The following is a 129,877-nucleotide window of genomic DNA, read 5'->3' on the forward strand; positions in this document are numbered from 1 at the left end:
TATTTTATTTTATTATTTCTTGATGTCTTATGAATCATTAACTTCTCATTGTCCCATTCTAATTTTTAAGGAGTTATTTTCTTCCACAAACTTTTGAATTGCTTTTTCCAACTGGTTGATTTTTTTTGTAATTTTCTTGACTTTTTTGCATTACTCTTATTTTTTCCTATTTCTTCCTCAACCTCTCATTTGATTTTTAAAATCCTTTGTAAACTCTTTCAAGAGTTTTGTGGGGGAGCTTGTAACCATTTTACATTTTTATCTGAAACTTTACAAGAAGGTATCTTGTCTTCTTGAGTTTGAACTCTGTTTTCTCTATCGCCACAGTAGGCTTCTATGGTTGGGCTTGTTCTCTCTTGTTTACTCATTTTTTCTAATGCTCTGTTTCTTGGCTGTTAACTTTATTTTAAGATTGGTCTCTGTTGGGAGCAGCTAGGTGGAGTAATGAATAGAGCACTGACCCTGGAGTCAGGAGGACCTCAGTTCAAATCCGGTCTCAGACACTTAATAATTACCTAGCTGTGTGGCCTTGGGCAAGCCACTTAACCCCATTGCCTTGCAAAAAAAAAAAAAAAAAGATTGGTCTCTGCTCCTGGAGCAAGGGGGATAAGACTCAGGCTTCAGGTTTTTTCTTTCGTGCTTTTGTTTTCTGAGCTCTGTCTGGGGGACTCTGACCTTTTGGTTCTTCCAGTGGTTCATGGTTCAAGCCAGGTGTGATCACTGCTCACCTGCCTTACTTTTTGTGCTCAGAAACTTCTCTCTGCCCTAAGGTACTCCTAGGGTGCCCAGTACTGTTGTCAATACTCTATAGTTTCTGGTAGGCCCTGGGGATGCAAGCATCACCTAACTCCCCTGCCCAGGAATAGAAACCAGGGCTCTGGCTCTTCTGGGAATGGCCACACTCCAAGACTGGACTCCTCCATCCCAGCCACTGCAGTAGGTGGTCAACATGTGTGATCAACGAACCTGGGTCCTGAGCCCAGAACTGGGGCGTTCCTTCCCCCAATCTTTCCCTGATCAGCCACCCAATACCCACACCTTCCTGAGGGATGAAATTTCCAGAAGTTGAGATTACAACCACGCAGTTGCCCCCAGGACTTTTTTGTTGATTCAATGAAAACTTCCCAGGGTTGTCTGCGCTTCAATCAAACCAAACCAAACCATCACCTCTGAGTTTAGAAATTTCCCAACTTTGTCCCAAATTGTCTTAAACTGGATTCCTGATTTAACCTGACCTTCAATTCTTCTGCCACTCTAAAGTTCATTTTAAAGTATAATTTTAAATCACTGGGGAGGAGGCGGGGGGGGGAGAGGGAGAGAGAATTTGGGAGACCTAGGTAATTTATCGCCTTATTTCTGCCATTTCCCCACAATTCCTCTCTCCGCTGCCTCATAATTGTCCAATTTAACAGCTTTTTAGGTGGCTAGGTGGCCCAGTGCATAGAGCACTAGCCCTGGAGTCAGGAGTATCTCAGTTCAAATCTGGCCTCAGACACTTAATAATAACCTAGCTGTGTGACCTTGGGCAAGTCACTTAACCCCATTGGCCTTGCAAAAAAAACTAAAAAAAGATTTAACAGCTTTTTTTCTCTCTTTGTTAAATTCAATTTATTTTATTTTTCAGATCTGCATCATCTCTCTCTCTCCCACCTCCCCTCAGCCTTGACAAAGCAAGGAAGGTCAAACACCTTTTGACAATGTGTACAGTCAAATAAAACAAACCAATGGCTTTTCTCATTCCTCATTCTTCTTGACCTCTCTGGAGCCTTTGTTCCTGTCAACACCCTCTTCCCTTTAATACTCTCTTGTCTAGGTTTTCATGACTCCTGGATCTCCTCCTAGCTCCCTGTTCCTTCTCAATTCTCTCTGCTGGATCTTCATCCTGGTCACACTTGTAACCTGTGGGTGCCCCCCAAGACTCTTTCCCAGGCCATTTTCTGTTATATATACTATTTTACTAGTCTCATAAAGTTCCATGAATTTAATTGTCTCTATGCAAATAATTCTCAAATCTTTTTTTATAGAACTCTGATGCTAATTCCTGACCTCCAGCTTCACATCCCCAATTTCTTATCCAACATTTTGAACTGCATGTCCCATAGACATATTACACTTAAGTCTAAGCTCAACACATAGCCTGTCCCAATAACCATCTTCTCTTCTAAATATTCTATGCCACTAAATATTCTATGACATCCTGACCTGCACCCTAAGTACCATCTTCAAATCCTTGTTCCTTCTTATCTCTTATTGTTACATCCTATTGATCATAGCTCTTTTTTTATAGATGTTCCTTTCTCTGCTCAACATTCTCACCTCCTTGGTGTAGGACCCTCATAACTTCATGTTTGGCCTTTTGCCAGTGCCTACTGGTGGTCTCCCAACCACAAGTCTCTCCCTACTTCAATGCATCCTCCACTCACTTGTCAAAGTGGTCTTCCTAAAGCCCAGATCTGACCATGCCCTGCCCATCACTTAATAAACCCCTGTGGCTCCCTGTCATGTCCAGGATCAAAGATAAAGTCCTCTGTTTGACTTTTAAATCCAGGACCTAACCTGGGCCTTTCCTACCTTTCCATTCTTCTTGCGCCTTATTGCCTCCCACATTCTCTATTATCTAGTGATGCTGTAATACTTATTGTTCCTCCCCATATTTTTTACTGGCTGTTTCTCATGCCTGAAGCTCAATACCTCTTCACATCAACGTCTTGGCTTCCCTGGGTTTCTCCAAGTCCCAGTTCAAACTCCATCTTCTGCAATGTCTTCCTTTGACCCCCCCCCCTTGAAAATAGTGCCTTCCCTCTGACATTATCTACATTTTGTCCAATTTATATCATGTTTATATTTAATTATTCACTTGTTATCTTCCCCCTTATGGGAAGGGACCATTTTTAACTTTCCTTGATTACCTGGTGTTTAATGTGCCTGACACCTATTGGTGTATTATAAATGGTTGCTAACTTGACTGGCCTTTACAGATTAAGAAAGAGAGTCAGAGAGGTAACATCTTATCATCATTAAACCATAGGGTCTGGTTATTCAACCATTTCTAAATCTAATTGTTTCTTGTCCAATTGGATAACATAAAAGAATCTGTCAAATACTTTGTTAGACCTATCCATTAATTAGAAAATGCACACTGGCTTCCAATGGATACAAAAAATTTTTTTAAGTTCCTATGCTATTCTTTTTAACAAAAAGTCTATAACTTTGCTAGGAACCATCCAAACTCCTTGGCCTATGAAGAATTTGTCATCTTCTCTTTTTCTGAAATTAGAAAGAATAAAAATAATAGGAATAACAGCTAACATTAAATGTGATTAGTTTGCTCGAGGGATTGAACTAATTGCTTTATAAATATTATCTTTTTTAGACTTTCACAACAACCCTGGGAGGTAGTTAATATTATCATCTTCATTTTACAGTTGAAGAAACTGAGACAAACAGAGGTTAGGTGACCTGTCCAAGGTTCTACACTTAGCAAGTGTCTGAGAGTGGATTTGAACTCTGTCTATCCTACCTCCAGGCTCAGCTGTGTATTTACATTTCTCTTCCATTCACCTCTTCCATTTTCCACAATTTTTCAAACCTCTCTGGGAATGGAGTTTCCAGTTATCAGGTATGGTTATTTGAACTCACTGATGGCATCCAGAATGTTATTTTAACATCAACACACTTTTTAGTCAATTTTGTTGTAATCTTCAAATTACAAAAATTAATCTCTTTGTTGGAGAAAAGAGAAACTTAGCAGTTGAGTCACTGTCATCTCTGTCAATCATTAGCATTGTTCCAGTCACCCTTTGATTTTCCTCTTGTCCCTAACATAAATTTTTAAAGCCAATTTTTATTGTCTTCAGCATTCATCCCCTTCTTCAGTTGTATCTTGGCACTCCTGATGAAAGTGTAATGCTCGTTTGTATTCATCCGATGATGAGTTTCCTATGCATCCACAACAATCTGTTAGAAAGCACTTCTTTTGAATCCTCATTTGAATAATTTGTGTGTATGTCATTAAAATTCCATTCTTGAAGGATTTTCATCCCTCCCAGAATAGCTTCACCTTTCGAATTTTAGTTCATGGTATTTTACAGATGAGAAACTTTCTCAGAACAATGAAAATCAAGAGTTTCTGTTACACTATGCCTGGTTTTCTTCTTCAATCAAAAAAAAAAATTTAAGACAGACTGATATCTTTTTCCCAAGGTTTTTATTATTTCTACTTCCACAACCAGTTCCTCCAAATGGATAAAGATCAAATCCATTATCGCAGTTTCCCATCATTGCCACTGACACCTTTTGAAAAATGAAATTGTCATTAAAGCAAGTCAAAAATCTCAGTTGTTCTGCTTTTGGCAGAGAAAGATCAAGGAGTCATTCAGATTCATTGAAGGACCTGATCTCAACTATATCATACCTCCATTTCAGGTTTATTATCCGTTTCCCAGACTTCTCATCTATTTTCTACTTCGTAATATGCTTTTATTCTCTCTCTGGACCACTGTATGACTCCCACGAGTATATCTTCTTAATGAGCAATGCCACTCCACTGCCCTTTATATCTCTGCTGCCTTGGGCCAACCATTCTCCTTCCAGATCATCTCTAAATGCCACCTATGTCCTAGCCTTCTTCCACTACACTCCTAATCCTAGAAAGTTGACTCTGATTGGTTGACCTTCACCTTTTTTTCCTGGACTTGAGGTAATCACAATAAATGACGACCTAATGCCCTCCATCAGGTTCAACCCTTTCTAACTTTTACTCCCATTTATGCATTATCTTCTCCTCTTGTTATATTAACTTTGAGGACAGGGACAGACTTTATTGCTTGTGCTTGGACTTAACACAGAGCCTGAGTAATTAATAAATTTCCATAGCAATATTTCAGTCAGGAATGCCATCACAATTTCAGTGTCATATATGAAACCAAATTTACCACCTTATATTCCTATCATTATTTATTTTTAATTATTTCTACTTTGCAAATTTGTAGGTAGATACCTAAGATCAAAGACTCCATTTCTGCTTTCTTCTTAGACATTGCCTCTGGTGAATAACTGGCCTTTGATAATACATCTTTGGTTTTTTTTTTCTGGGGGGGGGGGTTACCTGCACATTTCCATACTTAGCATGTGCACAAGATGCTACTTTCATCTCTTTTTTCTCCTTCTTCACTTTAAGCAACTTTGTCAAGGACTTTACGAAAATATGTGTTTCCTCTTGTTCTTATTAGCTATGTTCCATTCTTGGCCATGATCCAGCATTACTTTTTTTTTTTAAACCAAAATTCAGAAATTTATGTTCCATTTTCAGATACCATCTTCAGAGATAGTTGGTTATATCTCAATACTTTCTCTTCTGACTCATTTTCCTAGTAATAAGGACTATACCATCTGCTTTCTTAAAGTCTTTAGTGTTGCAGATTATCAGGGAGGAAAGTTATATTTTTTTTTATTTTACAAGGCAATGGGGTTAAGTGACTAACCCAAGGTCACACAACTTGTAACTATTATGTCTTCGAATAGATTTGAACTCAGGTCCTCCTGACACCAGGGTCAGTGCTCTATCCTTTGTGCCACCTAGCTATCCCTATATATATGTTTTGACTCCAGGTTTCATAATCCTTAGCAGAGCTTTCTTTGACATTCAGTCATGTTCTACTCTTCATGACCCCATTTGAAGTTTTCTTAGCAAAGATATTGGAGGAATTTGCCATTTCCTTCTCCAGTTCATCTGACAGATGAGAAAACTGAGGCAAACAGGGTTAAGTGACTTGCTCAAAGTCACAAAACTAATACGTGTCTGAGGCCAGATTTGAACTCAGGAATATGAGTCTTCCTGACTCCAGGACCATCATTCTATCCACTATGGCATCACTGAGCTACTCTGGCAGTGCTTTCTAGAATCCTTCTGATAGTATCAGTTGTCCCTCCATGGATCACCAAAAGCTTGTGGATGTCATTTAGGATGCATAGACCTTGGAAGACTCTCCATCATGTCCAGATTCACCTAAGGAAGTTCATATAAGATTGACCTATAGCTATCATTCCAGGTGCACAGACCTTGAAAGACTCTCCATCATGTCCAGATTTGCCTGGGGAAGTTCATATAAGATTGACCTATAGCTATCATTCCAAGTGCACAGACCTTGGAAGACTCTCCATCATGTCCAGATTTGCCTGGGGAAGTTCATATCAGAATGATCTGTACCTGTCATTCAGGATGCACAGACCTTGCAAGACTCTCCATCATGTCCAGATATGCCTGAGAAGGCTTATATCAGAATGACTTATAATTGTCTTGGTACCCCTCATCAAAGATTCCTGGGCTTTTCTTCCTCTGGCCATTATGGTGCATGGTCTCTATCCTTAGAGAGCTTTTGTACAAACTACTGGTTGGTATGTAGATAACGTCACGTCAAACCCACACACAGGCTTTTGTAGAATCTAGCACAGAGACTCTGTCCTAGAGACTGGTGTTTTCCTTATCCCTCAAAAAGCTGAAGCATTGTAGGAACATAGAGTCCTATGGAGAGTCCCTTTGTATACATCATCATTCCTTGGAGCAAAAGCTTCATCATCTACTTAGTCAATAACTTCTCTTGTTTCTCTTGGGAATATTCTTCCATCTTTCAAACCCATGACACACATTGGCATTCCCATCATTGCTTCTTTCTTTCCTTCCCCTTTCAGGTCCTTTTTGCATTCTTTCTGGGGTCATAGGTATCTCTGGTAAGCTAGAGAAAAGACAGTTGTTCCTCAAGACCTTTCACCTTTTGTAGGAAGGAGACCTACTTGTGTCTGACCCACTGATGGCTACTGGGCACAAGAAGAAACACAAATCCATCACACTCTCTGTGGGTCATTGCAAAATCCCTCTTACATATCATATGTACTAAGATTGAGAACTTTAGCTCTTTGTTATTCTTATGGATAATTCTAATGGCAAGCCATGAGAGCAGAGCACTAGCAAGCTGTGCAGGGAGATTGGACTTCGGGAAGGCTTCTCTATATCTTCTCAGGATGGGACATGAGGAGCTCCATTGCCTTCAATCGTTAATTAGCAGATTTCTGCCAAAGACTTGCTGCAAAAAGAAGCTGCCAAGTATGAGATCAAGGTAAAAATCAAACTTCCAGATGCTTTTCTCCTATATCTTTCAATTATTTTCTCACCAAACATCCACCTTTTTTTATTTTGCTGCTCTTTTCACCACAACACTTAGCCTGTCTTCTATCTTGCAAGGATGCAGAAAGATGGCATCTTCAACTTCCCTTAGAGAATGGAATGGTGTTGGTGGCCACTCACAATGAAGACTGATCCAACTGATCCAACCCAATCTGCTGTCAGGTGGTCAAACAAAGCATTTGCTCTAAAGGCAGGCACTGGGTTAATTGCTGGGGATGCAAAGAAAAAACATAAACAGCCATTGCCCTGAAGGAGTTTACATTCCAAAGAATGAAACAACTCTCAATAGATATAAATATATATATATATATATATATATATATAATATATATATATATATATATATATAATAGGAATCAAGGTAACACAACTGGGCCTAGAGACAAGAAGACCCAACTTCAAACCTTGTGACCTTGGACAAGTCATTTAACTTCTATCTATTTCCTCATCTCTAAAATGGATAATAATATTTCCCCGAGTTGCTGTAAGGATAAAATATTTATAAGGAATTTGACAACAGTGAGGAAATAATGAATGTTAGCAAGAGTTACTATCATTAAATGAAAGCTATTTACAGAGTAAATGGAAAATAATCTTCAGGGAAAGCCTAGCATGGGGACAGGTGGTTAGAAAGAAGAGGAGGGTGGTGGAATAGGACCTCAGATATAATACCAAGTATATTGCCTTTGATAAGCATCTGATTCAGTTCAGTAAGGTCGCAGCCCCTTTCTTAGAACATAGGGAATGGAAAGAACACTGTCAATGGAATAAAGTCTGACTTTAAGAGAATCATTTTAAAGAATGAGGTGAGGTGGCAAGAGAAGCCTGAGGGAATAGATGAAGGCTTCGATTTAAAATTGTCCTACCTAGGGGCAACTAGGTGGTGCAGTAGATAGAGCACTGGACCTGGAGTCTGGAGGACTCTGGAGGAACTCAAATCCGGTCTCAGACACTTAATATTAAGAGTGTTATCTTTTTTTTTTTAGATTTTTGCAAAGCAATGGGGTTAATTGACTTGCCCTAGGCCACACAGCTAGGTAATTACTAAGCCTCTGAGGCCAGATTTGAACCCAGGTACTCCAGACTCCAGGGCCAGTGCTCTATCCACTATACCACCCAACCATCCCCTTAAGTGTGTTATCTTGGGTAAGTCACTTAACCCCAATGCCTTGTAAAAACAATGAATGAATGAATGAATGAATGAATGAATGAATGAAATAAAATAAAATGGTCCCACCTAGAGTAAAAGAGACTGAAGCAGAGCTCTGAGCCAATGGCAGTAGTCTGTGGACTACTCCAAAGAAGTGGACTTCAGATCTTCCTCATCATCTGAGATGATCCTTTTTTTCCAGGACCTTATAGTTATAAATTTGATACTCAAATATGCAAAAGAGATATGACAAAATACAGAATCTCATTGGTTGACATATGAGGCATGAGCTAAAATAAGCAAAAATGATATCAGTAAGGTCACTAGTTGTGAGAAGCAAGAAGCATCTCCACTGACTATGTGGTGATAAGATTGTCACTTATTCATGGTGGATAAGAAAGGTCTGGAGGCAAAAAAAATAAATTGGGGACCCTTTCAATACTTACTCAGTTTGGCCCCCAAGGAAAAAGTGAGTACAAAGGGGAAAGGGAAAGAAAGACCAATTTCAGTTCCATGTAAGGAAAATCTTACTAATTATTGGAGCTGAGTAAAAATAGAATGCATGAGCACATCAGGAAATTAAAAAAAACTCATCCAAAGCAAAGTGATTCTGGTGGGGGACAGGGAGGGAACACTGGGCTCTTGGAGCATCCTAATCCTGACCCTGCCCCACTCCTTATAATGATCAAAGGACAAGATATGATTTAAGTACATGAGATAAGGGCTTGGAATCTTCTGATAAGTGTTTGTGATCAAATTAACATAGGTAGGGCAGCTAGGTGGTGCAGTGGATAGAGCACTGGAGTCAGGAGGACCTGAGTTCAAATCCGACCTCAGACACTTAATAATTACCTAGCTGTGTGGCCTTGGGTAAGCTACTTAACCCCATTGTCTTGCAAAAAAAAAATCAACATAGGTAAAGTGCTTTGCATACCTCAAAATGTTATATAAACTCTGGCTATTATTGTCATTGCTATGTGAATATGTGAGAAATATTAAAATGTGCTCTCTCTTTGTACTTCATATTTTGTATCTTTATTATATATTTACATATATTTTTATATGTATTCCTCATATTTTATAAAGGAAATAGCAAATCTCTCCAATATCTTTACCAAGAAACCTCTAAATGGGGACACAAAGAGTCAGACACAACTGAAAAATGATTGAACAACAAATATGTGGGTCCCTGTATTTTATACCTTTATTAAAATCCTCCCGTATTGTATCTTAGGTGCTGCCCATCTTAGCACTCACTAGTTCCAGCCTCCAAGGGAAGACTGATTTCCACTAAGGCAAGGTGACCCATCTTTCAATGCCTGTCAACCACTCCCTCTGCCATCCCTAAGGATAATATTTCAATCTGTATAGAGCACTTGTTTTGAATTCTACAGGAAAAATGGCACAGGACCTAAAATAGAATCGCTTACATCTAAAGCTGAACCAAGTGGGCTAAAAATGAGCAGAGATGATTAAAAATGGCAAAATAATTGACTAGTTTTTTATTGAAAAGCTTAAATCTTAATGAAACAGCAATGTGAAATGATGGCATTAAATAATTAATTCAACAAACTCACTGTGATCTCTGGCTTGCCTTTATCATGATTTAGCAATTTTTCAACATTTCAGTTAACTTTGATGCTGTTGTTTGGGGGCGCTGATCCGCAGGCCATTAAAAAATTAGACTGGTGGTCGTGAGTGAGCCACCTTGCCCCAAATGATAGAAGTGACCATAATGATTATTAAAATAGAGTAACCATGGGAATCAACATAGTCATCACTGCTGACATTTATGTAGCAGCTTACATTTTACAAAGTATTTCATATGTTTACTACATCTGGTCTTCCCCAAAATGCTGATTGACAGATAAAAATCTAAGTGTTATTCGTACCCATTTTAAAGATGAGAAAGCTGAGGCACAGGCAAGTTGAGATTCACACAGTAAGTGGCAAAGATAAGGTTTGTGTCCAGATCTTCTGACATCAGATCTAATACTTTTGCCACACTTCAAATTCCTTTCAAATAGAGATTGTTTCATATTTGTACTTGTAGTTTCCATGTACTGACCAATATACAGCTAGTGTTTTAAAAAAAATGACTGGTTAATTGGTTGGTTGACTGAATACCATAGATGCAATCTTCACCTCTTCTGTCTCAGTTTTCCAAATTGTAAAAAGGAAATAAATTTTCCCAGGGTTATCATGGGAATAAAATGAGACAGAGATTTGTAAAATGCTTCACAAGTCTAAAAGTATGATATAAATGCTAGGTGGTGGTGATGGTGGTGGTAGTAGTAGCAGTAATAGTAGTGGTGGTGGTAGTAGTAGTGGTGGTGGTGGTGGTGGTGGTGGTGGTGGTGGTAGTAATAGTAGTAGTGGTAGTAGTGGTAGTAGTGGCAGTATAGTGGTGGTAGTAGTGGTGGTGGTAGTAGTAGTAGTATAGTGGTAGTAGTAGTAGTGGTGGTGGTGGTGGTGGTGGTGGTGGTGGTAGCTGTAGTAGTGGTAGTTGTAATAGTAGTAGTGATAAAAGTAGTAGTGTTGGTAGTGACGTAGTGTTAGTAGCGGTAGGATGGTAGTTAGTAGTAGTGGTATCAGTGGTAATAGCAATAGTAGTAATAATTGTAGTAGTAGCGGTAGTAGTGGTAGTAGTGGTGGTGGTGGTAGTGTCTGACCAAGTAATATCTCACCGGGGCCTTTGATACCATTAGTCACGAGGGCTTAGGAAAATTATGTCAACATTTGATTGCCCAGAGAAGTTCATCAGTATTGTCCATCAGTCTCATGACAGCTGTAACCCCGGGTTCTGGACAGTGGATGTTGTTCTAGAGATTTCTCAGTCACCAATGGAGTAAAGCAAGGCTTTGGGCTTGCCCCCATGCTTTGAGCATGATGTTTTCAGTCATGCTATCAAATGCCTTCACTGAGGATGAACATGACTTCAAGCTCAGCTACCCCACTGATGGCAAATTCTTCAACTTGAAAAGGCTCCAAGCCAAGACCAAAGTGAAGGGGGAGGTTGGTGCAGGATCCTCTGTTTGCAGATGATGGTGCCCTCATCGTGCCCCTGAAGTTGAGATGCCACAAAGTGTGGATCGATTCTCTGCTGCTTGTGCTCATTTTGGTCTCCATCATCCAGCACCACACCATTCATGTGCAGAATCATCAATTATAGTAAATGGAGAAGTTGTGAGTACTCTGGACCTTGGCAGTGTCCTTTCCAGGGAGGTGCACACTGACAATGAGGTTTGCCCTTGCACTGCCAGAGCTAACTCAGTATTTGGGAAGCTCCGAGGGAAAGTGTGGGAGAGAAGAGGTAGCATAGATTGACTACCAGACTGAAGGTCTCCAGAGCCATTGTGCTGACCTCACGGCTCTATGCCTGTGAAACCTGGACAGTCTACCCGCGTAGTATATCCAGCCTCAGATAATTACTAGCTGCGCGATCCTGTAAAATGAGCTAAAAGAAAGAAATGTCAAACCATTCCAGTTACCTTTGCCAAGAAAACCCCAAATGGGGTCACAGAGTCAGACACAACTGAAAACACTAAACAACAAATAATAGCAGCAGTAGTTTTCATATTTGTCTGTATTGATGGCCTAAGCACATCAGAGTGTCTCCAGAGCAGAATAGTTAAAAAATCCAAACCAATGAATAATACAAAAGTCATTTATAATGAATTCTGGTTTGTATATATGATCTTTTTTTAAAATTAATTTATCTTCTTAGTTATGTTTTGCTTCAGCAAAAAATATAAGCACGATAAGCATTTATTAAAAGTCTGTTATGTGCCATGCTACACTACGTGCTATGCTAAACAGCTTACAAATATTTTCTCACATGATCCTCATGACAACCCTGTGAGGTAAGCACTGTTTTTATTCCCATTTTATAGTAAAGGAAACTGAGGCAGACTGAGATTACATGTTTTGACTAGGGTCACACAGCTAATGAGGTCAGATCGGAATCCAGGCCTTTCTAATTCCAGGCTCAGCCTTCTGTCTACTGTGCCACCTAGCTACGTCAATTCAATATAAAATTAATAGAATATAGTCGACCTCATTCAATGTAGCAGACGTGTATTAAGTGACTGCTAGGTTCGCAGCACTGTGGACATCCCTGGGGTTCAATTATAAAAATAATCCAGTTGCCCTCAAGGTGTTGAGGTTCTACTGGATGGGAAATGACATATAAAGAGCTAATTCAAGCTAGGAGTTTCTGGGGATGACAAAAAAAAGACAAGCAAAGTGCCCAAAGACAATCAAGGGACGTTAAGAATACTCTCAGCTGGGGCAGCTAGGTGGCACAGTGGGTAGAGCACTGGCCCTGGAGTCAGGAGGACCTGAGTGCAAATCCAGTCTCAGACACTTAATAATGACCTAGCTGTGTGACCTTGGGCAAGTCACTTAATCCCATTGTCTTAAATAAAAATAAATGAAATTTTTAAAAGAGAATATTTTCACCTGGGAAAAGTCCAAGAAGGCTTCATTTTGGAAATGATGCCTGAAGTGAACCATGTAAGAAAAGGAGAATAGCCGGTTTCTTAAAAACACAACATTAGACAAAACCTTACAGGGGGCAGTTTATTTTATGAGAATAATGTCATCAATAGATAACATGCTAAATAGCACTATCCTGGGCTTCATCAGGGGGCAGAGGATTTTAGCTATAATCTATTGCAAAAAAGATATTTAGTGCCGGTATTCCATTTCCTGAGCATATTCTATTGGAGGGAATAGACAAAGAGTGTCCAGGATGATAGGAGAAGAGGAACATCAGCTCCAGGAATGAACATTGACCCAAAGCCAATCCCCTAGCCAGTAATTGCTAGGCAGACTCCTGAAGCTTCCGAGACAAATTTCCTGCCCCATTCATCTTCCATCTTGGACTGAGAGAAAGGCTCTCAGGTCCATGCCCTTTCTATTAGACAAGGTTACAATGGGATGGGGAAAAGGTCACTGGAATAGGTTAGAACATCTCAAAGTATGTAGTCTGGAGGTCCACAGACTGCCAGGGGCTTCTGTTGAAGAAAATAGGGGGACAGTGAGGTGGCACAGTGGCTAGAGCACCGACCCTGGAGTCAGGAGGACCTGAGTTCAAATCCGACCTCAGACAATCATGACCTAGCTGTGTGGCCTTGGACAAGCCACTTAACCCCATTGCCTTGCCAAAAAAAAAAAGAAAAAGAAAAAGAAACTAGGGAAAAATTCTGAAAGTGTTCCCAGATAGCCATCTGGTTCTGACCTTGTGACAAGTGCCATTTATCCAAGACTTTGGTGCACTCTGGCCGAGACCCCAGGCAGCTGAAAGCTCAGTCCATGAGGCTCTCTCAAGGACACACACAACACTGGGAAATACACGGGGGAAATGACCCAAATAATCGGTCTCGTCGCAACTGCGTGGCTGTCATGCCAAGGGTCTCACCTAGCTCTTTTAATCTCGATTTCATCGCATTCAGCTCTACAGTTCTAACATAAAGCTCAGTTAAGGATCACTATCCCAAAGCTTGGGAATCTCCCTATTTCAGCTTGCTACTAGGCCCCAGGTCCCTTCATCCTAGGTCACCTCTGCTCCACAGGACCAGCCCCCTATGCTAAACCACCAATAGTGACAACATAAAGCTCAGTTAAGGAACACTATCCCAAAGCTTTGGAATCTCCCTATTTTAGCTTGCTACTAAGGGCAGGTTCAGAGAACGATCAAGACGGATGTCCTCATCAGCTCATTGAATGAATTTCAGGGACTCTCTTAACTGGGTAGGAGCCAAGCTTCCCTACTGGCATTGCCCAGCTACCACATATGATCTTATGTCTGTTTGACATGGGCAGTGTCGGGATCATCTGTCAACTAAGTCAGTTTGGTTTGAGAGTCTGGCACAGAGTCAGATCACTCTTTCAACTCTTAAGGCGTTCTAAATCACTTAGCCACAAACCTTCAGAGAAATTGCTTCATCTTAATGAGAAAGCCAAGTCAAATCAACAAACGTTTACCATAGTCTATGGTCTGGGAAGGGTGATGAATTTGATGAGGTGGAGGATGCATTAACTGGGTGAGTGGCACAGAGAGTTTACAGAAGAAATGGAAGATCAGAGACCATATGGTGGGGAGTGATGATGCCGGGGAGGGAGATGAAGTAAAGCTACTTTTTCTAGAGCACTTTGGGATTTGCACAGACTCTCACAACTCCATAAGTAAATGGGTTATATTACTACTAATATCTGGACCATATTGAAACTGAGGACTTCTTGACTTTAAGATCAGTACGCTACATGGGGCAGCTAGGTGGCATAGTGGGTAAAGCACCAGCCTTGGAGTCAGGAGGACCTGGGTTCAAATCCAGTCTCAGACACTTAATAATGACCTAGCTGTGTGACCTTGGGCAAGCCACTCAACCCCGTTTGCCTTGCAAAAACCTAAAAAAAAAAAAAAGATCAGTACACTAGGTGGCTGGTAGCTGCCATGACACCAAGCTCCTTCTATGATCCTTCAACTGATGACTTCCTGGGGTATCCCTACCTTACTCTCCCCACAGTGCTTCCTCTCACCACTAGAAATTCACAGATAAAATTCCAAATTGGAAGCATATAAAGAAGAGTCTGTTGGAATGATGTTTGTCCTTTGTTCTTGAAGAAGACCATGCATATGAGTTGGATTGGGGGGGGGGGCGCTGTGCTGAATCAGGAGCAGCAGCTGAGGGCCCAGTATAGATAGAACATTAGGCTTGGACTCAGGAAGACCTGAGTTCAAATTCAGCATCAGACACTTACTAGTTGTGTGACCTTGGGCAAGCCATTGACCCTCTGCCTCAGTTTCCTCAATTGTAAAATGAAGATAAAAACAGCACTTATTTTGCAGGATTGTCTTAAGAATCAAACACAATACTTGTAAAGTGCCTTGTACATAGTAGATTCATTATAATGCTTATTCCCTTTCTCCACCACCACCCCCCCGAAAGTCATTGCCCCTTTGTCTTTAGTCTTGGTCAGATCAAATTTGTGTGCTGTGTTCAGTTCCTGAGACTCTATTATTAAAAGGATGCACACTATTCTGCTCAAGAGCAAATAAAGGAGGTCTCCATGGGCAGTAAGCCAGGAAGGAGAATAACTTTGAAGATTGTACCATATTATGGTACCATGACCAGCTGAAAGAACTAGGGATGAACAGAAAAAGAGAAAGCTCCAAATGATAGCTCTCTGCAAGTATCTAAAGATGTCACAGAGGAAAGGGATAAGACTATTCTCTTGACCCAAAGGTCTCAGAACCAAGATCAATTCGTTTTTTGAAAAGGGAGGGTGAGGAGGGCAACTAGGTGATGCAATGGATAAAGCACCAGACCTGGAATCAGGAGGATCTGAGTTCAAGTCTGGCCTCAAATATTTAATACTTACCCTGGGCAAGTCACAGAACCCCAACTGCCTTTCTCAAAAAAAAAACTCATCTTAGATTATCAACATTCCAGAGTGGACTGTGATGCACTGGGGGTCAGCAGGTTTCCCTTCTCATCTTGTCAAAGCCTGGGCTATCAGTTGCCTGTCAGAAATGCTTTAGCCAAAGCTAGAGAGAATTCCCATTGAGATCCATATTGGATGGCCACTTACAGTCATCGAACCATAGGCCTAAAGATGAAAGGGACCCCTGGGATCATCTACACCCTCCTCTCATTTTACAAATGAGAACACTGAGTCAAGGGAAGGGAAGAGACTTGCAAGGACACCCATCAAGACGGGAACTATCTGGGACTCAGATCTGGACCTCCTGCTCCAAAGGCTGGGGCTTTTCCACCAACCAGAGACCTGAGAGAGATGGGGAGCCTGAGAGAGGAAGCAATGGGAGCGGTCTTCAAGATGCTCCCGGGTCCCTTCATCCTAGGTCACCTCTGCTCCGCACTGAACCACCCATAGTCGTGGAAATCTAAACTAGGTCAAGACTGCCACCCAGGGGACACCTGGAAGTAATGCAGCCAAGAACTGGGTACACATCACTGGATGCAGATGGATGCAGATGAACAGGATGGGCATTGTGTATGTAAAGAAGAGGCGTTTCTACTCACACACACACACAACATGTATAAAAGCAGATAGGCATGTAACGTGTGTGCACACACATGTTCTTTATATGCATATAAATAAAGTAAACTTGTTTGGGAGAGTATATGAAAAGCATATGCACCCACATAGAGAACACCTGTGCACATGTGTGTGGCCATGTATGAACTGTGTGGCTGAATCATACATCAGACTGTGTGCTGCATCTTGGACAACTTGGTAATTCAGAGGATAGAGAACAGGGCCCAGAGTCCAGAAGACCTGGGTTCAAATCCAACCTCAGACACTTACTGGTTGTGTGACCCTGGATAAGTCATTTAACTTCTGTTTGCCTTCATCTGCTGGAAAAGGAAACGGTCAACCACTCCAGTCCCTTTGACAAGAAAACCCCAAGGTGGCATGGTACCTGGGGTCAATCAGCTGAACATAAATGCTTTATATTACATGTGTGATGTGTCTATGCTCACACATAGACTTCCTCTGTCTCAATACTCTGCTGTTTCATAGACTCTCAGATCTGAGAGGAAGGGTGGTACTAAGAATTGGCCGGTTGTTCCTTGTCTGGCACCTGCTATCAGCCAAGAGCTAAGGGTGTGGGTGTCTATGAGTAAAATATTATAATATATAATAGCATATGTGTGTATATAACATCTCTAATATTTGCCAGACCCTCAGAATGCTTCTCTCAGTCGGGCCAAATAGGGAACATATTGCTTCTTCAGCCCAGCATCCAATGCCCTTTGCAATATGGCACCACCCTATCCCTTCCAGCGAGATTTCTCCATACTGTCCTTGCACCCTAGGACAAAATCGGGCTTCATAATTCAAGCAAGGCACCAAAGAAAGGACCCAAGTTCTTCTAGAGAGAGAGAGAGAACCCAGGCTCAGATCCCACTTCTGACACATACAACTCTATGAATCTGGGCCTCAGTTTCTTTGCTGAAAAATGGTGGTGAGATGAACCAATGAGGTAGCTCCAAATCTACAATCTAGAATGCACTGCCCCCTAAATATATCCTGTGTTTCCCCACTTCCTTGTTCTTTCTAGGGACAGCTAGGGGGTGAGGTGATTAGAGCCCTGGCCTTAGAGACAGGAGGACAGAAGTTTAAATCCAGCCTCAAGTCACTTGCCACTTATTAGCTGTGTGACCTTAGGCAAGTCACTTCACCCTGATTGCCTCACATCCAGGGCCATTCTAGTCCTGATTCATACCAGGCCACTGGACCCAATGCCTCTAGAAGAGAAAGTGAGGATTGGGACTTGGAACAGCCTCCCCTTCATACAAATCCAATTCACGGGCTCGTCATGGCATCACCGAAGTTGTGGTCTTCTTCAAGAATGAAGAACAAAGGGGCAGTTAGGTGATGTAGTGGATAGAGCACTGGCCCTGGAGTCAGGAGGACCTGAGTTCAAATCTGGCCTCAGACACTTAATAATGGTCTAGCTGTGTGGCCTTGGGCAAGCCACTTAACCCCATAGCCTTGCAAAAAAAAAAAAAAAAAAAAAAAGAATGAAGGACAAACATTTCCCTGCTCTTTCTATAAAGAGTTGGACTTGGAGTATGAAGGTCTGGGTTCAAATCCCAGATTTTGGCATCCCTCTCAGGGATGGGGACGGTTAGAGAGAGGCTGACAAAGGATGGCTATGAGGTGATGCCTGGATTCTGGGAGTTAGAAAGGTGGAAGTATAGAGAATTTGGGGAATAGGATAAATTTGTTCTTGTTTTTTGGTGTGTTTTTTTTTTTAATGCTAGGCAGTGGGGTTAAGTGGCTTGCCCAAGGCCACACAGCTGGGTCATTATTAAGTGTCTGAGGCTGGATTTGAACTCAGGTCCTCCTGACTCCAGGGCCGGTGCTCTATCCACTGTGCCACCTAGCCGCCCCCTGGAACAGGATAGATTTGGAAACAGAACAATTTCATTTTCAAATTTACCATATTTGTGGGACAAGCAGGGAAAGGCATCCAGCAAAAAAGTTGGGGTCTCAGAGTCTGTTATTAGTCCCCAAGTTATTACTTTTCTTATGGTCTTGCTGGAGAAAACACACATGCATACATACATACATGCACACACACACTCACTCTTTCTCTCTGTCTCTGTCTCCATCTCTCTGTCTCCCTCTGTCTCTCTGTCTCTGTCTGTTTCCATATCTCTCCTCTCCCTCAGTCTCTCTCCTCTGTTTGTCTCTGTCTCTGTCTCTCTGTCCCTGTCTCCCTCTCTCTGTCTCTCTGTCTATCTCTGTCTGTCTGTCTCTGTCTCTCTCACCACACACACACACACACACACACACACTCTCACTCACTCTTTCTCTGTCTCTGTCTCCATCTCTCTGTCTCTGTCTATCTCTATGTCTGTCTGTCTCTGTTTCAGTATCTCTCTGCTCTCTCTGTCTCTCTCCTTTGTTTCTGTCTGTCTCTGTCTCTCTCACCACACACACACACACACACACACACACAGGAGCCAAAAGTCCTGGCTTTTAGTCCAGTTGTGCTCTTAATACAAGCCAATCAGCCTTCTCAGAGCCAGGGAGTGAAGGATTTTGAATGCCCTAAACTGACCTCCAAAGACATCTGAAAGTAATGCGGATCCATAAAAGCTTGTTGAAGAGGTAACACGCCAAGATGCGTTCTTTGCAAGTGGCAGTTTGTTGGTTGTGCAGAAGCTGGATCAGAGGGAGAGGAGAGACTGGGAGGGGAGAGCCCAATCAGAGGCTGTTGCGCCAGGGGCCGCGAGGTGGCACTGCGGCGGAAGGAGCAGCAGCCCTGGAGTCAGTAGGTCCCAAGTTCAAAGGTGAATTCGGAATCTTGCTAGTTGTGTGACCCTGGGAAGTCACTTAACCCTGATTGTCTCCAAAAAAACCCCGCAGAAGTGATGAGGATCTAGCCTAGGGTCATAGCTACATGGAGAGAAGAATCACCAAGGATCTCAGATTACTCAGAAGCTACACACCTCAAGGACTCAAAGGATGGTGCGCCCTTGGCAGACATGGGGGCAGTTGAAGAGGAAGGGTGGATTTGGGGAAACAATAATAGATTTCATTCTGGATAGGTTGCACTAGGTAGAACAGCAATACAAAGGGGCTTCAGGTTTAGAGAGAACAGGACCCTTATGCCTCACGATCCATGGAAAGAACACAAGTAAGAAACATGAGACCTGGGTTCTCGAACCAGGTCATACCAGATGGGTGACCCTGGGCAGGTCCTTGGTTCCATTCTGAGCCTGCCAAATGCATAAAATGTTAAGTATGCACTTACTGCTGGTCACTGAGAAAATACCAAGCTTATACAATTCAGTTTATACGATCTCTGGTAGTCCCAGAGATACAGATAAACAATTTCATTGAAGAGTTACAAAACCAAGTACTTTGAGAGATCACAAGGGACTTGTTTCCAATAGCGAAGACTCACTAGATAAGGTGGAATGTAACAGAGAAAGGAAGGATAAGTGGAAGCAGGGAAAGAGAGGAAAGGGAGGATCAAAGACAGATTATTATGGAATAGTCACATTAAGAATTCAGGCAGAGGGGAGAAATTCATAAAGGAGGCAATGGAGTGAGTAGAGAAGGAAGAGATGTTTGTCCTTCATTTTCCAAGATCATGATATCAGGGAAGTCATGCCATGACATGGATTCGAATGAGGAGGTGCCGTGTTCAGTCCCCAGCCTCACTTTCTCCTCCAGTCATCTGGGTCCCGTGACCAGATAGGAATCAGGAGGACTGGAGATGGCCTGGATGTGAGGCAATCAGGGTGAAGTGGCTTGCCCAAGGTCACACACCCAGAAAGCTGCCAGTGCCTGAGGCTGGATTCAAACTCCAATTCTTCTGACTCCCAAGATCCGTGCTCCATTCTCCGCACCACCTAGCTGCTTAAAGCCAAAGGAAAGGAGAATCAAGCCAAAAGGGTGAGGTGGGGGCAAGAGCATCAAAGGCTATAGGGAGCTCAGGGAAGATGAAGACCAGGTGTGGTGTATTGGGGGGAGGTGGGCAGGAATAGAATAGGGAGAACTGATTTGGAGATTATAGATCACTTGGTGACCTTTGATGAAAGGAGCATTTCAGTTGAACTGCAGCAAAAACCAGATTCCAAGGGATTAATTAAGGATAAAGTGGGTCCCCAAAAAAGAGAAACACATTTTATCAACTTTTTCAATAAGAAATTTTTCTCAATCTTTAATTTTAGTGCCTTTCCATTCAGGAGACAGAGAAGAGAGACATAGAAGAGGGAGAGAGAGAGACAGGAGATGAGAAGAGGAGAGATATGGAAAGACAGAGAGACATGTGTCTGTACATAGCAGCTTACATGATGTCTCTCTCAGCAGACTGCAAGCTCCTTGAAAGCAGGGTCTGGTTTTTGTTTGCTTTGTTTTTACTTTCTCTAGATCCCTAGTCTTAGCACACTGCCCATAATAGGAGGGGCCTAATAGACTTTCAGACTTGTCATCTTTTCAGGAAATTGAGCCCTGGCGGAGAGGAGGATGGGATGCTAGCTTGATGCCCAAGCAGGATCAAGGAAAGCTGATGGATGTTTGGAGGCAGCTGTGGGAGATCTAGTGACCAAGTGAGGCTTCTTAGGAGATGGATGAGCAGGAGGGAAGGGTTCAGCCCAGGTGAGGAGAGGGGACACCATCTGCACCGAGCAGAGGGAAGGAGGGAAGAGTGGGTGATGATGGAAGTACAAGAGGGAGCTGCTGTCAGATGTCCTCAATCATTGCTGAAGTCAGAGACATGTCATGATGGAGAGGATTAGTAATGGGACAGGGACCAAAGTAAGAAGGGGGAAAATAGTTCGATTGTAGGGACAACACATCACCAGCACAAGGTGGCAATAAGGGCCAGAGGTGATGACTGATGGGAAGCCCTTTGTCATCTGGAACGTCCAGTTAGAAATGAGGGGAATAATTGAGTCAGGAATCGTTCTTGTGAGTCCCCCGCTCACGGTCTGCCCTCCCGGGCCACCCAGATGAATGTCTATTCCCTTTCCTCCAAGACAGCTCTTCAAGGAGCTGATGGCAGCTCCTGGTTCTAGAGATGCAAGCAGGAGATGAGTCAGTATGCAAATGATTTCACAGCATCCTTATAAAGACACAGCCCCCACTGTGACCCTCTCTGGATTTCCATGTAACCTTTGATAGTTCACATTTCCTCACCATCTTATGCTTCAAAAGATTCCCACTTTTTTCCCCCATAACCTTTTAAGGTAAGTCAAGTCTCATTATTTCCATTTATTTTGTTTTCTCTTTGTGACCCACTTTGTGGTTTTCTTTGCAAAGAAATACTGGAGTGGCTTTGACATTTCCATCTTCAGTTCATTTTGCAGATGAGAAAACTGAGGCACAATGATTCAGTGACTCACTTAGGGTCACTTGCCTAGGAGGTGGCCGAGGCTGGATTTGAACTCAGGAAGGTGACTTGTGCACCCTGGCACCCTCTAGCTTTCCTACCTGAGAAAGACAGTCACCCAAGGGCAAGCCTCAGAGACTCCGAATCCAGTGTCATTCTAATGCATGTCTTTCTCCTACAGAAAGGACTATTTATCCACTGGAAAATGGATTCAGACTATGGGGAGGGGTGTAGGGAGGATTTTATTTTTAAAAATTAGTGAAGAGGGCCGGCTAGGTGGCATAGTGGATAAAGCACTGGCCCTGGAGTCAGGAGTACCTGGGTTCAAATCCGGTCTCAGACACTTAAGAATTACCTAGCTGTGTGGCCTTGGGCAAGCCACTTAACCCTGTTTGCCTTGCAAAAACCTAAAAGAAAAAAAAATTAGTGAAGAGTATTATCTGCCTTAGATCGGTGAATTGGGAGTCAGGGGACCCAAGTTCGAATCCTTCCCCAGAGAGTCTCTACCTTCTGGCCTCCGGTTCCCTCAACTATGGTTGCGGACTAGCTGATGTCTAAGGATCAGCAGGGTCAGGGGGAGAAGTGGTGAGAAAGCAGACTCCAGTTCAATCTCAGGGAAACCGTCTTAAGCATCAGAATGTGCTAAGGTAGAATGGGCGTCCTAACAGTAGACTAGCATCTATTAAGCACCTACTGTGTGCTCAGCACCAGGGCTCCAAAGGAGCCGGAGGGCCCTCGGGGCTGAGATGCCATCAGACAACAACCACTTATTAAGTGCCTGCTGTATGCAACAGGGGACCAGGGCCCAGAGGCCGCCCTGTGTTGGCCTTGTGACCCGGGGAAAGCGGCTCAGTCAAACCTGGGGCTGCTGCAACGGCTGAGCCCCAGGGCTATGGGAAACCGGGGCGCAGGATGCAAAGGACAATGGTGGGACGGCTGGGGTGCAGTGGATGGAGCACCGGCCGGAGTCAGGAGGACCTGGGTTCAAATCCAGCCTCAGACACTTAATAATGACCCAGCTGTGTGACCTTGGGCAAGCCACTTAACCCCATTTGCCTAGCAAAAACCTTAAAAAACAAAAAAAAAGAGAGAGAGAATGGCTGCTGGGAGGGCTCTGGGGAGCCCCGCCCCTCTCCTGCGGACCATCAACGTTGGGAGTAGACGGGAGCAAGTGGCGGGGGTCCCCGTCCACCGCCTCTTGAGACCCCAGGGCCCCTGAGCCTCGGCTCGGGCTGGCGAGGTGCCTCCACCTCTGCTGCCCCATCCCAACCCCCTCCGGGGCTTAGAGTGGGGCCCGGCCAGGCACGCCTCAGTTTCCGCCTCTGTCCGGCCCCGGCGCCCCTCAGTTTCCCCCTCTGTCCGGGGGTCCGGTGCCTCAGTTTCCCCCTTTGTCCGGGCCCCGGCGCCTCAATTTCCTCCTCTGTCCGGGCCCCGGCGCCCCTCAGTTTCCCCCTCTGCCCGGGCCCCGGCGCCTCAGTTTCCCCCTCTGTCCGGGCCCCGGCGCCTCAGTTTCCCCCTCTGTCCGGGCCCCGGCGCCCCTCAGTTTCCCCCTCTGTCCGGGGGTCCGGTGCCTCAGTTTCCCCCTTTGTCCGGGCCCCGGCGCCTCAATTTCCTCCTCTGTCCGGGCCCCGGCGCCCCTCAGTTTCCCCCTCTGTCCGGGGGGCCGGTGCCTCAGTTTCCCCCTCTGTCCGGGGGGCCGGCGCCTCAGTTTCCCCCTCTGTCCGGGGGGCCGGCGCCTCAGTTTCCCCCTCTGTCCGAGGGGCCGGCGCCTCAGTTTCCCCCTCTGTCCGGGGGGCCGGTGCCTCAGTTTCCCCCTCTGTCCGGGGGGCCGGTGCCTCAGTTTCCCCCTCTGTCCGGGCCCCGGCGCCCCTCAGTTTCCCCCTCTGTCCGGGCCCCGGCGCCCCTCAGTTTCCCCCTCTGTCCGGGCCCCGGCGCCCCTCAGTTTCCCCCTCTGTCCGGGGGGGCCGCTGCCTCAGTTTCCTCCTCTGTCCGGGGGGCCGGTGCCTCAGTTTCCCCCTCTGTCCGGGGGGGCATTGCCTCAGTTTCCCCCCTCTGTCCGGGCCCCGGCGCCCCTCAGTTTCCCCCTCTGTCCGGGCCCCGGCGCCTCAGTTTCCCCCTCTGTCCGGGCCCCGGCGCCTCAGTTTCCCCCTCTGTCCGGGCCCCGGCGCCCCTCAGTTTCCCCCTCTGGCCGGCCCCGGCGCCCCTCAGTTTCCCCCTCTGTCCGGGCCCCGGCGCCCCTCAGTTTCCCCCTCTGGCCGGCCCCGGCGCCCCTCAGTTTCCCCCTCTGTCCGGGCCCCGGCGCCTCAGTTTCCCCCTCTGCCCGGGCCCCGGCGCCCCTCAGTTTCCCCCTCTGTCCGGCCCCGGCGCCTCAGTTTCCCCCTCTGTCCGGGCCCCGGCGCCTCAGTTTCCCCCTCTGCCCGGGCCCCGGTGCCTCAGTTTCCCCCTCTGCCCGGGGGGCCGGTGCCCCTCAGTTTCCCCCTCTGTCCGGGCCCCGGCGCCCCTCAGTTTCCCCCTCTGTCCGGCCCCGGCGCCCCTCAGTTTCCCCCTCTGTCCGGCCCCGGCGCCTCAGTTTCCCCCTCTGCCCGCGCTCTCCGGGCCGCCTTGGGGGCGGGGCGCACTCGATGCGCTCGGCGCTCCGCCGCCTGTGCGCGCTCCGCGGCTGTGCGCGCCCCCCGCCCCTCGGGCCGGCGCTCGGCGCTCGGCTGCGGCGGCCTGGCGGCTCGGCGCTCCTCTCCCTCCAAGATGGCGGCTGTCGGCGGCGGCGAGGCGGGAGCCGGGCCCGCGGACTGAAGGTAGCGGCGAGCGGCCACCCCGCCCGCCCCGGCCGGCCCGCGCCCCCCGGGCGCCCGCCGCCCCCGGCCCGCGCCCCGGCGCCGCCCCGGGCCCGCGCCGCCGGCCCCGGGCCGCCTCCCCGGCCCGCGCGGCCTAGGCCCGGCCCGGAGCCGGGGGCTGGCGTGGCGGCGCGGCCCGGGGCGGCGGGGCCCGGGGCGGCCGGAGCGGGGCGCGGCGGGGGCGGGGCGCGTTCAAACCCAGAAGGCGGGAAAGCGGCGGCGGGCCCGGGCGGGCGCGCGCACGCGGGGCCGCGCCTCTCCGGCCCCGCCCCCCGCGCCCGCGCAGCGCCCGCCCCGGCCGCGGGGGGCGCCCTGGAGGCCGCGGCAGCCCGAGCCGGGCGGGGGGCGGGGCGCCCCGGGCCGGGACACTGAGGCACGGGGGGCGGGGCGGGGCCCGCGGGCCGGGGACCCCCCTGGGGGGCCCTGGCACGGCGGGGAAACTGAGGCCCCAGGCGCCCGGCTTCCGGAGCGGCCCCGGGCCCGGGCGGGGTCCAGCCCCCCACCCCCGCCCCCTCGCAGCACCTGGACGAAGCCGCGCCCCGGGGTGGGGGGCCCCGGAACGTCCCTGCGCCCCTGGGGAAGCAGAGCCCGCCCCGGGGGCCGGCCCAGGAGCAGCCCCCCGATCCCGGCCGGGCCGGCCTGGCCCCCGAGCCCACCCCACGCTTTCTCCCGGAAAGCCCGGACCTCCTGGTCTCCTTCCGAAGCCGCCCCCCAGGAGTGGAGCGGCCTCGTGTCTCGGGGTCCCTGGGGCCCGTCCTCTCAGATTGGGCGGGGGGCACAGCCCCCCATGGAGTCAGCTGCCTCCCCGGGGGGATGCCCCAAAATGTGGGAGAAAGGGCTGGATTTGGAGCCGGTGCCACGGCTTCTCAGACACCAGAGCCCGAGGGGCAGGAGGCAGCTGGGGGGTCGGGAGTGCCAACCAAGGGCTAGGCCGTCCAGCTGGTACCTGGAGAAGCAATTTGGGAGCCTCCCTCCTTGCTGGGCCCCAGGGCCCGGAGCTCGGCCAGGCATTCCTCCCCACTCCCGGAGGCCTTCCACTAAATGGCTGTATTCTGCCCCGGCACCAAAGCGGGAGGACGTCCTCTGAGCCCTGGCCCTGTGCCCTGGCCCTGGGGTGCCTAAAAGAGGAGGCCGCCAGTTATGTGGAGGCGAAGATGGAACGGTCCCTACCGCCCAGGGCCTCGGGCCCTCCAACATCTCAGCATCCCTTAGCACAGTTAGACTCCTTCGTCCTCTTCATTCGCAGGAGCCCTTCATTTTACTTATTGAAAATAAGACTGGGAAAAAGAGAAGCAGTGCGCCTCAGATCATCAAGGATGAAGCAGAGGGGCTCAGGTTTGAACCCAGATCTCACGCTGTCCAGCACCCTAAGCTGGGACCGGGCAAATGAATTTCTTTGGCTCTTTGGTTTCTTCACCTGTAAAATGCAGGGAGCTGGGGTAGACTAATTATAACGTATCAATTAAAATGCCTGTCCAAGGGAAGCCGGCTATGCAAACGGATAGGAGAAAAGGGCAGGGCAGCACCGGGTGCTAGGGGAATCAGAGGAAGAAGAGACTCCGGCTGAGCTCTAAAAGCCTTCCTAGCCCCAGATGCCAGGAGTCAGAATTGAAACATTCATTCTTATACATTGGAAGGTAAAGGAGTGGTTCTTCACCTAAGTTCCAGGAACTTTTAAAAATTTGCTTTGATGCCTCCTTCAGTCTAATTGCTCTGTAATCCTGTTTCTTATTTTGTGCATCTGAAAACGTTGTTGAAAAGCAGTCCGTAAAAGGGGTCCACACTCAGGAAAAGTGGAGTGCCCCCAATGGCAGGACAAGGCAGGCCACTTCTCTGAGCCTCTGTGAATAGGGGAGGCTGGACTCGGTCCCTGTCCATGAGTTTGGCTAGGCTGGCGATGACTGCGGAGGTGCCTACCAGGCTCCACCAACATAGATGATGGACTATGTGTGTGCTCTGGACACAGACTCCTCATGGTATGGCCATCCTTATCACAGACAGAATACCGGATTACATAGTAGCCCACACTCCGGCCTCATGCTGGTCAGGCTGCTCATGGTGTCACTCTACAAAAGGAACCCTGCGTGTGGGGCGAAGCCTGTCTCGGTGGAGGCTTTGGGCATGTTTTTAAATGACTCTCGCCATCAATTCTCATTTCTCTCCCTAATGAGTCCTTGGTACAAAAACATCTGTCCTTTACCCAACTGTCTGTAGCTCAGAAACTTGCAGAGCTCATAGGGGCTAGGAGTGCTGCAGAGATCCCAGGGCAAGGCCAAGGGGCCTGGCCAAAGGCTGGAATTCTGGGCTGGGATGAGAAGATGCCCCTGCAGACCCTTGGAAAGGGGCCCACTTGGGAGCTAACAGAGACTCTGGAAGTGCCAGAAGAAGCATAGCCTCCAAAAGATGAGCTTGGGAAGAAAATGAGGCACATTGGAAGAAACCATCCTGACTCTCAGCAATTCCTGGATCTCACTTAAAATGTCCATTTATAGCTTTTACTTTGTTCTTTTGCCATAATCAATTAGAACCCCAGGAAGAAAAAGCTTTTTAATGTTAGCTGGTGCTTAAATTATTTCTCAATCAAATTTAGAAACTTTTAGCCTAGGTTTTTCATTAAAAGTATATCATATCAAATAACCTCCTTTCCACATCTTGTATCAGATTGCCAAAGGATCTGTTGAACTTCTTAAATATTTTTCATAACTGTCTCTTTGGTTACATAGAGTGCTTCATACTCCTCTAGAGTCTCAGCTTCTCTCCTGTCCTGAGGGTCAGAAGTATTTCTCAGCACAGAAGTTTGATCTTCATCTCCAAATTTAAGGAGATAGATATATTTTGGAGTTTATTTGGAGATGTATGTAAAGAGTTCCCTGGATGTATTTTGCCATCTTATAGACTTCTCAACCATTATTTGAATTACGCCCCATGTTTTCTGATAAGAAAGACAAAACTGATCATTTGTATCTTTTTTTCCTGAATTAATAACCCTCAAGATCTAGCCCCTGAGTTTAAAATCCCTTTATTTATCATAAAATTCAAGGTCATTTTAGGGGACTCAGTATATTAACTGGTCATAAACTGACTACACTTTACCTTTCTTGAACACTAATCGCTAAGACTTTATTCTAACCCCCCCCCCACCCCAAGTACCATCTTTTCTTACTAGCCATCAGCAAACAAAGCCAATGCTGCAAACTGGATTAATATATTTTTAAAGACTATAGGAATTTATTTCTCAACATTGTGGCTAAAATAGTCCAGTTTGCACCTCATTACAGATTTCCAAATTCAGGCCATACTTTTCTTATTTAAGGAAATGTTAGTCATCTCAGCATCTTTTTTCTAATTTATTTGATTACATCTGCATGTTGTTAAGAAAACATTCAGCAGTGGGAGTCCTAGTAATAGTGTATAATATTGTGTACCAAGTAATCTGTTTTTACATCTCCTAGGATAAGTAGCTCCTTATTGATCTGTTTCTCATCCCAAGCAATTATTTAAATCCACTTGCAATTTTAAGAAAAGCTCTTTTTATAGGCCAAGTAAGTTATCTCCACCCTGTTCTTTTGTAGGCTTTTCTTGAACATTACTGTTTCCACTATGGAACCTGTTATGTGGCCTTTTGATGTCCAGATGAGGCTTGGGGGATCATCTCTAGGCTCAATCTTTATCCCAGCTTTTAAAATTTTAAGGAGATTTATTTTCTTCTTTACATGTCAGCGACTATATTTAATGGCATTGAATATTTCATATTGTTTCCCTGTTCAGTTTCGTCAGTTAGCTGAACAGAATTGACTCTTTGGCTCTTACTATCCCTGAGTTCTCAAATTGTTGTATTTTTTGTCAGAGGAGAATGATGTATTCCTGACAAGATTGTCACCTTGAGACATATGGCAGTAATAAAATAGCTTTTAACAGTTTTGAGGAATAAAGAGGAAATATACTTTTCATTGCTCCCTTGGTGCCATCCCTAGCTGAGTAGAAAGGTGAAGAGATCAGGGCATGGTTTCGAGCTAGGGTATCCAGCTCTAGCCTTCAGGGGTATAGGAAGCATTGCACAAGTGGCATGCTTTCTCATGTGTTCCCCCCACCCCTACCCCTTTCTTCTTTTTTCTCAACAATAAGAGGATGAGACCAGTAATTCCTGTAGGGTCAATCTGTCTGATCTCTCTGGCTTCTGTCAACTTTGTTCTTCAGTTCCACTTCCTGCTTTGTAAGACAGTAGAAATCTTTTTCATTTTTTATTGGTTGGCAAAGTGTCCTGCCCATCTAAGCATCATCTTTAAATCTAGTAATAAAAAAGGACTACATGTCTACCCATACATGTGTGTAGAATTCTAATTCCCTTTTTAATCTGGTTGCCCCCCAACATTAGACTATCTCCCTGATGAATATTACCTAGTGAAAAATCCTTAGACTATCTAAATCTTCACTGTGATACATTTTAAATAACTGCTAAGCCCGTGTAAGGATCTAAGTTATTTACTGGTTTCATGGGAAAATTTCAAACATACCTAATGTACAGATTAGTATGTGGTGTCACTCGTATGCAGTGTAAATATAGAGTGTCTAGACTACTCGGAGTCCCTTACAAAGAGATGTATGTTGCTCCCTTATGACACGTTGCACCTATTAGGATAGTTGATAGATTTCAGGTTGTTTTCTGTAGCGAACAAATTACTAGGGCCATCTTTCATGTATAAAAAGAAGAACTTAGAAAACTTGAATCCTAGCAGATCTTTTTCATTTATAACTCTTCAAGTTACTGTGAATGATGGTGATAAATGACAATCTGAACATTTTTTGCTGATTCAATTTCATCTCCATTCAGGAAAATAACATCCTTCCTCCCTTTTTGCTGAAACAATCCACTTTTAAAATCTTTTCACTAGTACTGAAAGATATCATTGAAGTCATTTAGTATGAATCACTCACTTTTTCAACTATTTTGATATATTTCTTAGCCTGACAAAAGTCTTTTATGGAACTTCTACTCTAAAGAGCTCTATAGCTTCGCTGCACTGCTATCTACCTGTCTCTTGACCTTGCACTACAGTAGGTTCTCTTCTGTCTCCATTTCCACCGCTGTAAAATCTTCTGACACTCTTTTGTATGTTCAGTGTGATCTGTTTGTCCAAAAGCCTCCCAGATCCTTGGAGCCTGTGGCTGGGAGTGACCCAGCCCATCGACTGAGGTCTTTCCACCCTGCTTGGTTGGAGCAGGCCCTCTTGCCAGGCCTATTTGGGCATGGGAATTTGTACTTCCGAGAAGCATGACTTTGTATTAGGAATCCCACCACATGATTAGGTCTGGTGTAGCTTCTGCAGTCTGACCCCCCCCTCTAGATTTACAGGGACCATGAGGAGGGTCAAGCCTCCCCTTTGTTTCTCGCTGCCCTTTCCTCAGTGGATGCCTACTCCTTTTCATCTGGAAGCCTTCTTGGCCTCCACAGTGATTCCCCTCACAGGAAGGTTTTCATTCTTTGTTTCTCAGGCCTGGTCCTGTAGCCGGGAAGGATTCTGGAAACAGCGCCACATTCTCAGGTCCTGCAGGACGGCCATGGCTTATGATGACTCCAGGAAGAAAGGAGGTATGAGCCCTTAATCTGAGAAGCGTTCCAGAGGGGGTGCCCGCCCTCTTCAGTCCCTGCAGGCCAGGACTGAGAAGCACATCCTGCTCTCTCCTAGGATGGGTCAGAGCACTGTCCTTAGGATGCCCAGTCTCTACGGCATTCCCAGGCTGGGTCCATGGAAATGAAAAAGCAAGACGGGGGCCCAGCATGAGAGCACGGAACATTAGCTTCTCTTTTCCTGGGCTGAGCCCCTGCAGCACTCTTGGACCTTGCCAGCTCCATGGAGCAAGAGAGTGGGCATAGGAACCACAGATTGGTCTCCCATACAGAAACAGAGCACATTAATCCTTATTTTTCTGGACCTGGTCCTTGCCGTGCTCTTGATCACTGTCCAGTTGCAAACTGAGAACAAGAGACCCCCCCCCACCCCACCCACTCGAGGGTGGGGTGTTAGGTGTTTGTGCTCCCTCCAGTGTTGCTTTCGATATTCCAGCTGGGAGATGAAGAAATCTTCTCCCCTTGGATCCTCTCCTCTGGTGGAATGATCAACCATTATTGTTATGGAGCAGAGGGACTGCTGCCTTATGTGTACGGGGATTGAAGAATTTGTCAACCTTTCTTGTTTCCCTTCTCAAATGCTCATGTGGCTTTCAGATTGCTTCGATGGTGACCAAAGTTTGGAGGATATAGGACTGGCGGCTGGCCGGAGCCAACGAGAGAAAAAACGTTCTTACAAGGATCTTTTAAGAGAGGAAGAAGAGATTGCTGCTCAGGTCAGGAAGTCCTCCAAGAAAAGGCTGAAGGTAAGCAGTCGGTCTTGGGCGGGGGCAGTTGTTCCCTCCCTTTCATAATGACCAGAAAGAGAACTTCTCTCCCAAGGGTTTTTTCTTTTTTTTTTTTTTTTTGCTTTGTTTTGTTTATTTGTTTCTAAAGTCATGACTGACAGGGAGCAAAGTAAATGTGGTTTCAGAAAGGTTCTTGACTTAGCCCCTTGGACAGCCGTCAACGCCTGTTCCTCTCCCTTGCTTCTAGGAGAGAGATCTCTTCTCCCTGGGCACGGACACGCACAAGAGAAGGGGGAAGCATTCCTCCAGCGAGTCCTGCTATGGAGGTGAGGACAGGAGTGGGACCACAGGAGTCGGGGCAAGGGCAAGGGGTCCAGATGTTGCTGACTCGGTGGCCTATTTAACAGGACAGTGGTTCTTATTCTGATTGCCGATAAACCAGTGTGAAGGAGGAGAGAGGTGGAGGGCTGGGATTGTGGAGGATTCAGCATAGAAGAACAGTCTTCATTTGTGATACACCAGGTACCAGGTTCCCTTTCCCACCCCCCCACCCCCCCACCATCTGCTTGTCTTTTGCCCATTCCTCTCTAGCACCCCCTTTGCCACCCGTGGTTTTTCATGCCCTCTGGCCTGCACCTGTGGGTCACTTCTCCCTCTTCTGGAGCATAACTGCAAAACCATTCCTGACTAAGACCAGTTTTTCTTGGCCATGTAATAAGCATAGCTGAAGAGACTAACCCTTTTCCCCAGTGGGTTTGGCCTGGACTCAAGCCAGATGATCCTCTGAAATCTAAATTTTAACCTACCTTAATCCCACAGCTCTGTTCCATCCTCTGGGGTATGCTCTGTTTGGTTGCCTGTGAAGACTCCTGAGTGACCCGCTGCCTCCCAGGTCCAGAGGCAAGCAGTCACACCAAGTCAGGTCACACCAATGTGTGGGCATTCACTTCTGAGTGCTGCACACCATTTGGAGGATCACCCCTCTCCCCTTCCTATTGGCCTCTTTCTTCCTCCTGCTGGTGGGGTGTCAGGTGAGAAGGGGAAATGCAAACGACATTGCTTCCCATCATTCTCAAACTGTCTTCCTTTTGATGATTTTCAGATCATTCGCCTTTGGAGTCACAGAAGAAAAAGAAGAAGGTGGTACCAAGTCCCCCACCCTCCGATACAGCCATGGACCTGCTGAAGGCCATCACATCTCCCCTTGGAACAGGCTCCAAGCCCCCCAGAAAGACTGGGGAGAAATCCTCATTTTCTTCCTTTAGCTCTTCAAGCTACTCGGAAAGCAAAAAGGAACAGCACCCCAGGAAAAAGGGGAGCAGCGGCAGCAGTGGGGAGCTGTCCCTCGAGGATGGTGGCTTCCACAAGGCCAAAAAAATGAAGCCGCTCTATGTTAATACAGAGACTTTGACCCTACGAGAGCCAGATGGCTTAAAAATGAAACTTATTCTCTCCCCCAAGGAGAAGGAAGGCAGGACAGGTGACGAGGAGTCTTTTCAGAATCCTCCTTCACAAGGGACCACAAAAAAGTCCTCCAAAAAGTCAGCTCGAGATGAGCAGGGCACTTTCCTCCTCGGCCACGAGCTGCAAAGTTTTCTCAAAACAGCCAGGAAGAAGCACAAACCGGCCGGGGATCAGCACCCTTCCCCTGGTCCCGAAGGCTTCAGCTCTGACACCCACAGTGCCGACTACGAACTCTCCAACCTCGAGCCTGCCCCAGAGTCTGGCTCGTCCTCGGGAGCTGAACTGGAGGCTGGGGAGCTGGTGATTGATGACTCCTATCGGGAGATCAAGAAAAAGAAGAAATCCAAGAAGAGCAAGAAGAAGAAAGACAAGGAGAGGCACAGGGAAAAACGACACTCCAAGTCCAAGAAGAGTCCTGGAATCTCCACTGCAGGCACAGCCACGGGAGAAGCCACAAGCACCAGCCCTGGGCCCCCACCCTCAACCGGCACACCTTTCCCAGGAACTGCACCTCCGCCACCACCACCACCACCACCACCACCACCACCACCAGTCTTCCATCCTGATGGACAGAGTGAGAAGAAGAAGAAGAAAGAAGAGAAGGAGAAAGAGAAGACAGAGAAAACGGAAAAGGTAAAGAATTGACCGACTTGGGGGAAGTCATCAATGGCATCTGACCTGTGGTGGTTAGGGCCCAGAGGAGTTCCTTTATTTACTCACAGCATCTCTGTGCTCGTGTGCTCCTCCACCCCATCCCCACAGAGTCTCTGAGGCTGCTCGGGCCAACGTGGGGGTAACAGGTGCGTAATGTCTAAACAGGAACAACTTTGAGAGGGCAAGTGGAAATATTGTCTAGAGTCTCTAGAGTAATAACCAGTCATATTAAGGAAACTCATTCATATCTTTCCTGGGGGTTCCAAACAAGGTAATATTCTGAGGTGAAACTGGGTGTTTCTTGTTTTCTCTTTACATTCATTGTTTGAAATGCAAAATCACCTGGCTTTGGTCATCAGACCAGTGAGAATTCTGCCAAGTGATTCTTCTGTAGTCTATGATTATATGAACCCAAATGTCCTTTCTTTGTCACTCTGTAGAAGGGGTTCCAGTAGAAAGAGCTAAAGGCAAAAGGACACAGAAACCTTCATGGCTTCTTTACAGGAGAGCAGCTAATATGTCAGAGAAGTTCCATTCACCTCCCAACTTAAGTAGCACCAAGTCGTTTCTTCACTGTAAAGGTTACCTTTTTAAACCACAGAGCTCCTTCTTTCCTATGGAAACAACCCCAGCTAATCTGAAAAGCAGGCAGGAGGGAGAAGGTAGGCTGACATGAGCAAAGGTGGGGAAAGACCATTTTGAGTTGGAGGGACTAGTGGGACAGGACCACTGCCATTGGAAATGGGTTTAGAGCCGGGAGGAGGGGGAGTGGGAACAGAGAGAGGCCCCATCAGCGAATGGAATCTCTGAGACAGGAGGACAGAATAAAGAAATAGGTGAGTGGAAAAGGGGAGCCCGAAGGACAGTGTCAGAGACTACATTAGCAGGGTCTTGTGCTCTAGGCCGGTGGAGGACAAGGAGGCCTCCATTGGGAGGCTACCAGTGACTTTGGGCAGAGTTGAAAGGAAGCTCCACAATCCCCTTATCCGATCCCTCCCCAAGTATGAGCCCCTTCATTCAGACCCCCCAATGGAGGGTCAGCCAATTTCTGCCAGAAGACCTCCCCAAGGGGCGGCTAGGTGGCACAGTGGATAGAGCACCAGCCTGGAAGTCAGGAGTACCTGAGTTCAAATCCTGCCTCAGATACTTAATAATTACCTAGCTGTGTGGTCTTGAGCAAGCCACTTAATCCTATTGCCTTGCAAAAAGAAGAAGAAGACCTCCCCAGGCAGCTCCCTCCCAGTGTTCAGAGGTTCTGCTTGCTATTGAGCTGAAATGGTTGGTTTGGAAGAGAAGTCTGTCTCTAGCCAGGTGGGGAGGTCCAAATCCCAGGGACTGAGGGGCAGCTAGGTGGCGAAGTAGATAAAGTACCAGCCCTGGAGTCAGGAGTACCTGGGTTCAAATCCGGTCTCAGACACTTAATAATGACCTAGCTGTGTGGCCTTGGGCAAGCCACTTAACCCCATTTGCCTTGCAAAAAAAACCAAAACAAAACAAATCCCAGGGACTTACTTAGTCACTCCAATCCCATCTTGGTCAGTGGAATCGCTGCAGGTTTTCTAACAGCTTTCATCAGTGGCCTAGGCACAAGGTTTGAATCCATCCCAGAGGAAGGTGTGAGTGGAGGCTCCAGCAGGTTAGGGCACCCAAACCCAGTCTTTGTTCCTCTACTCCCAGGGCTGGCTCCACAACAGTCCCTCTTTAACAATATCTGGAGACAGCTACCATGTCTCCCTAAGAGTTTCTTTTGTCGGCCAAGTTTCCCCAGCTCTTTCAGGCACTATCATATAGCATGACTGGCTGTCTCCTCCCCACCCCTTTCCCTCACCTCAGTGGTCTTGTCTTTCTCTGACCTTTCTGAAATGTGCCACCAAGGTCTGAAGTGGGAGAAGAACAACATTTAGAGTGCAAGGATGCTTCCTGTCAAGGAACAAGTCAAAAGTTGGGCAGACTGCATTGTGCTGGCGAAGATTGAGAACTCGGCATCTGCAGAGCAGCTGGGAGGGAGATCTCTGACCTTGAGATAGGAGGCTCTTCACTTCACAGGGCGAAGTCTGGTGAAAGACATTAGAGCAGAGGGGAAAAAAGACGGGCTGAGGGGTTCAGAAGTAGATGACGAGGTTGACCTGCCATGGTGATCAGAAAAAGATGTTAGAAGAACAGAGAGAAAGGGTAATACTTAAGTGTCCTGAAAGTAGCATCAGAAATCATGGGACAGTGAGGATGGTAAGGAAGACAGTGTCTTCAGAAAAGAACCAGTTTTGGTGAAGGCAAGGAGGACAGGTGTGAAGGAGAAAATGTAAGTAAAAATAGTGCTCAGACAGATTCATCCTTCATGAAGGAGGTACTCTAGAGAGCATACTGGAAGGGAATGGGAGATGGTGGGAGAGACCAGATATGAAAAAGAGTCTATGACGAGGTTGGCAAAAGTTTTGGGGGGTAGGTCAGAAAAAGAAGTGGAGGGGCTAGGGAGAGGCTGAAAAGGTGCTGTAATTTAGGGAGCAGAGTGAGTCAGAGAGGAAAGGACCAGATTCACTGAGGGGAAAGGAAGCAGGGACCTATATAGGCAAAGGACATCCTGACCATCAGGAGTTAGAATGGAGAGGGAGGAAGTTTCTTGTGAAATGTCCACTGGGCTGGACTGGACCAGACCTCCTGGAAATAAATAACATAGCAGGAAACATTCCAGAGAATAGAAAAATCATCCAAAAGCATTTCGCTGATCATCATCAGGAGAAGTAAAAAGTTGGGGGAGTAGATTTGTTTGTATTTCATAGGAAATGGAGCAGGCAGGGTATCATCCCCACTTAAGAAACACTTAAAATCATTGTAATCATTCATTTATAGTCCATAAGCCCTCCACAGCAACCTAAAACATTCACCTCTCAAATTTATATATGTGATTTTTTGGAGTTTATTTTTTTTTTGTAAGGCAATGGGATTAAAGTGACTTGCCCAAGGTCACACAGGTAGGTAATTATTAAGTGTCTGAGGCCGGATTTGAATTCAGGTCTTCCTGACTCCAGGGCCAGTGCTCTATCCACAACGCCACCTAGCCACCCCATATATGTGTTTTTAAGTCTTAAATTTAAGACATTTGAAAAACAATATCCACATTATCCTCATTCTCTATGTCTAGAGGTAACTAGACTTGAGATTAAATTATACTGTCTGTTCATTGGTGAAACTGAGGCATGAGACAGTCTGGTCACATGAGGCCATGGTATACAGTGACAGATAAAAATGGGTTCCAGAGGTCTTCTCCCCACAGTCTAGGTCTTCCTTAAAACAATACAACCCCAGGTGATGGTGACTCCAAATTGAGGCATCCTGACCATCAAGGAAAACAGTGTACAATCCCGGAGCATTGTGGATACTTGAAAAGGAACACATTGGCTGTTTTTTTTTTAATTCCACAAACATTCATTAACCAACTTTATAATAGCTGCCCCCCTAAGTCATTTATCTGCACATTCTTGGTAAGGAAGCTCTGTACCTCCCAATTCTATAAACACATCGAGGTCCGACTGCATATAGGGCATGGTGCTGGAAGGTCAAATGATAAGCAAGACAGTCTTTAGCCTCAGAGAGCTCACCATCTGCTAAGGAGACAAAGACCCAAATGACTGGTTCAGAATGGCATGGTCAGGTTGGAAAAGAAGTCTGTCCATAGCCAAGTGTGGAAGTCCAAGGTGGACGAGGCACAGAAAATGGGAGGTAAAAGAACACCACATGGAAGGAGCAACTTTGTCTCCATCAGGTTGGCTCACTTCCTCAAGATCTTCCTGTCTAAACTGAAGACATCATAGTCAAGGATGGCAGAGCCTCCTTCCAGCTTAGAGAGGCCAAAGCTGTGTGAGATGAGGGCAGAGCAGAAGTAAGCCGGGCTTCAGGAGTGGCCTGGGCAGGAGCTCCCTTGGCCCCCTGAGAGCCCAAAAGGAGTACCACAAAATCAGACTGGAAATGGGAGACAGCACTAGGGTCAGAGACATTGGGGCTTTGTTCATTAGACACGAAGGTGTCGTCTAAGGGTATGAAGCCAAACAGTGACCTGATCGTGTCTGAGGATAAAGAAAATTAACTCAACTGTTTTGTCCCGCATCAGGGAAACTTCCAGAAGAACACGAGGGCCTAACCTGGCACAGATAGAAGCAAGGCCTGTGACCAGGAGTGATTAGAGGAGGGAGATGGGGCTGAGAAGAGCCCAAATGTGTTCCCAAGGATGTGAACCTTTCAGGAAGGACCTCTGGAATAACCCATAGGGGAGAAGGGGAGCAGGCTATGAGAGCAGACACTGACAGCATCTCAAAAATGATTACATAGGGCAGGGGAGGTAGCAGAACTTGGAGTGTGGGAGTTGGACTCTCCTAGCAGCAGCACAGCCAACAATGCTCCTAGCAAGGATACTCTGACCAAAGATGATCCTAATGAAGATGCTTCTAGAGAGGATGCTCTCAGCGAGGATACTTCTAATGAAGATACTTCTAAAGAGTTTGCTCCCAGGAAGGATGCTCTTAGAGAAGATGCTTCTAGAGAGGATGCTCTTAGAGAAGATGCTTCTAGAGAGGATGCTCTCAGGAAGGATGCTCTTAGAGAAGATGCTTCTAGAGAGGATGCTCCCAGGAAGGATGCTCTTAGAGAAGATGCTTGTAGAGAGGATGCTCTCAGGAAGGAGGGCCTAGAGAGAATGCTCTTAGAGAGGATGCTCCTAGCAAGTATACTCTCACCAAAAAATGCTTCTAGAGGGGATGCTTCCAGCCAAGATGCCCCTAAAGAGGATGCTCCCAGGAAGAGCCCTGGGATAGCAAGAAGGGATTTGGGGCCAGGGAAGTAGGAATCTCAAGTACAGTGTCAGAGGGAGGAAGGAGGGAAGCAGGAGAAGAAAGTATAAAGGACAGAGGCGAATATAATACATCATTAAAAGATTCCTTTCCAAAAGAGTGCAAGATGTTGACCATTTTGTTGTTTATAATGAATAGCCCTTAGATAACCACAACTTGGTCATACATCAGGAGGAATTTGTCATTTTATTGTTGTCACTTTGCTGCATGTCTGGAAGGCTCCTGGGATCATAGATCTGGGTTTGGAAGGGAGCTCAGAGGCTATCTTGACCAGCCCTTTTTAACAGATGACCAAACATGTGTCCAAGGAGGTTAAGTGAGTGAGAGAGACAGGATTTGAATCCAGGTCCTCTGATCCCCAAAGCCAGAATCCTCCACTGTACCATAGACATGAAACAAGAAATTTCTGTGATTTTAGCTGGTTGGTCAGCCTACATCTTCCAGCCTGCCTCCCCAAACTGGACTCCGAATTTGTCATCTGAGGTCAGTCGCTTGAAACGTTACCAGAGCTGGGTGCCTTGACCTCGGGCAGTTGGTGTGCACGTTGCCAGAAAGGGGATCCTAGGATGGGTCAGACATCCTTGGAGCTTGGTCAGATTTGCTACCAGTGATAAGGAGGTCATTATTTAAAGAGCTCCTTTGCTTTCCATTGTCTCCAGTGTTTTTGTAGTCTTTTCTCATCCTTCTTCCTCACCAAAATACTTTTGAGTTTCACAAGAATTGTGCCCCCTCCCAAACTTCTCACTCCCACAGGGGTGTGGAGGATAACTTCCACTTTGTATCCAAGAGATGTGCAAAGGTAAAACCAACTGTCCTTGCCAACAGCTTGACAGCAGTGTGTCACATTCTGTGTTATACTCTTAAGAAGGAAAGTTGGATAGAGACTCCTTAGAAAATGTTATGAGGGACTCCTGGCTGCTTGTCACATGAGGATTGGACTCAGCAATTCTAGCCAGGAGATAAAAAAGTAACAGTTTGGTTTTTTAATAATTGGATTTTAGGGCAGCTAGGTGGCGTAGTGGATAAAGCACTGGCCTTGGAGTCAGGAGTACCTGGGTTCAAATCTGGTCTCAGACATTTAATAATTACCTAGCTGTGTGGCCTTGGGCAAGCCACTTAACCCCATCTGCCTTGCAAAAAAAATATATAAATAAATAATTGGATTTTATTTCAATTAATTTTTAATATTAAAATGTTATTGGTAACTTTTCACTTAAGGAAAGTTTTAATTTAGGTAAAAACCCAGACTAATAGATAAGGATTATGATTTCTATAGTATATAGTATCTAATACAGTTGTCAGTAACCTTTTCATAAAATCTGTACATGGAGCTCTGATAGGTGTTTTTTAATTGCCATTAATCTCAATTCTTGGTGCCAGGATTAAAGTTCAACTGCTTCAGTGATAATGAACACGTGTGTGTGTGTGTGTGTGTGACTGTCTGTTCATTGTATATTTTTTATGTTCCAAACCCTTATCAGAGAAACTTGATACCCATTTTTTCCCCATTTGCCCACTTCCCCTTCTTAACCTAGGTGTATTAATGATGTCTATGCAGAATCTTTTGTTTCATGTCATCAGAGTTCTCTGTTTTCTGTAATTGTCTCCATGCCTTATTTTGTTAAGAATCCATCTCCTACCCGGATCCATGGGAAGTCTATGGTCTGCTTCTCTTCTCTCTTTTTTTCCCCCTTCTTTTGGTGTGATCTTTAACATTAGGGTCACGTAACCATTTAGAATTGGGCAGCGTAGTGGAAGATGTTGGCCTAAGCCACATCGCTGCCAGGCCACACCTCTCCACCTTCTGAGCACTTTGGATCACGTGGGGAGATCTTACCTAAGAGTAATTAGCATTTGTTGCTTGGTTGCGCTGGGTAGCTCCATTGCTTCTGATTCTCCCTTGTCTAATCTCTTGATGTCTCAATTTTTTTAACTACTACCAGATGATTTTGTTGATTGCTGCTTCATAATATAGTTTGAGATTGGAAAATGCTATTCCCTCTTTTTCCCTGCCTCTTTTTCCTTTGATGTTTGAGATCTTTTACTTTATAACTTTGATCATATTATCATTTTACATTTATATGTATTGGCATGACCAAACCAGGAATATTGAATATTTCTCCAGCTATTTAAATTGTTTTTTTATTTCTTCAAGCACCACTTTGTAAAGAGGGTAGACCAGTCCATTATGTACTTTGATAGATCATTTTCTTAATTTTCTCCCTCTGAAATTGGCTTCATCACAAGGGGGGAGGAGGGAAAAGAGATTTGTTCTGAAAAGAATATGATAGAGAAACAAAAAGTACCGATAACAATGAGATAAAATATGGCAGAATATAGGTGAACTTATAGGAAAGAACTAGGGTAGTCAGCACCAAATCTCGGATACCAAGAAGATGACCAGACTAGAAAGTGACCTTTTCTTTGCATCTCTAGAAAAGATTCTTTTTTTCATGGGTTTTCTAAATTTCCATCTCATGATTAATAATAGCATGGAAATGGGGGACAGTCACAGTCTTGCCAGAGGACTGCTCTAAAAGGTAATGTTTGATTGAGGGGATACATGCTGGTGATTTTTGAAAAACCTACCCACTCTTTTTGTTGTGATACAACATCCCTTTACTGATTTTTACATAAATCCAAATCACTTAACTGCTGAAAGTTCCTTATGTCCCTCAAATCATCAGAGACTAGTGAAATGACGGTCTCTTCCAACATTCAAAGTTTTTTCTACCAGTGGACAAAAGGGCGTTTTCTTCCCTTCCTCTTAAGGCACCGGGGAGTGTGGTGGAATGAGAATTGGAATGAGAGTCAGAATCATTCCAGAGTAGGAGGGATAAGGGGGAGATTGAAGTAAGGATTGGCTGCATGGAGTGTTCCCTGACTGACTTGGGATTGGCATTCCTGCACTTGATGGCCTCTCCCTAAAGTCTTGTTCAGGTGTATGATTCTAGGAGTTGAAAAACAGAAATGCACACAAATGCATTTGGGGGTGTTTCCCCCAAATCATGAATAAATAAGAAGGTAAATGCCAAATTCAGTATTTGAAGTTTCTCATGTGGACATAGAGAAAAGTTTATTCAATTTGCCTGAGTTCAAATCCAGTTCAGACACTTACGATATGTCCCTGGGCAAGCCACTTGACCTCTATCTCAGTTTCCTCCTCTGTCAAATTGAGATAGCAGCTACCTCCCAGGGTTGTTGAGAGCATCCAATGAGAAAATATATAGACAGCACTTTGCCTACTTTAAAGTGCTATATAAATATTAGTAGTGGTTGTTTAGTTAAAGTGATATTTGTTCATGGAAAAAAAAAGACCCAAAATACGTAATCTTATCATTTTGTTGAAATGAAACAATTGCATTGCCTCAGAATTTTGGTGCTAGTAATTGTCCAGGTACCCAGCCCTTCCACTCTTGCTTAAAGTGGATATAGTTCACCTTTTTACTTTGCAAGTTCGACTAAGTCATCATTTAGTTTCCTAAAGTAGCTGCCCAATTTAATTTGAAAAAAATAACACCATCATTTTTAAAATGAGGTGAAGCTAGGTAATGCTATGGATAGAGCACCTGCCCTGGAGTCAAGGAGACCTGAGTTCAAATGCGGCCTCAGACACTTAATGATTGCCTAGCTGTGTGACCTTGGGCAGGTCACACTTAACCCCTTGCCTTAAATTTAAAAAAAAAAACTGCAGTATGATTCAATGTGTTGAATGTCAAAGTTGAAGGTAGCTCCTAGTTAAAATAAACCATTTAATGAAGTCCTGAAACTGAGACCTCTACCTGATCTATCTCTGAGATGCGGAGAATGCTCTCCTTTTGACGAAAGCTAGCTGGTTTTGTGTCTTTGGTGTTTTCAATTCTGAATCTACCTCATTCCAGTCAGCATTGGTTAAACACTGGCTAAATATGAAGAAAGGTTAAAAAAACAATCCCTGCTCTCAATTTGCTTCCAGTCTAAAGGGATTTCTTTATTCATTCAGCAGACATTTATTGTGGACCATGTAAGTGGGGGGGTGGGGAAGGGGAGTGCAAATGGTACATGATCCCTCACTTCAAGGAGATTATAATCTATTATGTAACATCTACTTCCGGGCTATCAGTGAAAAACAGCACAAAAATCCTTTCTCCTTTGTCCCCTTGGGTCCTGGGTTTCTAAATCTGTGCCCTAATTATGTCTCGTCCTGTTCTCTTTTCTCTCTGGGGCTAGCCAAAGAAGAAGAACATGTCTGCCTACCAGGTCTTCTGCAAGGAGTACCGGGTCACCATTGTGGCAGAGCACCCAGGAATAGGTAAGGAAACCTCTCCCCTTTGACCTTGGGCCTCTCCACGAGTCTTCCTGGGGCAGGTCGCCACCTCTCACCTGTAGGGACACCAAAGGTTGGTCAGTGGGAAGAAGTGCAAATCAGTTTCTGCATTCAGTGCTGATGTTATTTAAGTAGATCAGATTAAGGTCTCAAATGTTAAGCTCCTATTTTATAAATAGAAGATAGTCCAGGATAGAAGTGCCCAGTGGTGTTATTGACGTTGATGGAGGAGCATATATGGGTTTGGGTCTTTGCTCTCCAGGAGGCTGCTGCAGACTTTCTACACTTAAGAGGACCTGGTCTGGATCTACTTGTTCCTGGCTGGTATCACACCATCCTTATGATCTGGCTGTAGAGGTCAAGGTGTAAATCACTACCATAGATGGTCATTTTCTCTGTCCCATCTAAGTGGCTGGGCCAGTGGCAAAAACCCTCTGGGAGAAGGTTCCAGCATCCTGGGTTCTAGCCCTGGCTCCTCCACCACCCAACTCCTTCATTTGAATGCTGCCTGACCCCTGTTAACCGCCCCCCCCAAAAAAAAGTGGTTGTGAGGATCAGGTGAGACACTGAGGGGAAAGCATTTCAGGAAACATGCTAAAATGAGATTCTTGTGGCCACTCTTCTCATGTCTAGATGTTGGTTTGAAGACAGGATGGAGAGAAACTGCTTTGGTTCTTTTCTCTCAGCTCCTTGGCCTAAGAGATCCTCCTTTGTGCGCAAACCTAGGTTGTGAGGTCCTGTTATTGTGGGTGTCTTGGGTGTCTTGAAGAGAGAACATTTGGGAGCCAAAAGTCATGAGAGATTTGGGGTGAGCTTGTCCCTGAGCTGGGCACACAGTCCATGCGTTTCACTCTGGGACAGTCGACTGTGAAATAAATCCTAAATGCTTATACCTATTTTGGGTTTGTTTGTTGTTTTTTAATGGAGCTGTTTACCCCTATTGGGTATTGACCTTTTTTCTTTTTTTTTTACTAGATTTTGGGGAACTGAGCAAGAAATTGGCTGAAGTATGGAAACAGCTACCAGAGAAAGACAAACTGGTAAGTGTCTGTGTAATCATTTAGCAGCTTCGTGTGGTTGGAATATTCCTAAAAACCCTGGCTTCATCAGGGGGTTTGGAGCCTCAGCTCACGGTGGTCAAGGGAGGGCCCACCAGAACTTTCTAGGCCATCAAGAGGCCTTGTGAGCTTTGGAGGGACAACTCTGTACCTCCCGGAACACATCACCGCCTGGCACCCCCCGAACTTGAGATCTTTGAATCCAGCCCCCTCATTTTACAGAGAGTGGAAAGATACAGGGGCTGCCAGCCTGGCCCAGAGACAAGCTTTCAGATGTGAGGGCAGGCCTACAGCCAGAAAGTCTGAGGTTAGATTTGAACACAGGGGCTTCCCAGCTCTAGGTCCAGCATCCTGTGTTACACACTGCCATGCTGCCTCTCCAAAGATCTGTAAGTAACTTGGTCTGGGACGTCCCTCCATTATGGAAGCTCCCAGTTTTGCACATCTCAGCAGACTTGTGGCCATAAGCCCCTTCTTAGAGCCCCCCCGGCAGGGACTACACTGGCTTTGGAATCCTCTCTCCAGCAGGGCACTCACAGCTTCTCCACACCTCCTTGGCCTGACTCCAGCCCACGTCCTCTCATTGATCCCCCCCTTGAGGATGGGTCTCAGGTGGTGGGGCCCAAGCTCTGCCCTCAGTGCTGCCTCAGCCTCTTCTCTGGGCATTCATGTCAGTGACTGTCTTTGGCTGTGCCTGCTCCTTATTCTTTGGAGAGTCCAGTGCTTGTGGTTTGCAGCCAGTCTTGAGAGCGTGGGTGAAAAAGCAACCCTGGGTGGGGGGCAGCCTTAGGCTCTCCCCTCCTGCTCATTTCCCCCATGTCACATGTCTCACGGAGCCGACTTGACTGAGACGCAGAACGAGCAGCCCGGCAAGAGCCCCCTTTGTTGAACACAGGACGCCTCAGAGCAGAACCCAACGCCTGGGAGAGACTTGCCATCTGGGTCATGACGGTGCCAAGATGCCATGCCATTTAAAGCTGTAGCCCATAGTCAAGATAAAGGAGCTGAGCCTCTGAGAAAGAGAAGTTCCTCAAGGCCAGCCCCTACTTGGACAGAAAGCCCCATTTCGTCTGCCTCTTAGGGGGATGCCACTGGAGTGCTCGCTAGTGCTGGGGACCCTTACGCTTAGGGGCAGCTCTGCTGCTAGGACAGTCCTCCATCCATCAAGCCTCAGTTTACCTCTGGATCCTGCATGAACAGAGCATGCCTAGTCCCCTTCCCAGGACAGCCCCCAATTCCCTGTCTCCTCCAGCCCCCCACCCTGCTTCAGGCTCTGCATGACACCCCCCCCCCCAACCAGTGCAGCTGTGCAGCCTCCTGAAAGCAGTCACTCAGGCTGTCATGTGGGTCGCATGCACTGTGGCCTCGTCCACTAACACCCCCATTTCTTTTTCACACACACTGTTGTGCAGCCCAGGTGGCCTTGCATGTCCTCCCACTTTGCCCTGGTCCCAGGTACACTTCACCCTGTTAGACAAAACTCCCGGACTGGCCAGCCTCAGCCTTCTCTCTCATGTCATCCCATCCCCTTAAATGTCATCTTTCTCTTGGTCAAGCGTCTCCTCTGCCCCGCCAGAGCCAAGCAGAGCGCCCTTACAATCAGTCATCAGCCACCTCCTTAGGGGCCAAACATCAGATTAGTTCCAATTCTACCTGCTGCGCTCTCCTCCAGCCCTCTCTCATCCACAAGCATAGGCTGAGCAAACTCCCTGGGAGTAAGATCCTCTAGGATTTTTCCAGAAACTGAAGTGAAGCTCAGTAGCTTCTAGTTGTAAGGCACTATCCACAGGTACCACCCACGGGTGTCTCCCTAGCTGGGAGTGCGTCCATCTAGATCCAGGGCCAGACTCCCAGGACCACTCACTACTCTCAGAAGCTGCCTACTTTCATGGTCTTGTTTTTGGTCCCAAAAGCCTGGACTCCTGGGGAGAGGGAATCCAGAGGTCAGAGGTCATCCAAGAGAGCCTCCTGGCCACATCAGGCCTGAGCCGAGGAGGTGTCTCCACAGGAGTCAGGCAGTCGTGGACACTCTCCTGAGACTCCCAAAGGAGTGCCATAGAGCAGGGGGTGAACAGGAGCCCCCCACTTGTACGGATGAGGAAATGACCCCAGGACATGTGGGACCCAGCAGCTGCCCACAGTCACCCATCCACGGTGCACTTGACCATTCATTTGTCCATTAAGTTTTCAATCAGCAACCATTTTCTACTGGCTGCATATTCGAAGTACCAGGGCCGAAGGGGTGCAGAGCCAGAAGAACATTTCTATGAGGCTTTCAGACTTAGAGGATGTTTTCCCCACAACAACCAACACTGTGAGGAAGATAGTAAATTATTATCATCATCATTATTATTATTTACACACTTTACAGTTCAGGAAACCCTGAGGAAATTGCCTTGACTTGCCCAGGGTCCCCCCCACTGGAGAGTCAGAGTGAGGCTGACCCCAGGTCCCTTACCCGTCAGCCCCAGCCCTCCTCTCAGACAGTCGGTCTCTCCCCTGAACAAACTGACACCATCTGCTGCAGCTGCAGAAAGCAGAAGTAGGGTCTGACTTGGAAGGACAAGGAAGATGTTGGAAGGAGATGGGCAGCTGGGTGGCGTGGCATAGTGGTTGGTGCCCTGGCCTTGGAGTCAGCAGCATGGGAGTTTGAATCTGGCCTCAGATACTTGATTCACACTAGCTGTGTGACCCTGGGCAGGTCACTTCACCCTGATTGCCTTGTATCCAGGGCCATCTCCAGTCATCCTGATTCCTCTCTGGCTACTAGACCAGATGGTTCTGGAGGAGAAAGTGAGGCTGGGGACTTAGCACAGTCCCCTCACTACAATCCAGTTCATGTGCTTGTCATGACATCACCTCCCTGCTCTCGTAGTCTTCTTTGAGAAAAAGGACAAACATCATTAGGTGGGGCAGGCATGCAGCCCGGGCCCACGCCATTTGAGCCTGACCTGGCTCAGCCCCTGCCGCCGCTTCCTCCAGAGCTCCCTGTCCAGCCCTGGCCCCGTCATCACTCCTCTTCATTGCAAGGTCTGGAAAAGACACCAAGTGCAGCCCCCAAAAGAGCTGAAAGTCCAGCTTCCAGTAGGACGATCCCCCCACCCACCCAGGGCCCCCTCCCCCCACAGTACCCCCTCCAGCCTGGGTCTCCTGGCTGAGTCTGGCTGGCCAACCTTCACTTGCCTCTTCCCTCTTGTTCCCTCGTCCTGACCATCCTTCTCTTCTGTGATCAGGTCTGGAAGCAGAAGGCCCAGTATCTCCAGCACAAACAGAATAAAGCCGAGGCCACCACGGTGAAGAGGAAGGCTGCCGCTGGCCCCGAGGGCGCTGTAAGAGTCAAAGGTGGGAGCCACGGTGGAGCCTTTCAAGGTTGGGGCTGGGAGGGGGTGGCGTCCCCTCCTAAGCAAGAGAAGAAAAGGGGATGTGAGCAACCGACATAGGGACTGAGCCCTGGGAGCAGACTGGGAGTCCCAGCAGTGGGAAAGGCAGAGCAGAGAAGTCCAGCCCCGCAGTGCTCAAGTCTCCTCTCCCCGTTTTTCTCCTCTGGCCTAGCTGCTTCTCCTTCTGGAGTGATATCGCCTCACAAGAAGTCCCCTCCCAGCACAGTAGTGCTGTCTTCCTCCCCGGTCAAAGTCCCCGACACAGACCCCATTGATGTAGCTGCACACCTCCAACTCCTCGGAGAATCGCTGAGCCTCATCGGTCACCGCCTGCAAGAAACAGAGGTGAGTGTGGCAGCCGGCCCTTCGCCAGGCTCTCTGCAGGCTGGCCTCAGCCTCCCCAGGCCCCCTCTTACAACCAGCTCCTCCTCCTCCTCAGTGTCCGTCGTCCAGTTCAGCTTTGATTAGGCCACCTTCCCTCCCTCAGGGTCTGTCTCCTTCACACCGCCCCCTTGCTGCAGAGTCATTCTCCAGGGCCTTGTGGCAGCTATTGTGCCTCTCCTGGGATCTTCACATTCTGTCTGAACCCTCTTCCACCCTGGAAGTTCGGGGGAGGCAAGGGCCCCCCTCCTCCTTCTGTGACCCTGCCCAGCAGAATGAGGGGGCTTGGTGTGAGGGGATAGGCCTGGGATCTCTGAGGCCCACAGGGTCTGCTCTCAGCTTCAGGAGCCACACCCTCATGTTCTGTCAGGGTAGATGAGCCTGCTGAGGGCTGGGGGGCCAGGGGCTCCTGGGACACCTGGGGCTGCTGCCGTCTGGGAAGCTTGCCAGGCCCAGGACCCTTTGGGACTGCCTTCCTGCCACTTTGCTGTAAAGTCCTCCTGAGCTCCTCCAACTTCTGCATTGTCAAGGCAATGGCCACTTTGCAGGAGAGAGCCTGGAGCCCAGGGGCTTGGACCCCTCAGTTCCCCAAGACCTGTGCTCTCATCTGTCCCTAATTCCCTAAATTCTGTGCTCTCCAGAAAGCTTGAATTGGGAGAGTCTGTCATTGGAGGGATCTGTGATATAATGACTATGTTTGCTTCCTGAGAACAGGTGGCAGCCAAGGGCCACGCTCACTGCCATAAGTCTTGCCTGGCTCTGGGCGCACCTGGAAAGTGCCCGCCCTTTGACAGGAGGGAGCCCACAAGGTAACTTTGGGGTTTCCTCAACTCTTCCTTCCCCAGAGCACATCGACCAGGCACCTTCTGGAAGGCCCAACGGCAGTAGTTTTGAACTTCATCCAGCATATGCCTCCAGCGCCTCTGGGGCTTTAGAAAGATGGGGGTCGGGGGGGGGGGGGGGGCTTGGTTTGATCCTCGGCCCCAGGAAAGTCAGCCATCTGTTTCCTGGATTTCTGGTGGGTTGTGCGTTCTTGGGGTGAGGTGGCCCCAGAATTTGTTCTTCCCTCAGGTCTAGCCAGTCCTCTTCCAAGAAGTGGGATGGAGAAAGGGAGCCATGTCGGCAGTGGGGGGTCCCTTCCCTAGTCTTTTGGTGCCTTCCACTCCCATGGTCAGCCAGCGCAGCTCTAAATCTCTGTTCCTTTGTTCCTAGAGGCTCACCGCAGGGAATTTAAGAGTGTCACATCCCTCCACCAAAGGCAAGCCTAGGCATGGGTATGCCCAGGGCCCAGACTGACTGCCAGCCCGCGGAGGTTGGGCCGCCTCTGAGCCTTCCTTCCTACAGACTGCAGGCAGAGAGCCTGGGCTGGACAGGGCAGGGCCCACGGGGCCCCAGGTGTGCCGCATGCCAAGAAAGAATCTGTCTTCCTGAAAAACAGCCGAGCCCAATAGAAAGATCCAGCCCAGCGACCCCCCACTTCCCCTGGGTAGGGAAGTCACCCAGGCAGGGATTGGCCTCATTGGGGTTTGAACCCTGGAGATGCTGCCATCCCAAACAAGGCGATGAGGCAGGGCTGCCAGCAAGGAGGACAGTGGTGGTGATGAGAAGGGCCTGCCTCTGTAGCCCTTGGAAGGTCTAACCTCCCAGCCACCCCAGCAGGTGCGTGCCATTGATACCCACATTTCAGAGATGAGGAGCCTGAGGCAGAGCGGCAGAGACTGCTCAGAATCACCCGGCCAGTCAGAGTCTGGTACAAAAATCACACGGTGGCCCCCCGACTCCAAATCACTGAACCCCCCCCCCCCCCGATAATCACAAAAATGCTTTTCAGCTAAGCAAAGCAGTAGCATGAACTCCCAAAGTTGGGCAGAGGTCATTCGCATTCCTAGGGACCACCCTGCCCTGCATCTGTTGAGCAGCAGCCCATTGAGACCACTCAAGAAGCGCAGTGGCCTGGGGCTTCTTTGCCCCTGACCTAAGACAGCAGGTGGAGGGAGCGGGTGCCCGCCAGTGCCCGGACCTCACAGAGCAGGAGCTTCACAAGGAGCATTGCCCAGCTTGGGAGGTCTCTAGCACATGGAGCAGAGAAAATGTCACAGGAGGAAGCGAAAGCTTGCAGAGGGTAGAGCCCAGCCTGGCTCCTGCCAGCCTCAGTACCCTCTCCTCCATACCACCCTCTGAATGCGACGTGTCGATTCTAGGCACTAGCGGCCGTGGGCCCGGGGGCAGGAAGGACTCACAGGGCCCTGGACGACGGTGCACCGTCTGAGAATCCGAGGAGGCGTCACCCACACATTCCCCCGTGGGATCCCCAGCACCTGAGGAGGAGCCCAGCCGAACCAGGAAGTGACCTGGGGCAGTGACTGAAGTTTGTGATCCCTTCTTTTCAGGGAATGGTGGCCGTCTCGGGAAGTCTTTCGGTTCTTCTCGATTCTATCATTTGTGCCCTGGGCCCTCTGGCCTGCCTGACCACCCAGCTGCCGGAGCTGAACGGCTGCCCGAAGCAGGTCCTGGTGAGTCCAGCCTACCCCAGGTGCCTGGGCCAGGCCGGGGGAGCCCTGCCCCTGCTGGAGGGGTGGGCATGCATGTGTCTGCATGGGCATGCTCCGGGCCGCTCATCTCCGAGAGGGAGAGGCCTTGCTTGGGAGGGAAACAGTTCTAGAGAGGAACAGTCCCAGGCAAGCTGCCCCACAGGTACATGGCCGCTCTGGCCTTCCCTCTCCTCCCTGGCTGCTGCCGCAGAGGGATAAAGGGGAACCGAAGCAGGAGTTCCCCACCAGCGCCACAACTCATAGTCCCTTCCCTGGACCTCTCTCTGACCCCCCCCCTCGTCTCTCTCCCTCCCCTGGGCCCCTTGCTGACCCCCCCATCTCTGACCCGCCCCCAAGCCCCTCACTGACCCCCTCAGTTGCCCTGCACAGAAAGCTTCCCTAAAGCTCCTCCAACCCATGCTGTCTGTTGTTCCTTTCTAGTCCAACACTCTGGACAACATCGCCTACATTATGCCTGGACTTTGACAACTAAGGACTCTGGGACCCGTACTCGCCCTGCTCCCCTGCTGGCTCACATGGACATGGACTGTTCTAGCACCTTTGCTGGCTTCTGGGTGTAGGTTTTAATGTTTTTAATACATGTACCATATATACATAGGATTGTAACTACCTACTTTTAACAATTTTATGGAAGGTGAACACTCAGCCAAGGGGAACTTGGGCTGAAATGTGGGTTTGGGTTTTTAATTCTGTTTTGCTTTGCTTTTCTCTGGTGGTGGATCAATCTGCCTTAAAATCAAAGAAACTTGGGGGCCTGGGGGTTGTTCTGCACACCGAAGGCACCTCTTTTATGGACATAAAACATGGTGGTTTTGTTCCAAGCCGAGTGCTGTCCCCCAGACCTATCATTGACCGTTTGCCTTACTATCTTGCAGTCTGACGTATACTAGGAAAGAAGGGGATGGGAAGAGGGGAGAGAAAACACAAATCCTTTCAACTCAAGGTGACCATCTCTACTTTACTCCCAGGTGGGAGATGACCAAGTCATTTCCATCTGGAGGGAGAGAACAGGCTTAGGCCAGAGATCACTAGCTCTTGGTCCCATTGCTAGTCTGGATGGAGACTAAGGACATAGGAAAGCCCCAGACCCCAGGTGCCAGCGGGCTGGTCTGCCAGCACGCCGCCCCACGGGGGACACGGCCAGAGCTCTTCCTTGAACTGCACTTACTCGGATGCTGTGGCCGAGGGCCGTCAGCCCCAGGGCCAGAAGCTGGACTCCTCCAGACCCTGAGGCCTCCGTGGCAGGAGAAGACGTCAGTTGGCTCAGCCTGGCTACCCTTCGGGCGCCCGTCTCCTGCATTCTCCCAACAAGCGAGGGCTGAGAGGTCTGCCTTCCGCTCACAAGGGAACCGCAGGCACCGGAGTCTTAGGTAGTTTTATACGTATGTGTGTGTATGTGTGTGCATTGTAATCATGTATATTTAACTCTTTACAATCTGTTAGTTTTTAATTTATCCTGTAAATTTCTGTATATATAATTTAATAACAAAAAACCTCCACCAGCAGCAGCATGGGGAAGATTCAGATTTGTTAGATTTGTCCCTCTTGCCATCCCTTTCCCCATCCTCCCTCCAGACCACCCTGAAAACATTCACATGACTCTAGCTGGAGGCATTTCTTGACAAAGAAGAATCATTCCTTTAGGATTCTAACTCCTCATGGAAAAATGTGTGACCGGTGCTGAATGAAGGGCTAAGGGTGTGTGTGTGTGTGTGTGTGGTGTGTGTGTGTGTGTGTAAGGGGGGTGTTTGTGGTAAAGGTGAAGGAGCTATGTGGGTGGGTGTGGTGTGTGTGGAGGGGGTATGGGGAGTGTTGGTGTGGTAGGAGTGGGGGGTGCGTGTCTGTGTGTGTGGAGGGGGTAAGGTGTGGGTGTGGTGTGTGTTGTAGGTGTAGGAGCTGTGTGGGTGAGTGTGGTGTATGGGTAGGGGTGTATATGGGTGGGTGGGGGTGGGTGCGAGTGACACCCTGCTCTCTTAGCCTTGTTTCCATGCCACCAAACTAAATTCACTTTCTCATGGGAGAGAAAGCACTTGAAGTTTGGGGGCAGGAGATCTGCTGGCATTGGGCAGGCCTCGGTGGTCTGCCTCCTGGACTGCCACTTGCTGGCTCCTCTCTGAACACCCTCCTCTTCCTGGGCTACAGCCCAGCTGGTTCAGAGGAAATTCTGGGGAGCCTCTGAGGTTCTCCATCCCTTCCCCATCAAATAGCTATGCTAGCACCAAGCCCAACTTTGGAACAGTCACTAAACGCTAGACGCGTGTCCCCTCTCCACTCAAAGTTGCTATGTGGTGTCGCTGAAACCCTAACCCTAACCTTTCCCAGCAGCCGGCTCAGCCTCCTGCCCCAAAGCTTTGTTGCACACCAGTAAAAGCTTCCCTTTTGACAAGGAAGGAAGCCTAGGACTTGGATCCAGAACCAGATTGGGTTCCTTCCAAGTTTGCCATTTATAGAGCAAAGAAGTTCTGATGTGGGCCCATTCTTTGTTTTTGTTTTGTTTTCAAAACCGAACCCTATTGTATTTGTATTTAAAATTTGTATACATTTGTATAATAATCTGTACCTTGTGACCTTTGGTACTATTAGAGGGAAATCTTGGGATTCAGACCTACTTAACAGTTTTTATATAATTGCTTTGGTTTGGTTTTTTAAACAAATCCTAGTGGTTTGGTCCAAATCCCATTAAAGTTGTATAAAGAAATAAAATTTTGTACTTATATATTAAAAAAAACCCACATTTTTAAATTTTGAGTATTGTCTCATCTGTTTTCCCTGTGCTGCAAAGCAATAGGTTAATAATACTCTTCAAACCTATCCCCATACCCCAGTCCTCTTTCCCCTTGAGAATTCCATCGTCTTTTTCTAATAGAACGTCACTGGCCATTTTCCTGATGCACCTCTGCTTGTGTGTCAGGCTTCACGTTGTGAGCATACATACTTGTTTCTCCTCTCCACATGCCGAGGACAGGGGAAATGTCACTGCTCAATCAAAACTCATTTTTTTCTGGGTGCTTTGCAGAGCCCTTTAGCCACGACATGAATGAGGAACCTGAGGCTAAGGGAGAGTAGGACCTCACTGGGATCAGGGCCAGGATCCTGTTCCTTGGCCTCTCTCTATCCAAGTTTCCTCATTCTCTAAGCCCCAGAGGTCTGGACCCTGCCCTGTGAGGCCCCTTTCAGCTCTAACTCCCTGCCCCAGACTCCCTTTCCACCTTCCCCTCTTGCTCCTCTTTATACAGAACAGCTGGTTGGTACAACTGAGGACCAAAGCACGCTGACCTTTGCAGAGCCTCGGATTTCTCGCCTCCCTAGGCCTGGGGCTAGCCGGCAGAAGTCCCTGGTGAGCTCACTGCGGCAGGAGGCAGAGGGGCCCACTCCGGCCTCCCTTCTTCATCTTGTACCGTTCATGCTCATGGAGTTGTTTCCCTCCTTCGGTCAGCCTCACATTTGTGGCAATATTAAGACTTGTCTAAAAAGCTAAAAATGCAGAATGTGAATATTACTCTATATAATGGAAGAGAGATATCACAAAGCTGAAGGGAAGAGAAATTGTGCCTTTATTTTGATTGGACCTGTACTTTTGAGGAATTCCCTCCTATTGATGCAAACCGGCATTATCTACTCACAGCCAGAATGTGTCTGAGGCTGGATTGGGACCCAGGTCTTCCTAACACCAAGGCTAGCTCCATCCACTAAGTCATACTGCCTCCTGTGCCTTTGTCCTGGATTAAAATGGAATTCAATGAATATTAAGCCTTTTCCATGCATTTTCAAGACTTTAGGGCCATGAGGATAATCCCTACCCTCCCTACCAGGGGTGAAGTAGAATCTGTGCAGAAATAAATACAACCATCTGATCAGAAAGCCTCCTCTAAGAGTGCACAGCTGCTCTGTGCCAACCTTTGAAAGAAGTTGGAAGGCGAGCATTCTGGGTCCAAGGACATCTCACTGAGACGTAGGAAGGGTGTTTGGGATTGGGACCATCCGGTACAAAGAAAGAGCAAAAACCAGAGCAATGGAAAATCAGCGAGGTGAGAGGCTAATTATGGAGAGATCTTGGGTTTGAATGATTTCCTTTCCTGGTCTCTCTATTATCATTAATCAAATGATAAATGTGTGTCAGACATCTTGCTGGGCCCTGGATGGGAAGAAGTTTAGATCAGACTGCCACTCCTCTGCCTTCATGGAATGTACAGGGTGGCAGATCCTTGTCAAATGAATTCCATAGTTGTAGAACCAAATGTCACATGAATTTGTCATAGGAGGCCAAAGGGGAATGGGCTGCTGAGTCCTTCATTATTAGCCATGTAATCTCCCTTGTTATGACCCTCTCTTCATTTGTGAAAAATAGAATGGAAGAAAAGCAAGAAACCACCTGGGTGCCCAGGAGTGAGACAGCTAAAGCATTCTCGAACTTCAGAGGAATATTACTTCACCATAAGAAAAGATGCAAAGAGGCGGCTAGGTGGCACAGTGGATAAAGCACCGGTCCTGGAGTCAGGAGTACCTGGGTTCAAATCCGGTCTCAGACACTTAATAATTACCTAGCCATGTGGCCTTGGGCAAGCCACTTAACCCCATTTGCCTTGCAAAAACCTAAAAAAAAGAAAAGAAAAAAAGATACAAAGACAATTAATTAATGTTGCCAAGAGACCAAGCAAAAGCCCAAAGAACAGTGTAGACTTGTCATGGAGAGAGGGCAAGAACACTAACCGACTGCAAATCGAGCCAACAGTGTTGATGCCATCTTGTTTTAAACTAGTGTCCGTGGTGCAGACCGACATGGCAAAGACACTGACTCAACCATTGCTGTTTCCTTGTCTAGGGCAGACATTGGCAGACTGAGGTCTGGTTTGTAAAGTCCTAAGGATGGTTGTCAGCCTCTGGGCCTTAACTTGCCAAACTCTGGTCTACAGGATCAGGGCATCATAAATCCAGTCCAGAGAGAGATCTTAGACCCTCTGGTTCAGACCCTTCAAGCCAAGGGAAGTGATTGGCCTGGGGTCACCCCTTTGTCCCCCAAGGGAGGCGTGTTTTCTCATTTTCATTTTGAGTTGGGTTATGAGTTGATACTGTGATTTGTTTGGGAGTTCCATTTTGCTTCTGGGGATGTTTCTGGGCTAGTCTTTGTTTCTCATACACCCATTTAAATGCATATCTGTTGATGGAAGTTAAAGCAAGATTGATGAATGAAGCAAATGGTCCTGAACTTGGACTTCTCTGAGATCTTGTGGTTTTTGCATGTTCTTTTTCTGTCCTGATCCAGACAAATGTGAGAAGCGGCTCCAACCTGGTGTTAAAATGTACTCCACACCTCCTTCCAAGCTGTGCCAAGGACTTGAGTGAATGAATGGCTTGGAGATCCCCCATTAGAATGGGACTTATTTTTCCATCCGCATCCTCAGCGTTTAGCACAGGTCATTCATCCAACTCTGACTTCCTCTTTCCCCTCTTAATAACATCTGCCTACCTCACAAGGTTAAGCCTAGGATGTTTTGGAAAGAGTCCATCATGGGAGTCAGTAGATTGGAACCAGTCTCCTCTTTGCTCCTCATTAGCTACCTGGGTGATTTTTGGCGGCCTCATGCCCTCCATGCCCCCATCTGTGAATGAAGGGCCTGGGACTCGCCCTCTAAGCTCCCAGTGTACATTAAGGTTGACAAGGGACTTCCCTAACAGTACTCTTCAAGTTAGATGGTTCGATCCCTCTCTTACTGATGAGGCAGGGAGGCTCCAAGGGCTCATCCCGGGTCCTGGTCTGAGCGTCAGGCTGGGGGATGCCCTTTGGGAGCTCCAAGGCCTATGCAAACCTCACCCACTGGGTCGGGTCTTCCCCATTCTTCCCAGTACCTTTCTATGTCTTTTTGTTTATTGTGCACATTCTCTGCCTCTCCTCTTTCCACCAGTAGAATGTAAGCCCCTTGAGGGCAAAGAATGCTTCCAAGGTTTTTTTGTACCCTGTGACCTGGCACATAACAGGTATTTATTCATAAATGCTTGTTGAATTGAACCATAGCAGTAACTAATGTTTTCATAGCCCTTTCTCCTCTGAGGCCTGAACAGATTCCAGCTTCTATTCAGGCCTTTTAAAGTCACATTATTGTAATCAAAGAATACTTAACACCTAATAAGAATAAAGAAAACCTGTTTTTATGATTCTTTGGGTTGTTTACAATCAATAAAAGCATCATTCTCCCTATTTTACAGCGAAGATTCCTTGAAACCAGCCTGATACTGCCTTGGAAGGGCAGCCCTTGCCCGGGGGCAGGCAGCCCTTGCCCGGGGGTCTCTGGCCCGAGGGAGCCCCAATTCCTGGCTTTTCCTTCTTTTTGGAGAGCAGACAGGTAGTCTTGTTGGAAAGGCCCCAGGGGAAGGTTGAGAACGCAAGATTATGAATGGTCCCGGGTTTCCATCCTGGGGGGGGGCTTCACGACTTGAACCTGACATTGGGCCCCACCGTGGGCCCCGTGGCCACTTCAAGGTGCCCCCATTCGCCACTTAATTATTATTTGACCGACAGAATCTGAGACAAAGAGGGAGCCCCAGTGACCGGCAGCAGAGCCCGGGGACCCCTTCCCTCGTCTGGGCCTCGGCTACCCCTCTGAGTGCGGAGGGGGGGCTAGAAGCGCTGCCAGGTTCCCCAGCTTCCCTAAAAAGGGCGCTGGAAGCCCAAGAATGGGGACAGCACGGGGGAGGGGCAGGGCGGCGGGGGCTGCCCAGGATGACCTCTGACCCGGGTGCGCTTAGTGAGCACCGGAGGCACCGCTGGCACAGTTGGCACGCACTGGGTGCCCACTTCAGGGGTTTGAGCCCCCCACCCCTTGTATCACACAGGGAGGGCCTTCAGCTCCTTCCTGGGTGCGAGCCCGCCCCAAGGTAGCGGACGTCCCAAGGGCTCCCCACAACGGCAGGGGGCTGGCCGCGATGACCCCCGACCCTGACACCCGGCAGGAAGCGGCGGGCTGGGAGGGTGACGTCGCCGCGCCGGCCCAGGGAGCCCCGCCCCCGCCGGTGATTGGCACGCCGCGGGGCGGGGCCGGGTCACGTGAGCGCCGCAGCCGTGGCAGTTGCCGTCAGCTGATCCCCCGGGCGCGGAGGGGCGGCGGCGGCGGCGGCGGCGGCCATGGCCATGGACTTCCTCCTGGGGAACCCCTTCAGCTCTCCCGTGGGGCAGCGCATCGGTGAGTGCCCGCGCCCCGGCCCCCGGCGCCGGCCCCCGCCCCGGGGACGCCTCGGGCCCCGAGCCCGGCCGGGGCCTCGGGGGAGCCTCCCCGCCCCCTCGAGAGGCAGCGAGCCGGCGGCCGCCAGCCAATGGGCAGCGGCCCGGCGCCGACTGGCGGGGGCCGCGGCCTATGGGCCGCCGCGGGGGGCGGGCGCTGGGCGCCGCAGCTCCGCCAATGAGCGCCCGAGAGGGTCCCCGGAGCCGGGCAGAAAGTTTTCTCTCTTAAAGGGCCCGCGGCCTCCCCGCCCCCTCCCGAGGGAGGGACCCCAAAGAGAAGGCGAGCAGGGGGCGCCTCCTGTGTGCCCCGGGACGCCCCCGTGTTGGGGGGCCGGGGATCCCCGGGCCGGGGGTGGGGGTGGGGGTGGGGGGTGCCCCCAGGGTCACCAGCCTCAGCCCGCCGGCAGACTTGGGCCGTAGAGGCCAGAAGTGAGGAGCCCCGGGCAGGGGTGCGGGCCTGGCCTCGGCGCCAGGACACGAGTTCGAGTCCAGCCTCGGGACCCGGCCCTTGTGGGGCAGAGACTGGGAGAGGACTTGGGCCAGGCCCCGGGCCGTGGCGGGCCACAGCCGCCCTGCCCTGGCAGAGCCCCCCGAGGCCCGCTGCGAGTGGGGTGCTCACCTGAACCCCGGCAGGCCCAGAGCCAGGGCCCGGCTTCCTGCAGGGCCCCCCCCAGCCAAGGTGCTTGGTGCCCCAAGTCCGGCCTTCTGTGGGGTCACCGGTGGAAGAGCCCCCTTCCGAGCCCCGGCCGTGGGGCGAATGCAGCCCTCTGCGGGCCGGTGCCCTGCTGGCAGTGCCCGGGGGAGCAGACACCATCCCTGCCCCCCGGGAGCCAGGATCTCTCAGGCAGAAAGGAGGAGGCTGGCACGCCAGGCAGGGCACCACCGGGGCAGAGGCGAGCTTCCAAAGGGCTAGGGAAGTGTGGAGGAGAATCAGCTGCCAAGGGCTTCCAAGTGCTGTCTCCATTTTGCAGATGAGTAAACTGAGGCCTAAAAAGAAATCATTTCCTCAGCATCCTGTAGCCAATAAGTGTCAAAGGTGGCATTGGAACCCGGCTCCCTCCTCACTCCCCATCCAGCTCTCTGTCGAGGTGGAGGTCATGGAAGGCCGCTCCCATGCCAGCTCTGCAGCGCCCAGAGAGGTCGGCGGGTCCTTTGTCTGGCGCACAGTGGGGAAAGGTGACTTAGCAGAGGCCCCGGCGCCGGTGGCAGACCCAGCAGGGGCAGCGGCCGCCCTCCCGCCCGGCGGCCACCTCTGACGGTGACCCACAGCTCAGAGGGCCCTGAAGGACTTCCACGGTCAGTGTTATGCCCACTTCCTAGAGAAGGAAACTGAAGCTTAGGCGTGCCCAGGACCCCAAAGCCAAAGGCACAGAGATCTGGACAAAGTAGACCTCCGTCTGTGGGACTTGAGGCAAATCACTGACCTTTCTGTGCCTCAGTTTCCTCTTCTGTGAAATGGAGCTAAGAACAGCCTCTGCTTCCCAGAGTTGTGAGGATCCAATATGTGTAAACATTCAAGAGCCATCCGGATGCCGGCTATTCTTCCTGCTTGCCAGCGCCTAACATCATGCCGCTGTGACCCCACCTCAGCCACCTCCTTGATCCATATACCCCTTCCTCCCCTCTCCCCTGGTGTCATCCCAAGGCAGAACCTGGGCTGCTTGGTGGGCTTCTGTTTTTTTGTTTGTTTGTTTGCTAGGCAGTGGGGTTAAGTGGCTTGCCCAAGGCCACACAGCCAGGTCATTATCCACCTAGCTGCCCCGCTTGGTGGGCTTCCTAATTTGGGTAAGTGTAGAAGTCAAAAGAGACCCACATGAAGTACCCAACTGTCAGATTTCAGGGGAGAGGAATCTCGTGCAAAAACCCCATAATTCCTGAGATGCAGCATAATGTGAGGACCTGAGTTCAAATTCTGACTCTGACTCTGCTTGTGTGACCTAGGTCAAGTCCCTTATCCTCTGAGGCCATCTAATGAGGTGGCTGGACACCCCTTCCCTCTCTAGAGCTATGACCCTGTGGCCAGCTCAACCTTCCTAGGCTCATAAGTCCACTCCACCTGCCTCAGGGAATTCCCTCCCCCCTTGTCCCCTGACCCGGCTTCAGGTCCCCCAGGCTGAAGCCAGTATTTCCAGCTGCCATTCATCTCCCACTTTGGCAAGACTCCCCCCAAGGTGACTGATTCACAGATTGCCTTTGCCTCCTTCCTTCCTCTTACAAGCAAACACAGGGAAGCTTCTGGTATGAGCCTTTAATAGCATCCTTAAAGAAGTAGATAGGGGAATAAGCATTTATTAAGGGCCTACTGTGTGCCAGTCACTGTATTAAACCTTTCCAAAATGGTGTCTCATTTGATCCTCACAACAACCAACCCAATCTAACCCCTGTGCCACCTACCTAGTTACCATTTCCCAACATCAACAAGAAAAGGGTCATGTCTTCAATGTTTCTAGATGAAATAGAAAGGAAATTCTGGAGAAATCATCCGTGGAAAGGAATGAAGTGAGACATTGATAAGAGCAGAATCCATTCGAGGAAGTCGTTGGATTTTGTATGTTTACAGTGGGCAGGACCCTTCTAGAGGGCATCATCTCCAGCCCTTAGCCCAGCCATGAATTCCAAACATGGCAGTCATGCAGCCTTTGCCTGAACATCTTGTAAAGAGGGACTCTCTGAGTCCTGCCCGAGTTGGTCATTCCACTGTTGAATTTTGAATAATTAAAACATGTTCTCCACCACTGAAACCGGCTTCTCTCTAGTTTCAGTGCATCAGTTCTAGGTCTGGCCTCCCAAGCCAAGGCTATATAGCCTCTTCCATATGGTCCTTCCCATTCTGAAAGATACCGGTCTTATCCCCTGCCTTCCCCAGGTCACACAACACAAGCACCTTGAGGATAAGAACATCATTCTTTTTTAAATCCCTAGCCAAGACACAGAAACTGTTTAGTAGAAGTTTATTTGTTAGTTAATTTTCTTCTCCTAGATAAGTAATAGCTCTCACCTTCCCTGGTTTTGGTCCCATGCATCCTGTTACATTTTTTTTCTGTTTTTCCCCTAATGGTTGAATGGGATGGGGGAGAAGGAACAGGAAGAACAACATCTATTTCTAGTCTTACAAGCCTGGTGCTTTGGGTGGATGATATTATTGACAAGATTAGGGAAATAAGAAAGAGGTTCCAGTTTCAGTGGAAAGATGGCATGGCCTTTAGGTATGGCCTACCTTGCTTAGTTTCTGATTAACAGAACAATGGAGTAGAGATTTCCCCTGGGCAAATGGAAAGGGAGAAATGAGAATTTGGGGAATGATCCTTTTATGGCCCCTTGGGGGAAAGGCTGCCATTTTTTTTTAATCTGGAAGAATGAATATGGGAGTTGGGAGCTGGAAGAAGCTAAGTGGAGAGAGCATCAACAGCTTGGGACAGAGAGTTGCCAAAGCTAACTAAGGGAATAATAAATAATCTGGAGTTTAAAAAAAAAATAGACTTTTTGTTTTGTTGTTACTGAGATTTCTCCTGTGTCCCTCTCCCCTCCCAGAGAGACATTCTTTTTTTTTTTGTTAGGTTCTGTTTTGGGGGGTGTTTTGGCAAGGCAATGGGGCTAAGTGGCTCGCCCATGGTCATACAGCTAGGTAATTATTAAGTGTCTGCGGTCGAATTTGAACTCAGGTCCTCCTGATTCCAGGACTGATGCTCTATTCACTGTGCCACCTAGAAAGCCATTCTTCTATTTTGAGAAAGGGATGGAGGGAAAATGAAAGAAATAAAACTCAACAAAAGCAATCAGCACATACAAAAACCTGCCATTCTACTCAGTGTCCACACCTATGGACCTCCAAGAGACAGATGGGGGGAGGGGGGTGATGTCTTCTCATATCTTTTGGATCCAGGCCTGTTCTGTATATTTTTGCAACAGTCAGTTTTGAGTTGTTCTGTGATAGTTAGCTGTCTTTGGAAGGTCTTGTCTCTCCTCTGGAAAAAATGTAAGAGAGAGAAAAGACAGATGTCTTCTAAAGTATAGAAGTATACTGATTATGTGTAAAGTTGATTCTTCTTGGCTCCAGAGGGCAGGAATATAGGGTGGAGAGTGGACAAGGGTAGATTCTGACTTATGTACTAAGGTCATATTTGCTGAAAAATCAATTTGAACCATAGAAAAGAGGCAAGAGGTGGTTGTTTAGCCTCTGGAGGCCCTTGTTGAGGGAGGCTGGGATGTTGAAGGAGGGACTTCTATCCCATTCTTTCGGAGGATGAACTCACTGGCTTCTGGGTCCTTCTCAGCAGAAACAAGAACCAGACAAAATGATAGCAATTCATTGGAAGAGCAAAAGATCTAAAAATATCAAGAGGAATGATGCCAGGAAAGCAGGAATAAACTTTGAGTCTCACTTCTGGACTTTATATTATAAAGCAGTGGCTAGCAGCAGATGACTGGAACAGGCCAACTGATGAAGAATCAGGAACAATTGTCCTCAAAATCCCAGAGTCTGATAATTCTCCTTCCTCCCCCAAAATAAAGTTTACCTGGAGAGCTTCCTACTAACATGAACACCCAGGAAAACTTGAAGCCACCTGGCAGAAATTAACTTCAGGCAAACATCCGAGACCCTACACCACATGGCACAACCTGGCTGGTAAGGGTCATATGAGACAGAAGAGAGTGGGGAGGAGAGGAGGGATTCCCCTCCCCCTTTGTGCTATTCAGATAGCTGCACCTTAAGGACTGAGGGGAGTAGATTTTCCATGGCCTCAGGGCCAGACCTGCTATATACCTTTCCCAAGTTATTTAACCCCTCCTGTCTCAACCCCCACATCAAAATAGATAGAACTCCTGCCCTCCTCACCCTGGAGGATCCCAGAACAAAGGAGAAGAATGACTGAAAAGGCCAGTGGGATTGTTGCCCGCCCAAGGCTGGCATGTGAGACATTCAGTGAATGAAGACCTGTTGAATGAGGTGAAGACTATTCTCAAATGGAACCTGGAAAGAGGAGAACATGGAACAAGGCAGGAGAGGTGGGGTGTTTTCAATGAGGTGAAACCGGGCAAACTGTCCAGGTGCAGAGGCAGAGAGGCAGGTGCCCATGAGGAGGTCAGGATGCCAGAGAGGAGGATGCGTAAGTGGAGGCAGGAAGTCAGGGGCTGAGGGAACATTATGAAAACTGGGAGAGCATAGCAGAAAAAGCCCAGGTCTAGGATTCTGGGGCATTCTGGATTTAGGGGCCCCACCCTACCCCTCACTAGCAGATTATGGGCAAATCACCTCATACACCTATTCCTTTTCTGATGGGGCTGTTGGCCCTTTTTACTTACTGTTGATTATTTAAAAACCTTTAAGTTTCAAATTCTCCCCTTCCTACAGCTCTCTGACAGACACCCCCCTCTTGTTCATTGAGAAATCAAGCATCATGACATTAGTTATACATAATGTAGTCATCCAAAATTTTTTTAAATTATTTATTTTGGCATTCATTTTTTAAATATTATCAGAGACATTATAGGGAATTCTTCAGTGACTCTGTCAGCTTCCCTCCCCAATAGAGATTTCACCACATCCCAGTTTTATCCATTTCCTCCATAAGATGGAGGCGGGGCAGTTAGGTGGCACAGTGACTGGTGGAGTCAGGAGGACCTGAGTTTAAATCTGGTCTCAGACACTTAATAACTACCTAACTGTGTGACCTTGGGCAAGCCACTTAACCCCACTGCCTTGCAAAGAAAAAGAAAAGAAAATTCATAAGATGGAGGAGGGGGCATGTCACAATGGGGAGGTGTCCAAGGTCCAGGGGGGCCTTCCTTCCTTTCATCTGATAAGATGAAGCCTTGAGGAAAGTGCCATATAAACCTTAGTGTTATTTTTTAAAAAGTGATGGTGACTTTTACTGTGAATACTAGAGCCATGCAGAAAAAAAATCCCGTGTTCTCCTAGTTTCAGGGATCTCCAAATGAGAGCTGCCCCAAGACTTCTTCTTCCAAGATCTTCAGCAGGAAATTCTCCTTCAATGGAAACCAAACTCACAAATAGCTCATCTATATCCTGGAATTTCAGTGGTCCTAGTAGTATTATCCCCATTTTACAGATTAAGAAACTGAGTCTCCCAGCAGACCTTTCTGTTGAGGTCACATTGCTTCTGAAGGCAGAGCCTCAAACCTAGGCCTTTTGATCTTTTGCCTCATTCCCCTATTTGGAGCCTCTTGGTCATCTTTTTTCTAGGCTGAATGAGCACAGTTGCCCCCCTCCCCCAGAGTGAATGTAATTCTGATGAGTCCAGTTGGTGGTCCAGTCTGTAACCCTCTCTGTGGCCCCCATTCCAGCCGTGTTTCAGAGGCCAAAATGGTCATCTCCCTCTCTGAAAAGCGAGACCTCTGTCTCCTAGAGAAGAGAAGAAATTGGGGTTGGAAGGAGGCCGGGCAGCTTAGCCATTTTCAAGTTTTTGAAGAGTTCATTCAGAACCAGGGGCCCACAGATAAAAGATGTGGAGCCAAATTTAGATTCTATATCAAAGAAAATTTCCTTAAAATGACAGCTATGCAAAAAGTACACTTTGTTGCCTCTGTAAGGTAGTGAGTTTTCCCTCACTGGAGCTATCCCAGAAGAAACTAGATAGCCACTTGGGAGGCTTCTTCTGGTAGGAATTGAACTCAAGCCCTTAAATTCTGCATTTATGTGTATCTGGGAAACAATGAGACTGACCTTCAGACCCAGAGCTGCAGTGGGGAGAGGAGCGGGCAGGAAGGGGAGGGGGTGATGTCATATGCTGAATCCTGTGATTATGGTGTGTTTGGTGCCCTCCGACTCTGCCAGATTTTTCTGTGGCTTCCGACTCAGCCCATCAACTGCCAGAGGAGAAGAGAAGGCACTGTGCCAGGCCGGTGACCTCTAAGAGTGGGGGAGAGGGCTGCTGACCAGGCGGGAGTTATCTGTGGGATCAAGAGCTGGACTACCTTAGGAGAAGGATTGAATGGATAGGGTCCGTGGGGAGATCACCCAGAGACCCCTGCTGCGGGGAGCACGGAGTGGGGAGTGGACGTCACATCACTCCCGACATGCTGCTTACTCTCAGAAAAAGTCATGTGTTCATTAGAGATCAGAAAGAAAATCAGAATCAACTTTCAAAAAAGAGAAGGAACTTGAGATTTTTAGAGCTTGAAGGGCCTCTCAGAAATTATTAGAGGCCACCCCCCCTTTACAGAAGGAGCAGGGCCAAAGCTGAGCAGTCCTAGTTGAGGCAGTTTTAAAGTTGGGGTTCAGAGACAGGTCCACCTCTGGTCAGTTCAGTGTTCTTCCATTAGGTTATGCTGCCTGATCCAAATCAGCTCCAATCTTTGCTCCTCAAGTCTACAAATAACCCTTGGGAGTGGTCCCCAGAGGTTCCCTTGCTGCTAAAAAAAAAAACAAAAGATAATAGCTGGTGTTCAGAGCTTTACAAACATCTCGGCTCACCCTCAGAACCAGGCTTTGAGGTAGTCTGATTACCACCCCCATTTTGCAGATGAGGAAACTGAGTCTCAGTGAGGTCACAACCTAACAAGAACCAGGACTCAAACTCAGGTCTTTTTGGTTCTTGTCTAGTAGCTGCCAAAACTTGCCCTATGCCAAGACGGCCCATGCAGCCCTGCACCCAGGTTCACACAGGGCTTGGGTTTCACACTATGGGATCAAGCTGGTTCCAAGGCTAATCCCATCCTGGGAATCTGGGTCTTGGCATCTACCTCGAGTAGGACTGAGTGAACGGGCTTTGTTCTTCCCCAGTGGGGCAGAGAAAGGAGCAAATCCAGACTTCTTCCACCTTTCCTTGGGATCATTTATATCCCTGAGCCCCCTCGTGTACTCGAGCCCCTGGATTAGGAAAGTTAACTCCTCACCTGCTGAGCCCTTCCTGGAACCACCCCAACAGCTAAAGTGGCCCCTTGTCCCCTACAGACCACCCTCAGGAAAGGGTCAGCTCCTGGTTAGCCATTTGGATGGGTGGATAGATAGACATTTATTGAGAACCTTTTATGAACTGGGGGGGATACAAGCCAAAAAGTCAGATGGTTTCTCTTCTCCTGTTCTCATGCAGAAGACCACACATCCCACAGCTACTACAAGCCCAATGCTACAGACTTGGGGATGGGGGAGGAAGGAGAGCTTTTCTCTGTTCTGAAAGCATGATATGATCTTGTGCTTCCTTATTGGGATAAAGGGAGCCGGGCAGGGAGTGGCGGGCAGGCATGCTGGCTTAGGGAGTGGCAGCCTGGCAGCTCAGACTTAGGCTCAAACTGCAGTGAGCTACGACTCCCTGAGAATTAATCATTTGGAAACTATGTCCTCAGCAGAGTAAGTACACAGGCTTAAGGAATACTCCTTCTAAACATGTGACCTGTTTTCCAAGACTGCCATTGTCCTCCTGAAAGTACCGAAGGCTGTCGGCCAGGCTTTGAAGTTCAAGAACAAGCTCTGCTGTCCCGGGTTAATGTGGCCCGCCACCTCCCTTAAAATTCCCAGGCCTCAATTTCCTCATCTGTAAGGTAAAGACAATAAGGCCTGAAGCACCTCCCTCCCAGCGTGGAGATACATCAAACCTTCCAGAGTGACCTAACGGAGATTATCGTGGCCATTATTCTGGGGTTCTGTAAAAAAATGAGAAGGCAGGGTCCGGGGTGCCCAATCAGCTCCTGAAGCTGCAGCCAGGAAAGAGCTCCCTGGGCCACCCCCTGGAGGTGATGGCCACCGATCCAAAAAGAGGATGCCACAGTGTGACTGTTGACTGTGGATGAGTTCTAGAGCACCCTTATGAGGCATTGGGGGATTCGAGAGGACTTTAATGAAGGTGTTGGCAGTTCTGGAGCTTGGCAGCTTGGGAATATAAGGGAAAACTCAATATGTGAAAGGCCTTTCCTTCCCCCAGGACTCCCTCCCCCAGCTCAATAACTGGAAACAGGTTCATAGAATCCTAGCTTTCAGTCTGATTTTACTGAGGAGAAAATGGAGACTAAGGGAAGCTAATGACCTATCCAAGGTCTCACAGGTAGCAAGTATCAGGGGATTTGAACCCAGGCCCTCTGACTCCATCTTGAGTCTTCTCATGGTCTCTGGTCACCGGGCAGGAATGAAGCCCAAGGTTGGCCCCGCCATGTTCTAAGCCCCTTAAGTTACCAGTATTTAGGGTTGGACAGATGCCAGCCTAGTCAGATCACTGGTCTGGAGCCCCAGAAAGGTGCCATGGCTGGTGGTGCCCCCGGACCTGTGCCAGACTCCCCTGCTCTCTGGAGGGCCGTGGGGTGAGAGGCCACGAGGCCATTCATCTGCTTACACAAGCAGGAGCCATCCCCTGCCCTCAGCCATCCGGCCCCAGGCCCATACTGGCTGAAGGACCTGGAGCTCCAGTCGACAGCTGGGGAGTCCCCTTCCCCGGCTCCTTGGAGGGGCCGCCCCGGGGATGGCCCATCCCAAGGAACAGCTTGCTGTGAGGAGTCACTGACCTGTCGCCTCTGGTTCTGACGCACTGGGTCCGCCTGGGCCGTCAGCAACATTGGGTTTTCTCACCACCAAGGAATGTTTATTGAGCAACTTCATGTCAGGCCTTCTTAACCTGGAGGAGGTGAACTTGTGAGTTTCTCTATTATTGACATTAGTTGATAGTTTGAATATGATTCGCTTCTTTGTAATTCCATGTGGCTTATTTTAGGGATTTAAAAGTATGCTTCTGGAGTATTCCTGGAGTCAGGAGGACCTGAGTTCAAATGCAACCTCAGACTCTTAATGCTTACATGACTGAGTGTCCTTAGGCAAGTCACTTGACCCCATTGCCTTGCAAAAAACATGCTTCTGAGAGATGTCCAGAGGCTTCAGCAGACTGCCCAAGGGGTACAGGACACACACAAAGGCATTGAGTCCCCTCCTCCCAACTTAGTGTGTGGTATAGTCTTGCCCTTGGGAGTTTAACTGGCAGATGTAGGGCCAGGTTCTTGGTGGTGGTGGTGGTGGTGAGTCTTCCAGTAGCCAACAAGACAGCTCTTTCCTTCCTTCCTTCCTTCCTTCCTTCCTTCCCTTCCCTTCCCTTCCCTTCCCTTCCCTCATCCACAAAAAAGTAGCATACCCTTACCTGTGGGTGCTCTACCCAAAGGAATTGAAATTTTGGTCCCTGAAACCTCCCAAGATATCTTGGGGTTCCCTGGCTAGATTGCTTGAGAATCATGCCTTAATACTTAAATCCAAATCACTCTGGCTCTCATTGATTGATCAACCCTAGGTCCTAGGCCTACCCCAGCATGGTCATTGTTGGGTCCCCCACCACCCCAAAGGGAGTGAAAATAGCAATTGTTTCTGTGTTGGCCAGAAACCCTGAGGGTCTCCCCCTCTCAGGTTGAGAGGAGGCTAGGAAACTAAAGACTAGAGACCCCAGAGGGGGACCTAGTGGAAGTGAGAGCCCACCAGAGGCCTCTTCTCCAACTGCCCCCCATCCTTGTTTAATTCCTCTTTCCTACCACAATGTCCATACCAAGAATCAGAGGTATGGACCTAAAGAGCTCTCCTTTGCCAGCCTGGGAGTCCAAACAGTCAGACAAGTCAGCATACATAGATTAAGCTCCTGCTGTTTGCAGGGACAGTGTGCTAAGCACCTGATGGGAGATTAGTCTTAATGACAGGGCAAAAACCACTAGGCCCCTTTTACAGACAAAGGAAACTGAGGCTCAGAGAGGAGAGCCTGCACAGATATGCCAAAATGCAGAGTAGATACCAGCGGGCCTGAGAGCCAGGTTGGAATGCCCAGAAAGGTCAGCTGCGGGGGGGGGGGGGGGGGGGGGGGGGGAGGCACCCTCTGGTCTCCTGACATCTGGGTTTCTTCTCCAGTCTCTAAAATTAGCCTTTTCAAAAGCCTCTGGAGATAAAGGCAAAGCTCATGGCTGGCTGCAATCCTAAGAAGAGGGCCGGGCAGCCCAGAGAAAAGAGACCTGGGAGAGTCAGGTGGCCAGTAACTGCCTGAGGTGGAATTTGAACCCAGTTCCCTCTAGGCAGCAAGGTGGCACCCCAGAGAGAGTTCTGCTGGCCTTGGGCTATCCCATCCTTCCCTCTGAGCCTCCTTCTCTGTAAAATGGGTCTGATGATCTTTGCACTGTCCACTTCACAGTAGATCCCCTTCAGGGGCTGTGGAAATGGGAGCTGGTGGTGTGGTCTGGGTCAAACAGATCACCTTTGGCTGGGGAAAAACGCTCAGGGACCTGGACTGGCCAGTTCTGAGTATTAGGAGTATTCCCCAGAATGGGAAAGTTCAGCCAGGTGGTAAATAAAGGTGTCATAAAAACCAAAAAGATCAATTGAGATTTTTTTTAAAAGCTCAAGTTTCAAAACTGGCATTTTAATAACCAAGTTTGGTCCCAGAGAAGAGTTGAGGAAATGTTCCTACTTCCTTCCCCTCTTTGCAGAGGTGGGGGACTATGGGTGTAGACTAATATGTTCGTTGGTTTGACCAGCTTGCTTTTTTAATCTTTGTTATAAGGACTGTGTCACTGAGAAGGGGGTGAGACCTTTCCAGAAGGGAAGATGACATAAAAACAAGTTATAGAATGGCTGCCGAGATAATCTTGAAGACAAAAGGAAACCTCAAAAGAGATAATGCCCCTGGGAAGACTGTCACTGGGACTTCTGAGTTCTTAATGAATAAGTTTCAAGTTCTTTCATCAGTTGAGAACTGCCCCAAATCTTACAGGAATTTAAGAGGAGACCCCCCCCCCCCGCAACCTGCCCCTCACCAAAGGCCTTGGGCCTTGCCCGCAGCCTTCTCCCTTCTCCATGGGCAGGTGTATCCCCCATGCAGATAGCATCCTTCCAAGCAACTTTGTTGGAGGCTGGGGGGGAGCTGGCAGGATCCCAAGACAGATAGATGAGGGGCCCGGACCCAGATGTGGTGGGGGGGCAACTCCAGAGTCCACCCAGTTTGAAGAAAGCATGCTGGAGCCAGTGGTCTGGAGGAGACTCCAAGGCCTTAGCTTTCCGTCTTTGTTTCAGTCATAACAACATTGCTCTCTTGGTTTAAGGTTGGCAAAGCCCCCCCCCCCAACCTCATGAGCTGGGGAACACTAGTATGATTACCCCCCTTTTACAGATGAGGAACCAGTACCAGCAAGGGAGTGACCAAGGGGGACTTCATAGGTTCGGGGCACCCCACCAAGCAGGACTGGGTTTGTCCTAGGATTGCTGCTGTTAATTTTATAAACTAATCCTTCATTAAGGATGGCTCACTGGCCAAGGGTATGGCCTCTTTGATCCTCCCCACCCTGAAAGCTGCCCCTATCATTTACCCACTTTACAGATGAGAAAACTGGGGTCACTCAACCAGTAAGTGGAGCAGCCAGGGCAGCATTCTTTCCAAGACTTGGGGCTCTGTTCTTGCTCCAATCTCCCACAAGCACAGACCCAGCAGCTGGGCAAATAAATAATTAGGATGTCAGATCGTGCCAATCAAAGGAGGGGGCTGGGCTCTGAACCCCCCCACCTGTTCTGTTAGTCTGGGAGGGAGGGGCAGGAGATGCCATTGAGTGGCAGTTTGCAGATGCTGGAGCCAGTGCCCTCAGTGTGAGCTGCACTCTGCTCACCACCTCCTTCCGGCCCTGCCCACATCCTTTTTGTTTCTTGCCTTTGTGTGGGTCGACTCTTCCTCACCTCCCTTCCTATCCCACTTCCCCCGCCTCCTCTTACCCTTTCTTTAGTCCTGGTCTCTCCCTGGATGCCCACCCACCCCCTCACATGGTTCTTATAAGATCAAAGAATCTAGAGCCAGTGGTCCTTTCTCCAGGTCAGACCTGGCTCAAACACACCCCTCTGCCCACTCTTCACAGAGGAGGTCTCAAAGGCCATCAAATTACAGATCAAGAGCCAAAAGGGGTTTTTGAGGCCATCTAAAAGACTAATGCCATCATCTTACAGAAGAGGAAGCTGAGGCTAAGGCAGGTTAGGTCCCCCAAAGTCACCAAGACAGTGAGGACCTCCAGTGACAGAATTAATGCTCAAAACTTCTCCAACCCTACAAGTTATTTAGATTGACCCTCTCATTTTATCGAGGAGGAAGCCAGGAGCCAGACAAATTAATGGTTTTGCCCCAGGACCCCCAAGAAGTAGATGACCAATCCTAGATTCCAACCCAGATCTGCTCTAACCCCAAATCCAGGGTTCTCCACTCACACACCCCACCACCGAGAAATGGTTGGTTCCTGTTCTTGAGGACCCAGACTGGAGGGCCTCATAGCCTTGGCTCTGCCTTTCCCCAGGGCCTGTGAGTGTTTATCACTAATGGTGATAATTACCTAGAAATAAATCCACAGGGCCCCTCTGGGGCTTGCGTCTGTCCAAAACAACCACCAAGAAGAGAAAATGGAAAATGCAGGTGGACTTGGTAGGCACTGGGCATCAGGCATTGGGGACTCAGGATCCAGAAAGGAATCAGCCAGATCTGAATACTGTTTGTGTAGTCCTGAGCAGCCCTGTCTCTGAGGGTCTCTGAGGGTTTCAATCCATCTTGCCTCCCTTTGCAGGATTGGTTGCTGCCATTCAACAAACAATCTGACCACCTAGGCAAGGAAAGGGGAGAAGGGCTGGGTCCCAGGCTCCAGAAGGCCCCTTTTCTCCATTTTTATTTGGTGTTTGTTAAGTTTGGAATAATAAAAATTATTTGAATGTTGACCTAACATCTGACAACATTCAAGGACCAGGCTCTGGAAGCCCAGTCCCAAGACTTTATCACTTAGCACCCAAACAAAACAGGGAAGGTGATGTCAGTGGAATGATTTCTCAGGTCCCTTCCATCTCTGGAGACTTGTGTGTTTTCCAATACTCTAGAATCTTCTGTAACCTGGACCTTTCCTCGAATCACACAATAAGAGACAAAGGATCCTAGCTCTTGGTGAAGGACCTTTGGATTTTGAAGGATACACACCTGGGTCCTTCTCATCTCTGTAGCTGGAGAACATAGGATTTAAAACTGGCCACAACAGGTTGTAGATTGTCCTGTCAATGGAGCAGCTAGGTGGTAAGGTGGACAAAGTGCTGGCTTGGAGTCAGGAAGATTTGAATTCGAATCTCACCTCAGACACTCACCAGCTGGGTGACCCTGGACAAGTCACTTAACTCCATTTGCCTCAGTTTCCTCATTTATACAATGAGGGGAGAAGAAAATGGCCAACACTCCAGTGTCTTTGCCCAAAAATCCCTAAATAAGGTCATGAAGAATTGGAGACAACTGAAAACGACTGAACAACTTCCTGTACTGGATGCTACTCCATCCTCACAACTTTCCTGTGGAGGAGATGGTGCAGGGGATATAGACCCAACTTTCAATGAGGAATCCAGGGTTCAAAGAGAGAATGAGACTGTCAAAGACTTAGGAATCTGGGTGCATAAAAGATAGAGGGCTGGCCTGGGCTCAGGAAGATCTGAGTTTGAATCTGGCTTCAGATACTTGGGGGCTGTGACCCTGGGCAAGTCCCACCTCATCTGTAAATGAGTTGGAGAAGGAAAGGACAAAACACTTCAGGATCTCTGCCAAGAAAACCTCAAATGGGGCAATCACAAGCAACTCTTCAGAGAGCTGGAAGAGCCCCCAGGGCCCTTTAGGGCCAAGCACCTCCCTTTACAGAGGAAGAAGCCAGGATGGGAGAGTTGATGGGGCCTAGTCAGCCCCCAAATCCAGGGCTCTAATAACTATAACTTTCCTTCTCTCCCTTTTCCTCTCTCCCTCTCCCTTTTTCTTTTCCCCTCCCTTTGTCTGTCTCTCTCTTTCTCTCTCTCTCTCTCTCTCTCTCTCTCTCCCTCCCTCCCTCCCTCCCTCCCCCTACCCTCAGATGAATTCCATGCACAGCCCTTTGGGCAAAACATTTTACCCTAGAGGGACAACTAAGTGGTGCAGTGGATAGAGCATCAGCCCTGGAGTCAGAAGGACCTGAGGTCAAATCCAGCCTCAAATACTTATTGATTGCCTAACTGTGTGACTTTGGGCAAGTCACTTAATCCCATTACCTTAAATTTCAATAAACTTTAAAAAAATTTTACCCTAGAGCCCCACAGGAAAGGAGGAAAGGAAGAATAAATGAGGGAATGAATGGATGAATGAGCCCATATCCAGTGCTTCCTGAGCAGGAGGACAGCTGCCTCAAGGTAGATGAACCTGCCCACAGGAAGTTTCCATTCCAATGGGAGAAGTCCATGTAGCCGAGTGTTGTCCAGGGGAGAGAGCCGGGTGGTCCAGACTGCAGGAGACATAGGGATAGGTGTCCCCGGAGGAAGGGAGATGAGGGCAGAATGTAGTGACTGGCTGAGAGGGAAAGCCTGGGAGGGTGTGGGGGGAGTGGGACCTCTCGTGAGCCAGGGCCGGAGTTCCAATGGTGAGCAAGTCCAATTCTAGAGAGCAAGAAGGCCCCCTCCAGCCCCAAGGGCTGTGCTCTGGGGACCCCCAGCCCTGATGGCTCAATCCTCCTAGTGGACCCAAGCCTCTGTCTGCCCCAGAGGGCATCTTGGCACTGACTTGTGTGGGCTGATCTGTGCTTTAGGTGAGGCAAGGCACAGGGCTGGGCTCTCCCTGCTTTGAGAGGCAGACCTCATGTGTGGAATCATTGCAGGTGCGAGTCATCAAGACCAACCCCCACATTTGACAGATAAGGGAAGTTGAGCCCAAGCAAGGGAAGGGGACACAGCCAAATATTTGGCATAACTAGATATTCTGACTATAAATACTGGGTTGTTTGGTTTTGTTTTGATTTTCCATCACATGCCCTCTGTCCATGAATGTCTCAGAAGGATCACTTTTTGGGAGGAGACAGAGCCTTGGTTGATAGTTAACAAAGAACATAAGCCCAAGGTTCTAGGAGGGCCCTCATTGCCACTTGGCCTGGGGGAAGTCATGTGCTCTTCCCACTTGTCTCTTGTGCCAGTCTCCCTTGCCCCAAACACAGACTCTGCCATCCATAGAGTGATCCAAGCTTATCTTGGCACCTCTCTGTCTCGGCTACCTGGCCAGGTTCCAGAGCAGCAGGGTGGCACCAAGGCCAGGCTGATTATAGAGCTGGGCCAGCGGTCACCAGCTCAGGGCCTTGGACCCACCCAGGGACTGAGTAACATTACCCAGGTGAGCTGCCAAGTTAAACCAAGTGTCCCCAGATAAACACCCACACAGAAGAGTCCCAGACTTGGGGCGGGCTGGGTTCTAGGATCTCACCTGTGTCAGAGCTTCTTCACCTTCCTTTGTGTCCTTGAGTCTCTGGGAGGCAATCTGACCAAAGATACGGACCCTCGATCAGAATCCTGTGTTCAAGATTTAGAAGATGCAGAAGGATGTGGGATGTCTCCAAGAGAAGAGAGGAGAGACACTGGACCAGTTCGTCTCCACCATCTCTCACCTATGTGTACATTCATTGTGTAGTCAGGGGCTCTGTCCCTTCAATACCTGTAACTTCCCCTTGATCCTGTAAGTGTGACACCCCTACTTATGCCCCTCTCCTTATGGAGAGGAGGAGAGGCAGGGTGATGTTGTTCTCCATTGAGAGAAAAGGAGGGAGATTATTGGGTGCCATGATTATATCCTACATGAGTCTATATATCCCAACTAGGGGAGAGTTCTATCTGATTTAGAGAATAGGGTATTATTAACAATGGGAGGAAAATCTAGCTGACAGAAGTCAATACCTGCTCTTGTGATGTGGCTAACTGTTGGACTTGCGGTGGTCCACAGAAGTTGAGAATTAGCCTTGGACCAGTCCTCCTGGGTCTGGCCAGATTCTCAGTTCCTGGTCAGAGGTGCACTGTGGCACAGGATTCTGATCCAGAGGAGAGAAACACCAGTGGCATAAGACTAAGTCAGTTCAGGGTGATGTTGTTTATGCCAGTCTAGCCAGAATATTTTCTTGGGGAGCAGCAAATGGCTGTGTCCAGAAGTAGGGTACATATATTCTGGACTGAGACTCAGCTGAGATGTAATGCTGGTACTGGGATCCTTTGTCAGAATCCATTATGGTAAAGAAAATTATCATTACCATTGCATTTACCCATCTGCCAAGGGTTGGTCAGGGAGCTGTTATCTAGACTTAAGGGTCTGCTACCTGGGCAGAGAATAGAATTCAGGTCTATGGAACCCCAATTTATATGCCGATTAGAATCTAAATTGTAGTAGAAACAATTATCAATTAGACAGTTAGGGCCCTGGACTTGCTGGCTGGCTAAGCCATGCAAACCAATCTGTTGATTGGAGGAGTTTGGTAAATTGATAAACATCAATAGGCAAGTAGAAAAAGACATCAGAAAGTTAGCTTTTTCATCTCTGATAATGAGGAAATAAAAATCCTGAGAAGAAAAAGTCAGTAGTCCTGTCATAACAAGGGTTGTGATTCAAGAAAGAAATCACTAATAAGGTGTAGAACCCCAGATTCATATTGTAAAAGAAAAAGGGGGGAATTGTGAGGAAAATGTGGGTGTTTTGAGTTCCATAAGAATGTGAAAGGAGGATTGATAGTTTACATTACAAAGACTGTGGTGTGCCTGTATTGTTGACTTTGGGCAGGTGGCCTCCTTCTGATCAAAAAACTGATGAGATTGCCCCACCTGCTTTTAAGTTAACCTGGAGTCCTGACCTTCTCCTTTGTGCTTGCTCAAGGAGTATTAGTATAATGAGCAGGGCCAGGGAAATGTATGGGGACCAATGTATAAATTAGATTGTGACCCCAGCCAATGATTGGCACGAACCGGAGGAACAAGGCCTTTCAAAGTGCATGAAAGATCTTGCATTTTGGGATTTCCCCACTCCTCTCTCACACCTTGAGAGGTGTGCCATTTTATTACAATATCTTAATAAAAATCATTTTAATTACTCTGAGGGAAAAAAAAAAATCCTGTGTTCAGCCATTCTCCAGAACCCACCTCCCCACTGCAGTTCTAGATCTTTGTTCCTTGGCAAATACAGCCGTGTGTTTTGGTGTCAATGAGATGATTGACTTCTGTGGATCGAAGTCCTGCACTAGGACAGAGGGGAAGGACAGCTTAGCAACTTCTCCCTCCTAATTTTAAGTCTCTTCCCAGAATGGACACTCATTAGGCATTTGTTTGCCTGGCCCCTTTACCACTGACCATTTGAGGTCCCTCCATCTTTTGTAGCCCCCACATTTTGCAAATGAGGAAGGGCAGGGACTTGTCCAAGGTCACACAGGTGGGCATGTAGCAGGCAGGATTGGAATGCAGACCCTCTTCCTCCTAACTTCTCTGCCCTTTCCTCCGCTCCAGGCTGCCTAGAACCTATTCCTGGGGTTCCCCAGACTAGGCAAGCCCTATCAAGGTGATCCTTAAATGTCCAGGTCATAATTCTGAGGCCCAGCAAGGTCCTGTGACTTGCCCCAAGTTAACTAGATCAGTGCTGGAGGTTTTGATTGGTAGGGGGCTGTGGGCTGTGAGCTCCACACCAGCCTCTGGGTTCTTGAACCCCCCAAAGAATTCACAGGTTTAAGTCGAGCCATTGTGATATGATGTTTATGGGGCCTACCTTCATCAGGTCAGTGGAAAATGGGGGCCTTGGGCCAGAGGCCCCAGGGACCTGGGGTTCAGGTTGGCCAAGCCTGGTGGAGAAGTGGCCCCTGGGGGTTCTGGGAGGTAGAGAGGAGGAAGGAGGGGACTCTGGGCACAAGGGACAGATACCCTGTGGATGTGTGCGAGGGTCAATGTGGCTGGAAGGGAGTGAGGCAGACGGCCAAGGAAGCCACCAGCGCTAGGGAGCTCTGGGCAGGTCAGGGTTAGTCACACCCACCCTGAGGCCCAGGATGGTTAAGTGACTTTTCCAAGGTTTATTGTTCATATGATTCTGGGTTGAGGTTTGACCCTGGCTCCTCCAACCTCAAATCCGATTCCTTCTGCATGCAACTACCCTGGGGCCCTGCAGGAAGAGGGGAAGAGTAAAGATGCTTCTTCATCTGTGCCTAGCCTGCATCTTCCCAGCAGAATGGAAGTTTCTGGAAGGCAGGGACTGGTTTTTGTTGGGTTTTTATCTCTGGCTACTGACTATGTCTCCGTCTCCAGAGCAGAGAGTCCCATTGTATCCCTGGCTTGAAACCCATTGGAACAGATGAGAGCAGAACAGGTGAGGTCAATGCAGCATTTATTAACCACTTACTGTATGCCAGACATTGTACCTGCCCTCCAGGAGCCCCTGCTCTGCAGCGTGCATGGTCACTGAGGACCAGCAATGAAGGGGCCACAGAGAAAGTGATGACCAGAGTGGCCAGGCAGGGAGCACAGCCAATACAAGGCCCGGCAGGGGAATCATGAGCAAGCTGCTGCTCTGGGCTGTAGAGTACAGAAAGGGCGAGGAAGATGGCTGAGGGGAAGAGGACTTTGGGCCCCTGACAGGTGGTAAAAGGGAGGCCTGGCACCGATCAGTGCTCATTGAACCCAATTAAGGCAAGCTGATTTGTTTGCAGTGAGTGATGTTGTTGCTCTGGACCAGTATCCGTCTGCAGATAGAAAAGTCAAGGCCATTACTCTTTAGACAACTTTGAAAACATGGAAAAGGGGACTGAATTTCTACTGTCTTTTCTATTGTGATCAAGACCTCCTGACCCTGACCTTACCCCTGGCCAGAGGAGTGGACAGCTCCAACTGATGGCCTGAACCCTTTGCTCTGAGCCTCCCAGGGAATCATCCCTGCTCCCTTCTCCACATAAATAATGTGTCCTAGACCTCCCGTCTAGGTAGGCCCCGGGGGGAGCTTACACCCTCCTGGGAAGTGAACCCATGGCCACAGAGGAGAGAGGGACCTCCTCCAGGGGAGGGGCTGTTCTGTTCTAGTGCCTGCCCCACCGAAGGGGCTTTGGAAATGTTTGTTGATGTATTACTGGATTCCTCTTGGAAGCCTTGTTTCCAATAGCAAGTGAGCTCCTGACCCCTGGGATTATTTCAGCTTATCTTGGTCTTCTTGTAGCCTGCTATGAATGTGGGGCTATTGGTTGTTTGGGGAAAGAAAGATGGAGGTTCAGAGAGAATGGTAAAGGAGGAATATGAGATGAGATGCTCGGGAAAGGATGATCATCCTGGAGGTGGGCCTTGAAAATATGAAATCAGAGAGGATGGAGATTGAGGTGAGGATGGTGATGAAGATGAAGTAAGGATGGAGCTGTGTGCCATGTGCACAGAGGTGGGGACCCCAGTGCGGGGGTCCAGCCTCCGCGGGGTCCTTGGAACTTGACAGGAGGGATAGAGTCAGCGAAATGAGTCAACAAGTGGGTATAGGCAGGAGCAGGTTGACTGACTGTCAGCTGCTTAGATTTATTTTTATAGTCTTAGAATCATATGAAACAAGCAAACTAAAATCATTTCCTTGGTTACAAAAGTATACAATTTTCATCATTAATCATATAGTTCATATGGTTACAAGTGTGATTATCAATCATGTAGTTAATTTTCTTCTCCCTGCTCAGACCGTGATGACCTCAACCTGCCTGTTGCTGAGTCTGTTGCTGCACAGTAAAGTTATTAAGCAGAACTTTCCTGATAATGATCTTTGATATAATTTGTTTAATGGAATGCTTCTATGTTTTTGTGCCGCATATGTAATGTTTTTCGATATGCTCCCTTGACAACCTGTAGTGAGGGTAGTTATGTTTGTCCACCCATCCGTTGACTCCTTCAATAACTAATTTTCCTTTTAGCCCTTGTTGGTAGATGCTACAGTTTCTATGACTTTTCATTCTTTCCCAATAAACTAAGGCTGTTAGAGTTCACATATTGGGCGCCTATACTAACTATTCTCTCACCATCTGTATCATATATTCCTGTGTATGATAAGGGGGGCAAAGCTGTTAATTTCCCTGGAGTTCTATCTGACCCATCTTGTATCTGTTTTCCCTGTATATATTCTGACATCTCCCTGGAACTCCCAGTGCTGTATCTTCCAAAGATTTCACAATGTTGAAGCCTTTTGTATATCTCAGGGAGAGGCAGTCCTGTTAAATTTGGACAGAGTTCACAATCTGTTTTATTTAAGGAATTTCTCTGAAATCCTTCCTTTATAGTCATTCCACTATTAGGATGAGTAAGTTTTGCAATCAATAATAGACCTATAAATATGGGTATACATGGAATCCCTATATATATTGAAGAAGGAAATGTTGTTCCATCAGGCAGTGTGACTGCCCTGAGTCTTCTTGCCGCAACTGTGTCAAACAGCTTAGAGACCCTGGCTCCCAACACCCCAGCAGTTAGCATCACCTCAGAATGCCCCCTTTTGACATCTGGTTTCTCTCCCTCAGAACGAGCCACTGATGGATCCCTGCAGAGTGAGGACTGGTCTCTCAACATGGAGATCTGTGACATCATTAATGAGACGGAGGAGGGGTAAGGAGTCTGGGCAGGCCCCGGGTGAGTCCCCAGAGCCTGCAACTGTTTAAGGAGAGCTGGAAACTTCCATAGAGGAGCAGGCCCTTCCCCTAAAGGAGTGGAAGAGCCCAAGAGGACCCCAGGCTGGGCCTGGCCTGCCCTGCCAACCTCGCCGTGAATTCTTTAACATTCCAGTTCACCATGGTCAAATTTGTCCTCACAGTAGGGTTCCCCAGTAGCTGGTTGCCCCGATCCTCACTGGGCCAGGTCCTCCTCTAGCTCCCCTTGCCCCATTGACCACCAGGCTGACCTTTTCCCCCACCCTGTCCCTCTGCCGGACCCTCTGGCCCTCCCACTCGAGGGCTGACTCCCTCACCTGCAGTTCAAGGCCTCCAGTACAGTCTTACCTTTCTTTTCTGATGTCCTATTTTTCTACATTGGGAATTGGTCCAAAACCCAATGAGAATGAAGTTTTCCACATTGAAAGAAAAAGAGCATTTGTTGTATGTCACCTCAAGGCCCTCTAAGAGCACCCTCAGCCTGGGCTTAGATGAAACTTTTCCCAGCAGTGCCGACCCGACTGTGTCCCCTTCAGATCTCCCACTGCTCCCCTCATACATGGTTCAGTCTTTCCTGGATGCCAGGCTTTGTCTTCTTTTACTCTTCCTCTACTTACTGCTTTGTAAGCCCTTCCCCACCCCTGCTTGTGGAAGAAGACAAAGACTTCCCTTGAAACAGCCTTAAATAGTTGAATAAAACCAATCTACATATGGCCCATGCCTGAAAATGTCTGGCTCCCCCCCCCCCCCCTCACCGTTTAACCACTCTGGTCTCCACATGGTCACTTGACTCTGGTCAGGCTGGAGGCTCCTCCCCAGCACCATCCTGTGTCTGCCTAGAACATCCACCCTCCCTTTCCTTCTCTGGCTTCTGTTTCCTCCCTGCCTTTCACAGGCCTCTGAATCCCTCTCAAGCATCCCCAGCACGTGGTCTTTACTGTGACCCCTCCCGTCCCGGTGATGCCACCTTCTCCTCCTGTAGCCTCTGAACCTCTTCTCAGAGGCATCTAGCATTCGTTTGCCTTGCAGTTATATCTCAGTGTTGGGGCTCCCCCAGCCCTGAGCCCACAATGGGTACTTCAGAAATGTCCATCCATCTGGGGCTGATTGGGTCTCCTCCCTGCAGAAGGTGGGGAGTGGCTGAGGTGGCTCTTTCGAGGCAGGTGACCAGGGCTCAGCTCAGGAGACAGCTTTGGCAGGGAAGGCCTTGGAGCCGTCGGGCTCGTTACACTGGTGCTGAGCCATCCTGGGCCTTGAAGGAAGTGGGGAAGTAAACAGCCCAGGGCAAGAGGGACTGCAGCAGGTGACCTGGGGTAGTAGACTCAGATCCTGTCTGTAATACTGTCTGGTTCACCTGTTTCAACAGTCAAATGAGGCGACTGGACCTGTTGGCCTCTTCCAGCCCTAGAACTCAGACCTACAACCCTCTCTGGCCTCAGTTTCCTCTTCTGTACAAGGAGGACAGTAGAGTCAGTGGTCTCAGGCCCCATCCAACCCCAGGTCTGTGATCTGACCGGTGCTCTTTCATCAGGGTCAGCACCCCCAGAGCCCCAGGCCTGCTGCTTCCAGCTTCTCCTCTCTAACACAATGGTAGAGGGAGGGAGTCAGACAGCTTGCGTGCTTCCTGTCCCATGGTGACCACCGAGAAACCATCCTCTCCAAGGGCACTCGGTCTCTAGCCCACTCTGTGTTTAAGCCGATCCCTCTCCTCATTCCCCTCAGCCCCAAAGATGCCTTACGAGCCCTGAAGAAGAGGATCGTGGGTAATAAAAACTTCCACGAGGTGATGCTGGCGCTCACGGTGAGTGCCCCACCCTTCCCACCCAGGCCTGGCTCCCTTGGGTGCCTGGGCTCTTTGGCACTTTCTGCAACAGCCTCATCCCCAATCTGGCACACTTCCACATAGGGCATGTGCCCTCAGTGTCTATTATCTTGCGAAGACAAGAAAGGGAAAGGGTCTGGAGTCTAGGCCCCAGGGCCTGCTGGAATGGCTGGGGAAGAAAAATTGTAGGAAGAACCAGATGCTCGAACCGTGGATCCCCAGGAACCAGAGTCCTAGAAGTCTCTGCCCTTGTGGGAACAAACAAGCTTGAGGGAAATGTGAACTGGCCCCCCTCCCCAAACTGGCTAATTGGTTGTCTGTGCAGCCCATGGCTAATGGGTGACATGGGGACAGAGGCCCTTGCCCCTCAGGGTCCCTTGGCCCAAGGAGGCTAGAGTGATTTCCCTCCTCTACATCTTGTATCCAAAGGAGGGTACAAGCTTATAGGAAATATTCTAGGTGGTAAAGTGAGGAAGGGGGGACAGCAGGGGAGGTGGTGGTGGTGGTGGTGGTAGTGGGGAGGTGGGGAGCGATATATTCAGAGCTTCACCTAATAGAGCTTCCTCTCCCCCTCCCCTGAGTTTGTGGCACCTTGGGTCTGCTCCATCAAAAGACTGTGCTTAGGGGCAGCTAGGTGGAACAGTGGATAGAGCACCGGCCCTGGAGTCAGAAGGTACCCGAGTTCAAATTCGGTCTCAGACACTTAATAATTACCTAGCTGTGTCGCCTTGGGCAAGCCACTTAACCCCACTGCCTTGCAGAAATCTTAAAAAATATAATAAAAAAAGCCTGCGCTTAGAAAGACAAAGCCTTGTCTCCAGATAGCCCCACAGAGACTTGAATGTTTGAAAGGAGTCAGACCCTTTTCAGAGGAAGGGCCCTTTCCCACCTGGAATTCTCAACACTCTTCTTGGACCCTTCAGGTCTTGGAAACCTGCGTTAAAAACTGTGGCCACCGCTTCCACGTGCTCGTGGCCAGCCAGGACTTTGTGGAGGGAGTCCTAGTGAGGACCATCTTGCCAAAGAACAACCCTCCCACCACTGTCCACGACAAGGTTCTGATGCTCATCCAGGTGAGCCCCATGCGAGAAGGTCAGGGCTGCAGGGGTGGGGGTCCCAAAGGGAAATGAGGCCCTTAGAGAATGAGCAACGTGGGTCTGGAACTCACTGCCCAGGCCCTAAGTCTGAGAGGATGGAGAAAGCCAAAATTCATAGCAATGCCATATCAGTAGGGCAGTTAACTGGAGAACTAGGTTCAAATCTACTTCTGACATTGGATGACTTGGAGGCCAGGCACTTTGCTTCCCTTGGCCTCAGTTTCCTCTCCTGTGAAAGGACAGCCTTTGAGTCCACTCCACTCCCAGCTGTGTGACCCTGGGACCCTCAGTGTCCCGTGCCAGTGGAAGGGAGTGCCTGAGCACAGAGGCACAGGCTGCTCCTCCATTCAGATAGTGGCTCACATCTTTGTGCTTTGACTCGGTCTCTTTCTGTGATGCGACCATTGGTCTCAGGCTTAGACAGCTGGAGGGTTTCGAAATCCTTTTCAAACATTTCTCATTTATCTTCATGAGCACCCTGAAGGGACCAGGCGTCAGAGCAGGATTACTAGCAAATAGAGGCTGAAGGCCCCAGTCTGAATCTCGGGTCTGGTGATTATGGGACCATGGATTGAGAAGTGGAAGAGACCTTTCCTCCAGCCCCTCTGCCCTGGATGAGGAAACCAAGGCCCGAGAGGTTCCCTGGTTTGCTCCAGGCCATGTGGAACAGGATTGGGAATTGAAGGCAGATCCTCTCAGTCTAGACTAGGGCCCTTTCCCCCTGTACCTCAGGGCCCCAGAACACACCCAGGGGGCCAGACTCCCCAGGAATAGGCAGGAAGGCCAGGGTGATGACCAGCTGGGTATGTCTCCTCTGTTCCTCTCGGCAGTCCTGGGCAGATGCCTTCCGAAGCTCCCCTGACCTGACAGGAGTCGTGGCTGTCTATGAAGATCTCCGGAGGAAGGGCCTGGAGTTTCCCATGACCGACCTGGACATGCTGTCCCCCATCCATACGCCCCAGAGGGTAAGGAGGCTCACCACCTCCCACAATCCCAGCAAGCCCAGCTCCTTCCCCCGTGGACCATGTGAGAGGCAGGAACGTGGGAAAGTGACCAAGGAGAGCTTGGCCAGCGGCTCCCTTATCTGCGGCCTCCCGATATTCTCTAGCCGGCCCCCTCTCCAACCTCTCTGATTCAGTTTTTATCCCTAGTCTGTGTACGGCTCCGAGTCCCCAGCAGGACAGAACTCGTCCGTAACCCAGCCCAGCCAGCGCCCAACCTCCCTGCAGCAAGCCGCGCCCCTGCCAAACATGCCCTCTGCCCCTGAGGACGCACCTGTGACGCCGACACCGGAGCAGGTAAAGAGCAGCCTGGTACATGGGAGTCAGGAAGGAGCCTGAGCGGGCAGGGATGCTTAGGTTGGCTTCTCCTTCAGGTCACGGGGAAGTCTGGGAGCGGCATGGCACTCATTGTCATCCGGAGAATGCCTCCTTTTCAGAAAGAGTGCGCTAATAAGAATTCCCTTGAGCTATTTGCCAACCATGCTTCGAGCTCTCAATAGAAGAGAGCGTCCCTTTCTCTGGCACCTTAGGCCAGTTTCTAAGAAATCCAGGCTAATGAGAGGTTGGGGTTCCTTTGAGGCTGGAATCAGAGGTCCTAACATCTGACCCATGGCAGCTGGGTGACCTCGGACAGGTGTGGGACTCTTCTGTGCCCCAGAAACCTCTCCAAGGCTCTCCAGTGTCAAGGAAACAACCAGCTAGGCCAGTTTTAAGTATCAGTCAATCACTGGCACAGTTCCTTTGTGCCCCTGGGCACTGTACTAAGCTCTGGTGGGGGGTGGGACAAATAACAAATAAAAACAAAGTTCCTGTCTTCAAGGAATGAAGACAACACATGAGGAAAGTGGGGGTACCTGTCTGGGGGTATGAAGGAGAGTCTGGAGAAAGCCAAAATTTGGTGAGAGAGACACAAGGAGAAAAACTGGCCTGAGCCCCCTCTTTAAGCCTAGGCCCTGGAGCCCTGGCCCAGGGTCCTGGCATCACATTAGGAGGATCAGGCACATTCAGGCAAGAACCATCTCAGCCCCTCTCCTAAGGATGAGCCTTCCTTGGGGAGGAAAGTGCCAGAAAGTGAGTCGCACTTCTCCCCCACCTCCCAGACACACGTAAACCTTTGGCGCTAGCTGACCCCACCAGTATTTCCAACCATTGGTAGATTAGGCCAGCCCTCCTCTTCCCAAGAGCAGAGACCTGGCCCTGTGAGGAAGGAGGAGCCTGAGGGTCTCAGTGGCCCTGTTAGCAACCACCTTGGGTCTCTGGGGGAGATACTGTAATTCTGCCATCAGCATATCCCGGGGTGTAGTCATTCTGACTTTGCTTTCCTTCCCCTGCCAGGTGTACCACTGGCACTGGAAATGGTAAATGTTTGGAAGGGTCACCAGGTGTGAGGGGCCAGAGATGAGTCCAGTGGGGCATGGGGGAGACCATATCTCCACTGGAGAATGGCTTCCATTCCTTTAGAGGCTGGGATGGACCCGTCTAAGCCTGGGGTTGGCTCTGTGGGAACCTTAGGGTGCTGACCCCCCAGATCCCTGGGCTCCCCCAGCTAGGCCAAACAAAAAATGTGTATTTCAGATTGGGAAACTCCGCAGTGAACTGGAGGTGGTGAATGGGAACGTGAAGGTGATGTCGGAGATGCTGACCGAGCTGGTCCCCGGGCAGGCTGAGTCCTCAGACCTGGAACTGCTTCAGGTGAGAGACCCTCCTTGGGGGCTAAGGGAATTCCTCAGCACTCCCAGGAAGATGTACTGGGGGATGAGATGATGGGAGGGAGCCGGAAAGTTCCCCAGGTGACTCCTCAGCTGTGCTAGCCAGAGGGGCTGGGATCAGGGCCCTGGACCGGGACCGGGACCAGGACCCGGGCATTGGTTGCGTCTCTTAACCCCTCTGCTTGTTTACATGCTGTATAGACAAAGAAGGAGACGAAACTAACATTAGCCAGTGTGGATGGAGTTTTTTATTTTTTTTAATTTAAGTAATGGGGTTAAGTGATGGAGATTTTTATTTTTAAAAAATTAGAGTCACCTTACCTTTGTTTCCAAAAGGTGTTCCCTCCCCATTCTTCTTGCTAGTGAGCCAACCCTCGGAACAGAATTTAGAGAAGAGGGAATAAAAGCAACTCAACAAACCTAACCAAGAGGTCAGCTGAGTCGACCATCTGTGACCCCATAGCCCTCCACCTCTGCAAAGGAGAGAGGGGAAAGCCCAGTAGAGCAGTGAAACAAGAATCATTAGCTCCGTTTTACAGATGGGGAAACTGAAGCTCAGTTTGTCTGGGTCGGAGTGGGGGAACAGAGGCAGTGGCCATGGCGGGGGCTTGTCTAGAGACCGGGATGCCTCTAAGAATGAGAAAATCGAGCAAAATCGAGGGGCCAAGGGGCGGCTAGGTGTGTGTGACTATGTCTTTAAAGGCTGGGCCCTGGCTTAATGGAAGATTTGGGAGCCAGAAGATCTGGTTCAAGGGGCAGCTAGGTGGCGCAGTGGATAAAGCACCAGCCTTGGAGTCAGTAGTACCTGGGTTCAAATGTGGTCTCAGGCACTTAATAATTACTTAGCTGTGTGGCCTTGGGCAAGCCACTTAACCTCATTTGCCTTGCAAAAACCTAAAAAAAAAAAAAAAAAACTAAATTCAGAAGGCCTGGTTCAATCCACATCCTCCCCCTCCACTCACTAGCTCTTGGACCTTGGGCCTCAACATCTTCTTGGGGTTGCCTTCCCTGGATTATATTGGGGCCAGTCCGGTGTTTTCTTGGTGAGGTCCTGAACTCAATAAATTAGGGGCTGCCCAAATACATTTGAAGAGATAGCAAGAGATCCATGCCCCCATCACCCATCTCTCATGCCTCAAATCCCCCTTTCAGACCCTCTGGCTTCCTTCTAAAGAGACTCTCAGATGAGGCCCTTTCTAATTCCTCCCTACCGGACCATTGTATTTATTTTGGATTTATCTTCTATGTAGCTGTGAGTGTGTTCTTTCTCCCCAGGAGAATGTAGGCTCCTTGAGGCAGGGCTGCTTTGGGCTCCCACGCACATAGCAGAGCTTAATAAATGCTTGGTGATTGATTTATCTGGACACTCATTGTCTAAGATTGGACAAGTCATTTGAACCCTTGCAATGTGGAGATTCTGACCAAAGGCTGGGATTTCAGCCAGGGCCAGTGAGAAGAAAGTCAATAAACTTGCTGCCTTCCTGTGCAAGTCCTTTCTCCTCCCTAGGCCTCAGTTTCTTCCTCTGTAAAATGATGGGGTTGGCCCCTGAGACCCCTCCCAGGGCAACGGCATCCCAGCCAGGCAGGCGAGTGTCCCCTCCCTGTAAATTTGGAAAACAACCAAATTAATGCTCCCTTGCATCCCTTTGTGGCTCCCTAGATCTGGGGCCTACAAGACCTTCCTTTTATAGAGGAGGAAACCGAGGTCCTAGGAGCAGTGACTTGCCCAAGACTACACAGTAGACCAGGAACTTGACGCCTGGCCTGACCCCAAACCCAGGACTCCTTCCTCTGTCTCACGCTACCCCCCACACTGTGGCTGCCCAAGCTCAAAGAGGCCAACACCACTGGGCCTTCGGGTTAGGGGGAAGAGGAGCTTCCTGTCCAATATTGAGGAAGACTTGAGACAGGCCAGCCCTGGAAGGACCTGTCTTACCCAAGGGAGAAGGAAGTTGAGACAGAACTGTTTGTTCACTAGAAAACCATGGGCTGGAGCCAGTGATGAAGCAGGATGCCCCAGCCGCCACCCCTACCACCCCCCCCAGGATCCTTGAGACTCCTTTTTACTAGCTGAGGAGCTGTCCCCCATCTCCCAAGCCATGGCCAGAATTACCAGGCCTCCTGGGAGATCACCAAGCAACATCTTTTTCTAATCAAGTCACAAAGAGTTGACCATCATGACCTCTAACTGAATAGGTCTTAGAGCCCGGGCTCCCTTAGAGCTAGATGCTGATCAGACCTCCTGGGCCTCTGACCAAGTAAACCCTTCCTCAGTTCTAATTACAACCTGGCTTTGTACTGGATGTGGGAGGTGAAACCTCTAGTTTCCACAAAGGTCAGAGGAGAGGCTCAAGATGACCCTCATTCATTGTTTGTGAAACTGTGAACTGATCCAACCATTTTGGAAAACAATTTATAATTATTCCCAAAGAGTTATTAAACAGCCGTTATCCTTTAATCCAGCATTGCCACTAGTAGGTCTATATCCAAAGATGATTGGGGGAAAGGACTTCTATGTTCTATAATATTTATCACAACTTTCTTTGTGGAGGCAAATAATTGGAAATTGTGGAAATATCCATCAATGGTGGGGGGGGGGCTAAACAAATTGGGGTTTTTGATTGTGCTAGAATAGTAGCGTGCTATAAGTAGTCATGAGCGTAACGATCTTCGAAAAGCACGGATAGACTTGCCCAAGATAACAAAGAGTGAGATGAACAAAATCGAGAAAGTAGTATGTACAGTAGCGCCAATGTTTTAAAACCACTTTTGAGTGAATAAGTGGTTGTGACTTTCTTAAAAGCCCAAATGAACTACACAGGATTTATGAAGGAAGATGCCATGTATATCCAGAAAAAGACTGATAAATAGGAGTATGGACAGGGCGGTCTTATTGGTCATTTTTGTTAAGATTTGTAGATTCATGTAGAAATCATGTTTTTTCTCTTCTACTGTTAGGAAAATGCTTGTTTTGTTTCTTAAATTCAGAATCAATTAATACAATTCTTAAAAACACATTGCAACAACAACAAAAGATGACCCCGGATGGCCCTTCTGGCAGACATCCAGTGATCCTCTGTATCCTAAGGGGACCAAGAGACCATGGCGCCTTTGGTTTGGAGGCCTGGGGTCTCCTGCTCGCTCCCAGGCTGGGATGTCAGGGTGGCTCCAGCCCTTGGTCCCATCAGTGACCGAACTGTTGTGTGGTTCTGGGCTGGGCCTTGTTCTGTTAAAGTCCTTGTCCTGATGCTTCCCTGACGCTTTGGAGACCCCCATTCTCAGAGAGCTGACCTTAAGAAGCCTTGGGGTTTAAATCTGAAAGGCCCCTAGGGATCGGGGGCCAGGGAGCATTTTCTACTAGTCCCAGACCCAGGGGGCTACAAAGAAAGGTAAAATAGAGTGTTCCCTCCAGGAGCTTACAGTCTGATGGGGGCAGCATCTCATCAGTAACTGAGGAGGAAGGTGGTCTAGAAGGGAGGTGCCAGTAGATGGAGGGGACCCTGGAGGGGTCCAGACTCGCAGCTAGTTGGGGTCTCCGATTCCACAGTCCCTCCCTACCACATCCCTAGCACACTACCCACCCCTGGGGAGGCACCACCCAGTGCCCAGCTGGTACTTGTGCCCTGACTTGCCCCCCCACATCCCTCTCCTGGCCTCCCAGTCCCTGGCTCTGACTTCTTAGCGGGAGCTGCCCGCCCACTGCCTTTTCTGGTTGGGATTCCCACCATGCACTCACTTCCTACCCCCACCTTGGTCAGGAGCTGAACCGGACATGCCGGGCGATGCAGCAGCGGGTCCTGGAGCTGATCCCTCGGGTCCTCAATGAGCAGCTGACCGAGGAGCTGCTCATCGTCAACGACAACCTCAACAACGTGTTCCTGCGCCACGAACGGTAACTTTGACCCCCTGGGCCCTTCGCCCTCCTGCTCCATTGGGGTCCATGCTTTCGGGTTATCCCCCCCCCCCCAGCAGGCCAGGGGGATGCCATGTTGGCCCATTCTGGACAGAGCCGCTCAGATGAACTGGGGCCTTGGAGTTAAGACACAGAGGCCAAAGGCCAGCATCCTGCCAGCCTCTCTGCCAAACCACCCTCCCCTCTACCCTCTCCTTAGAGCATCTGCCCAGGGGCCTGAGCACAAGCCATGCCGGACCAGAATTGGGGGGCTGAGAGGAGATTTAGGGGCCGTGGATTAGAGACCTAGAGCGGTGCTTCCAGCTCCATCTAAGGGCCAGTTTTCTGAAGCCCGTCCCAGCATGGCCCAGGCTGCCCCAAGAGCCATGTGGTCCCTCACTCCAGAGGTCTGCCAGGGGAGATGGAATGACCACACGTCCAGTCCCATTGGAGGGAATTCCTGCTCCAGTGCAGGTCCTCCCAGCTGCAACTCGGGGTGGGAGTAGAAGGGCATCAGCTCCAGCCCCAAACCCTCTCTTTGCTTCCTCGCAGGTTTGAGCGGTTCCGGACAGGCCAGCAAGGCAAGGTAAGAGACTGAGGAAAGAGCTGGTCACCCCCCGAGAAGCTCCCGCTGACCCAGCCTTGGATAACCCACCCCCACACCGAGAGCCCTGTGTCCACATGCCCTTCAGACCAGCCACACAGGACATTCCCTGCATCTCCCACCTTTGGGACTCACAGGCTGTCCCCCTGGGCCTGTCCTCCAGAGTCTTCTCTTTCAAAATTCACTTTAGTGGGGCAGCTAGGTGGATAGAGCACCGGCCCTGGAGTCAGGACCTGAGTTCAAATCCGGCCTCAGACACTTAATAATCACCTAGCTGTGTGACCTTGGGCAAGACACTGAACCCCATTGCCTTGCAAAAACCAAAACAAAATTCACTTTAGGGATCACTTTTTCCATGTGGTATTTTTCTGACCCCTCCAACATACAGACACCGCCCCCCAAGCCAAATGACCTTGTGTTATGTCTGTGCTGTCTCCCGTGCAGCCTCCTTGAGGCCGGGGGCTGTTTCCTCCCTGTCTCTGTGTCCCTGGTAGCCACCACCATGATAGGTGGTGATAGATGCTGAGTCAGCAAACACGGAGTCGACTCCTACTGTGTGTGGACCACAAAGAGAAAAGTAAAAAGAGCCTCCCCCCAGCTCCTCATCAGACTTAGAAAGCCCCCCAGATCAGCTGATTAGAGTAGATGAAGAGCCTGGTGTCAGAGCTGGGGCTCTGAGGAGGAGCTAGGCCTTTGCCCTTGCTCCTCACCCCCACCTGGCCTGGACAGTGCCCCCGCTGCCCCTCTCAGTTTCCCAGAAGCCAGGGAAGACCCCTAAAGTCCATGCTCTGAGACCCTGAACAGATGCTCCCGGGGGGGAGAATGACTGGGCTTCCCTCCTCAAGGTCCCAACTGAGGAGCCAGCGAACAACCTGATTGACCTCAACACCAGCCCTGCCCCAGCCGGGCACCAGCCTGAAGCCCCCAGCACCCTCTCCTCTCAGCTCGCCGGCATGAGTAAGTGAGCCCCATGGCTGGGCGTTGGGGAAGAGCGTCGGGTTGAGGATCGTGGCAGGGATTCGGGGCTCCTGTGGTCTTGAACGGTCCAGTGGGGCTGGAGCCCCCAACCTGGTTGCAACCCCCGGTTGGGTCAGCAGGTCATGGTCCCCAGCCAGGCCACCTCCTCCCTGGTCTCCCCAACGTCAGCAGGGGCCCCAGTAGCCCAGGGTGGGGTGGGCACCCTCCGGCTCCAGCCCTCCCGAGGGGCATTCAAGTGCCATCTCACCCAGTAACCCGCCGGCTCAGGCCTGGCTGGGGGCTGGGGTTCACTACTTGCTGGGGGCAACCTCAAGGAGGGCCTGGACCTGGGCATGGGCAGAGCTCCGCCATCCCACCCCACCCATCTTGGCAGTGGACCTCCAGGACTCCTGCAGGTGGAGGCTGGAGAACATCGGGTCCTTCCCATCTCCAGGCCTTTGTGCTGGCCAGTCCCATGCCCAGGATACTTGCCCTCCTCAGCCCCTCCCCCACCTCCTAGAATCCCTCTCTTCCTCCAAATCACAGCTCAAACCCCCCCCCAGCTGCTGGGCCCCAGGCCCCCCTCAGACAGAGATCCTGAGATCCTAGTGTCCCCCCAGACTGGCTGGATTCCTGCTGTTTGTCCTTTGTCACTGGCCGAGGCAGCGGGATCTCTGTCAGGACCCACTAACCACACGGCCTTTCCCCCCCACAGACCTCGGCGCCAGCAATGTCAGCGCCACACTCCAGTCTCTGAACACCCCGGGAAAACTGGAAGACGAGTTTGACATGTTCGCCCTGACTCGGGGGAGCTCACTGGCGGACCAGCGGAAGGAGTGAGTTGGGGCGGTGAGGGGGGTCGGGAGGCTGGGGCCTCTCCAGTCCTTGGCGCCCGCTTCTCAGCCAGGTCTTGGGCTCTCTTTTTACCTGCTCAGTCCCCCAGGTCTGGCCCTGAGTCCCAGCACTATGGGGAGGGGGTGACCCCATGATCCCTGGGATCTCCCCAGCCCTTGACAGCAGATCCCTTGGCAGCTCCAAGGGGCTCCTCTTGGGCCTCAGTTTCCTCATCTGTAAACTTAGGGGGATGGACCAGTGGTCTTTGGGGCCCGGCCACTCCGGCCCTCGGATCTCAGAGTGGGGCCCAGGGAGCCTGGACTGGCTAACCCATGGGGATCTTCCATGTCCTGTTCTGAGGGCCGGTCCAGCTTTTTTGGGGCCCTCCACCTCCCTTGTCTATAGAGTAAGGGGCCTAGACTCCCCTCTGGTCGTGGAGCTGAGACCCCTCGCTGGGTGACCATTCCCAGTGACATGAAGAAGCCTGGGAGGGTCGTCCCAGAGGACACCTGTGCATACGTGTGAGGGTGCCCCAGAAGGAGGGTGGAGGGACTGCACAGACGGAGCCTAAGTCAGACCCCTCCTCTGCCCCATCCCCTCACCCTCCCATGGAAGACTCAACTCGTCTTCTTCCCCCAGAAGGTTCCATCTCCGGGGTGTCCGGTAGCAGCAGAAATGGGCACCACCCGAGTTCTGCTCAGGAGCAGGTGCCTCCCCCCTGCAGGAGCTCTGGGGAACCCCGTCAGGGAGGAGCACGCCCCCATTTTGAAACAGGGAGGAGGAGGAGGAGGGGTCATTTCTGGCCTCAGAGTTGGCTTTTCCCTCAGGCCCCAAGTGTGGGAGCGAGGAGAGCAGCCCAGGCACCAGAGACCCAGGGGATGGAGGCTGGGGGGGGCCTCCCCACTAGGGCTGGTCCACTGTGGTCCAAGCTGTCCCTGGTTCTGGGCGGACCCACGGTGCCGCCCATCGCCTGCCGCCGGGTGGCATCTCTGGAGGGCTTTGTCTCACAGCCTCTCGCCAGCTCATCCCTTGGCAACTTTGGGCCGCGTGGCCAAGCGGAGGTACCCACGAGTGGACAGAGCCGTGGAGGCGGGGGCTGGAACCCAGCTCTGCCCACAGTGGCGGCTGTCTGGTGCCAGGGAGCACCAGGAAAAGAATTTAGAGAAAAGCTCAGAAGCTGCCCACGCAGACTGCCAGACAGCAGAACTCCTGGCCTCGGCCTGCTCCTCGCCCACGTCACCCTCTGTATGTTGGGCTGGGAGCAGGAGACCCAGGAAGCCCCCAGCCTCCCCAGAGGCCACTGAGCCTGACCTGGCGAGTCGTGGAAGACACCTCTCTGCCGCTCCATGGTGGGAGTGTGGCCGGGACCTCTCCTGTCTCCTCCCCGGGGGTCCATAGATCCCCAAAAAGCCAGAGAGATTTAGGGTACATCAGAGAGGCACAGAGAGAAGGGTCCTGCCTGGCCCTCGCCAGATAAGCGTCTTCACCACTCAGACCCTGATGGCCCCTGGTGGGAGAGGAGCTGCCAGGGGAGGGGAGGGGAGGAGAGTGGGCGGCCCCTTCTGGAAGGGGCAACCCCAAGTCCCACCCATCTCCAAGGCTTGTGACTGCAGCGCCTCTCTCCAAACTGTCCACCCGCCTCATCCTGGCCCGGCCAGCCTCTGACCTACCTCGACTTGGTTTCCACGTCTGTCACTTCTCCTGCCCATCCCCTCCCCCCACAGCACGACTGACTGATGGCTGACCCGCTCCCCCCAGGCCCTATGCACCCCCACCTCTACGCAGGGTCCCAGCACTGGGAGGGATCACCTGCCCCTGCCGGGCTGGGTGAGTGGCCAGCCCATGTGACGAGGGGGGCCACCATAAAGGCAGGACAGTCTCCCCGGCCCATGGAGGGCCTGCCGGACGAAGCCCCACCTGGAGCACACCAACCCCTTCTCCAGCGGACTGACCAGCCGGCCACGGCCGCTGAGGCCCCTCCGGCGTCTGTGCTTGGTGGATCGACTGGTAGCACCGGAGGCTGCTGCAGCCCCCTTCCCTTCCTCCTGCTCAGTGGCCTGGTGCCGCCATCACCTACAACAGCCCTTCGAGGACAAGGACAAGTTTGACCGCAGGTGTCCCCAGCCCAGGCGTCCAGCCACGCTGGGTTGGCGCACTGAGAAGGATTGGCAGAAAGGACACAGATGGCCTGACCCTGGCCCTGAGAACCCCCAGCACCACCACTGCCCCCTCACGCAGGAAGGGACAAGTCTACAGAATACACCCCGCAGGAGCCGGAGGGGTGGGACGCAGCGAGCAGTCACTGCCTTTCTGAAGGGAAGGTGGTTCCTGCGTCGCCACGGCCCACTGGCCTCATCTCCAGGCCCCCAGCTCAGCCTCCCCCCCTGACTAGCTGGGCCTCGTCTGGTCCAATCCCTTCTCTGACAGACAAGGAAACCGAGGCACAGGGGGACCTCGCAGCATCCCCAAGGGAAGCTGCCTCATGGGAGCCACATGGCGAGATCTTTCTTAATGATCTTGAGAGAAGTCAGCCTGGGGGGGGGGGGCTCCGAGGCTCCTCCGAAGCCAGAGTAGACCCAAGGGAGTCTTGAACCCAATCTGGACGTCGGGGGGCTGGGCCGCGTCCTACTCCTGGTGCCAGCCAGCCCCGTCGGGAGCCGAGTCCCCCGGGAGGCCTCCACCCTGATCTCCTGGGTCTCGCCCCTAGACACAAGAGCGTCGGCATCTTCATTTACCAACTGGGGAGACAAGGTCTGGGCCGCCGCCTGGTCTCCCCACCTGGGCCTGGAGACCCTGGACTCAGCGCCCCCTTCATGCTGACTCACTTCCCTAGGGAGGAGAATGGGGACCCCCTAGGGACTCAGACCCCATCACCAATGAGAGGAGTCAGGTGGGGAACGCACCTGGAGGTGGAAGATCCTGCATCAAATGTGTTTCCTGGCAGGGTGACCCTGGGCAAGTCATTTCTCTTTCCCAGCCTCAGTTTCCTCATCTGTAAAGGGCAACACCGGCCTCAACTTGAACCCCACCTCCTCTAAATTCTGGGGCCTTTTCTAGTTTTCCTCATCGTGCTGGCTGCACTTGTTGGAACCAGGGGCCGGTTTTGGTTTCACTCCTCCAGGGCTCCCCATAGTAGGCACTTAACACACGTCTGGGGAGCGACCCTCGGCCACGGGCCACCTACGTTCCGCTGCCCTCCGGTGTCCCGATGTGGCATCTGCATGGGCCCTCTGTCCACGGCAGCCTTGCATCCAGCCAGCCTCCACAGTGAGGGCCAGACCCCCCGACGTCACCCACCACCCAGGTGACCTCAAGCCAGGGCTGCACGTCAGCCCGAGACCCATCACCAGGGAGATGGGGGCGATCAGGCCAATGGAGTGGGGGTCCATGGGCGGGGCAGGGGAAAGAAGGAGGATCAATGTGGTGCCCACCCATGCCCCCCCGCCACCACTCTGGGAGCTGGACGCCATCAGGATCCCCATTTTATCGAAGAGGAGACTGAGGCAGAAGGGTGAGGTGACCGGCCCAGGGGCCACCCGGCTGCCTGTTAAGAGTCTGGATTTGAACTCAGGCTTCTGGACACCAGACCCAGCTCTCTTGGCCCCCAGCAGCCTCACTGGCAGAACGGCCTAGGTTGGGCACCAGGAAGTTCCAAAGGAGAAGACAGGAGACCCGGGTCTGAGCAGCAGAAGCTCCAGGCCCAGCGGCCGCCGTCGCAGCTGTTTATACTTCATTCTCCAAGAGGGCTGACAACATCAGCAGGGCAAGTGCCACCCTGCTCGCCTCCCTCCCTCATCTGAAGAACGGGGTTCTTCGGCCCAAGAGAGTGACTCCAACACCCTGGAAGTCCCTGCCATCCTCCTGTGACCCCTGCACTGCTCAGAGCTCTGATAGCATCCACACCAGGAAGGGGGCGCCTTCCACGTTGCAGATTACAGCCCCCCGCCTTCCCAGACTGGGGGTCTCCTCCATTCTGGGGCACTTTGCTTCAGGAGCCCTGGAGAGGAGGCTCCAGGGTTACAAAGGACTTGTCAGCGATGGATCCTCAGAGGAAGGATTGGGGTCCGGATGTCAGGGTTCCCCAGGACTAATGTCCCCCTCATGATGGGGGGCTCTGGGGCCTGGGCGTCTATGAATGTGGATCACTGCCTAGGTCCATTCTTACAGGGCCAGGGCCCCTGGGGGACCTGGGGGGCAGTTGCTTTCCTTTGTCCCTCTACCCCCTCTCTGGCCCGGGCATCCCATGTCTGTCACATGGGAAGGTCTCCTCCACCCCTCACAGCTCTGGGGGATTGGTGCTGCATGTCCCCATTTTACAGATGAGGAAACCAAGGTTAGGAGAAGTGAAGGGACTTGTCAAGGGTCTCACAGCTGACCCCCGGCCCCAGGCCTCCCCCATGTCCTGGTGGGCGAGGCCTGGACTTCGGCAGAGTCAGGCAACCCGGCCCAGTGGGGAGGCTGAGGCTGCACCCAGCCCTGCAGCAGCTTCTCAGGCTCCCGTGGCCCACACAGCCCCGTTTTTCTCTTTCAGAGTCAAGTACGAAGCCCCCCAGGCTAAGGACGGACTGGCTGGAGCTCTGGACGCCCGGCAGCAGAGCACCGGAGCGGTAAGTCGGAAATGCGCCGGCCATGCTGACGGTGCCCACTCAGGAAGCTTGTGTCCTCATGGATCCCGGGGTCACCGGGTGGAATGGGGAGACCCCGAGCACATCCCTTCAGCACTCTGGCCTCAGCTTCCTCACTTGTAAAATGGGGAGACTGGACTCAGGGCCCCTTCAGTCCAGATTTCATCCCCAGGCCCAAGATGCTGTGCCTTTCTGTGGGCACATGAGAGGCAACCCCCCCGCCATTACTGTGCCCTTGAGATGGGGGAGAGTGGGGCCTGTTGGCCTAGAGAGGATACCCTGGTCATCCAGGGTTGGGGTCCCCCAGCAATCCACAAAGTGGTGAGCATCCCATCACCGGAAGTATTCAAGCAGAGGGAATGCAAGAAAGGTTCCATCCCCCGAGCAGGGACTGGGTAGAATAACCTGGGATTTCACCTGCCGTAGCCCAAAGGCCTATGAGCTCACCTCTCATTGCTCAGTGCTCGAGGCTCTGTGTGAGGGGGTCCCGGGATGGAGCGGCCCCTCCCCTTCCATCCCTTAAAAACCAAAAAGCCACTCGGAACCAGTCTGCCCGCAGAGAGCACTTGGGCTCCTGGGAGACCCAGACCCTCGGCCGTTGTCCACCCTCTCTGCGGGACCCTTCGATGCTGCCATTGTCCCAGCTGGTTGGAAGGGAGCCGGGAGGAGGCGAAGCTGGGGGGTGGGGAGGCTGGGCCAGAGAGCCCAGGACAAGGGAGCAGCGAGATGGCGGCCGGGACCCAGGACCTCCTCTCACCTGGGCTTGGCTCTCCCTTCCTCTTCTGCCTCTGTGGCCCCAGACAGCCGGTGCTTCCTCAGGGTCAGGGTCTTGGCCTGGACCCCTTGGGAATAGGCCTGGGGAGAGCTTGCCCCCTGTCTGGGCGAGACTAGGGGGAGCCCCACGAGGGCCCTGCTGCCGGGCACTGGTTCTTTGGTTTTCTGGACCCTTCAGAGGTGGAAGTCCATGGTGGGGGGGTCATCTAGAGCCAGGGCCTAGGGTTTGATGGAGAAGAATCTCTCTCTGGGGCTTTTTCCATTCCTTCATTCATTGTGAGCCCTCCCCAGTCCTTGCTCTGTTCCTGTCCCCCTTCTCTAGATGCATCTCCCTCCCCTCCCTCTCTCCTCTCACTTGCCCTCCCCATCCCAGGTCTCATTCTCTCTGTCTCTCTCTCTGTCTCTGTCTCTTCCCCCCCCACCATTATTTCCTAGGCCCACCCCTCCCAGCTCCCCCGCTGCCTCTCTGGCAGCCAAGACCCCAGGCAGTAATCACTGACCAGACATCAGACCAAGCCAGTTTTCCTTGGTGGTGTGGCTTCTGTCCCTGGGCCCGGGTGGTCCAGGGGAGCCCCTTCTCCCGAGCCTCTGGAGAGGCTCCCAGATCAGGAAATACCCTCTACCAGTGCAGGTTGGCACCTTCTCAGCCTGGAGCCTCAGGGAGTTGCTCTCATCGGGCTGTAGGGGTGGGGCCCAGACTCAGCGTGGAGCCAGAGGGGTGGGCATGAGACCTGAGCCACCGGCGGTAAGAGGGCTCCGGCAACACGGGCAGACTCCCCAGGCCCAGCTCGCCAAGGGCAGCTGCCAGATTCCATCCTGTCTCAGTGTGAGCTCGAGGAAGAATCATCCAGACCCCTCCTGTGGACCTCAAGCCAACCTGGCCAGAGTCAAGGCCGCCGTGGGACCCCGGGCAGGTCACTTAGCCTGCAGACCAGGGGTGCCAAACCCCCAGTTAACCTTATCCATGTAGTGTTGTCTCGCCTTTTCTCACACACTTCCCTCAGGTGTCTTGGATCCTCTTCAAAAACGAGGGGCTGAGCACCCCAGCCTGGCTGGTGCCGGTGCTCTGGGTACCTCCCTAGGACTCAGATTGAGAGAAGGTGCCAGACTGCACTGGTAGAGGGTGCTTCTGGAGTCCTCCGCGATGCTGCTCAGGCAGCCTCCTCAGGGGCCCCCAGCCCGTCCTCACCCGTCTTTCTCTCTCCCTCCAGATCCCCGGCACCCAGGCCGCCCTCATGGAAGACATCGAGCAGTGGCTTTCCACCGACGTGGTGAGTAGCCCCGGACCCATGTAGGGCCTCTGGGGAACAGACAAGGAGCCTCGTCCTCTCTTCAGGAGGCGAGGCCGCCAGCACGCCCACCCTCCCCCTCCCCCAAAAGGATAAGAAAATCTCTACAAAGCAGGCAATGGTGGGTGCCGAGGAGGGATTCCCGAGGGGGGGTCCTCAGGTGGTCAGAGCTGGGCAGTGGGAGGGCTGGCACTGACAGGGAGAAGGCCAGACACCGTCCATGGGGGGTTGGAGGAAACTGAGGCCCAGGGCCAGAAGATTTACCTCAGCTCACAAGGCTGGGGGGCAGCTCAGGATGTCCTGTAGGGTCAGGGGCCACCTCCTCCCTACCAGTCCAGGCGAGGACCCCAGTAGGTACATTGATCATTCAAGGAGGAGTTAGACCAGAGGGTCCCAGGCCCCCCAACTCCACAATTCTAAGAGAAGATTCCCCCAGTGAAGTCAGACTTGGGGATTTGGTCAAGGGGCCAGTGTAGCCCAGCCCTTACCTGGCCCGAAACCATCACCTCCCCCTCCTCTCAGCAAGAACGAGTCTAACTGGGCCCCACGAGCTCCCATCTACTGGGGTGACAAGTTTGTGGGTCTGGGTGTGTCTACACAAGGGAGCAAGGGAGAGAAGGCAGGTCCCGGAGGTGGGCTGGGGAGGGGGCCGATCCCAGGCCATCAGGCAAAGGCTCAGAGGTGGGAGATGGCCCAGGAGGAGCCGGCAGCAGAGAGAGGGCGCCCCAAGGGAGTTGGATAGTGTGGGGGAGGCTGAAAAGGGAAGCTGGGCCAGGCCCCAGGCCAGGAGGAAGCGAGGGTCCGCAGGCTCCTGGACCGTGCTGAGACTTGTCAAAGCACTCCACAGCAAGACTGACCCTTGTGGTCCCTGGCTGCCCCCCCCCCCATTATTCCCTGGGGGTCAGTGAAGGCTGCCCAAGGCCTGGGGCTCCCTCGGTAGGACACTGAGGGTCTGCTTGTTGGGGATGCTGCAGGGGGAGAAGGGAGAGAGCTCCTCCCCATGTCCACCCGGCAGGACTTGGAGACCCAGGCCTGACGCAGTAAATGGAAAGGGTTTGGCTCACGCTCCCTGACCCCATGATCCTTTTCTTTCTCCTTCAGGGAAACGAAGCAGACGACTCCAAAGGGGTCACCAGCGAAGGTAGTGGTCCCCCTTCCTCCCCTTCTCCATCCAGCCCTTTCTCCCTTGTAGGCACACCCCACCCCCACCCCATATGAGCATCTTGTGGCTTTTAATGAACTCCATGGTTTACAATGAACAAACTTTATCCTTCCTCCATTTAAAAAAAAATTTCTTAATGCTTTTTAGGGTCTTGCTGCCCTTTTCCACTACTAACCCCCCACCCCAAGTAGAAGCCTTCCTTGTAACAAGAAAGCGAACCGACACATTGATCCCTTGTGGCAGCATATGCCCCACTCCAGACCAGGAGTCCACCACCTTCCCCCATCACAGCACACTTCCTCTCCTGTATTCTGCCCCTCCCAAATCCTCCTCTCTTTCTTTTCATTAAAGAATTTGACAAATTCCTGGAAGAACGGGCCAAGGCTGCTGAGAGACTCCCCAACCTCCCCAGCCCTCCGGAAGGGCTACCCGGCTCTGACCCCCGGAAGAAGAAAGACGAAAACAATGACTCCCTCTTTGCCTTGTGAGCCCCAGGTTCGAGGGCACTGTGCCCAAGGGGCCTGGAGGCCCCTTTCCTTTTACCTGCTAGGCCAGGGCCAGGGCGAGGAGGTCCTGCTGGGCCCCTCCCCTGGTGTCTCGGCATTTAGGCTGCTTTGGGGTGGTTTGTTAGTTTTTATCCCAGGAGGTAGCTTGGGCTGGGCCAGGACTTGGCAAAACCTAGGAGAGAGGATTGTCAGCTGTTGGGAGGGTAAGGGGGCTGGGCCAGGGGGCCTGGTGGCAGGAGGTCAGGGGCCAACTGCCTTCCGGCCCCTTCCATCCCCTCACCCTCCAACTGCTCCCTCTGTTGAGCATTTGTGGTTGCTGCCCTTAGTCTCTACCTGTGCCCCCTCCTCTCTCAGGGTGACCCTCCCCAGGGTGGCCTTCTCTGCCCCCGGCCCTTAGTTTGAGTTCTCTGTCCTGTCTGAGGATCCCATGAGGATGGACTGGGCTAGCCTTGGCCCCAGTTGTCCTCCGTCAGGTTTCTGATGCTTCTCAAGGTCCAGCCCTTGGACAATCCGTCCCCCTTTGTGCCAGCTGCCCCCCCACACGAGTCCTCCTTCCCAGGCTGGCCCTGGGGCCCTCGGGCCACAGACCGAGAGAGGCCCTTGGGGGTCCCTTTCTCGCACAAAGTCCATATACCAGAACAGGAAGGTGAGGGCCTGCTGACCCCAGGCCCTGACTGAGCAAGTGCACTTTCAGGGGGACCTTGAGGTCTTCTCCAACACCCCTCTGCCAGGCCTGACAACTGTTGTGCCTTAGAGCTCCCCGCTCGTGACATCCACCCACCCACCCATGTCCCCTCTTCCCGGAGAATGGGAGTCAGCATGGGGAAGGCCCCGCAGTGGGCGGCCTCTTCAGTGCCTGAGAACACACAGGCAGGAAGAAATGAGGACCTAGCTGGGCCAGGCGCCCTGGGCCCCCATGTACCTGGGAGACTGGACTTTTGTATATACCTTCTATTAAAGGTGGACAAGCAATGCCTCCAGTCCTGTGTTGGCCTCAGCTCTCCGAGGGGGCTGGATCCTGTCCCAGAGGGTGGTGTGCAGGCGGGAGTGAGCAACAGTAGCGTTCCCCAGAGAGTCCTCTGGTAACAGGCAGAGTTCCAGCTGCCCCGCTGGCCCCTCAGGACCCAGGCCCAGACTCAGCACCCCTGCCCACCCTGCACCCCCCCAGCTCCTGTCCACGCCGCCTCCCCCAGCCCCATCCATGGTGCTCCTTCCCCTTCACATGGTCACCTAGCAAAAGAGAACAGAAACTAGGGGACCCTAAGGAGCTTCCATTGAGCCACATCCAGAATGGAGTGGGCTTCCCTCTCGGGTAGTGAGTGCCCCATCACCCGGGGTGTGCAAGCAGGGAATACCAGAGAGGCCTCCAAGTTCCCTGGAATCTAACACACACCAGGGCCATACTGAGAAAAGCCCTTACTGTGTGCTCAGAGCTGACGCTACAAGTAGGAGTTGGGCAGGCCCTGTGTTCTAATGGGGGGCACAAACCAGGGGCAGCAGCAGGCCTTCACCCCTCCAGGTGGGACCTGGGCAGCTTACTCCCAAAACCCAGATCAGACCCTCCAGGCTCTAGGGCCCCCCAATCTCAGGCAGAGTCCACCCCCCGGTCTTGCAAACTGGAGCCGTCTCAGTGAAGCAGAGCAGCCATTGTGAGGCCGATGGAGGGAGCAAAGAGCTTCCTTTTGGCCTCCAGAGTCACAGCTTTCCTCACCACGTTGGCCATTTTGAAACAGAAGTTGCACTTGGCCTCCCTTAGCGAACATGGCATCTTGGGAACCATTTGAACTTTCTTTCCCAACTCAGGGACCTCGGGCACATCACTGAGCTTAACAGTGATGCTACACCAGTGGTCTGTCATCCCCTGGAGGGTCAGCCACAAGAATTAGAACAGTCTCAGAGACCGTGCCATCCATTCCTTGTCTGGACATTCCAGACATTCCAGCTTTGCTCGTACACCTCTAATGAGGGAGAGCTCACCACCTCCCACGACAGCCCAGTTCACTTCCTTTGTCAAGAGCAAGCTTCAGCCTGCCCCCTTGCAACTTTGCCCTTTCTTTCCTCTTGTGACCCTAGAATTTATTTTGTCCCAACAATCCTTCAGCTGGTTGAAAAGCGTCATGTGCCTTCAGCCAGTCTTTATGGAATATGGACTCGAGACCCTTCACTGTCCTAATTACCTCCCCAACCCCCAACAAATGCTGTCCTCTTTATCAAAACCTTCCTAAACTAGGGTGCCCAGCTCAGACCAATCATCCAATTGTGCACAAAACCCAATGAGCTGTCACCTCACCAGCCCCGCATGCCAGGCCTCTCCCTCCCATATTCTCGATCTGAGGACACCAGGGCTCTCATCTATATCTTAGATAAAGTATGGGAGAGGAGACCTGAGTTCAAATCTTAGTTGTGATCCTTGCTAGTCCATTTCTTCATCTGTAAAATGAGAAGATTGGTTTGGATTGCCTCTGAGGCCCGTCACTCACCGCTGTGCATCTCTGTAGCCCTTGGCTTTTGTCATGGCACCCCTGACTCAGTCCTCTTGGAGACCAAGAGTTCCATTGTTTCCTGGCCCCTGCTTTTGTAAACAAAAGACTTGCTTCAGGGACAGAAGGCCACCTCCCTGGCACCAGAGCATACCTAATTAATTAATAAATACTTACTGATTGATTGATGGGATTGGCTTCCCCAGCCCCCTCATGTTCCCACACACCAACTCCTGTCTCTTCCCTCATCTCCCCACACATCTCAGCATATCTAATTTGCTGTCTGCAAAAACAAACTAAATAACATATCAAATCCATTTGGAGCCAGCGTTCATTGTGGCTCCATGACCTAGGAATGCACTGGAATCAGAGGAAGGAGCTGTGGTTGCTGAGACTGCTACTTAAGTCCTCAGTCATCCTCCCCAAGTTATTTCCTTTCCTGGGCCTCAGTTTCCTCAAGTGTAAAATGAGAAGACTGCATCAAAAGGCTTTTGAGGTCCTTTATGGTCCTAGATCCATGTTCATGATCCACAGCACTAAGGAAAGTACTCGGCTGAGAGCCTGAGTCCTGGGTCTGATTCCACCTCTAACTCACCTCTTGGCTTTGAGCACAGCCTTCAACTTCCCTGTCCATAAGAGACTTCTGGTTAGGTGACCCTTCCAGCTCTGAAACGCCCAGGTTCCAGGGTGCTTTGAGACTCAGATGCCAGACCTGGAGTCAGGAAGATCTGAGTTCAAATGTGACCTCAGATCCTTAATATCAGTGACCAGTTTCCTCATTTGTAAAGTGGGCTGGAGAAGGAAATGGCAAACTACTCCAGTATCTTTGCCAAAAAAAAAAACAACCCCAAATGGGACAGACACAACCGAAACAGCTGATCCTCAACAACACAGACTCTCGTGGTGCACAAAGAACATGAGCTTGGGGACAATTCTTCTCTGTGACACAGAAGGCCTTTTCCAATTACTTGTAGCTCTAATATTAATGAATATTTGTGGTAGTGTTTTACGGTGTTTGCAAATCAGATTCTTTAAAAAATAGACAATAAAAAATTAAAAACTTTTACACAAGCAAAATAAGTATAAGTAGATGAAAGAGAAAATATAGACTGGGAAAAGTTTGCAGATCACTTTCTTCACAACATCCTCATGAGGTAGGTTGCGCAAGTAAGATCTCCATTTTACAGAGGAAGAAATAAAGGGACAGAGAGGGGACTTGCCCAGGAACACAGAGCCAGTAAGTATCTGATGCAAGAATCAAAGCCAGATCTTCTGACTTTAGATCCTTTCCTCTTCCAGCTATGATTCTACAATGGATATGTTTTCTATTAGTCATACCATCAGATAAATAAGGATATTGTCTGTTGGTGGAGTTGTGAACTGATCCAACCATTCTGGAGAGCAATATGGATCTATGCCCAAAGAGCAATAAAACTGTTCATACCCTTTGACCCAGCAATTCCAATACTAGGCCTATATCCAGAAGAAATCAAAAAAATGAAAAAGTCTCATATGTTCAAAAATATTCATAGCAGCTCTTTTTGTAGGGGCAAAGTATTGGAGATTAAGGGGATGCCAATCCACTGGGAAATGGCTGAAGAAGTTATGGTATGTGAATGTCATGGAATACTAATGTGCTATAAGAAACTATGAATGGGGGCGGCTAGGTGGCGCAGTGGACAGAGCAACGGCCCTGGAGTCAGGAGGACCTGAGTTCAAATCCAGCCTCAGACACTTAATAATGACCTAGCTGTGTGACCTTGGGCAAGTCACTTAACCCCACTGCCTTAAATAAATAAATAAAGCTTTTAAAAAGCATGATAAAACTTACAAATACACAAGTGGATGAACGTTGAAAATTTTTCATAACATGTAATTGGAAAAACAAAATTAAATAGGGGTGTTACTATGGCTAGCAAGATTGAGTTCTAATCTCCCCAAAATCTTGCATCAGTTAACAAGTATTAAGGACCTATTATGTGCCAGACTAAACACTGGGGAGACAAAGGAAGGAAAAAACAGCGTCCCTGCCTGCCAGAAGCTCAGGATCCAATGGGTGGAAACAACATGCCAACAACTATGTATAAACAAAAAAGTACAGTCTAAAGGGGAGTTACTCAAAGGAAACGCATGAGAGTCTCTCAGACAATCAGAAAACAGGACAAGCAAAGGGGAGTGACTTGCTCAAAGCTGAATTGCTTAGCGAGTCGGCACACCTTGAACATGAAGTCTTACAACTGGACAGAACATTGGAAATCATGCAGTCCCGTTGTCCAGAGTCACCCCAATAGGAGCGTAATACTCAAGACTTGTCTATTGGTTGAGAAAGTTTATATTTATCTGGGTCCACTTTGTATTCCCCTGAACAATGTCCTAGGTTCTTCAACTTAGAAATGGAAGGGTCCTCAGAGGTCATCAAGTCTAGCTACCTCCTTTTACCAATGACGAAGCTGAGGCCCAGCTCTGCCAGTGTGGGCCAACTTTTCCTCTGCAACTTTTATCTCAAAGAATTCGGGTACTGAGAGACCATATCACTTGCCCAGGGAAACAGCCTCTATGTATCAGAGTCAGGATTTGAACCCAGGTCTTCTGATCTCCTGAGCCAGGCTGCCTTTAGACTTGTGCCTAAAAAACACTGGCTGAGTTCAATTGAATCAAAATTAAATCAAACCAATCCCGACTTCCCATCTCTGCCTTCTCTTCTGATTCTGGTGTATTTTGAGAAAGCCAAGCCAATGGAAGGAAACCGTTATGTCTGGGGGAGGGTTAGAGAGCTCAGGTTTCTAGGAGACTCCTGTGTTTGGGGCCTACCTTCCCCCATGGATCACTTTACAACTCACAGGAAGTGAGCCCTCCAGACTAAAGTAGAAGCAGATGCTTGGCAGAGCCCGCCCTGGCCACCCTGAACTAGGCAGAGGGGCCCCCCTGGCACCTGGCTGCAGGCTCAAGGAGGCCAGGCAGCTGAGGAAGGGGGCCCCAGCAGGGAGGGGAGGCTGGAAACCACCATCCCCCCACAGGACCAAGCCCCTCCCCACCTCATCCATTCTTGGACTGGAGCTTGAGGACAAGTAGTGGGAGGTCCCTTGAAGCTTTGTACAGTGGTCTAGAGAGCAAAGAAAATGGGGAGATGGGGGAAGGGGGGAAGGGCAGGAATTGAGTGGGCTGCCACCAAAACCTTAGCTCACCTCTCCGCCCAGGCTCCCAGGCTGCCAGGAAAAACAACTAACCATCCCATACCACAAGCATCCTTCTCCTGATCCTGGCCTCTCCCAACCACACCCTGGCTTTGTTCACATCTCGTGATCTGAATTCTAAGCCCTGGGTCAGAGAAACCACCACATTGGAGAATGGGAAGGGCCCCAGTCCATCCTACACATGAAAAATCCTTCCCTCCATAATACAAGCTCTGTCTTTGACTCTGGAGGCAACTCTGACTTAATTTCCAGGCCCACCTCCAGCACAACCTTGGGGATGGGTCCCTGCTATACCACTGTCCCCCAAACCCTTCCTTCATGTCTTCCCTCTGAGCCCCTTCAAGTCCCCTCAACTCTCCACCCCATCCACACCATCTGTGACATACCCAGTGTTTGGAAGCATCCCAAGAAGTCATAAAAGAGAGAAAGATTTGGAGGCAAATGATCTGATTTCAAATTCTAAATTCCTATGGCTTTGGAATGGCTTAGATGCTTTCTCTAAGAAATGAGGGGGTTCCATTAAATATAATCTCCTTAGTCTCAGATCCCTGGTTTTTAAATTAAAATATTCAACATAGTTGGTATTTCATTTGAAGCATTTTTGATTCTAAGAAAGGGTTCATGGGTTTCATCACTGCCAAAGAGATCGAGGACCCAAAAGAGTGAAGGGTCCCTACTTTAGAAGATGCCTAAGAGGGTTTTCAATCAACCAACCCAACCAACCAGCACTTATTAAGTGCCTACTGTGTATTATGCTACAAAGACAAAAACAAGTTCCAGGTCTGTGAATCGGTTTGGAAGATCATAAAGGCCAGTTCTTGCTTCTACAGGCGCTAAGACCCATTGGCCACTAGATGGCAGCATCACCCTAGTTGGTCGGGAACCTGTGCTGCAAGCACAGGCTTTGGAGGCCTCAGCCAACATCTCCCTCGCCCTCCAGCCCAGGGAGCTGAAGACTCTTAATGGCTTACATTTCTAAAGGGCTCTGAGTCTGACTCTGACTCCTTCCAGGAGTCCTGGGAAAACAGAGGATTCCCTCAGTACGTGGAGGGGCCCCCTGTCCCATCCCCTACATGGATTCAATGCTACTTGCACCCTTGTCCCCACCCCTGTGATCACCATGTTCCTCAGTTGCCACCCAACTTATTGCATTAACCATCTCCCCATCTCAACCTCCAGAACCTCCTTCATACTGCTGACAAGATAAATTTTCTTATACACAAAGCAGTCTGTGTCACTCCCCTCCTCAAGCAACACCAGTGGCTCCCTACAGTGGCCTGTAGAATAAAATAAACTAAAACTTTTTTTAAGCCTCAAAACTAGACCCCCAAACTGTTTCCAGCATCACTGGACATTGATTCTCCCCACCCACCCCCAACCCTCTCTAATAGCCAGATTAGCCTTTCTTTTTGTTCTTCATGCTAGAAACTTTACCTCTCATCCAGTGCCTCTACCCTCCCCTTCCCCCGCAGACTGGAAGGAGTTTCTTCCTCATTTTTCTTCCTTTCAGATGAAATCAGCATTATCATCTGCATGAAGCCTTTCCTCATTCTCCCCCTAACTGCTGTCTATTTTGTAATAGCTATTTTGTAGTTGGGAAAATCTGAGATTGAATCCTGTCTCAGATTAAAGTATAGCTGTATGACCTTGGGCAAATCATTTAACCTCTGTTTGCCTTAGTCTTCTTATCTGTACTATGGGGATAATAATAGCACCTACTCTTGGGTTGTGAGGATCAAAGGAGACTATAGGCGTGTATACACATACATATATCTGTGTATACATACACATTGCTTTGTACTTTGGAAACCTTAAAACATTATATAGACAACACTACTACTACTACTACTACTACTGTTAACTATTATTATTACTGAGGGTAGCCGGATGGCATCACAATCATAGAATACCAGGCCTCATCTTCCTGAGTTGAAATTTGGTCTAAGACACTTATTAGCTGTATGACCCTGGGCACGTCCCATTACCCCATTTGCCACATCTTCCTCATCTGTAAAATGAGATGGAGAAGGAAATGGCAAACCAGTCGAGGATCTCTACCCAAAACACCCCAAATGGTACATAGAGTAGGAAAAACAACTGAACAACAATATTGATACTTTTATGTTACTACTATTCCTGTAGTTATCTCATATATACATGTTTCTATCTATATGTTTCGATAGCTTGATAGTTGATGGATAGATGGATGGATAGCCAGGTAGATAGAGGAGAGATGATGAATGGATGGATGGATGGATAGAAGGAAGGAAGGATGGATGGATGATGGATGGATGAGATAGAGAGAGAGAGATAGGTAGGCAGGCAGGCAGACAAACAATCTGACCTACATATCTATGTATACTCTCCTTCACTGGAATGCAAACACTTAGTGAATAGAGATTGTTTCCTTCTTAGTATTTGTATTCCCAATGGCTGACACATAAGAGACACCTGGTAAATACTTTTCTAGTGAGTGATTCTGTTTCTACCTCTAACATCTCTAAGGATGATCTTCGGCAAATCACTGAACTCTAAATTTGTTTTCTCATCAAAAAAGGAGATGGTTGGACCAGATGGCCTCTACAGTTGTATCCTGCTCTAAATCTGTCACTCTGTGGACAAAGAGCAGGACCTGGCTTCTAGTCCTTCCCCCTTAGGCCTAAACTCACTAAGATTTCCCACTAAATCAGTCCGAATATCAGAGCTAGGAGCCAAGACACCTGAGTTCTGATATTGAACCCAAGTTTCCTCCCCTCTCAGGCCTCCATCTGTAAGTATGATGGCATTTCCTCCTCATCTCCCCTCCCTCAGAGAATGATTCAGTGTTTAATTGGCACACATCCCCTAAGACCACAGCTCATGAGTCTCCACCAGTGTGTTTAAATAGTCAGTCAAAGCTCAACTAGTCCAAAGCAAAAATATTTAATGAAATGACATAAAAAGAAGGAACTCTCTTCCAAATACATATACATAGAACTCAGGTATATAGTACAAATATAGGGATTCAAATATACAAATATGGATATACATATGGGGAACACAAAAACATAGATAGGAATACAAATATAAGGAATGCAACTACACAAATGGGGAGCTCCAATTCATATATATATACATATACATATACATATATATATATATATATATATAAATCAGCAAATCAAATATACAGATACATATAAAAAAGAACACAAATGGGGCTGCTAGGTGGCACAGTGGATAACAGCACTGGCCCTGGAGTCAGGAGGACCTGAGTTTAAATATGACCTCAGACACTCAATAATGACCTAGCTGTGTGACCTTGGGTAGGTCACTTAACCCCACTGCCTTTCAAAAACCTAAAAAAAAAAACACAGATATAGAGAACTTAAATATATGTGCATATATACATATATATATGAATATAATATAGGGAATTCACATTCACATACACACAAAAAAAACACATATATGGAACTTGTGACAAGGACATCTATGTAGGGAAATGAGAGCTCAGTGGAAGCTCAGAGGGACCAGGAATGCCAATGACATCTCGGGATGTCTACAGGGTGCTCCAACCTCCAGACCTGTTCCTGTGGGCCACTCAGAAGGATGCTGAAGATTGCTCTGCTGCCCACCCAGTGTCTGCTGAGTGTCCTTAACCATCTGAAGCTGCTGATCCAACAGAAGCCCTTAGTTATCTCTTCTTCAAGGGAAGAGTCTCCCAATTGTGTTGTTTTTGGAAAAGAAAGAAACCCTTACCCTAAACCAGCAAAGAGTTGGTGCCAGGAGAGATGGACTGTGAGGAAGGGAGGAAAGGATTGAGGGACATACCTGCTTTTTGGCTTCTCTATATGGCCTCTCACCTTTCAGGTAGGAAATTAACAGCAACAAAAACAAAATCTTTCTAGATCACTTTACAGTTTATAAACAGCTTTACAACTATCCCATTTGATCCCCACAAACTGTCTGGAAGGATTATTAGCCCCATTTTACAGAAGAGGAAACTGAGGCAAACAATGACTTGCCCAGGGTCACACAGCACCTATATTTAAACTCAAATCTTCTCAAATTCAGCTCTGCTTTTCTTTCTTTTTTTCTTTTTTTTTTTTTTTGCAAGGCAATGGGGTTAAGTGGCCTGCCCAAGGCCACACAGCTAGGTAATTATTCAGTGTCTGAGGCAGATTTGAACTCAGGTCCTCCTGACTCCAGGGCCAGTGCTCTATCCACTGCGCCACCTAGCAGCCCTCAGATCTGCTTTGATTTCAATTAAACTTCCTCTCTCAGTATTTAAATTATATTGTGGGCAGATTCAGTCTAGTTAGCTCTGGGGGAACATGCCACATTCGAATTCCAGAGGTTCGGCTATAAGCTACAGAAGGATTATTTGTACAAGAACTAGACACAGCTCTGGAATTCAGGGTCTCCAGTTCTCTAAAGTCTCATCCTCTTCTGTTCCCCCCCACACACTCCATCCCTAAAGATGAGTAGGTTTGGAAAAGGCACAGAGACAAGGTGAGTTCGGAGACAGCCGGTTCTGGTCTTTTCTACTGATGAAGCCCATTTCTAGATCTTTCATGTGTGACATGGGCCAGCCAGAGCAGGCAAGGGTCTTGGCTATACATCCTAGCATGTGAGGAGGTGAGGGCACTTGGATTTCCAAGGCTTCTTCCTAATCCAGATCCTAAAATTCAATCAGGAAGTTGAAAAAGAAAACAGGAATTCCTTTGACAATGCCATTTCCTCCTAAAATTGGAACAATGACTCAGCAGGCCCCAGAGCCAGCCAAGGTTCCTTGTGAATTGGAAGGAACAATGGCCAGGGAGTCAGAGAAGCATCAGAGAAGGACCCTGGGGACCTCAGGACGGGCCTAAACAGGGGAGAGGTCAGCCAGACCTTTTTGATTGAGGGTGGGAGCAGAAGGGCTGGGGAAAATTCAAGTGTCCAGAAGGCTGGCAGGGTCAAGTGGACCTCAACCCACCTTGAAGACCCAGAAGGTCAGGATGTTCCTTTTGGAAGGACATTCATATGGCAAGCTTTTCTGTGGAAACTCATACTAATTATTCATGTTTCCATGGGACTTCAAGAATTACCAAACTCTCCAAAGAAGAGTCTAGAGTAAGAATTATTATGCCAATTTTTCACAAAAGGAAACAATCTCAGAGGGGCAGACAGCTTGCCTGCCATTCAGACTAGCAAGGAAGCATCAAAGCTAGGACTCCAAACAGGACCAGTGCCCCCACTGCTCCTCATTCTGCCCCTATAGATAAGCCCTCCCTAGATATACCACCTTCATCGTCATCATGAATATCCCTCCACTGCTACCCTCCTGGGGGGGGGGGGTGATCCGCATCCTGCATTCTAGAATACTCACCACAGGAAAAGGTCCTATCAATTTGAAGAGGCTTTGAATGCCTATGTGACGAGCATATAACAATCTTTTAAGCTGACTAGAAGCTGCTGACCTCCATTGATAGAGTACATTAACTTACTAGAAATCCAAAATCTGGACTCCAACCCCAACCTCCACAACAACAACAAAAAATATATTAATGTTATTAATAGCAGTAGCAGAGATGGGACTAGAATCAGGTCTTCCAACTTGCCACCTGGTGTCTGTACCACACCCTATTGAGTTCTAGGCTTGGCCCAGGTCCCAGGGATCAACAGACACCCATGAATCATGCCCTATGGATAGAGTCATCGTCTGGGTCCCTTGTCCCAGCTATCGATCCCCAGGGCATTTCAAGGGCTGAGGACTCCCCAGGTACATCCCCATGGCAGGGAAGGGGGAACAGTCAGAGCCTCTTCCTAATCAACTTGATAAAACTTACCTTTGGTCCTCTGTTGGAACCTGTCCAGACCTTACTCGCTATCAGATGTGGATGTGTTCATGGTCACAATCTTTTTTTGTGTGTGTAAGGCAAATGGGGTTAAATGGCTTGCCCAGGGCCACACAGCTAGGTAATTATTAAGTGTCTGAGACCGGATTTGAACCCAGGTACTCCTGACTCCAAGGCTGGTGCTTTATCCATTATGCCACCTAGCTGCCCCTGGTCACAATCTTTTGAGAGGACAAAAGCCATTCTTGATTAAGTCTCAGTGACTGGAATTACCTTCAAGATAAGTTGGTTTATTTATTCAGCAATTATTTAACTCAAAAAAAAGATTTTTGCTCTCTTGTTTTATTACTATCAAAATGATTACTATTACCAAGAGGCATGGTTGACATAGTGGAGAGAAAACTGGTCTCAGAAGCAGGGAAATCTGGTTCAAGTCTACACTTTGAGGGGCTTGTAAGATCCTGGGCAAGTCCCTTGACCTCTCTGACCCTATCTCTTCATCTGTAAAATGAGGCAGTTAGACTTGTTGACCTCTAAGGTCCAGCTCTAAATCTCTGACCTATGAAGGTATTGAATTGCTTCAGTGAAAGAAATTTCCCCATCTGAGAGGTGATTGTGCCAATGAAATAGGTCCAAACCCTATCTTTTTTGTTTTCTATATTCATTTCCTTTCTGAGTATATGGTCACACACACACACATAGGCCAGGAAGATCACACCGATGGCCTTCCTGTCTCCTCTGTTCGGTCCTGGAGGGGAGAATGGATGAATGAATGGGGGTCCTCGGAGAGGACAGATGTTGTGCCTTGGCCTCTTGCTTCCCTGGGTTTCATGATCTCTGACTTTTACCCCAGGATCAGCCTTCATTTCACCCCATAAGGCAAGATTCCTTGTTTTCCAACATGAATAGAACAACAAGGAGGAATATAAAACCTCTCTGGGCCTTGGTTTCCTCATTTGTAAAATAAGGGAATTGGACTGAATGGTCCCTAAGCTTTGACGTCTTTTTTTTTTTTTTTTTTTAGTTTTTGCAAGGCAATGGGGTTAAGTGGCTTGCCCAAGGCCACAGGGCTAGGGAGCTTTGATCCCTTAACTCTGATTCTGTAAGAATGATTCCTCTTAATGTAAATAATGTGAATTAATGTGATGAGTGAAATTCATCGATGTCTGCTTCTCCATCCCCTTCCTCTCTGTCTGTACATTTTTCTCCTATACCCCAATCATGAGAAATAATTCTCTCAATCACGAATCACAGGCGTCACAAAGAAGAATCAGAACTGATCCTGACAAAATGAGATGATCGCTGTCAAGTGTCTGCTTGATGTTTGTCCTTCGTTCTCCCAGAAGACCACCATCATGGAGGTGATGCCATGCCATGCATGTGAATTGGATCTGAGTGAGGGGGGGCTGAGCTAAGTCCCCAGCCTCACTTTCTCCTCTGGAGCCATCTGGGTCCAGTGACTGGATAGGAATCAGGATGACTGGAGATGACTCTGGATGGGAGACAATCAAGGTTAAGTGACTTGTCCAAGGTCACACAGGTAGTATATGTCAGAGGTCAAATTTGAACTCAGGTCCTCCTGACTTCTTGATATAGTTTAATAAATTATAATAATTTAACAAATTATTATTCTCAGTCTTTCCCCTTCTCTTAGAAAAGTTGTCCCAGCCTTAGGTTAAAATGGGGGAAGGAAGATAGTATATTAACATTTATACCCTACGAAGACCCTTGAAGGTTATTTAGTCTAACCCTTTCATTTTTTACAGATGAGGAAACTGAGGCTTAGAAAGTTAAATGACTTACCCGAGTCAGCAGCATGATATGGGGGGGGGGAGAAGTTTAGATTTGGAATCAGTAGATCAATGTAATTTTAGGGAAGGAATGGAAGGAATCCTGGGTTTCAAGTCAGAAGACCTGCAGTCAATTCCTGTTTTCAAATCTATGTGACTGACTCAATTTCCTTAGCTGTAAAAAAAGAATTAATTGGACTAGATGACCTTTAATTTTCCCTTGGTTCTAAATCTGTGATTCTGTGACAATGGCAAGATTTGAACTCAGTCCCTCTCCTTATGCTCTTACATCCCTCTTTTGGGGTTTTCAAAATCTCCCATCCATTTTCTACCTTTCTCATTATACTAGGGTTTGTAGGATCATAAACTAATCCCAGCCAGAACAGGTACCTGGGAGCACCTGACTGAAGGAATTAAGCTAAATCAGCAAGGACAGGTGCCCAGGAGGACAGATGCCCAGAAAATTCGATGGGGATCTAGAAGGGAGGCCCCAAGGCCAATTGGTGGAGATAGAGTGAAGGAAAGCTACTGGGAGGTGCAGGTCCTAACTATTCTCCCCATTCTAGGGGTTGTTGTTATTGAAAGCCTGGCTCAAATGCACCCTCCCCCCCCCAAAAAAAACCCTTCCTTGCTCCCCGACACTGATAGTGATCTTCCAGCAGGACCTCACCCAATACTTAGCTTGTACGTCTGGGAGCCACTTTGCATGAGCTGTGATGAGGTCAGCCTCTGCTCCTGGAGCCATCTCGGCTCTCTTAGGGAAACCTGTGCCTTCTCTGGTCTGGATCCAGAACCCCCAGTTCCAAGTCCTGCAGCCTTCCCCTCCTCCCCTCCTCGATCCTAGCTTCTTCCATTAGAACGAAAGCTCCTGGGCCAGCTAAATAGTGCACTGACTAGAGCACCAACCTAGGACCTGAGTTCAAATTTGACCTCAGACACTTAATAATGACCTAGCTGTGTGACCTTGGCAAGTCACTTAACCCCATTGCCTTGCAAAAACAAACCAAGGAACAAAAGAGCATAAGCTCCTTGAGGGCAGGGACTGTCTAGCTAGGTTTCTGCCCCAGGGCTCAGTACTTGGTAAATATTTTTAAAGTGCCTTATCTAATATAAAAATAACCAAATCAGGGCCATGATCTCACCAGGTCCTCAGGACTATGCTTTGTAGCAGGTGCAATTATTTATTCCTATTATACAGAAGAGGAAACTAAAGTTGAGGGAGGTAAAATGACTCCCAGGGTTGTCCGGTTAAGAAGCAAGACTTGAGATCAGGTCTTCTTTCTTGCCTCCCAAGTCCAGGATTCTTTCCACTGAACCACCTACTTGCTATCTGTCTATCTATGCATCCTCTATCTGTCCATCTATCCATCCACTCATTTATCATCTATCTATCCATCTATCTCCATCTACCCAACTCTCTATCCCTTCATTCATATCTCTCTAGCTCTATCCACCCATCCATCTACCCACTTATAATCTATCCATCTATTTATATCTATCAGATATTCATCCAATTATCTGTCCATCTATCCATCCATTTATTTATTCATCTATCATCATCTACCCATCTTCCCCTCCATTCATTCATATCTCTCTAGCTCTATCCACCCATTCATCTATCCACTTATAATCTATCCATTCATTTATAGCTATCCATTCATCCATCCATTCATCCATCCATCCATCTATCCATCTATTTATATATTCACCTATCATCCACCAATCTGCCTACCCCTTCATTCATATCTCTCTACCCATCCATCCATCCATCTATTCATATCTACCTACATATATAATATATATGCCATATCTATCTATATATTAATTATTTCTTTCTATCCATCCACTTAACTCCATCTATCTATTTTCTATTTAATTTTACAATTTTCTATGTTTATTTCAAGCCCCCGCTCTAAATCTCTGATTCTATGATCCTTGACCATTCCCTCGCTCTATGTCCTTGGAGAAGCCATGTCCCCTCTAAGCCCATTTCCTGAGCTCTATGACTAAGGCATTGGACTCCAGGGGCTTAACCTCTGATGATTCTCTTCTTAGTTCCTCTTTCCTTGGAACCCAGGCCAAGTCATTCCTCATCTGGCTGTTTCTGTTCCTACTCTGATCCTGAGGCCCTTGGATTCCTTCCTCATAGTGTTGTCAAAACACCATGATGAGCTCTGGGACACTAAATTTGGTTCTGTAAAGATCAGATGGGTGAAAGGGCACTTCCTGAAGGAGCACAGGGAGAGAGGAGGGTTCTCCACAGCTCGCTCTGTCATGACAATATTTGTGATAATGACTCTATTCATATATAGAAAATAAATATTTAATATAATATAACATAAATATTTCATATGTAGAAAAATAAAATACTCTTTGGGGCTTTTAAAATTGTTAATGACAAAGGCCCTTCCCACCAGTCCTTTCTACTCATTCTGAAATCTAGTGACACTGCACTCCTTGGGGTTCTTCAAACACAAAACCTCCAACTCCAGACTCCAGGCCTTTGCACTGGCTGCTCCCCCTGCCTGGAATGCCGTCCTTCCTTATCTCCACCTCCTGGCTTCCCTGGTTCCCTTCAAGACTCAGCTCAAATCCTAGGTTCTGCAGGAGACCATTGCCACCCCACCTTCCTCACTACTGATGTCTTCTCTCTGAGATTTCTTCCATTTATACTATATGTGGCTTGTGTGGACGGTTATTTACATGTTGCCTTCTTGATTAGAATGTGAAGGTAGGGGGGCAGCTAGGTGGTACAGTGGATAGAGTACTGGCCCTGGACCCAGGAGGACCTGAGTTCAAATCCAGCTTCAGACCCTTAAAAATTACCTAGCTGTGTGGCCTTGGGCAAGTCACTTAACCCCATTGCCTTGCAAAAAAAAAAAATGTGAAGGCAGGAACTTCTTTGTATTCCCAGTTCCTGTCACAGGTCCTCTATAGTAAACACTTAAGGGGCAGCTAAGTGGAGTAGTGGATAAAGCACCAGCCTTGGAGTCAGGAATACCTGGATTCAAATTCGACCTCAGACACATAATGACCTAGCTGTGTGACCTTGGGCAAGCCACCTAACCCATTTGCCTTGCAAAAACCTACAAAAAAAAAAGTAAACACTTAACAATTGCTTATAGACTTTACTGAATGACTTAGCACACCCATCAACAGCGATCAGAATTTATTGCTACTCTGGGTCAAGCAAGCACTGGGGAGACAAAGACAGATGAGAAGCAGTCCCTGTCCTCCTGGGACTTCTATCGAGGAGGACACACACTTGGAGGTGATAGCATACGATGGAATGGAGTCCCAGGACCCAAGTTTGGATCTCAACTCTCTTTAAGTTCAGATGACCCTGAGTCAGAAACCTGGCCCTGATTCCTCATTTTTAAAATAAGGGAATTGGACTAGAGATGTTCTTTTAGCTTTGAATCTCTGATTAAACCTGTAGATCTCCCTGTCTATCTATTCATCCAATCCATCCTTTTATTCTTCTATCCATCCATCTATTCACCCTTCTATCCATCTATATATTCACAATAGATCCATCTACCTATCCATTTATCTATCTGTCCATCTATCAGTTCATTCACCCATCTATTCATTCATTCATCTATCCATCCATCCATCCATCCATCCATCCATCCATCCATCCATATATCCATTCACCCATCCACCCAAGTATGCATCTATCTACCATCTATCTCTATCTATCCATCTTCCTATCAATCTATCATTTATCCACCTCATCTATCCATCTGTCTATCTGCTTATCAATCTATCATCTATCTATCTATCATTCTGTCACTGCCTCTCCCTGGGATTCAGTTTCCTCATCTATAAAAACTAGAGGGTTGGGCTACATGACCTCTAAGGTCTCTTCTATCTACAAATCTCTAATCCTATGATTCTAAGTCACTTAAATTCTCTGGCCCTCAGTTTCTTCATCCATGAAATAGAAGACTTGAACTTTATGAGTTCAAAGGTTCCTTTTGGTTCTAATATCTCATCTTTTCATTTTATCACTTTGGGCCTCAGTTTCCTTATCTATCAAATGAAAGAGTTGGACTACCAGACCTCTAAAATCCTATTTGTCTCTAAAGCAATGATCCTATAATGTTCCCATGTTTGTTATAAGGATAAATGTGTGCTGGTTCACTGATTGATTGTGTCATTCATGTCAAGAGTGGCCCCATGCTAATCTGGAAATGTTAAACAGGACTGTTCACCACTATGGGGAGGAAAGGAAAGGGAAGGGAGGGTGGTAGAAAAATGTGGAATTCAAAAGCTTATAAAAGGTTGAATGTTGAAAACTATCTTTCTATGTAAATGGGGGGAGGGAGAAATAACAACAACAAAAAAGTAAATGCTGGGGGGGGGGGCGGTTCGGGGGTACAGTGGGTAGAGTACCAGCCCTGGAGCCAGGAGACCCTGAGTTCAAATCTGGCCTCCAACACTTGATGCTTACTGGCTGTGTGACCCTCGGCAAGTAACTTAACCCTGATTGCCTAAGCCCCCCCCTCCAAAACATACTGCAAAATGACAAAGACAAGCCTGAGGCTCCAATTAAGAGAGAAGACATATCCACTTCTTCCTTACTTCTTAGCCATGTAGGAGTCTTCAGATGTGGTACACTGCAGATGTTTTCAGAATTTTTGATATATTAGTTATTTTGTTGATTTTTTTTCCTCTTCTTTTTTCTATAAAAATACTTGACTTTCTGAGGGCAGCAAGGTGGTGCCGTGAATAGAGTCAGGAGGACCTGAGTTCAAATTCGACCTCAGACACTTAATGACCTAGCTGTGTGACCTTGGGCAAGTCACTTAACCCCGTTGCCTTGCAAAAACTAAAAAAAAACTACTTGACTCTCTAGGGAAGGTCAGGACTGAGAGAATCAAAGAGAGAAAGAAAAATAGAGAAAAAGATATACTGGAAGAATTTTTGATGATGTTAAAAAAAACTACAACAAAAGGTACCAATATAAACTTATTTTAAAAAAGAAAATAATTCCAAAGAAAGAAGAAGAGACACTGTAGTACAAGGGAAGGGTGTTACCCAACTGGGGAGAGCCTTTAATATCAGGACCATGAAGACTGCACTTTTCTTGGCAGACAATTGCTAGCTACAGTGTCTGTTGAAGGTCTTACCTCTGCCTCATGAAGTCCTTCTCTTCCTTCAAGATTCAGCACAAATGGTGAAAGGATATGAATAAACATATTTCATTAAAAAGAAATGTTATCAATAGTCATAAGAGAAAATACTCAAAATCAATAATGATTAGAGAAATGAAAATTAAAATAACTCTGGTTATTTATTATTAGTTATTAAAGTAACTCTGAATCGATTAGAATGAAAGAAAGAAAATGTTTGAAAAATAGGAGCACTCATACATTGTTGGTAGAGTTGCAAACTGACCCAATCATTCCAAAGGAAGCATGATGAAAATTGCCTTCTTTCTCCAGAGACAGAGAGCTGATGGACTCTGAGTGCAGAATGAAGATTATTTTTTAAATTTTATCTTGGGTTTTTTTTTTCGGCAACATGGCTAATATGAAAATATGATTTGCATGATTTCTCAAGTGGAACTGCTATCAAATTGCATTGCCTTCTCAATGGGTTGGGGAGAACCTGAAGAGGAGAGAATTTGGAACTCAAAATATTTTTTCAAAATAATGTTAATGATATATAATAATATTTTTAAAACAATCAATTTAAGCTCCGTTTTCTACATGAAGACTTTCCTGATGCTCTCAGTGTCCCCTCACCTCTGCCTCAAGAAGTGCATGTCTTCCTTTAAGATTCAGCTCACATGGTGAAAGGATATGAACAAACATGTTTCAGAAAAGAAATAAAAGTCATAAGAGAAAATACTCTAAATCACTAATAATTAGAGAAATGCAAATTAAAATAACTGAAGCACCATCTGACATCTATTAGATTAGTTACCAAGAAAGAAAATGTTGGGAAAAAAGGAGCACAGAGCCTAGGACATGGTAAGTAAACACTTAAGAAAAACTTTACCAAATCCTCATTTTCAACCATCCTGGTTCTGCCATTGGGGGCTGCCAGAACAAACCAAATCTTTCCTCAAAGGCCAAGGATATCCTCCAGATACTAGAAGCCCATTACCCTGTCTCCCTCACCCCATCAGCACCCAGTCTTCACTGCTCCAAGGTAAATAACCTTAGCTTTTTCACTAGAGCTTGATAGGACCCCATCACCTTCATCTGTACTGATTGCAAAGCACTGTTCAGCATAACAACCCCCCCCCAGACAGGGGCTAGGATGGCTATTACCATTTTACAGATGAGGAAACTGAGGTACACAGAAGCTGGGTGCTTAGCCTCTGAGGCCACATTTGAACTGAGTCTTGCAGACTCCACTCTATCCAACTGGCTGGTTCTTTGTCTTTGTATTTCTGTTAGATTGTAAGTGACTGGCTTATATCTGTATTTGCATCTCCAGAACTGAACATGTGGCCTTGAACACAGGGACCAGTGCTTAACAAAGTGCCTGAAACAGTGTTCAATCTACACTTGCTGATTGATTGATTGATTGATTATGCTCGGCTAGAGTCCAGAGGGAAAGGGCATAGGGAGGGAGAAGAGATTGGGAGGAAGAGGAGAAAGAAGGGAGAAGGAGGAGGGAGACACAGGAGGGGGAAGAGGAGGAAGAGGAGAAGAAAGAAGAAGAGGAGAAGGAGGGGGCAAGAAGGAAGAAGAGAAAGGGAAGGAGAAGCAGAGGAGGGGAGGAGAAAAGGAGGAAGGGGAGGAGGGGAAGCATAAGAAATTAAATAGGAATTTTGGGAGTTTTGCAGAAGTCAACAGACAGAAAAAGTTTAGAAATTCAGGAATACAAAAAAAAATATGTATAGTATTGTAAAATATGAACATATTGTATCTTTTAATACCTTAAGAAGAAGACTGGTAGGACAAGGAGGCAAAGGGGTAGATGGCTGTGATCAGAGGCCTGGAGGCAAGACTGGACATGGCCTGTGTGTGAGAGCAGGGAGGTGCCAGATCTGGCTGGAAGGTGTTAATTAGAACCTTATGATGAAGCACCTTCTTAGATCAGCAAAGTGCAGGTCAAATCCTGTCCCCAGAAGCATCAACACTGGGTTCAACACCTTAGAAGAGAGGCTTCCCCTGGGGGATTTCCATTAGCTCTGGGGAGGGTGGGGAGGGTCTTTTTTTGTGGAGGGAACAAAAATAAACCTATCAGACCATTTGCTGTCTTGAGAAAAGAAGAGAATATTGAAAACCATCTCTATGGGTGATTGGGGAAAAAAATAAAATACTATATTAAGAATAAGCACTTAATGCAGGAGATGATCACAGCAGAGCAGTTCTGAGAGGTCACCTGTGTATTGAAAGAAGAGCTGGGGGTCAGAGGAGCTGGATTCAAATTTCCCCCATCACTCCCCATGTGGACACATATACTAATAATTTTGAAGACAAAGGAAATAAGTGCTGAGGAGAGACCCAGGCAAAAAGGGAGGAGAAATTTGGGCAGTTCATTTCCCCTCTCTGGGCCTCAGTTTTCCCATCTGCGAGATGAGAGGGGTTGGACTCAAGGTCCTTTCCAGCTCTCTCTTATGTACATAAGGGCTGTATGAACCTGGCTCTGTCTTTTCATCTTGTAGTGATGCCACCAACTCTCTAACACTAGAGAATTTCCAGACAAAAATCACAAAACCATTGGCATGGTTTAAAAGAAAAATCCAAACGTCATGGACTAAGCTAGGAAGAGACAGGTCCCAATCTCCTGTCCTTGGATAACTGTGGAGATTTAATTAAGCCGTGGGCATACTTCATCCTGTGCTTTCTTGAAGGTCTCTGAGATGCCCAGGTCATTGACATCTTGAGTTATTCTTTCCCCTACCATGGATACAGAGGTTCAGTTGGAGAGGCATCATCAACTGAGTCAGTGACTTGGTTCCTGCCTGAATGTCTCCCCTTGCCCATCAGCAGAGAAGCCCCTCAGCTGGGCCCTTGGCCCCCCAACCTGAACTGAAATAAAGAATGGCACACACTCCAAAACTCCCAGGGGACCAAAATACCCGCAAAGACCAGACAAGGGAAAGAGCAGAAAATAAACATTTATTAAATGCCTACTGTTTGTAGGTACCATACAGTGAGCTTTTAAAATAGTATCAACAAGAAAGATCATAGAAGCTGAGACTTAGAGCTAGGAGAGATTTTAAAGACATGGTTCAGTATTTCTTTCTTTCTTTCTTTCTTTCTTTCTTTCTTTCTTTCTTTCTTTCTTTCTTTCTTTCTTTCTTTCTTTCTTTCTTTCTTTCTTTCTTCTTTCTTTCTTTCCTTCTTTTTTTTTTTAGTTTTTTGCAAGGCAATGGGGTTAAGTGGCTTGCCCAAGGCCACATGGCTAGTTAATTATTAAGTGTCTGAGGCCTGATTTGAACTCAAGTACTACAGACTCCAGGGCCCGTGCTCTATCTACTGCGCCACCTAGCCGCCCCGGTTCAGTATTTCTTAACCTGGGATCTGTGAGACTGTGTTTTTATAAAAATTCATTTTTGATAACTATTTAAAATAATTTATTTTCATTATAATCTTTTATTATTACTAAACCCAAAGAATTCCTATTTTCAATTTTGCCCATCTTTTCAGACCCTTTCTGGCACTGATATTCCCTGTCCTAAGGACCCTCCTAATGTTGAAGTTTGAGAATATATTCCCATCTCTGAAGAATTAAGACTCAGGGAAGCCAGGTGGCACAGTGGATAGAGCACTGGAGTCAGGAGGACCTGAGTTCAAATCCGACCTCAGACACTAAATAATTACCTAGCCGTGTGGCCTTGGGCAAACCTCTTAACCCCATTGCCTTGGGGGGGGGGGGGAAAGAATTAAGACAACACCATACACCCTAACAGCAACATGGGGTGATGGTCAACCTTGGTGGACTTGATCATTCCTTCAGTGCAACAACCAGGGACAATTTTGGGCCGTCTGTGATGGAGAATCCCATCTGTATTCAGAGAAAGAGTTGTGGAGTTTGAACAAAGACCAAGGACTATTATCTTTAATTTAGAAAAACAACCTGCTATCTTATTGTCTGATCTTGCTATCTCTTATACTTTATGTTTCTTCCTTAAGGATATGACTTCTCTCTCATCACATCCAGCTGAGATCAATGTATAACATGGAACCAATGTAAAGACTAACAGAGTGCCTTCTGTGGGGCATGAAGGGAGGGAAGCAAGCATGGGGAGGAAATTGTAAAACTCAAAATAAATAAAATCTTTCAAAAAAGAATAAAGACTCAAGCTTTCTCTGGAACCAAGTAATGACATTTCTTCATGATATAGAGTCTAGACTCCTCGAACAAGAAGTTAGACACTAAGTGAAGCAAGGCAAGAGGTTTTAAAAGGACCAGAAGACATTGTCTTCAACAGGCAGTGGGGCAGAGGTAGGAGGGCTTGTTCCAATGAGGGGGCCAAATAGAATGCATACTTAGGGGTGTATTAATATAAGATAATGATATGACAATTGCTTGACTTGTCTTATGTTCACCTAAGGACCAAAGAGAAGGGCAGGTTGCAGGCATTGTTCTAGGGAAAGTTCCTTCTGGATTTACGATCCCAGGTTCCTGCTCCTCATCCTTGTGATATTGCTTTCTTATTGGCTAGTCTAAACAGGAGTTAGGTAAAGGTGTGCTTGCTGTTCTATTCTAATGGGATCCCCTCTGTTCTGAGACCCATCCAGCTCTGATTTTCCTATTATTCTATTCTTGATCTAAGGTTCTTCCTGCTCTGACATTCCCTGTTCTAGAGTTCCTCCAAGCTCTGACATTCCCTGTTCTAGGGTCCCTCCCAGCTTCAGCATCCTGCTCTCTGGCCCTTCTTGACCCTTACATTCTATGTCCATCTTCTCTGTCTCCTTCCCTTGTCTCCCAAATTCCTACTAATACATGGTCTCCTTCAGTGACTTATGTTTCTCTCCCGTTTCTTAATTCGGATGTTGACAAGTCCCAGCAGAGCCCAGGGGGCTGAGCTCCCAGCTGCCTCCGGGGTGATTACCTGTGCCCTATCTTGGCTGCTCTTGCTGACTCCTGCCCTCCCTCCCCTTCCCGCTCCGGCCCACTGCTCTCTTCAGCTGCCAGCACTTGAAGGTCACCAGTAAATAGCTGGTTCAAGTTGGCCAGCTCGTCCTGTTCTGTGGGCAGAGTCAACCCGTGGAGCTGGCACTGGTTCCACAGTCAACAACCTACTCTCCTTCCAGTAAAACAATGAATTACTGATCATGCACCTGAAACCATCAGCAAGTGTTTACTTAACACCAACTGTTTCCAAGGTCCAATAGAAAGACCTCTTTGAAGAGTCAGAAGACCTAGATTCTGGTCCTTTTCCTAGTACCCTCTTCTCAGAACTATAACTAGGGTGGAGAAATGGGAACTTTGTCCCAATGCCCTAAAATTCAGAGTGCAAAGCCCCAACGCACAGGCTATTGTAGTAGAAAAGAAGCCCTCAACTGAATTTATCTTAATTACTTGCACTGTTTTTTCATCATGAATTCTAAAGATGATTTAGGGGCACACAACTTTCTGCTGTTTTCTCCAAAATTCAGAGTTGTTGTGCAATTGTTTTGAAACCCCATTTGGAGCTTTCTTGGCAAATATATTGGAGTGCTCATTTTACAGAGGAAGATAGTGAGGCAAATGAGGTTAAGTGACTTACGTATGATCACACAATATCTGTAGTCAGTGTCTGAGGCTGGATTTGAACTCAGATCTTTCTGATTCCAGTCTGGTGCTCTATCTGCTATAATGCTACCTAGCTGCCAACTCATCCTCAAATGATTAATTATGGACCAAAGGGTCATAGATTTAGATCTAGAAGGGACCTTCAAGGTCATCTAATTCTACCCTCTCATTTTAAAAATGAGGAAACTGAGGTTCAGGGACTTCAAGTAAATTGTTCTAGGTCCCACAAAATGTGAACAGGTCATAGGTCCTCTGACTCTAGAGTCTATGCCCTTTTCACGGATCACTCTTGCTGGGCTTTTTTTCCTCTGGGACTCAATTTTCTCATTTGTAAAATAAGGGAGTCAAGCCAGGGGGCTTCTGAGGTCTCTTCCAACTCTACATATGATTTGCGCTTTAGGATAGTTACTTTGGCAGGTATGTGGAAGAGAATATGGGAAAGGGGGAAACTGGAAGCAAGGGGAACAATTGAGACTATCACAAGAATTGAGGTGGGGCTTAATGAGGAATACCTTAGGAGCAGAGGGAAGGAAGAGCACCCAGGAGGCGGTGAAATGGTAGAATGGGCAAGACTTGGAAACAGAGGAGGAAGAGACATGGCTGGTTCCAAGAGTATGAGCCTGGAGGAGATCAGAGATGTCTCGTTGAGATTGTGAATTTCTGGGATTTGTATTTTTTCAATTAAAATAAATTTTGATAACTATAGGGAAAGATAGAGGAGTTCTCAACAGAAACAGGGAAATTTGGAAGAGGGATGGCTTTGGGAAGGAGGTTTTTAATCAATACTATTTGGATCTTAGCGTTGAGATGCTGATGGCATAGGTAGGTGGAGATTTCCAGTGGGCAGCTGGTCATTCAGAACTGGAGCTGGCAAGGCCAGTGAGAGTGGGACGCATGGATCCATGAATCATTTATGTAAAGATGATAATCAAACACAGATGAAATTGCCAAGTGAAAAGCTGTATAGAGAGAGAAAAGAGAGTCCGGGAAAGTGTCCTGGATGGGGAACACATAAAAAGAGGATGAGGGATCATTGGCCAGGCAACCTTAGGAGAACAATCAGAAATCCAGGGAGAAGATGCTCAGTGGGAGAACCGGGGAATAGCCAGAAAAAGCCTTTGGTCCTAACAGCTGAGAGGGGTTTGGTAATGTCCCAGAGAAAGGACCAGAAGTCATAGTGCAAGGGCTTGGGAAGAGTGGAAGAAGCAAGGAACTGGGAGCCACCCATTGTAGAGGAATCTAAGGGTTTAGTAGGAAAAGAGAGAAAGAGAGAAGACTCAAGAATGATGGCCACAGAAGGGTGGGTCTTTTTTTTTCTTCCCCCTTAAGACAAGGTGAAAGGTTAAGAACAGATGGGTGTTTCTCTCTCCATTATAGAGGTGAGGGACTATGGGCACAAAACACTGACTAAAGGGGCAGTTTGCTTGCTAAATTTAATTTTCTCAGCGGCTGATCTTTCTCTCCTCTCTCCCTTTTCCATTTCTCTACTTCCCTTCTTTCCCTTCCTCTTTTCCTATCCCTCCCCCTCCCTTCCTCTTCTTCCATCCTTCTCTCCCTCTTTCTCCCCCTTCCTCTTTCCCTCTCCCTTCTGTCTCTGTCTCTCTCCCCCTTCTCTTCTGCCTTCTCCCCCCACCCCCATCATCTCCATCTCTCAGTTGGGGGGGCATGAAAGCAGACAGGGATGGGATGGACAGAGAGAGCCCACTGGAGACTAGATAATGTGGACTTGTATTGGTTCTAGTGGGAAGTTCCTCAGGAACATTCAGTAATGGGGCAGATGGTGGAGAGGGAGATTCGGGACTGAAGATTGGGGGAAATACAGGATGTGAAGCAGGCCTTCCGTCTCTCACCAGAGAGGTGGCGGACTCAGATTTGAACAGTGGGGTTGACTTGTTTTGCTCGACTCTTTATTTGTTCAGAATGGGAGAGGCAGTTACACTTCAAAACAACTGATCAAAACGTATTTTTTACAAGATTGGCAAAGCAAGAATGATGAGAGGACGAGAAGGAAAGGAAGTCAAGGTAGTGGACGGTACTGTTGGCCAACTCTCGTGACACAGCAGTGAGACCAGGAGAACAAGGAGGGTTGGAGGAGGGGTCAGAGGGGCACCTTTATGGCAGAATTTTTTAAAAATTTGTATTATTGCTGACCTGCTGAGAGTAAGAAATGTCTTCTTTCCCATCAGTCCCTTGACTCTCTTCCCTTCCCAGGTTCAAGCGTGTGAAAGGTGGTCCTGTAGAATCAAACCAGTGGGTCAAGTCACTATTAAGTGCCCACTGTATGCACAGTACAACTGAAAGGAGAAGAGGGGCTTCTGTGCACCTACGCTCCTCCATGGCCCCTCAACCTCAGGGTCGTCACGAAGATCAAGGGCAAGGTTTTATAAAGAGCCACCACGTACAGAGAAGCCTTTGGGACTTGCCCAAGGTTTGAACTCAGGTCCTGACTCCTGAGCCCTGGCCAGTCTAGCCCAGGAGAAGCTGATCAGGGCGGGACTGCAGAACCTGGGCAGCCTGCTTGCAACCCTGAGATTTGGAAGGAGCCGAGGGGCCCCGATCTAGAACCTTCGACCAGATTTAGCAACCGGGGGGCTCCTCCCTTTCCTGCTCCCGGTCACCAGATGCAGATGAGGATGGTGAGGATTGTGCTGAGTAATGCTTCTCTCACCCTGCCCCCTGCTGCTGAGTCACGCTTTCCCCGGGCTGAGTTCTGCTGAGTCACGGGAGCCGGCTGGCCAGCATCCTGCTGCGCTGAGCGGGGGGAGGGGGCAGTCACGGGATGCGCCCCACCACCCGCCTTCCAGAAGGTTCCACTAGCCCGGCCAAGTTCAGCGAACCCGCCCCTCCTCCTCCTCTCGAGTGACCGTGACCGGGTCTGTTCCCCCTCCGCTTGTCAATTACCTAGTCAGTTACCTCCGCTTGTCAGTTACCTAGTCAATTACCTCCGCTTGTCAATTGCCCCTCTGCTTGTCAGTATGGAAGCCAGGAAGGCACTTCCGGCCTCCATCCCTTCCTCCCGCTGCGGTTTAGCGGGGCCTCGGAGGCTCCCCCTTGCTCCCCTTCCTCCCTTGTCTGTCTTATCCTCCCCCCTTCTTCGCTGAGGATTCACATGCTTGGAGACCCCTCTCCCCCAAGGCTGCCCATTCCACTGTGGACCAGGAAGGCTTTCCGGACATCAAGTGGAAATCAGCCTCCTTGGCTCTGGAAGGTCAATCCCACACTCCCATTGAAAACTGCCAACGCGGTTCTTTTGTTCTTGCTCAATCCCATCTTCTCGGGCTAAACAGCATCAAGATCCAGAAATGAAGGGCTGGGACGGATTCTGTGAAAATCCATCCAGTACTAAAAGCTTCATAGCAACCGAAGAACAGCAAGGCCCCTGGTTCCTGATTTTAAACAAAAAACCATCATCCTAGCTTTAGAGATGGAATGAATGTTAGAAAGTCCTCAGATGCAGCCTAGGGGTTCCTAGATTTTCCAGGAATCTAAGGAGTCAAAATTATTTTTTAAACAATATTAAGACATCTTAATTTCTAAAATGATAGATGTAAGCAGCATAAACCAAAGCTGAGGTTGGGGGGGGAGGAAATCCACAATCTTTTTTTCTTTTTTTTTTAAGGTTTTTGCAAGGCAAATGGGGTTAAGTGACTTGGACAAGGCCACAGGGCTAGGTTTAAGTGTCTGAGGCTGAATTTGAACTCAGGTCCTCCTGACTCCAGGACTGGTCCTCTACCCACTGCGCCACCTAGCCACCCCCCATTTTTAAGAGTATAAAAGAGGTCTTTAAAGCAGAAGTTTTAATAAACCACTAATTGAGTTCATAGAATTCTTAACTTAAGGTCTGTGGATGAATTTTCAGGAGTATTTATGAACTTGCTTCAGGGGGAAAAAATAGACCTTTTCTTTTTCCCTTTTCTCCACTAACCTCCAACTGAAATGTGGCATTTCCTTCAAATATAAATTCATTTAAAAACACCCATTGTTTGAAGTCCCTAGGCCTTATTAGACTGTCCTAAAGCCTTTTTTTTTACGTTTTTGCAAGGCAATGGGGTTAAGTGACTTGCCCAAGGCCACACAGCTGGGTAATTATTAAGTGTCTGAGGTCAAATTTGAACTCAGGTCCTCCTGACTCCAGGGCTGGTGCTCTATTCACTGTGCCATCTAGTCACCCCCTGTCCTAAAGTCTTAAAAAAATAAGTTGAGAGTCACCTCTGTTTTGAATTCTAGTCCAACTTTCCCTGGTCTTACAGACAAGACCCAGAGTAACTGGGCCATACATGGCAGAAGTCAGATTTGGAGGAGCTTGGCCTTCCAATCTGATAAACTCCATTGATCTCCTTAAGAACAACCCCCACATACACATACACACACACACACACACACACACACACACACACACACACACACACACACACACACACACACACACACACACACATACCCCACAGTCATACCCACCCAATAGGTTCTATTTCTAGGATGCAAAGCCTCTACTTCTTTGCAGCCCTCTGAGAATAGAAGTTTGGGGATTAAAAGGGGGGGAAGGTCCCTTCCCTTTCAAACACCTGTGACTCTCAAACCAGATTCCAGAGGACCCACATCAGACAAGCCGCCTGCTTCCTGACAGAGAAGTGGCAGATGGAGGTGCAGAATGAGACATTCCTTTCTGTGTATGTTTGAGACCTTTTGTTTTCCCTTCTCAGAAGAGAGCTGTTTAACATTCTTTCTTCTTCCTCCTCCTTCCCTTCACTGAAGAGAGTTGGGGGAGATCTTAGGAGGTCACCTGCCTCCATTTTAGAGATGAAAGGCCTAGCAACTGGCCCTGGGTTAAGCAGCTAGGAAGAATGGAACAAAAGAAGGATTTGAACCCAGGTCTTCCATTAGATAGGAAACTCTTGGGAGGGAAGGAACTGCCTTTAGCTTCTTTTTTGTCTCCCTAGCCCTTAGCACTTAGTCTGTCACTTCTGGAGCTTAATGCATATAGATTGATTGATTGATTGATTGATTCCTGATCTCATACTACCTTTCAAGCTAGGACTCCTCAGGGTGGGAACAGCTCTCTCTCTCTCAGGAGCACCCAGACCAGTGGAACAAAAGGGTTTCTAGCCCTCCTGCCTCTCTCAACCTCAAAACACCCTCAAGGATAAAGGTGTAACCCTTCCCGGGCAGAGGCGTCAAGATGTTAATAGAGAGACCCTTGCACTTTGACCAGGAGGAGAGAGACCAGTCCCATGAGCTAATCATGTGACCCTAATGAAGGCTCCACACCTGCTCGAGGGGCCTCAGTTTTCTTCTCTTAAAGTAAAAAAAAATGTTTAAAAGGCACGTCAGGTGGATGACACTAAGGGTCTTTTTCTCTAGCTGACATTAGATGATTTTAACTCAATGTAGGATTTAAAGAGACTTTAGTGATCGGCCCCCACAGTGCAGGTGACAAGGGAATAAGTCAGGTAGCAATGGGCACAGTTGGGCTTCAAAGTACCAGAGTTTGAAAGAAATGCAGAGACCACCCAGTCCAGTCCCTTGGTTTACAAATGAGGAAGCTGAGACCCAAAAAGGTTGGAGTGAAGGGCCCAGGTCCCACAGAGTCAAGGATTTGAACATAGATTTTCTGACTCCAGATCTGGGAGAGATTGGATGGGGACCCCAAAACCTCACCCAAAACAGAACCAGACTTACTCTAGGGATTGTCCTGTCTCATGAGAACCAGGGCAATACAGATGTTCCTAGGGTAAGGTTCTTCACTCTACGAACATTGATTGAACACCTATGTACAATGTAGATAGACAAAAAACATCACCTTCATAAAATTTACAGTCTGAGGAGAGGAGGCAGAGACACAAATGATCACTAACAGGATAGCAGGAAGTGTCCAAGAGCTGGTCAAAGGAAAGGGAGCAGGTGGAGAAAGAAGACCCAGAGGTGGGTTCCAATCAGAGGGAGGACTTAACGGGATGGAGCAGAATGGGGAAAGTAGCAGAAGAGGAGGGAATGGTGAGAACCAGAGATTGGAGGTTAAAAACTGGGAAGTGCACAGGATCGAGAGTCAGGATGCCAACTGGTTCTTATTCCCTGAAGGACCTTGGCACTTTCCTGGGCCATGGCTTCATTATGTGAAAAATGAAAACAATTGAAGGTTTTCTTCTAGCTGCAAATTCTATGAGTTCCTTGAAAGCAAAGACTTTTCATTTTTTGTCATTTTATTAAGCCAGTAAGTGGACAGCTAAGTGGCACAGTAGGAATATGGAGCTCAGGCCCTAAAGTCAGTTCATCATCTAGTTTTTTTGCAGATAAGGAAACCGAGATCCAAAGAGACTAAGAGACTTGCCCAGGATTACCCAGCTTGTTCCCTGGCCCTCAAAGTCTTCCAATAAGGAGGAGCTCATGACCTTCAGAAGCAGAGCTGGGTGTCCAGACTCCACACCAGGGCTCTCTCCTCTATAGATAGAGTTCAAGAGGGTACAGGAAAGCTCCTTGGAGTCAGAAAAACGTGGTTTCAAAGTCTGACCTCTACTTGCTGTGTGACTTTAGGTAAATCATCTGTCCTCAGTTTTCTCATCTGAAAAATGGAAAAAAAAATAATAGGTATCCTCCTAACAGGACTGATGTGGGTAGAGAGCCAGTCTGAGAACCAGTAAAACCTAGATTTGTCTGGCCGTGGGCAAGTCATTGACCCTCGGAGTGCTATAAAATAGGGATCAAATACTCCCACTCGCCCTACTCGGCTCTCAACTCTCCGGAATGCAGTTTGAATTTGCAAATATTTAACAAAATAAATGTAAATAGGGGCAAACTAGGTGGGGCAGTAGATAGGAGACCTGAGGCTGGATTTGACCTCAGACGCTTAACAAATGGCCTAGCTGTGTGACCTTGGGCAAGCCACTTAACCCCATGGTCTTGTAAAAACCTAAACAAAAGGGGTGGCTAGGTGTCTCAGTGGATAAACAATCGGCCTGGAAGTCAGGAGTACCTGGGTTCAAATCCGGTCTCAGAAACTTAAGAATTACCTAGCTGTGTGGCCTTGGGCAAGCCACTTAACACCATTTGCCTTGCAAAAACACCTAAAAAAATCTAAATTATATATATATACATATATATATATATATATAAATACAGCAGGCCATAGATGATGCTCCTATGTGATTTTCTAAGTCCCTCTGCATAAGTAAAAGGACTTTCCTCTCTGGGAGTTCCTTCTCCTAAGGAAGTCACAGTCCCATCCCTGTCCGTCCTCTTGCCATCATTCAGCTTAACCTTGGTGCCCTCAGGATGCCAGTTTTTAGTTCCACCATGTCTCTCTTGTAGATTTGGACCTTGGCTCATCAGACAAAAAGAGGCTTGGGTGAGGTCAGAGGCATCCTGCCATCAGAGGAACCCACAAGAGCAGAAAGATGGAGGGCAGAAGTCAGGAAGAACTCAGTTCAAATCCTGCCCTTGGACTTTTCACTTGACTGTGGCAAATCATTGGAATGTTTCTCCA

General features: G+C 48.8%; 2 protein-coding genes across 6 annotated transcripts; both read left to right on the forward strand.

Moving 5' to 3' along the window:
* The first annotated feature begins 25,245 nt into the window (after nucleotides 1-25,245).
* HMGXB4 (HMG-box containing 4) lies at nucleotides 25,246-55,803 on the forward strand. Of its 3 annotated transcripts, XM_074226790.1 has the most exons (11): nucleotides 25,246-30,135; nucleotides 30,772-30,920; nucleotides 31,150-31,228; nucleotides 32,005-32,999; nucleotides 42,071-42,152; nucleotides 43,143-43,207; nucleotides 46,459-46,567; nucleotides 46,778-46,950; nucleotides 49,377-49,499; nucleotides 49,959-50,908; nucleotides 52,775-55,787. In XM_074226790.1, the coding sequence occupies exons 1-10, from the start codon at nucleotides 29,904-29,906 to the stop codon at nucleotides 50,001-50,003; spliced, it is 2,052 nt and encodes a 683-aa protein (XP_074082891.1). In that variant the 5' UTR covers nucleotides 25,246-29,903; the 3' UTR covers nucleotides 50,004-50,908; nucleotides 52,775-55,787. The 3 variants fall into 3 exon arrangements, with proteins under 3 accessions (XP_074082891.1, XP_074082890.1, XP_074082889.1); XM_074226789.1 differs by lacking the exons at nucleotides 25,246-30,135; nucleotides 30,772-30,920; nucleotides 31,150-31,228 and adding an exon at nucleotides 31,325-31,424 and having other exon boundaries at nucleotides 52,775-55,803; XM_074226788.1 differs by lacking the exons at nucleotides 25,246-30,135; nucleotides 30,772-30,920; nucleotides 31,150-31,228; nucleotides 52,775-55,787 and adding an exon at nucleotides 31,325-31,424 and having other exon boundaries at nucleotides 49,959-51,329.
* A 748-nt stretch (nucleotides 55,804-56,551) lies between these two features.
* Nucleotides 56,552-101,686, forward strand: TOM1 (target of myb1 membrane trafficking protein). Of its 3 annotated transcripts, XM_074226793.1 has the most exons (16): nucleotides 56,553-56,716; nucleotides 71,779-71,878; nucleotides 78,004-78,088; nucleotides 79,852-79,930; nucleotides 80,875-81,024; nucleotides 81,879-82,013; nucleotides 82,200-82,346; nucleotides 83,625-83,741; nucleotides 87,517-87,650; nucleotides 88,203-88,236; nucleotides 89,100-89,211; nucleotides 89,927-90,047; nucleotides 94,577-94,652; nucleotides 96,656-96,715; nucleotides 97,835-97,877; nucleotides 98,247-101,686. In XM_074226793.1, exons 3-16 carry the CDS (start codon nucleotides 78,051-78,053, stop codon nucleotides 98,381-98,383), a joined length of 1,383 nt encoding a protein of 460 aa, XP_074082894.1. In that variant the 5' UTR covers nucleotides 56,553-56,716; nucleotides 71,779-71,878; nucleotides 78,004-78,050; the 3' UTR covers nucleotides 98,384-101,686. The 3 variants fall into 3 exon arrangements, with proteins under 3 accessions (XP_074082892.1, XP_074082893.1, XP_074082894.1); XM_074226791.1 differs by lacking the exon at nucleotides 71,779-71,878 and having other exon boundaries at nucleotides 56,552-56,716; XM_074226792.1 differs by lacking the exon at nucleotides 71,779-71,878 and having other exon boundaries at nucleotides 56,552-56,716; nucleotides 97,835-97,874.
* Nucleotides 101,687-129,877: the final 28,191 nt, after the last annotated feature.

This window comes from Macrotis lagotis, chromosome 2 (genome assembly GCF_037893015.1).
Source record: "Macrotis lagotis isolate mMagLag1 chromosome 2, bilby.v1.9.chrom.fasta, whole genome shotgun sequence".
Taxonomy (NCBI): domain Eukaryota; kingdom Metazoa; phylum Chordata; class Mammalia; order Peramelemorphia; family Peramelidae; genus Macrotis; species Macrotis lagotis.

Bases quoted from the DNA above. Each gene is read 5' to 3' on its own strand.
- HMGXB4 (XM_074226790.1), top strand. From the start codon at position 29,904: ATGAGGAGGGTCAAGCCTCCCCTTTGTTTCTCGCTGCCCTTTCCTCAG. The intron at 30,921-31,149 runs GTAAGCAGTCGG...CCTTGCTTCTAG, and splicing joins CCTCCAAGAAAAGGCTGAAG to GAGAGAGATCTCTTCTCCCT. The intron at 33,000-42,070 runs GTAAAGAATTGA...CTCTGGGGCTAG, and splicing joins AGACAGAGAAAACGGAAAAG to CCAAAGAAGAAGAACATGTC.
- TOM1 (XM_074226791.1), top strand. From the start codon at position 56,659: ATGGCCATGGACTTCCTCCTGGGGAACCCCTTCAGCTCTCCCGTGGGG. The intron at 89,212-89,926 runs GTAAGTGAGCCC...TCCCCCCCACAG, and splicing joins CTCTCAGCTCGCCGGCATGA to ACCTCGGCGCCAGCAATGTC. The intron at 96,716-97,834 runs GTGAGTAGCCCC...TTTCTCCTTCAG, and splicing joins AGTGGCTTTCCACCGACGTG to GGAAACGAAGCAGACGACTC.